This window comes from Tasmannia lanceolata, unplaced genomic scaffold (genome assembly GCF_043159265.1).
Source record: "Tasmannia lanceolata isolate RefF3 unplaced genomic scaffold, GAP_Taslan_0.1 ptg000016l, whole genome shotgun sequence".
NCBI lineage: Eukaryota > Viridiplantae > Streptophyta > Magnoliopsida > Canellales > Winteraceae > Tasmannia > Tasmannia lanceolata.
In genome coordinates, this window is record NW_027518693.1 from 2084376 (window position 1) to 2206289 (window position 121914).

At 37.7% G+C, this 121914-nt stretch overlaps 6 protein-coding genes and 1 long non-coding RNA gene across 8 annotated transcripts; 6 read left to right on the plus strand and 1 right to left on the minus strand.

The window, feature by feature from the left end:
• Window positions 1–276: 276 nt before the first annotated feature.
• On the plus strand, window positions 277–19695 carry LOC143848139 (uncharacterized). Its single transcript, XM_077356979.1, has 5 exons — window positions 277–734; window positions 2488–2585; window positions 2722–2787; window positions 2900–3756; window positions 19479–19695. Exons 1-5 carry the CDS (start codon window positions 358–360, stop codon window positions 19488–19490), a joined length of 1410 nt encoding a protein of 469 aa, XP_077213094.1. The 5' UTR covers window positions 277–357; the 3' UTR covers window positions 19491–19695.
• A 4803-nt stretch (window positions 19696–24498) lies between these two features.
• Window positions 24499–31973, plus strand: LOC143848482 (beta-cubebene synthase-like). Its single transcript, XM_077357438.1, has 7 exons — window positions 24499–24737; window positions 29415–29688; window positions 29810–30182; window positions 30280–30498; window positions 30643–30778; window positions 31015–31263; window positions 31369–31973. The coding sequence occupies exons 1-7, from the start codon at window positions 24597–24599 to the stop codon at window positions 31660–31662; spliced, it is 1686 nt and encodes a 561-aa protein (XP_077213553.1). The 5' UTR covers window positions 24499–24596; the 3' UTR covers window positions 31663–31973.
• Window positions 31974–48267: 16294 nt separating this feature from the next.
• LOC143848615 (beta-cubebene synthase-like) lies at window positions 48268–54248 on the plus strand. Of its 2 annotated transcripts, none has more exons than XM_077357591.1 (7): window positions 48268–48473; window positions 51693–51978; window positions 52098–52470; window positions 52568–52786; window positions 52890–53025; window positions 53260–53508; window positions 53609–54248. In XM_077357591.1, the coding sequence occupies exons 1-7, from the start codon at window positions 48333–48335 to the stop codon at window positions 53900–53902; spliced, it is 1698 nt and encodes a 565-aa protein (XP_077213706.1). In that variant the 5' UTR covers window positions 48268–48332; the 3' UTR covers window positions 53903–54248. The 2 variants fall into 2 exon arrangements, with proteins under 2 accessions (XP_077213706.1, XP_077213707.1); XM_077357592.1 differs by having other exon boundaries at window positions 48269–48473; window positions 51705–51978; window positions 53609–54247.
• Window positions 54249–57620: 3372 nt separating this feature from the next.
• On the minus strand, window positions 57621–60530 carry LOC143849128 (uncharacterized). The gene is made up of 3 exons (XR_013235566.1): window positions 60082–60530; window positions 59608–59883; window positions 57621–58974 (listed from the first exon to the last, which is right to left on the minus strand). It is a non-coding gene; the product is annotated as an uncharacterized LOC143849128 (long non-coding RNA).
• Window positions 60531–64598: 4068 nt separating this feature from the next.
• Window positions 64599–72575, plus strand: LOC143848511 (beta-cubebene synthase-like). The gene is made up of 7 exons (XM_077357465.1): window positions 64599–64789; window positions 70037–70313; window positions 70435–70807; window positions 70905–71123; window positions 71236–71371; window positions 71628–71876; window positions 71974–72575. Exons 1-7 carry the CDS (start codon window positions 64649–64651, stop codon window positions 72265–72267), a joined length of 1689 nt encoding a protein of 562 aa, XP_077213580.1. The 5' UTR covers window positions 64599–64648; the 3' UTR covers window positions 72268–72575.
• Window positions 72576–81229: 8654 nt separating this feature from the next.
• Window positions 81230–84443, plus strand: LOC143848862 (beta-cubebene synthase-like). The gene is made up of 6 exons (XM_077357918.1): window positions 81230–81413; window positions 81535–81907; window positions 82005–82067; window positions 82365–82500; window positions 82736–82984; window positions 84099–84443. The coding sequence occupies exons 1-6, from the start codon at window positions 81230–81232 to the stop codon at window positions 84441–84443; spliced, it is 1350 nt and encodes a 449-aa protein (XP_077214033.1).
• A 6486-nt stretch (window positions 84444–90929) lies between these two features.
• LOC143848874 (ENTH/VHS/GAT family protein) lies at window positions 90930–120744 on the plus strand. The gene is made up of 11 exons (XM_077357931.1): window positions 90930–91117; window positions 91215–91339; window positions 92106–92291; window positions 94107–94185; window positions 100665–100763; window positions 100897–101010; window positions 108696–108853; window positions 110483–110558; window positions 114307–114392; window positions 118824–118979; window positions 119977–120744. Exons 3-11 carry the CDS (start codon window positions 92191–92193, stop codon window positions 120281–120283), a joined length of 1176 nt encoding a protein of 391 aa, XP_077214046.1. The 5' UTR covers window positions 90930–91117; window positions 91215–91339; window positions 92106–92190; the 3' UTR covers window positions 120284–120744.
• The last annotated feature ends 1170 nt before the right edge of the window (window positions 120745–121914 follow it).

Sequence of the window (121914 nt, forward strand, 5' to 3'; positions counted from 1 at the left end):
CAGTCCAATAATGGGTTGGGAACTCCACAATCGGTTGTCATAATCTAAAACAAACATGGCCTAAAAGAAAAGAAAGGATGGGTTTGTGCAAATATTAAAATATGGTTGTGCTGATATCATTTCCTAAGATATATTCCCCACTTTTTTTACTTAAGAGTTAGAATAGGCTCCCCTCTACTCCCGTCTTGTGTAAACTATTAGCCATAAATACACTAGAGGGGCTGTCCCTATAAAAAAGAGGGGCAAATATTTCACTCCCCGTCTACTAGTTGAAGTATAGACACCTATGATGCAGCATTCATTCTTCGTAAAACCCTAATCACCCCCAAAACCCTAACTCTCTCCCGCTCTTCAACCATGGCGTTATCTTCCCTCCGTCTTCGCCGAGGCCTCGTTCTCTCGTCCTCTCTCCTTAAACATCGCCCTTTCTCTCCAATCTCATCCTCATCTTCTCCTATACACCACTTTCTTCCATCTTCTACGAATTCTAGAAACCCTAATCCCAATTTACCATCACATTTCATGATTCCCTCAGCCTCCTTTCGATCTTCTTCTCTGTCTTTTGCGATGTCTCGATCGAATGATGACGAGAAGATATCGCCCGACGCTATACTCTTCGAGGGCTGCGACTACAATCACTGGCTCATCACCATGGAATTCCCAAAAGATCCCAAGCCCACTCCTGAAGAGATGGTTGAGACCTACGTTCAAACCCTAGCCAAGGTCGTTGGGAGGTATTGATTGCTTCTTTAATTTTTTGTTTTTTTAATCTTTTTTTTTTCAATTTGGGTTTGGGAAATGCTATTAGCACAACCATATTTTGATATTTTCACTAACCCATCTTGTTTTTTAGCATTTAAAGAGATATCAAAGGTTATTGCAGTTCCCAAAAAATCTCTCACAGGCAAATTTATAAAGAAAAGACGAGATGGGTTTGTGCAGTTATTAAAAAATAGTTGTTCTGATTTCATTTCCCTTTGGCTTATCCTGGATAAGTTTTGTTTTTTGTTTTTTTATGATTCGGAGTAGATTTCTTTTTTCTTTTTCTTTTTTCCTGATGATTGCCAACTGTCCAAAAAATTGTGATTGCAGTTCAGCGTGGTGCATTTATGTTGATAGTATTTTGTCTGATTTCTAGTCAATTCATTGTGATTTTATTGTGCTACTTGTTGGATTGGGTAATGTCTTTCGATCTTTTGTATGTGGTTATGATGGTCTGATTGTTGGATCGGTCTATTACGATTCTGGCGTTGTGTGGGGAGTTTGATCCGAGAGTTCATTTTCTTTCTGTTGGTTGTGTGGCATATACGCGGAAAGTAGTTGAATAAGTTGCTATCAGGGAGGAGACAACCTCATAGAGTAGTGGTAGGAACTTACCCCGGATTTGCCTGGAACTTACCTCAAAGAAATAGTGGTAAGTAGTGTTTGGTTGTCAACCTCGTAGAGGGGTTCTCATTACCAATAGAGAGTGACGAGTGAGAGCGAGAGCGAGAGAGAGGTGAGAGAGAAGGAGAGAAAGAGAGAGACATCATTCCCTATAAATCCAAGCCAAATTTGACCCTTTTTTGTGGATTTTGGCTTGGATATCTTAGAGAGGGGACAAGGGTGAAACATCATCAGACATGCAATTATTAGCCAGGAGATATCCCTGGGAGTCTCCTAGGTTGTCAATTCTATATTGGCAACCAAACAAAAGGTTTTGCTGATGTGGCACCCAAATGCCCAGCAAAACCCCTAAGCCCTGCTTTTGTGCATCCAAACTTCTAATTTAGTTTTTATTTAAGACTTATGTCTCTGGATTTCATTAAACAGTTGTTCTTCGAGGTTCTTGTATATGCTTTAGTTTGAAGCTTTGCTGGTTAGTTGGGCATAACTTTTTGGCTCTCTGCTAATTGAGTTTTGGTTTCAGGATTATTCTTGTTGAATTCTGATAATTGATTTTTGATTTAGGCATTTTTTGTTGTTAATGGGTGTTTGCATTTGTCATGTATTCTTCCTAGATTCTGAAAATTCAGCCCTGATTTTAGGAAGATGCTAGTTGAGCTCCATTTTTCACAAGATTATTAGGTTTGGGTGATTGCATCTGTTCATGTTGGATGTTTGGCCAAAGTTCTCTTCATTTCTGTTTCTTTGCACATTTGCATCTTAAATTCTCCCCTATGGGGAGAAAAAGCACATTTAGCTCATGGTTTTGAACTTTTGATACTACCTACTTCATTTTGGGCACTACGTGTGTAGTTTGATACTTTGATTTTGGCTTCAGTAACTTGTCCAATTTTTTACTCTGGATGCCTATCATTTGTATGGCTATTAGATTCAGGTTGCTCTAATATTTTGGGTTCAAACACTAGCAATGATTAGGCTGTTTACGGACATTTCTCTGTTTAACTGTGTTGTGAATCTGTGCCCTGGCTGTAATTTTCTATCTAATTTATTTTGACATCTTAAAAATAAACAAGGGACTAATTTATGTAACATTGATGTCAGTGTTGAGGAGGCAAAGAATAGAATGTATGCTTGTAGTACAACGACTTACGTAGGATTTCAGGCTGTAATGACTGAGGAGATGTCTGAGAAGTTCCGAGGTTAGTTTTTGATGTTTGAGGTTTTCTGTTAATGACAAGGTTTCATGCAGAATTAATCTGCTCCACCCATGCAGGTATTGTATAAAATATGTTTTTCGATTTTGATGAGTATGTTTCCTACATTTTCTCTCAACAGGTTTGCCCGGGGTTGTGTTTATTTTACCTGATTCATATATTGACCCTGTTAACAAAGAGTATGGAGGTTTGTATCTTCTTATACATTCTTATTATTCTTGTAATTATTGAAGCCTTATACAACGATCAAGCTGAATTAGACTTTCCATATTTTTACACTTTCTTTGTTGTATGGTCAGGTGATAAATATATCAATGGGACTATCATTCCAAGGCCTCCTCCAGTCCAGTATGGGAGGGAACAACGGAGTCGGAATTATGATCGTCCGAGGTACGACAGGCAGAGAGAGCCGATGTCGATGCAACAGGGGAACCAGCCATATGATCGGCGAAGAGACCCTATGCCGATGCAGCAGGGGAACCCTCCATATGATCGGCAAAGAGACCCTATGCCAATGCAGCAGGGGAACCCTCCATATGATCGACAAAGGGACCCTATGCCGATGCAGCAGGGTAACCCACCTTATGATCGCCAGAGCCCTATGCAAGGAGATGGACGGAACTATTCACCACAACAAAACTATAGTCCGGGTGGGCAAGGTGATGGGAGGGGTTATGGTCCACCACCTGGTAGGGATTATTATGGCCAAGGAGAAAGAAGAGATTATGGGCAAATGGGTGGAAGGGACTATGCTCAAGGAGAACGAAAAGATCCGATGCCAATGGGTGGAAGGGACTATGCTCAAGGAGAACGAAAAGATCCGATGCCAATGGGTGGTAGCGACTATAATACCCCTGGAGGAAGAGATGGCTATCAGTTTGATAGGAGAGACCCGATGCCCTCATATCAGAGGGAATACAACCAAGGTGACAGGGGAAATTATGTTCCTCAAGAGCGCCGGGATTTCTCGCAAGTAGAGCGAAGGGATTATGGTCCTCCGGTCAGCGGAGATTATAGGCAAGGAGTGGGTTCTGGTTATGGCCAAAGCTATAATGGACCTGGAAATGGGCAAAGGTTCTCACCAGAAGAGCAGCGGGGTGGCATGCAAGGAGAAGAAAGAGGTTTTTCTCCTTCAGGACAAACAGGGGCTGGCCAGGTATGATTTTTGTCTTCCTATTTTGCGATGTTAGGTCGTCGATTGATATGTAACAGTGTTCCAAAGATATAATAAATTATAGAATACAGCAGTGTATGTCGTTAGATGCTTCTATCAGTGCTTTTCTTCTTTGGAAGGTGATATATTGTCTGAGAAGCTTTCATTAGTGATTGATGTCTTTCATTCTGAATAATCATTATGAGATATTTCGATGGATTCTAGTTTATAGAGATTTTATCAATATAATGTTACTTGATCGTAGGCACTCAGTTATGTTTTTGCTGTGATGAGATTACCCTTATGCAGGGGCCGTCGATTTCTTTCCATTCATTAGGAATGAATTCCCATCCTTAATGTGATTCCTTGTGTCCATTTATCCCTCTGACAAAACTTGGTCATTTGAGATGACGCCCCTTGCTTTATATTAAGAACAGGGATTGGCGCTTAAATTATTTCTTTTAAATATGTTGCTTTGTTACCCCTGCCTACCTGCCTTCCCCAAAAGATCTTTTCGATGTAATTATGCAAATACGCAGATTATTACATGAGCAGGCTCAAAAGGCTCCACATCACTTTGTTGAGTTGATGTGTTTTATGTAAAGCAGCCGAGAAACCCATTGATCATCTCCTTCTATGCTGTCCTTTATCTTTCAATTTATGGATGGAAATCATCATGAGCTTTGGATTTGCATGGGTTTTCCACCGATCCATAAAAAATACGATATTACATTGAGTCGAAGCCCCTTTGGAAAGTTACGCCATGCATTATGGAACCTTATTCCCGATGCTATTACATGGCATATATGGCAAGAGAGGAATCACAGAATATTCGACAGAAAAGTCAAAAGCTTCGACAGAATAACGACATAAATCAAGGTAGACTTGGTAGATTGGGCTAAATCAGTGCACGTGGCAACCCTATACTCGATGGCGGAGATATTGTATCATTGTGCGCAATCATTTGTGAAAGGGAAATTAAAAACTACGCTTCTTCCTATGAAAAACCCTACCTACCGATTGTTTGAAACATAATTTTGATGGTAGGGGCGTAGGGCAAGAGGAAAACCCGGTCCCGTAGGGATAGGTGGGCTAATCCGTGATTTAGACCGTAGGACGTTATTATGGTTCGATCAACATGTAAATCAAATGAGGAGGTGGGTAAATCCCTGCTATGGGGTTTAAATTGGTTCAAGGCGAATCTGTCCAATCCTTTTGAAGTGGAAGGTGACTCATCAAAAGTCATAACATGGACAAAGGAGCCCGGCTCTTGGCCCGTGGAAATTTGCGAACAAAATTCCGAAGGTATGAAATTGTTGTATGGATATTCGCCCTCAGTTCACTCACATACTCAGATCAGCTAACGAGAAAGCGGATAAGCTCGCTAAGGGGGTGGAAAAATGGGAGATAGAAATCATAATTATGAATTTGGGTAGCGCTTAGAATGCCTCATGGGGAACCAGGTTAGGCAGTACATTTTTTGTAACGAAGTCGGATGACAACTTGTTGCTCACTTCATCACTCACCTGTATTTACCTTAGTAATCTAATAAAAGTTACCTTTTCTCAATAAAACATGCGTGTACGATGATTGGAACTGATCATGATGTGTGCACAACTGTGGATGGGCCATGGATCCTAGTTTCCAAATGGTCAAATTGACCGTTCAGAAAAGTGGCTTTAATTGGGCAAAATCCATTAATCAAATGGTAAGATTATGCAATTGGCACAACTTTGAGCACATGATAGACCTGTAGTGGGTGGTTGGAGAGACCCTAAGCAGCATTTGTCATTAGAGAGTGGCCCCATACAAATTTTTTTCTAGTGGGATGTTCTATCCAACCTCCCATGCAATTTGTGAGAGATCCTAACTTTTGTGGCAACGTTGTGTAACAAGTTTGTTTGTAATCCTCACTGTAACGTTACAGATGGTTTGAAGTAGTGTCTGACCTAGGGTGTACCCGGTCATGAGTTTGGTGGTGGGGTGTGAACATGGAAAAAGGTAAATTATTTGATCTGGCCATCTTGGATTCAACGGTTGAACATTTGTTGATGTAATGACCTGGCCCTACCAATGGTGAGGAAAATTAATAGTTTTAATGTAAATCTTGGCCGCAGATCCCCGATTGAAGATCAACGGGTTAGATCTTTGATTGGAGCCTTTTGGACCGTTGGATCGATTATCAGTTCCCTCGGACCGTCGATCAAGTTTGAATGGAAGACATATCACGTCATTTGAGTATCTATCCTCCTTGAACTTCAACAGATCAAAAAATTTCAGGAAATAGACGGCTCATAATGTATTCCCGTCATTTTATTTATAGCTTGATTTTAGGGCATTAAATCTTGCCCATTTGACTTGATTTTAGACTTATTGGATGGGTTTTTCGATTATCTATCCAATGGGCCCAAGATTATTCAATTTGGACGCGATTTGGCTAAGTTATGGGCCTTTTTCTGTTAAGGTGGGGCCTTATGGCGGGATTTGTCCTATTCGGCCACCTAATGTTTTAAAAAAAAAATCACATATTAATTTTTTTTTGTAATTGATTTTTTTTTGTAATTGCTTTATTTAATAGGGATAGAATTAAAGAGACCTAAATAAAAAGGGACACCTACTATTTCTTTTAGGATTAAAATAGGAATCATACATTAAATCAAAGAAAAAAGGAAATCTGAACACAATCGCTTCTCCCCACTCACACACATACTGTGTGCACGCGAAACCGAGAGAGAGACCGAGAATGAGAAGAGAAAGAAAAGAAAAAGAGAAGAAATGAAGAAAAAGCAAAGAAGGGAAAGAGAGAAACTGGAGTTTGTACATCGATTCATTTACTCTTTCAAGTGCCCAAATTTGATTTTTCTTTGTATTTTTCATGAAAAGTTCAATATGTTCTCTCATTCTTGGTTAATTAATTAGAGTTTTATGAATTTCTTAAAGAAAGATTGTTTTCTTTCGATCAAGAAACGACTTTTGATTTTTTTTTTTACGGTTTTGATGTAAAAATCTTTAGTGTTAGAGAGTTGCTTTTGGGCAAACTATGCCATGCGTGTGGTTTGGATGGAGTTTTGTCAATGTTTTTGTTAAAAATGAGCATCTAAAAGTGGTAATTTTTTTGAAATATCAATAGCTCATTATATAAATATGTAACATGTTTTTTTTCGAAGAAATATGATGTATGTATGTTTATAGTTTTAGTCCGTTTTTTCAACAAAATCAGCACAAAACAGTGTGTTTTATGGGCTATTTTGTGAAGGACTTTAATTGCACATGTCGCACAGTGTGAGGAAGTCATTTTCCATAAGTTAGACTATGTAATTAATGTACCAGTAAATATTTAATATGCTGATTTCTCAATATTAAATGATATTGAGGGCTGTGTTGAGAGGATTCTCTCATGTACGTAGAATGTTATATATACATGTGATACTGTGTGGAAAATAGATTATGTATAGGCTATATGTACGTGTTTTGAAGACTGTTTTAATCAAAATCAGCATCGATAAAGGGTTGAAAATCATTTTAAATTTGTCTTTAAAAAGAAGGAGATTCGTGGTAATGAAACTATATGCTAAATAAATTATTTTGTGTAAAAATCGATTTTCATGAGTGAAGCTTTATTCTCATCTAGAGTCTTTGGAAAACTTATACGAAAGTGATTATATTTCTATGCTTTGATGGATTTATAATAAAAAAAAAAAAAAAAAATACGATATAACTACGAAAGGTGAATTCTAGGGGAAACAAATTTACTTTGAGTTTTACACTGAAGTAACTTATGATAACGTATAGCAAGAGAGAACGGATAGGTTGAAAAAGAACGAATTTAGTTAAAGAGGAATTTAAAGCACTTGGCTAAATTAATTGAAACCCTTGACATGTAATAAATTATAGGTTTAAATTCTGAGTGATACATAGAGCTTATTACTTCATCTCTCTACGCTAAAAAAATTGCAGGCAAGTGATAGTTGACTCATTTTATAAAGACATTTTAATGGCATGATATTATAATTTTGCAACATGCATGCCTTTTGTCGTTCATGTTTTAGAGTTGCAAAAAAATAAAGTTTGAAAAGAAAATTATTTGATTGTTTTTTGTTTTAGGCCGCATGTATATAGTATATACTGATGTCCTTCGGTATTACTTTGGTAATACTATGGCCTATATATAATACATAGTACATATATAGTAAAAATTCCGAATGCGACAGTGTGATGTAATAAAAATAATAATACGACACTGTATATACATATGAAGCTGTTGTATTTGAGACGGTACATACAAGATTTTTGTGGATTATGCTATCTATTTTACCTTTCATCCATGCATGTTGGTTGTTATTCGATACATTCTTGCCATAATTTTATGATATCTTTTCCTTTCATATATTTATGTCTTTTTGATTTCATTTATGATCTCTTAGCGTTTCTCATATTCTCCATCATCCTTGTTTACCTATCTGTTTTATTTATGAAACTTTATTATAATACAATCTTTATTGAAATAATATTTATTTTGTAAGTCTACTATGTAATCTTGCTCAATTTATACTGATTCAGTTATCACCCACAGGTTTTGTAGGTACATGTGATGACATGATGACATGAACATAAATAAGGGAGCTAAAGAGATCGATGAAAGCGTGTTTAGTCGTGTGGCCTTGTCAGGCGAAGTGCCTTTACTTCGTGAGTTGTATTGGGTTTCTGTTTGAGTCCGGTTGTTTCTCTTTTGGTGCAGGGATTCAGATTTTGAGATTTTGAAAAAAAAAGAAAAAAATTTGTCTAAAATTTTGCCCCAAATCAAGGTCGTTACATGATGTGTAAAAACCAGGCAATGAGCACAGAGGAAACAATACAATAAATTCGTGTGCCGGTCGGGCACATGATTTAGTTGTGTTATAAGAACCACGTAAATAACTTATGTGCACTGGGGATGCCTGGATCGACATGTGAGGTGGTTTATCTAGCAAAGTTATGAGAAGTGACGACCTGGATTTGGGGCCGATTTTTAGACATTTTTTTTTCCAAAATTCCAAAATCTGAATTGCTACTCCAAAAGGGAAACAAGCAAATTAAAAAATAAACCCAATACAACTCACAAATAAAGGTATTTTGCTCGACAAGGCCACATGGCCAATCAATCTTTCCTCGATCCCTTTAGCTCCCTTATTTGTGTTCTTGACATCATATCATCACTTGTACCTACAAAACTTGTGGGTAGTAACTGGATCCGTATATACTGAGCCAGATCACATAGTAAACTCACAAAATAAATAGCATTTCAATAAGATTGTATTCTAATAAAGTTCCATATACAAAACAGATAGGTAACTAAGGATGACGAAGAATATGCGAAACGCTAAGAGAACATATATGATATAAAAAAAACATAGGAATATGAAAATGATATCATAGGATCATGGCATGAATGTAACGAACAACAACCAATATGTATAGATGAAAAGTAAAAGAGACAAAACATGATTCACAAAAATCTAATCTTATGTACTATCTCAAAGACAAAGCTTCATATGTATATAGAATGTTGTATTATTATTTTTATTGCATCATACACCGTCGCATGCGGAAGTTTACTATATATATACTCTAAATATATATATATATATATATATATATATATATATATATATATATCAAATAATTTTCTTTTCAAATTTTATTTTTTGCAACTTTAAAACATGAACGACGAAAGGCATGCATGATTGCATGTTGCAAAATTATAATATCAAACTATTAAAATGCCTTTATAAAATGAGTCAACTATCACTGGCCTGGAATTTTTAAAGCTTAGAGGGATGGAGTATGAAGTTCTGTGTCACTCAGTATTTAAACATGTAATTTATTACATGTCAGGGGTATCAATTAATTTAGCCAAGTGCTTTAAATTCCTCTTTGACTAAATTTGTTCTTTTCAACCTATCTATTCTCTCGTGCTATACGTTATATTAAGCTACTACCGTGTAAAACTCTAATAAATCCTTTCCCCCCAGAATTCTCCTTTCATAGTTATATTGTATTTATTATATATACTTTTATTATAAACCCATCAAAGCATAGAAATATAATCACTTTCGTTTAAGTTTTTCAAAGACTCTAAATGAGAATAAAACTTCACTTATGAAGATTGATTTTTACACAAAACAATTTATGTAGCATATAATTCCATTATCGCGAATCTCCTTCCTTTTAAAGACAAATTTAAAACGATTTTTAGCCCTTTATCGATGCTGATTTTGATTAAAAATAGCTGTAAAAGCACGTCTATATAGCTTATACATTATCTATTTTCCACTTAGTATCGCATGCATATATTACATACTACGTACATGAGTTAATTCTCTCAAAACAGCGCTCAATATCATTTAATATTGTGGATTTCTCAAGAAATTAGCACGTTAAATATTCACTCACGCCTTAATTATATAGTATAACTTATGAAAAATGACTTGCTCACATTATATGACATGTGCAATTAAAGTCCTCAAAATAGCCCACAAAACACACTTTTTGTGCTGATTTTGTTTAAAAAACACATTAAAACTATAATTAATATACATAACACCATATTCCTTCATGAAAAACATGTTGCATAATTTATGTGATAATGAGCTATTGATATTTCGAAAAAATAAAAACCTTTAGGTGCTGATTTTTAATGAAAATATTGACAAAAGTACATCTAAACCAGACACATGACATAGTTTGCCTAAAAACAACTCTGTAACACTTATAATATGGTTTTTACATCAAAACCGTAGAAAAGAAATCTCAAAACCCTTTTCTTGATCAAAAGAAAACAATATTTCTTTAAGAAATTTATAAAACCCTAATTATTTAACCAAGAACATGGGAACATGTTGAAATTTTCATGAAAAATATTAAGAAAAATCAAATTTGGGCACTGACTTGATAGAGGAAATGAATTGATGCACAAACCCTAGCTTCTCTTTTTTTCTTCTTTTTTCTTCTTATTTTCTTCTATTTTTCTTTCTTCTCTCATTCTCTGATTCTCGCATTCTCGGCCTCTCTCAGTTTCGCGTGTGCACAGTGCGTGCGTGAATCGGAAGAAGTGATTGTGTTCAAATTTTATTTTTTCTTTTATTTAATGTATGATTCATATTTTAATCCTAAAAGGAATGGTAAGTGTCCATTTTTATTCAAGTCTCTTTAATTCTATCCCTATTAAATAAAGCAATTAAAAAAATGGAACTAATATGTGATTTTTTTAAAACTTACGTGGCTCAATATGACAAATTCCGTCATAAGGCCCCACTATAACAAAAAAGGCCCATAACTTCCTAAAATCGCATCCAAATTGAGTAATCTTGGGCCCATTTTATAGATAAACGAGCGCAAAACCTATCTAATGAGCTCAAAATCAAGTCAAATGAACAATATTTGATACCCTAAAATCAAGATATAAATAAAATCAAGCCCAAAATCAAGTCAAACGAATATACTATGAGCTGTCTATTTCCCGAAATTTCTTGATCCCTTGAAGTTCAAAGGGGATCGATATTCAAATAAATAAAGCAATTAAAAAAATGAAACTAATATGTGATTTTTTTTTTAAACATTATGTAGCTTAATATGACAAATTCCGTCATAAGGCCCCACTCTAACAAAAAAGGCTCATAACTTCCCCAAATCGCATCCAAATTGAGTAATCTTGGGCCTTTTTTATAGATAAGCGCAAAACCTATCCAATAAGCCCAAAATCAAGTCAAATGAACAATATTTGATACCCTAAAATCAAGCTATAAATAAAATCAATCCCAAAATAAAGTCAAACGAATATACTATGAGCTGTCTATTTCCCGAAATTTCTTGATCCCTTGAAGTTCAAGGGGGATTGATATTCAAATGACATGATACGTCATCAATTCAAGCTTGATGTACGATCTGAGGGATCTAGTAATCGATTCGACGGTCCGAGGGATCGGGTAATCGATTCAACGGTCCGGAAGGCTCAAATCGAAGATCTAAACCGGTTAATCTTCGATCAGGATCTGCGGCCCAGATTTACATTAAAATTTTTAATTTTCCTCACCATTGGTGGGGACGAGTCATTATAGCTGATCTTCTCTTATTCCATCTGTGGGGTTCGAGAATTGGATCAATGATCTTTGTGAGATAGCGCTGAATCTTGATGATCAAGCACGAGGATTTCCTCGCATGAGGTACTTAGCATCTCATGTTAGTACAACACTTTCTATAACTCCTTGCAAGTCCATTTCAAGAAATTAGATATTTTGTAAAAGAAAATCCTTCTAATTTGCTTTGAATGGGTATATTATTAAGGATCGTCGAAGGAATAGAAGGAAGTTGGTAAGCTCTTGTATAGCACTTTGGCAAGTTCGAAGAATTATTACTTTCTTCTTGGTTTTTTTCTTCGGGGGGATTGTGTATATTTGGGAAACTTGGGTATTCTACAAGGTTATTTAAAACCTTACATATTTAAACTTCCCTTTTGTTAGTAAATACTTTATAATGGAAGTTTTTTTATAGCAATTAAATATCATATAAACTATGTTTCATGGATGGCGGGTACCGGTGTCGGAATCCGACCCAAGAACTAAATGTTGGATTTGGTAAGCCTAAAAAAAGGATATGTGGATCCATCCTTATATTTTATTTAGTTCTCTTTTACATAATAATATGGCTTTAACAAGTAATAGATTGGGAGTTTTAATAGGTTAAATAGAGTGTTTATTTCCTTGTAAAAAGACTTTTTCTGGTAGGTAAGCTGGGATCGAACCTGTGACCTCGAGGTTGAGATAAAACTTACTATTATGATGGATAAAGTCATAAAACACAGGATATGCGCTTATAAATTTGTGGTTCTAGTATTTAGAAATAAAACATATAAAAACTATCTAGACGTGTCGTAGTGAATACTGAACTATTGGAATCCAGCACATGTTCTACATGGGCACTTCGCCCATTCAGAAGAATCCATGTACAAATCTTATAAATCATAAATGTAATTTCCCTTGTAGCTATTGAATGCCTTATAAATGTAAATTTCTTTATTAATATTAAATGCTCCGCCATTAAAAAAATAGATATTAAATGCTTGGTATAACAGTCTACTCTATTGAAGGAATGTATATATTATTATACCTTATATTATAATAAAAAGGGCGGCCCAGTGCACGAGGCTCCCGCCATTGCGTGGTCTGGGGAGGGCTAGATGTTACCCCTGCTTTGCAGAGAGGCTGTTTCAATGACTCGAAAGAGTGACCACCAGGTCACAATGGAGCAACCTTACCGTTGCGCCAAGGCTCGCCCTCTATACCTTTTGGAAAGGGAAGGACGAAGATAAGCAGATCCATCATTTCATCAATTGGAAAGAGGGTTGTAGATCAAAAGGAAGTGGAGCCTTGAGATTTGGATCTTGGACTTTGGAATTATTGATAAAGCACTCTAGCGTCCGTTCACTTGCTTCACTTAACTGGGAAAGGAAATGGAAATGACATGGAAAATGGAAAGGAAATGGGAAGGGAAACCTGTGAGATGGGTATTCAGTTGTCACAGAATAGAGAAAATAAACAGAAAATAGAAATGATGCATTTAATTGGATAGAAATAAACAAAAAATAGAAATGATGCGTTTAGATGGATAGAAAATAAACAGAAATGTTACCTACTTAACCTCAACCATCATGTGGAGCCCACATGTGGCTATCTAGGCGTCTAATATGGGGCACACATATAATAGAAACCTCAATGTTCGCAAAATAAGTAGGTCCACTATATATAGTACAACTAATATTTTTAAGTGCAAGAAGTACAACAACAAAAATGGAAAAAAAGAAGAAAAACCAATGCCAGCTAATCATGGTAGAAGCTTTGTTGCATGTTTAGATAGGTTACACACTTCTGCATGAAGTGAATCTACTATGTGCTGACCCATGTATGTCGCATGCGGGTTGCATGTTAATTGATTGTCCGCATTGGGCATTTAATCCTCGGACAAGTGACGAAGATAGAACCTGCCCCGAAAGGACATAGTCATGATGAAAGTGCTCCTCATGAGGAGACGAATCAACAATCTTGTGAGGATGAGCCCGATGAAACTGTTCTTGTCGGGGATCATGTGAGGACATTTTGTGTGACCCAGTGCTGGGTAACTCAGCTCATTAAAAGTCGAACTCCCAAAACCGTCATGTATTCCCCCAGTCAGGATCGCTAGGAGATTGAAGCCATCATTGTTTTTATTGGTAGCTTCTCGATGTGTCTTGTTTTATAGTGATGTATATAGATTGGTTCTCTTACGTGTCTCATTTCTAGAGAATTTTATGCAGCAAAATAGGGGTTATATTTTAATTTGACAGTACATATTATTTTCGAGGAGATGTACTGACAGAAATGATCTGTCAGAGCTAATGGCATTTGTTGAAATGCTTAGGTGGCGAGGAACACCATCAATGGAACCTAATTTTGCCCATAACAGAGTTTATGTACTATAGTTTCATTACCCATGAAACCATTCACGGCCACCCCTTTCCCCACCTCTTAGACCGTACTGTATGCTTTGTCCTAAAAAACCCGGTGTCGATGCTTTCATCCACTACATCGAGGTGGGTACATTAAGAGATGTTCGATAAATTGTGACTAGGTATTGAGAGGAACGAAATGGTCATTCATCAGCTTCGAGGAGATCACTTCTACAACATGGGGGTTCTAGTGACCACGTTCTTTTGATATGATTGTTCAGGATTGGAGCTGTTCACCATTAGCACGCGTGAGAGTTACCAGAGATTAATACCTTATGGAGCCTTAAGATATTGACATTTGGTCGACAGAGATACGTCATGGATTTCATTGGAGATACCTTGTTCCTAGGCGATGACATTTTCTGATTGAGTGTTCGTGGTGGGATGCGGTGCACCTACGACGGCTTCGCGAGGATATGTTTCAACCTAAGACAGATTTTTACTCGGCGGATACGAGTTCTTCCCACATCGGGGAATTGATCTGATACAAATATCATCTTAGTTATTGGTTTTTTTTTTCTATGGGACTGTTTGACATGTGTTATTTTCTTTGTAGATTTGTATGATTTATTAACATTTTTATTTGGCCTAAATGTGGACAATGTCCACACCAGCATATGACCCACCTTACCCCCTTTCCATGGCCCACTTATCCCTTCAAACCCATCTTTTATAACCTTTTGGACTTGTCCCACTTATAACTTATTTTATATTAGTTAGACGGACCCACTAAAGGTCTTTTTAATGCTTTTCTTTTAACCTATTGGTCAATATAGGGTCCCACCACTTAAATAGCTCGATCCCTTTATATAAATACACCTACGCCCTTCTCTTCTCCCCCTTTCATCTCTCCTCTATTGCTCATTCTCCATTTTTTCTCCTTACATCATACATTCATTTTCCTCCCCTTTCCAATTTACCCTTCGCAGTTGGTTTTATAAACCGTCCCTTTTTTCTTCCTACATGCATATCTCCCCCTTTCTCTTCACTCTATCCGGGTGGGTTTATAAACCGTTCCCTTTTTCTTTCTTATCTTCTCTCCCCATATCTTCTTTCCCCCTTTTCTCAATCTTGATATGTTCTGAATCTTTATCTTTTCTTGATTTTGATCTTTTTTGCATCTTGACCTTCCTTACTCTTCCCAATCTTGATCGTTTGTTTTTCTTGATCTCTCTGACCTTATCCTTCTTGATTTTGATTTTTGATTTTTTTATTTCCCATTGGCTTAGCTAAGATCAACGCTTCTTTCCCTCTTTCTAACTTTCTCTCTTTCTCCACTTGGCCATTACCTGCAGCAAACGATCAAGGCCCAAAGCCCAACATGTCACTTGCAGCTACATATCGTTTCCTATTTAATTTAGCAGCCTCACCCCATTTTCCCAACCCCCTAAGCCTTTCCTTCAGATTTACACCTTTCTTTTCCCAAGTCACACTTATACTTCACCCTTAATACCCTTTCCAAATCATATTATCACCCATTGTTTTCTTATTTCTATTCATTTGGGTCATAGTTATGTAGACTTTTATACATCTGATTGTTATTATGACAATTTTTTAGTTAAGATCTGATTTTATTTCCTATTAGTTGTTTTTCTTTTGGACTTATTGTACGAGACTTGCCTGGGTTATTTAATTTATGTTTGATGAATGAAATCCAATCTTTAAAATTTCTTCGAGAACCTTGGCTAATTTGATTATTAGGGATTTGCTAGCGTCCATCATGAAAGGCATTTCGCGGATGGTCTGTTGCATGTCAGAGCAGCCACCTCGTGAATGAGGACAAAATCTATTGAAAAGTGAGCCTGTGTGGCTGTTCTCACATGCAACAGACCATCCGCGAAATGCCTTCTGCGATGGACGCTAGCAAATCTCTGATTATTATGACCTGTTTATGATTTTGGAATGCACATTGCTGTTTTAAAACTTCTTCCTAAATTTCCCACGAAATAATATGTAACCCCGGGTTTGCACGAGTTTAGGAGTGACATAGGAGGGGTATTACAGAGTTTCTTGCCCGGGAATTGATGCACATGGACGGTAGGGTAAGCAATTAGCGTAGGGTATAATTTACAACCAATAATAATTAATTGTAAGCGCTTAGACAGTTATTGGAAAGGGTTTCTGAAAGTCTTAAGGGTTGGGGCTAAGTTATAAATTTTGTTTCATTTGCTGTTTCGTTTTGGCGACCGGGACGGAAGTTTTCGTTCTGCTACAACGAGGGCATTTTTTTTAATAGTTAAAAATATGAAAAAAAATCCAAAAACTAGAAATTGTTAGAAAAATATAAGAAACAATTAAATGAACAAAATATGTAAAAGATCCAACATTTACTTAAAGGAAAATCATTATCATTTGATATGTATGTGTTGACTAGTTCCTGACAAGATGAAAATTTTTAAGAGAGCAAATTATGAGATTTTTTTACCGGATTTTTGGGATTTAATAATGTTAGGACATGATAGAATTTATGAATTTTTAAAATTGGAAAAATATCCCATCGTTTGGAAGTTAAGATTTTGATCCGACCCATTTTTTTCGAATTTTGTACTAGAACTAGAAAGTTAACTTTTTATCCTTTAGATTTGGGTCTTGAAAGTTGAAACTATATTTAGTAGATCCAAATTAGGGGTATTCCCTTGTTTACATGTAAATCTTAAGTAGACATTTACTTAAATGACTTTAACTGTAAATACTAAGAAGAAAAAGGAAGGAAAAAAGAAAACCATGAAAAGGAAGCAAAAAGAGATGAAAAAGAAGAAGAAGAGGGATTGCTGGACAACACAGGGCACTCCACCTGTTTTGTCCAAAATTCCGGATTGCGACGAAATTCTGGCCGGAACGAAAAATATGGTCTTTCCGTTCGGGATTTCGAACCGGAACCGGAATCCTGCTCCATTCCGGCCGGAACGGAACGGATTTTATAACTAAGGCTGGGGTGATTGGCTACTGGTTTTAGGTGCTAGGACAGTTCACGGAATGAACTTTCAGAGGGGATTTTAATAACAGGCAGGGATAGGGTGTTTTGGTGAGATTTAGGGGTATAGTGGTCAAGGGTTTGATGATTAGGTACATTGCAAATGGGATTGTGATGACAGGAAGGTAACCTGAAACTGGGAGGGAGGGTTCAGAGACTGACAGCTGAATTTGTTTCGGAACTGTTGCAAGGTAACATGGGTGCTTGGGGTCTGTTGATAGTCAAGGGTTTGATGATTAGGTACATTGCAAATAGGATTGTGATGGCAGGAAGGTATCCTAAAACTGGGAGGGTTCAGAGTCTGACAGCTGAATTTGTTTCGGAACTGCTGCAAGGCGACATGGATGCTTGGGTTCTTGGTGTGACGAGGAGTTGGAATGGGATTTTTGGGCAATTACATGGTACAGGTTGTATGGGTGTGGTAGCAAGTTTACTAGGATAGGTGATTGGTGCTGAAGTATAACAGGTTGAAGGGGAAAAGATGGATGAAGGTCGTGGGTGACGTGGTAAAGCTTGGGCAGGCGCAACCCGAGGGAAGCAGGTGGTGGTGGTGGGATGGCAGTCGTAGATGCAGGGTTATGGAAATGAAATAAATAAATAAAAATAGGGAAGAGAAGAAAAATGAGAAGGTTGCCATTCAAAAAAAATGACCGGGAATAGAAAATGACCGGGAATCATACCAAAGATCTCCTAAGTATTACATCATAGGATCTAAGGCATCACACCTTGGGCACCAAAGGCATCGAACCAATGGCTACATCACGAGTATCACACCCATGTCTAAGAAGAATGGAAGTCACATTCCACTATAGAGCAAAAGCTTCGAAATCTTTATTCTCATTCCATGTTCCAATTATAACCAAAAGGCCTACAATATATAGAGTGAGATAATCCCAAGAAAATTAGGAATGAACTCTTCTTGTTAACCAACTTTTATTAGTAGTCTTTCTAATTAAACCAATTACTAACTCTCCCAATTTAAAAAAAAAAAAATGAAAGATCGTACTTAAAACTAGGACTACTACTATTATTTCAAAAAAGAAAAAGAAAAAAGGACTACTATCTCTTTCTAAAATAATATTGATTGAAATACAAAAGGCACTCTGCGTGCATCCATAGGGATTAGTCCCGCCCTAAAATGGCGTTGGGATACCCTATGTCATTAAAAAAAAAAAGTCACTTAAGACTCTTATCACTTACTGAAAAAGGCATAAACTACACAATTTAAAAACTTTGACCAAACTCTAAAATAAACTCCAACTTTAACGAAAACCCTATGAAAAATAGTCGATTACAAAGTGGACCCCGTTAGGCCTCGCAAAAATGCTGAAGGGATTTAAATTCCCACATGGACCTGTTTGACTATGTCATCTGTCCATAATACCCCTCAGTTGTTCAAAAGAATTAAATTGGGCTTTCTTCTTGATGGCCCCATATCCATCTAAATATTTCTAAAGCTTTCAAGGATGATTTACTTGATGGCCTTTGGTCATGTATAGCTTCCATCACTCCTTACTAGACTACTTTTAAGAGTGATCTTGGGGGGGTAATATTTGTGGATTTAGTGGATGGGAATTCTTTGAATGTAACTGCTTGGGTTAGACAAGTGATACAAGCAAGAGCAGATGAAGAATTTTAATGTGATGAAGTGAAAAATTCAATTTGTGGAACTATTTTTATTTTTGCCTCTGCTTTGGAATTTCATTCTGACTTTTATATTTTGTGATCTAATATGCTTAGGGCCGTAAATAGCTTATTCTATACTTTCTTATTACTCTCATCTTCCCCTGTAGTCTGAGCTATTTTAGCTTATCACATCTATCCACTTGCAAGATTGTTTTGTTTAACTACCTATTAGAGTCAATCTTTTATATAAAACCACATGATGAAGATTACCCCCCAACAACAACCATTTAGGGTCGTTTTGGTTGCACCGAAAATTGGATTTTTATGGGAAAATCAAAGAAAGGATATATTTTCCTTTTCCTGGTATTGTTTCACTGTTTGAATTTTCCTCTCAAATCAAGAGGAAACGAAAATTAATAGGAATGTATTTTCCTTCTGTTAAGTTACATCCAAAAGGACCCTTGGTCATTCTCCATTCTACCTGTGAATCTGTGTTTTTCTGGGTTTTCAGTGGATATGATTGTTCTAGTTTCTTGCATGCTGATTGTCCTATATATTCCCAATTCCTGTGCGTACATGAGCTCTTGTAACAATTTTATTATGCAGGGGCAAAATTGAGCTTCCATGCTGACTAGAGGAAGAATACACTCAGAAAAAAAGTGGAGCCTAGCAGTGCAGTGGGTCTGAAGCAATTCAGTCATACTTGTTTGATAAAATTTTTAGCGTTGGAGACGGGTGTAGCCTCTAATTAGTTGTCATGGGTGTGAAAACTATAGAACTGGACATGTTTTATTTTAATTTATTTTTACTGCTTCCAGGGACACTTTGGAGAAACTGATGCTTTCACTTCCTTTTTCTAGGGCTGCAACTCGGGTCGGGTTGAGGCCAACCCTAACCCAACCCGAGATAGCATTTCCTCAACCCTAACCCGACCCAACCCACCCCTCATGCTATATGTGCCTCCCGCCCCTGGGTTGAGGCCAACCCTAACCCAACCTGAGATAGCATTTCCTCAAATCGAATCGGGTTGGGTTCGGGTTCATGTAGGGCCAAACAGATTAATACAAAATAAAAAAACATAATCCTAAGAAAATCATGTTAAAAATAGAGGATGGAGGTCGGGTTTGAGTCAGGTTGGGTTGCTAAGGCCTCAACTCTAACCCAAACTGAAATTAAATCGGGTTGGCTTTTCCCAACCTGAGCCAAAATCAGATTGAACCCGTTGGGTTAGGTTTGAGCCCGACCCAAGTTGCACCCATACTTTTTTCTACACAGTCAATCAATGGGTTAAGAGGAGGGTGCATGGGCGGATGCAGGTGGCTCGCTGTTTTGATAATGACACTCCCTACTTTACTAATCACTCTTTGTTTCGATAAAACCACCTGCAACAAGCAAAACACCTGCTAAAAAAATAATTAAATAAATAGGGCTTTTAAGAAGACGGGAACCTATATTTCGGTAAAGAAATTTCGAATCTTTTTTGGTTGTAATTGATTTTGATCCTTTGAATTATTAAAATAGAAACAAACAAAATCCCCTCTCTATCAATGAAATCTTAGTTTATTTTTGAGAGGAATGATAGAATGAAGCGTGCCCTTGCAAAAATCAGCTTCAATAGCGCCCCTATTGGTTCATTTATGCAAAAGTCAACACAATTTCCACTTTTTTAGGCGCTGTACTTTGTGTAAATGAACCAGTAGCGGCGTCCTTGAAGCTGATTTTTGCAAGGGCGCCCTTCATTCTATCATTCCGCTATTATTGAATATAATATAATAAACCTCCCTCTTGCCACTTCAAGAGATCTTTGTTTATTATTGAATACAATATACTCCAAAAATGTAGGGATTGATGGAAGAAAAATAATCGTGGAACTGGGCTTCGCTCAGCTATTTAGGAGTATTTCCTCAGAGAGTCTCTTCCTGGGTTATACCTGTGTTTATATACAATATTGACCCAGATCATGCCAGAGGGAAGGACATTTTATATCTACATGTAGAGTATAGTAATTGATGGGGTATAAAAAGTCACCCCCAATTAGCTCTCTACACGTGGCCCACGAAAGGGCTCACCCAGAAGTTGACACCAGCCTCAGGGGTAGCCAGGTAATCCACCTAGTATGGATAACCTCCAAGGAGGTGGGTGGGTGGAATACACACCTACCAAAAAAATAAAATTCGAATCTTTTTTTGTTTTCAATTGATTTTGATCCTTTGAATTATTAAGATAAGAGAAAAAAAATCCCCTCTCTATTAGTGAAATCTTAGTTTATTAATTGAGATGAACGATATAATGAAGGGCGCTCTTGCGAAAATAAGCTTCAAGGGCGCCTCTATTTGTTCATTTATGCTAAGTCAACACAATTTCCACTTTTTTAATGTTGGGATTGATGGAAGAAAAATAATCGTGGAATTGGGCTTTGCTCAGCTATTTGGGAGTATTTCCTCAGAGAGTCTCTTCCTGGGTTATACCTGTGTTTATAAACAATATTGACCCAGATCATGCTAGAGGGAAGAACATTTTATATCTACAAGTAGAGTATAGTAATTGATGGGGTATAAAAAGTCACCCCCAATTAGCTGTCGACACGTGGCCCACGAAATGGTCCACCCAGAAGTTGACACTAGCCTCAGGGGTAGCCAGGTAATCCACCTAGTATGGATAACCTCCAAGGAGGTGGGTGGGGGGGGAATATACACCTACCAAAAAATTAAATTCGAATCTTTTTTGGTTTTTAATTGATTTTGATCCTTTGAATTATTAAGATAAGAAAAAACAAAATCCCCTCTTTATAAGTGAAATCTTAGTTTATTAATTGAGAGGAATGATAGAATGAAGGGTGCCCTTGCGAAAATAAGTTTCAAGGGCGCCTCTATTTTTTCATTTATGCAAAGTCAACACAGTTTCCACTTTTTTAATGTAGGGATTAATGGAAGAAAAATAATCGTGGAACTGGGCTTCGCTCAGCTATTTGGGAGTATTTCCTCAGAGAGTCTCTTCCTGGGTTATACCTGTGTTTATATACAATATTGACCCAGATCATGCCAGAGGGAAGAACATTATATGTCTACAAGTAGAGTATAGTGATTGATGGGGTATAAAAAGTCACCCCCAATTAGCTGTCGACATGTGGCCCACGAAAGGGCCCACCCAGAAGTTGACACCAGCCTCAGGAGTAGCCAGGTAATCAACCTAGTATGGATAACCTCCAAGGAGGTGGGTGGGGGGAATATACACCTACCAAAAAAATAAAATTCGATTTTTTTTTAATTGATTTTCGTCATTTGAATTATTAAGATAAGAAAAAACAAAATCCCCTCTCTATTAGTGAAATCTTAGTTTATTAATTGAGAGGAATGATAGAATGAAGGGTCCCCTTGCGAAAATATGCTTCAAGGGCGCCTCAATTTGTTTATTTATGCAAAGTCAACATAGTTTCCATTTTTTTAATGTAGGGATTGATGGAAGAAAAATAATTGTGGAACTGGGCTTCGCTCAACTATTTGGGAGTATTTCCTCATAGAGTCTCTTCCCTTGTTATACTTGTGTTTATATACAATATTGACCCAGATCATGCCAGAGGGAAGAACATTTTGTATCTACAAGTCGAGTATAGTAATTGATGGGGTATAAAAAGTCACCCCCAATTAGCTGTTGACACGTGGCCCACGAAAGGGCTCACCCAGAAGTTGACACCAGCCTCAGGGGTAGCCAGGTAATCCACCTAGGGCAGGTAAAATTTGGCCCACTCATGGGCTGCCAGATTGTATTGAGTGTAAAGGTGATTGGGATCATGGTTTTGCACTGATTACATATACATGTGGTAAATTACATTCATACCCATAAGGTATACATACTAAATTAATGGTGTAATCAATACACGTTTTGCATCTCCTAATACAAAATTAGTAAGAGGATCAATTATAAAGATTGTACCCATTAATTACTTTCAAACGCAAAATATTTTCGTATTTAACAATAGGATCTACGTGGACGTATTTCACCCACTCTCTAACTCAGTCCTTTAAATTCTCCGGCATCCTAGCCTTCAATTCAGATTGTTCTTGAAACAAAATTGAGTGCAGCCTTCCACTCACATTGCCATGTCTCATCAAGGCTGCCCCTCCGATGAATGTGACCCTAAACCCATAGCCACTATAAGGCATACCAATACCATGGTGCGGGCTCACAAACCAATATGACTCCTCAGGTCGAAGGACATATAAAGGGTCCAGTCTTGGACGAATAGACTTACCTTTAGTCCTACCCACATGTTATTCTGGTACGATCCCATTCAGCGCGTGAACAATTCACTGCACCCATTCATCTTGGTTAGGATCCACAAGTACAAAAGAATTAGATGTAGGTTGGTTTCCAGTGGGAATTAGATGTAGTTTGGCTTGAAGAGCTAGATTTTGCCATCAATTTTGCTAGGAGGGATAAGTAAAAAAAGAATTCTCTCATCGTGAAACTTGGTTGGATCTTGAAATAAACAAAAGGTTCGTGCCACCTTGCATTGTACTAAAATGAGATCCTCGTTATTTGTAGAGGATCCAATGAGATCCTCGTAGTGAATAGCCCTAGTAGAGGAAAATTAATACCACGTTATTTGTACTAACCATTGAATGATCCCAACCATTGGTCAATGGGCTCTTGCTGATAGAATGAGAATTGAGGCATACATTTCTTTTTAATTAAATATAGAGACCGGTTCACCACCCTTGCAAATCAGTCTTCAACATTTTTGTGAAGGGGTGAGGTTAAAAGACATGTTTCTTAGTAAGTTTAATCTCAGCTGTTCACAGAAAGGTGATACCCAAGTCAAAGCAGAGAATTAGGTGGTGGAACTAGTAAAATGAAATTAATTTGGCATGATAAGGACCACAGTATTATTAGTTAGGACGGTCCACAGTAGTCAAAACCTTTCTTGCTGCTCTCAGTCTTTCAACAAGAGAAAGAAACGATTTTCCCTCGTCGCACAACAAGAAGCCAAAAACATTGATATTTTCCTGTCATGAAATTTTGGTAAAGATCAATACGAGACTTTCGTGCTTGAGCATCGCGGTTTGTTAGTTCTAGGGAAAAAAACTTTAGGACTATCCAACGACTGTAGGTTAGCTCCTCACGTGATGAAGACGAACATGTGGGTGGGGAACTTCTTTTCTTTCTAAAGAAAGAGATGCTTTTGATGGTGATTTTCCACCCCTTATGGCCCAACCTCCTCGCTGGCACACCGTACTGTGGGAGGTACGGTTCTGATACCATTCTGTCATGCCCGACACGACTAGGTAAATATTGTCCGGTTCTGGGTCTTTTACCATCCCCGGTTTTGCTTTCCAACAGCACTAACCGTGCCTGACCCACTCTGCTGGGTCACGCCTTGGAGATGCTAATTGTATTGAGTGTAAAGGTGAATGGGATCATGGTTTTGCATTGATTGCATATACATGTGGTAAATTACATTCCTACCCTTATGGGTACTAAATTAATGGTGTAATCAATACACGTTTTGCATCTCCTAATACAAAATTAGTAAGAGGATCAATTATAAAGATTGTACCCATTAATTACTTACATACGCAAAATATTTTCCTATTTAACAATAGGATCTACGTGGACATATTTCACCAATTCTCTAACTCAGTCCTTTAAATTCTCCGGTATCCTAGCCTTCAATTCACATTGGTCTTGAAACAAAATCGAGTACAGCCTTCCACTCACATTGCCATGGCTCATCAAGGCTGCCCCTCCGATTCTTCCTCCACCCCCCATTTGTCTAGTAGTGAAAAGGAGGTCTTTCGTCAGTCAGCAAACTTTCATCCTGACATATGGGCTGATTTTCTTCTTACATTGTCTTCTCGTGATATGGTATGTACCATCCATACAGGTTGATTTTTTGGCAGATTTTGTCTTATTAATTTAATTTATCTGAGGTAGCTGTTCTCACATGCAAAAGCCAGAGGTGAAATAGCTTTCTCCGAATTTGCCTAGCAAATTCACACACACACACACACACATATGATGGGTGGCCGTGAAAACACGTGAAGACTAAAAAAGTAGGTACGGCCCATCTTTTTTGATGATCCAAACCGTTCATCTGTTTGGGCACAACGGAAATAGGTTGTGCCCTAAAAATCAGTTCCATAGGATGATCCTAACCCTCAGATCTGAACTGATCTGAATATGGAGATTTCCAAAAATCATTTATGGAATCTTCTACATATCGAAGGGTTAGGATCATCCTATGGAACTGATTTTTGGGGCAAAAACAGATGAACGGTTTGGATCATCAAAAAAATGGGTCGTACCTACTTATTTAGTCTTCACGTGTTTTCACGGCCACCCATCATATTATTGAGAATTTATATCATGGGTGGCCGTGAAAACACGTGAAGTCTAAAAAAAGTAGGTACGACCCACTTTTTTTTATGATCCAAACCATTCATCTGTTTGGGCACAACGTAAATAGGTTGTGCCCTGAAAATCAGTTCCATAGGATGATCCTAACCCTCAGATTTGAACTGATATGAATATGGAGATTTCCAAAAATCATTTATGGAATATTCTACAGATCGAAGGGTTAGGATCATCCTATGGAACTGATTTTTGGGGCACAAACATATGAACGGTTTGGATCATAAAAAAATATAGGCCGTACCTACTTTTTTAGTCTTCACGTGTTTTCACGGCCACTTTAAATATGATGAGTGGCCGTGAAAACACGTGAAGACTAAAAAAGTAGGTACGACCCACTTTTTTATAAATTCTCAATATGAGAATTTATATGATGAGTGGCCGTGAAAACACGTGAAGACTAAAAAAGTAGGTATGGCCCACTTTTTTTTATGATCCAAACCGTTCATCTGTTTGGGCACAACGTAAATAGGTTGTGCCCTAAAAATCAGTTCCATAGGATGATCCTAACCCCCAGATCTGAACTCTCTCATATATATATATATATGGGTCGTACCTATTTTTTTTTTAACTTCACGTTTTTACGCGGCCACCCATCATATAAATTCTCTCTCTCTCTCTCTATATATATATATATATATATATATATATATATATATATATATATATATATATATATTCTCTTCTGCTATATATATTTAATCTAATACTATATAGTAGAAGAGAAAATAAGAGAATTTTTTGCGGAATTACAGATCACTTTTTTTAACAAAGGCACCTATTCAACACACATATTTTCAATCCTACCCCCTCATTTATGCTTTTTAACAAAGGCACCCATTAAAGCCACATTATTTCAATCCTACCCCCTCCTTTATGCTTTTTTAATAAAAAAATCTATGAGTGATCTTAACCATCCGATTTAAGAGGAACAACATATTATGGAAACCTCTATAAGATTAGAAGGCTAGAATCAGCCGATGGAAATGATTTTTGGGGCACAACCTATTTATGTTGTGTTTCATCACATGGACGGTTTCGATCAACTTGTGATGTGGTCCGTACAGTTCTTTGTCGGCCGGGTTTTTTTACTAGCATATCTACTATACAGTATCTATCTACTATATAGCAGAAGAGAAAATGCTTGAATTGTTTCATTTATTTGTGAATTCTGTGAATTTAACACCTCACCCCAAATAGATAAATACCTCTTATGCCCTCAAATTCCAGCGAGTCTAAGTGAAAAATACCTCCTATGCCCTCAAATTTCCACGAGCTCACGTCTTCTTCTTCTTTCTGTTCTATGAAGATATTTTTGGTCTTTGTTTCCACTGTGAGAGATAGAAGACTACATCAACCTCCATTCCCATCTTATCAACGTCCCTCTCTCTTTCTCTTTCTCTCAACACATAGATTAGGGTTTTTCATCATCATTTTCAGTTTTTCTTCATCTTCTTCCTCTGTTGTTTGCCACCTAACAACAGATGTACTTTTTTATTTGAAAGTTATGATTTTTTGTCCCCTTTTCCAAAATGAGAGAGAAGGCTATGCTTCTGATCTCCCTTTTCCCCTTTCTCTTATTCAATTTTAGGGTTTTCCTGATCTTTTTTTCATCCTCTTTCTTCAATTTTGGGGTTTTTTAATCCGGGCATATGTGTTTTCTAAAGAATACATGAATACCTAGAGTGGTGTTTCCATCTTCTCTATGTGTTGCTTGATTGGGAAATTAGACATGGTATTTTTGGGATCTTTGCCAATTAGAAAACTCAAGCCTCAACCCACACAAAAAATCCCCTACTTTTATACATATTGATCGTTGTTGTAGCTCTCTATGATATTCGGGTTGGTTATTCCAAATAAGTTCGTACAATCTGGAGCATTAGAAGGATCTGAATGATATAGCTGCTCTAATTTAATTCAATCTTATTTACCCCATTTACTTTCAATTGCAATATCTGAGATATAGCTGCTCCGTTGAGTGGGAACTGTAACTTCTTGAAGGTAATTTTTGCACCTCAACCCTCATTCAACTTCTAATTTTCTCAGTTATTTTCACAGTTATTTTCAATAAGAAAAAAAAAACCCAATCTCTCATGTCATGAAGCCATCCTACTTCATATATTTTTAGCGGTAGACTGTTAATCTCGGGGCTCTGCTTTTATGAGAGAGAGAGAGAGAGAGAGAGAGAGAGAGAGAGAGAGAGAGAGAGAGAGAGAAAGATGGTTAAAGTATAAAAGATTAAATAACACCATCTCCAACAGCTTAAGTTTTGAAGTAACTGGTAGTTTCCCATGGTATCAGAGCAAAGGTCCTGAGTTCAAACCATCTTGTGAGTAAAAATCCACAAGAGATGGCCAACCCAAAAGTCGGGCCACATGTGCTACGTGTAGGCCAACCCAAAAAAAGAGGGGTCACACGTGAGAGGGAGTGTTAAAGTATAAAAGATTAAATAACGCCATCTACAACAGCTTAAGCTTTTGGAGTTACTGGTAGTTTCACAGAGATTCTAGGGTTGCAATTTTACAATATATAGTTGAACACCAGCTTTTTCATATTAAATGGAATCTTGCATGCACGTTGATACTTGAATGCAGAAGGATGGCTGCGAGGTTACCTTTTCCTTGAAGTGATTGCTATTGCTTATTAGTTGTTGCTTATGAATTATGATGGTGTATGTTGAACGGCATATTTTTTTAAGTAAATAGATGTTTGTGAGACTTCTATCGGCATATGAATATTTTTGAGTATTTGTTCGTCTTGTTCTATTACTAATTTTTAAATTTACTTTTACACAATACACATGTGAACTAATTTAATTCAGTGTCTTCCATACAGGTCTAAAAAGGGTTTGAGGCAGCAAGGATCCAAGTTATTGTATTTTGAAATTCACATAAATCCCGATTTTTAAAAGTTCTTGGTAAATTAGATCAAAACGAACAAGAAATGGTCTAAGTCAAAAGTAAATTCGACAATTTTAAAAGGAAATGATTGATCTAACTATATTTTATTTAGAGTTTTAAAAGAAATCAATCGCTAAAAGAACTAGAATGCAGAATAATGCTTTATTAGAGTGGAGTTCATTTGACTACCTTGCGGAGCATCAAAATCAAGTAACTCCAACATGTTTTCGATTTGAATTTCCTAGATCAAAAGATTGATCCCTATTCCTAGAGCCATAATTCATTGGTCAAATAAAAGAATGAAAAAGACAATAGAACTATCGAATAAAGAAACTGAAATGACATGAATTCTACTCTAATAAATGATACAATAATCGGCGCACTGCAACTTACTAAAGGAAAGGCTGATGTGGTTTCTACATATGTTCCTTTTTTTTGCAATATGTAGTAATTTTTTTTGCAAATGTGGCTGATGCGAAAGCGCAATATGTAGTAATTTTTTTTTTTTTTTGCATGACTGACAAAAGCCTAAGGAATTCTCGATCCTCGAATTTGGCCCTCACAAAAAATGGACCTGCATATCTCTCTGAAAATTTAAAACTTTGAAATTTTTAATGCCAAATGACAAGTTTGGTCCTCACTAAGAATTCTCGCTGGACCTATGGCGCTGGTTAGAAGAGAAATTAGATTTGGTGGGTCCTACTCTAATACAAATTTGTAAGGAAAAATCCTAGAGAGGTGAATAGGTAGCTGTCTTGTTCTATTTATAATGATCCTCTATGAATTGATCATTTTCCCTCCTATGTGATTATGGTCTCGATTTTGATGGTTTCAAGGTGATTAATGGTTAGTATGAAGATCCTAGATATAGGGCGAGCCTAGGCGCAACGGTAAGGTTGCTCCATTGTGACCTGGTGGTCACGGCTTCTAGTCCCAGAAACAGCCTCTCTGCAATTAAGGCTGGATACATCTAGCCCTTCCTAGACCCGCGCAATGGCAAGAGCCTCGTGCACTGGGCTTAAGAGTGAATTGACATTAAAAAGCGTTAAAAGTCTGCAACATACCCTCCTTTAAAGGGGTGTGAATTAATCATCGCCCAATATTTATTTTCATTTTGTTTCTCCTCCTCATCGTAATTTCCAATACGTGGAACCCCTTTCATTGTTTACCAAAAACTAATATGTCGGCGATGAATAGAAACCCTTTTAAGTGGTGTAAGGTGTTTGTCCAGGGGCATGATGCATTGGCTGAACAACGAGTTGAAGAACTGAAAGAAGAAGTTAAGTGCATACTAAGCAATGCCAGCGATCCCGTCCAAGAAATGAATTTGGTAGATGAGCTTCAACGCCTTGGAGTGGCCTATCACTTCGAAACTCAAATCGAGGAGGCATTAATACGCATGTACGATTCATATACAAATGGCGTATACAATGATGATGATGATCTTAATGTTGTTTCTATCCGATTTCGACTGCTTAGACAACAAGGATATAATGTCTCATCCGGTATGACTACCTATTTGTTTGATGTTCTATTAATTTAGTGTGCTTTTGCTAGTTTGTGAATATCATTATTCGTAGTTTCTATTTTTGATGATGCATGTAACAAATTTTAATTGTAAAACAGATGTATTTTTGAAATTTCTGGAGGACGAAGGAAACTTCAATGTCATCTTAGCAAGCAACACTCTAGGTATCTTGAATTTGTATGAAGCGGCACATCTTAGTACACAAGGAGAAGCTATACTAGATGATGCCTTGGCATTCACCAGAAAGCACCTGAAGTCAATGATACCCCTCCTAAGCCCTACTCTTGTGAGACATGTAGAGAAATCCCTAGATTTGCCGCTACACAAGTGCATCCCGAGGCTGAATGCAAGACTATACATCCCTGTCTACCAAGAACAGTCTACAAAGAGTGAAGTACTACTAGAGCTTGCAAAGTTAGATTTCAATCTCTTACAGTCAATTCACCAAAGAGAGTTAAGAGACTTCTCAAGGTAAATTGCATGAACAGAATAATGCCTATTTTTTCTCATCTTCAAATCCAACAATATGAATGCTTATTGCGCATGATATGTTGATACTTTTCCTTAGGTGGTGGAAGGATATTGGCCTCGCAACAAAGTTACCTTATGCTAGAGAAAGAACTGTGGAATTGTACTTTTGGATGTTCGGAATTTATTTCGAACCACAATATGGCCGAGGTAGAATGATTTTGACCAAAATACTTTTATTCCTATCTTTGATGGATGATACCTACGACGTTTATGGTACATGGGATGAACTCCAACTATTTACCAATGCAATCCAAAGGTCTGGGATTTGCTTTCTCATCTTTCTTCGGATTTCTAATCCATAAATGCGAGATTTATAACCAATATGTCTTTCTTTATAATATTCTTTGACCAAAAAATGTAAATTTTAAGATGAAAATGTGAATTTGTACTGAATTTTCAGGTGGGATATTGGGGCCATGGATCAACTACCAGACTACATGAAAGTGCTTTTTCAAGCATTCGTCAATACCATCTCTGAAATTGAGGAGGAATTAACGCCTGATGAAAAATACCGTATATCTTACTTAAAAGAATCAGTATGATATGCTTCTCTGCCTATGCTATTTTTGTTGGGATTTGCTAGGCAATTTTGCGGCTGACTTTTGCACATGAGGACAGTCACATAGGTTGACGTTTTGGCAGATTTTGTCTCATTCAATTAATTCATCTGAGGTGGCTGTTCTATTATGCAACAGCCAGCCATGAAATGGCTTTCTGTGAAATTATTACATTTACTTCCCTAGTTGTAATCTTCTACAGTTGGTTATTCCAGATGAAATGTTTGAATAGAGCTGAGTTGGACGAGGCCAAATGGTTTCACTCAGGGCATCATCCAACATTTGAGGAGTACATGAACATTGCGCTAATTACTGCTGGTTACGCATTTCTGACCGTAGCTTCTTACATTGGCATGGATGAAATTGTGAAAAAAGAGGCCCTTGACTTGATTAATACCTACCCCAATATCATTAGGTCAACTTGTATACTGGGACGAGTCCTTAATGATATCCAATCACGCAAGGTATGATGAATTCAAAAAAAGAAAAAGAAAAAAGAGAAAAGTTCTATTTTCACATGTTTTAATTATCACAAGATTGCATATAATTCAGGTGTTTCGAACATGTAGTTTGAAAAAGAAAGAGGACACATTCCTTCGGTTGTGGAGTGCTACATGAAGTCGCACAGATGCACAGAGCTAGAGGCGCATGAGAAGTTGCAAGAAATGGTTTCCGTTGCGTGGAAAGACATCAACCAAGAATTCATTAATCTGAATCATATTCCGATGCCTATCATTATTAGGGTACTCAATTTTGCACGTGCGAATGAAATGATATACCATTACCGAGATGGATACACTGATTCAACACATGAGATCAAAGACTATATCACCTTATTGCTTGTTGATCCAATTCCCCTTTGAAAATGGAGACTATGCTTTGATGGTTCCTTTTACTCCTCAACTCGTGGGTAAAAGGGAAATTTCCTAAGAGACCCTTTTAACAATAAATTGTCTCTATTATCAAGTTTGAAAGAGTCCATCTGTTTGTCTCTCTTAAGCTAAATAAGGGTGCATCTGTTTGTCTTTCTCATAAGCTAAATAAGATTGTTGTCATGTGGCTATTGATTAAGTAATTGGGTTGTTTAGATTTTGTTATTGTCTCTGTTGTGAAGTTCAAAGTGTATGCTTGTCTTTATCTTAAGCTTAATAAAAGTGTTATCCTTTTAGGAAAATATGAGAATTTAGCTTTTGATTTGAGTAATTGATATGTTTACATTTGTTATAAGTGTTTTAATTTTGTATGAAGTAAGAACGCGTGCTCATAAACATAGTGATTTTAACAAATGATTATCTCATTAAAATGAGATTTAATCCCTTTGGGATTTTTTTTTTTTGAAATAGAATCCCTTCGGGATTTTACGGTCTAAATGCCTTTGGGATTTTTATTATTCTTTTTTCGTAATTTAGTTTGTAGCAAAAATATAATAAGCAACATAAGCATATGGCAATAAACTAATCTAGCAACACAAGCAATAGAATTCTAACTAACATGCAAAATTTGGATTTATAACCATTTTACTCAACATTTAAATAAATAAAATTCTTGAAATTTAATAAAGCTAGGTGGGTACCCAACAGAGTCACCAAACTGTGAGACCTGTTCGGGAGGTTATCCCTTCTCACCCACGAGAGTGGTGTCGGGTTTTTGCTCTTTCTTTCTGGTGTGTTAGATGTTTCTTGGGTTTTGCTCTCTTTTCAGTGAATTTGGGACTAAGGAATTCGAACTTCACGAAAAAAAGAATTGACCATAGTATCCACCTAGGTTAGGACCTAAGACCCATAAGTGACTCTGTGAACTAAGTCCGTGATCCCCCATGATTAGGTCCGTTACCTGATTATGAGAATAGAAGGTGTTATGCACCATTCTTGTCCGGTAAAACCGGTCTTTAATTTCAAGGATTTTATTTTAACTACAAAAGTTATTATATCTTGTGTGAGTTATGAATTATGCAATGACACCTAGGATGTTCTAATATTTTAGCCATTCACATTTTATACTCATGCGGGCCAAGAGTAAGTCCTAAATGCCTAGCTACATGCCTATGTGCCTAGGATGGACTTAAGTACCTGTGTTGTGTTTGTGACTTGCGACTTTTGAATGTTTGAATTAATTTGATGACTCTGAGTGCTTGAGTGTCCGTGGTGATTCCTTTTGACGATCTAGCTAATGCAACTACATGCTAATGAACCTAGAACTAATGTAAGGGTATCCTAAAATTTGTGACTTGGGTTCAACTAATGACTTAGGTTCAACTAAGTAAACCTAAGGACTTGGGTTCAACTAAGTTCACCAAAGGGTTCTAAATTCTAATGTGTCTAAGATCTTAAGGAAAGGGCGCTGATATTCTCTCCTCCTCCCCCCCCCCCCCCCCTTTGACGACCCTGTAATTGTAAACGTTAAGTGTAACTTATATAATACGTTTCCCAACTTTTTACCCCTCTCTCTCTCTCTCTCCAACAGGAACCGTTGGTGAGCCCATCATTTGAACCCTACCCATACTTTTCAAAATGAACGCAACACCATAGGATGATCCAAATCGTCCATTTGATGGGCCACAAAAGTTGCATCCCAAAATATCATTTCCATAATCTGATCCTAGCCCTTCGATCTAAATAGAAACTACATATTATGCAACCTCTATAGAATGGAGGGTTGCTACAGGTTGCACCCCAAAATATCATTTCCATTGGTGGGGCCTACAATTGGGCATTAATGCTACTGTACGACGCTCACCATAGGATGATCCAAACCATCCATTTGATGGGCCACGATGTAAATAGGTTGCGCCCCAAAATATAATTTCCATAGGATGATCACAACCCTTCAATCTATAGAGGTTTCCATAATATGCAGTTTCTCTTTAGATCAGAGGGTTAGGATCATCCTACGTAAATGATATTTTGGGGCGCAACCTATTTACACTGGGTCCATCAAATGGACGGTTTGGATCAATCTACGTTGTGGCCCACCATACGACTCAGAATTTACAAAATAAATTGGTATCTATAAAAACTGGGGAGTAGATAACCGCTTATTCTCTCTCTCTCTCTCTCTCTCTCCATCCAGTTTTTTTCAAAATAAACTATGGCCCACACCATAGGATGATCCAAGCCGTCCATTGATAGGCCACATCGTAAATAGGTTGTGTCCCAAAGAACCATTTCCATATGATGATCCTAATTCCTAGCCCTCTGATATAAAGAGAAACTGCTTATTATGGAAACCTCTATAGATTGGAGTATTGCGATCATCCTATGCATATGATATTTTGGGGCGCAACCTATTTACAATTTGGCCCATCAAATGGATGGTTTGGATCATCCTATGGTCCGGACCATACACTTCATTTTCAAAAGTATGAGTGGGGCCTACAATTGGGCCTTAATGTTACTGTACGAACCACACTATAGGATGATCCAAACCATGGAGGGGTTGGGTCATCCTATGGTGTGGACCATACACTTCATTTTGAAAAATATGGGTGGGGCCTACGATTGGGCCTTAATGTTACTGTACGACCAACATCATAGGATGATCCAAACCATCCATTTGATGGGCCACAATGTAAATAGGTTGCGCCCCAAAAATTATTTCCATAGGATGATCGCAACCCTCCAATCTATTGAGGTTGCATAATATGTAGTGTCTATTTAGATCGGAGGGCTAGGATCAGCCAATGGAAACTATATCTCGGGATGCAACCTATTTACGTGGTAGCCCATCAAATGAACGGTTTTGATCATCCTATGGTGTGGCGTTCATTCGTTGTTCAAAAGGTGGGCCAACCAACGGTTCCCTGTTGGGCCCACCAACTGTTCCTGTTGGAGAGAGAGAGAGAGAGAGAGAGAGAGAGAGAGAGAGAGAGAGAGAGAGAGAGAGAGGTAAAAAGATTGCATATAGCCTCCAAGGAGGTGGGTGGGGGGAATATACACCTACCAAATTGATTTTGATCCTTTGAATTATTAAAATAAGAAAAAACAAAATCCCCCCTCTATGAGTGAAATCTTAGTTTATTAATTGAGAGGAATGATAGAATGAAGGGCGCCCTTGCAAAAACCAGCTTCAAGGACACCCCTATTTGTTCATATATGCAAAGTCAACACAGTTTTCACTTTTTTAGGCGCATTCCACTTTTTAGGCGTAAATGAACCAATAGGAGCGTCCTTGAAGCTGATATTAGCAAGGGTGCCCTTCATTCTATCATTCCTCTATTATTGAATATAGTATAATAACCCTCCCTCTTTCCACTTCAAGAGATCTTTGTTTATTATTGAATACAATATACTCCAAAAATGTAGGGATTGATGGAAGAAAAATAATCGTGGAACTGGGCTTCGCTCAGCTATTTGGGAGTATTTCCTCAGAGAGTCTCTTCCTGGGTTATACCTGTGTATATACAATATTGACCCAGATCATGCCAGCCTTGCTTCTCCCACCCCAAAATCATGCCAGCCTTGCTTCCCTCACCACAAAATCTTCAACCGAACTTTTTATATCTACAAGTAGAGTATATTAATAGAAGGAGAAATGAAGAATAGTAACTTGGTCGAGATACGTTAAAGAGAAATGCAAATAACAAAGGAAAAACAAGCCATGTACACCGAACTAGCAATGAACATTATTGGGATGATGGCCTCCGTGGGGATATGATACCATGAGATTGTATTGAGTTACTGTAAAGGTGAATGGGATCATGGTTTTGCATCGATTGCATATACAGGTGGTAAATTACATTCATACTAAATTAATGGTGTAATCATACACGTTTTGCATCTCTTGATACAAAATTTGTAAGAGGATCAATCATGAAGATTGTACCCATTAATTACTTACAACGCAAAATATTTTCCTATTAAACAATAGGATCTACGTGGACATATTTGACCTGCTCGCTAACTCAGTCCTTTAAATTCTCCGGCATCCTAGCCTTCAATTCACATTGTTCTTGAAACAAAATCGAGTACAGCCTTCCACTCACATTGCCATGGCTCATCAAGGCTGCCCCTCCTATTCTTCCTCCACGCCCCATTTGTCTAGTAATGAAAAGGAGGTCGTTCGTCAGTCAGCAAACTTTCATCCTGACATATGGGCTGATTTTCTTCTTACATTGTCTTCTCGTGAGATGGTATGTACCATCTCGTGAAATGGACGTGTATAAACATTCACAAACCTGTCCATTTTTTGCCTCCACAGTTCGAAGGATTAGGAGGATCCTATGAAGCTGATTTTTTGATAGGCCCTCGCATTGATAGGGTGAGCCCAAAAAATCAGCTCCATAGGACCATCCCAACCCTTCAAGCTGTGGAGGCAAAAAATGGACAGATTTGTGAATGTTTATACACGTCCATTTCATGAGATGGTACATACCATCTTATCAGAAGACAATGTAAGACGAAAATCAGCCCATATGTCAGGATGAAAGTCCGCGATGAAAGTCCGCTGACTGACGAACGACCTCCTTTTCACTACTAGACAAATGGGGCGTGGAGGAAGAATCGGAAGGGCAGCCTTGATGAGCCATGGCAATGTCAGTGGAAGGCTGTACTCGATTTTGTTTCAAGAACAATGTGAATTGAAGGATCAATTATGAAGATTGTACCCATTAATTACTTACAAACGCAAAATATTTTCCTATTTAACAATAGGATCTACGTGGACATATTTCACCCACTCTCTAACTCAGTCCTTTAAATTCTCCGGCATCCTAGCCTTCAATTCACATTGTTCTTGAAACAAAATCGAGTACAGCCTTCCACTCACATTGCCATGGCTCATCAAGGCTGCCCCTCCGATTCTTCCTCCACGCCCCATTTGTCTAGTAGTGAAAAGGAGGTCGTTCGTCAGTCAGCAAACTTTCATCCTAACATATGGGTTGATTTTCTTCTTACATTGTCTTCTCGTGGGATGGTATGTACCATCCATACAGGTTGACTTTTTGACAGATTTTGTCTTATTCATTTAATTTATCTGAGGTAGCTGTTCTCACACGCAAAAGCCAGATGTAAAATAGCTTTCTGCGAAATTGCCTAACAAATTCACACACACAAAAACATGTGGCCCCACATTTTCGGGGGATCCAAAGCATTCATTTGGAAGGCCCTTCCATGGATAGGGTGTGTACCAAAAATCAACACTATAGGATCATCCTAACCCTGCCATTTGTCGAGGGAAAAAAATGGGCAGAAACAGTGTCTCTCCTTTTCCCCTCCACCTTTGATTGGGTTAGGATGATCCTATAGGACTGATTTTTGGTACACACCTTATCCATAGAAGGGCCTTTCAAATAAATGCTTTAGATCACCCCAAAAATGTGGGTCACATGAGTTTTTGAAGCAGCTACTCAGATAAGCTATCTGAGCAGCTGCTCACAAACCATATTCTCATATATATATATATATATATATATATATATATATATATATATATATATATATGAGACGAGAGAGAGAGAGAGAGAGAGAGAGAGAGAGAGAGAGATTGTTAAAGTATAAAAGATTAAATAACACCATCTCCAACAGCTTAAGTTTTGGAGTAACTAGTAGTTTCCCATGGTATCAGAGCAAAGGTCCTGAGTTCAGACCTCCTTGTTAGTAAAAATTCACAAGAGATGGCCAACCCAAAAGTGGGGCCACATGTGCTACGTGTAGGCCAACCCAAAAAAAAATGGCCACACGTGAGAGGGAGTGTTAAAGTATAAAAGATTAAATAACGCCATCTACAACAGCTTAAGCTTTTGGAGTAACTGTAGTTTCACAGAGATTGTAGGGTTGCAATTTTACAATATATTGTTGAACACCAGTTTTTCATATTAAATGGAATCTTGCATGCACATTGATACTTGAATGCAGAAGGATGGCTGTGAGGTTACCTATTCCTTGAAGTGATTGCTATTGCTTATTAGTTGTTGCTTATGATGATGTATGTTGAACGGCATATTTTGTTAAGTAAATAGATGTTTCTGAGACTTCTATCGGCATATGAATATTTTTGAGTATTTGTTCACATTGTTCTATTACTAATTTTTAAATTTACCTAAATATATTTTATTTTTACACAATACGCTTGTGAACTAATTTATTTCAGTGTCTTCCATACAGGTCTAAAAAGGGTTTGATGCTGCAAGGATCCAAGTTATTGTATTTTGTAATTCACATAAATCCCGATTTTTAGAAGTTCTTGATAATTTAGATCAAAACGAACAAGAAATGGTCTAATTCAAAAGTAAATTCGACAATTTTAAAAGGAAATGATTGATCTAACTATATTTTATTTAGAGTTATAAAAGAAATCAATCGCTAAAAGAACTAAAATGCAGAATAATGCTTTTTAGAGTGGAGTTCATTTGACTACCTCGCGGAGCATCAAAATCAAGTAACTCCAACATGTTTTTGATCTGAATTTCCTAGATCAAAAGATTGATCCCTATTCCTAGAGCCGTAACTCATTGGCCAAATAAAAAAGTGAAAAAGACAATAGAACTATCGAATAAAGAAACTGAAATGACATGAATTCTACTTTAATAAATGTTAACTTACCACTTCCCCAAAAGCTTAAGCTGTTGGAGAAAGGCGTTATTATCTTTTATATTTTAACACTCCCCCGCACATGTGTCCCACTTGGCAAACATGTGGCAAGTGTGGTCCCACTTTAAGCCAACCATCGTATGTGGATTTTTGCTATCCGGGAGGTTTGAACTTGAGACCTTTGGCTCTGATACCATGTTAACTTACCAACTTCTCCAAAAGCTTAAGCGGTTGGAGAAAGGCGTTATTTATCTTTTGTACTTTAACAATAAATGATACAACAAGGGAAATTCTAAGCTAATATGGAAATCAAAATAAGAGATTTTAATTTGGATTTTAAATCCCCTCCCTTGATTTTAAATCCATCAAAAGCCCCCTTTTTTTACTTTTCTTTGGATCTAAAACCAAGGTGGCAGGTTTTCTCTCTCTCTCTGCCCTTGTGATTAGACGGTCGACCACCATATAATTTCTCTCAAAATAAAATTACATGAAAATTGAAATGAAATTTATTGTTGCAATGATGATCTCTTGATCTTCTTCTCCAGCACGTAATCCAAAGAGAAAATTATTTCTCCTGGATCTACCCTTATCTTCCTCCATTTAAGCCTAACTAAAATTCTATGTAGTTTGGAGAAAAGAATAAATTCAATTCTAAAGTCTAGAATTTGAATTTTCCTGTACGTCTTGAATTGTCTTGTGTGTCTAATTGCATTGGTTTTAGTTCTTTATATGGACTATAATTCTGAGGTCATGATATTTTAGTTGGTGTAAGATAAAAAATTCTACCTATATTTCAGAATTTGGATTCATCAATGAGAAAGCTACAAAATTAATCATCATCGGCGCACTGCAACTTACTAAAGGAAAGGCCGGTATGACAAAATGTGGTTTCTACATATGTTCCTTTTTTATAGAGAAAAACTCATTAGCTGATGCGAAAGCGCAGTATGTAGTAAATTTTTTATTTTGCATGGCTGACAAAAGCCTACGGAATTTTATTTTGGCCCTCACAAAAAAAGGACATGCATACATATATATATATATATATATATATATATATATATATATATATATATATATATATATATATATCTGAAAATTTAAAACTTCGAAAATTTTAATACCAAATGACAAGTTCGGTCCTCAATAAGAATTCTCGTTGGACCTATGGAGCTGGTTAGCAGAGATACTAGATTTGGTGGGTCCTACTCTAATAAAAATTTGTAAGGGAAAATCCTAGAGAGGTGAAAAGGTAGCTATCTTGTTCAATTTATAACGATCCTCTATGAATTGATCATTTCCCCTCCTATGTGATTATGGTCTCGATTTTGATGGTTTCAAGGTGATTAATGGTTAGTTTGAAGGTCCTAGATATAGGGCGAGCCTTGGTGCAACGGTAAGGTTGCTCCATTGTGACCTGGTAGTCACGGGTTCGAGTCACGGAAACAACCTCTCTGCAAAGCAGAGGTAAGGCTGTGTACATCTAGCCCTTCCTAGACCCGCGCAATGGCAAGAGCCTCGTGCACTAGGCCGCCCTTTTATGAAGATCCTATATATGATTCCTTACACTCTGGCTTTCTTCGTGTGTTTTTTCTATCTGTTAGTGACTGTATAAAATATTTAGGGCAGTGATAAATTTGCATCCCCTGTAGGATAATTCGCACCCTAGAGTGAATTGACATTAAAAAGCGTTAAAGTCTGCCACATACCCTCCTTTAAAGGGGTGCGAATTAATCATCGCCCAATATTTATTTTCATTTTGTTTCTCCTCCTCATCGTAATTTCCATTAAGTGGAACCCCTTGCATTGTTTACCAAAAACTAATATGTCGGCGATGAATGGAACCCCTTTTAAGTGGTGTAAGGTACTTGTCCAAGGGCATGATGCATTGGCTGAACAACGAGTTGAAGAACTGAAAGAAGAAGTTGAGTGCATACTAAGCAATGCCAGCGATCCCGTCCAAGAAATGAATTTGATAGATGAGCTTCTACGCCTTGGAGTGGCCTATCACTTCGAAACTCAAATCGAGGAGGCATTGACCAAAATAATTTTATTCGTAAATTTGATGGATGATACCTACGACGTTTATGGTACATGGGATGAACTCCAACTATTGACCAATGTAATGCAAAGGTCAGGGATTTGCTTTCTAATCTTCTCTTCAGATTTCTAATCCATAAATGCGAGATTTATAACCAACATGTCTTTCTTTTATATTTTCTTTGACCCAAAAATGTAAATTTTAGGCTGAATATGTGAATTTGCACTGAATTTTCTGGTGGGGTATTGGGGCCATGGATCAACTACCAGACTACATGAAAGCGTTTTTTCAAGCAATCGTCAATAATCTCTGAAATTGAAGAGGAATTAACGCCTGATGAAAAATACCGTATAGCTTACTTAAAAGAATCAGTATGATATGCTTCTCCACGTTTGCTATTTTTGTTGGGATTTGCTTGGCAATTTCGCGGAAAGCCATTTCGCAGCTGACTTTTGCACATGATGACAGCCACATAGGTTGACGTTTTGGCAATTTTGTCTTATTCAATTAATTCCTCTGAGGTGGCTGTTCTATTACTATTATGCAACAGCTAGCCGTGAAATGGCTTTCCGCGAAATTATTACATATACTTCCCTAGTTGTAATCTTCTACAGTTGGTTATTCCAGGCAAAATGTTTGAATAGGAGTTACTTCGAGGAGGCCAAATGGTTTCACTCAGGGCATCATCCAACATTTGAGGAGTACATGAACATTGCTCTAACAAGTACTTCTTACCCATTGCTCATCTTAACTTCTTTCGTTGGCACGGATGAAACTGTGAAAAAAGAGGACTTTGATAGGATTATTAGAATAGCCAATCTCGTTAGGTCGGCTTCTATACTGGGACGAATCATGAATGATATCGAATCACATAAGGTATGATGAATTCATAAAAAATAAAAAAAAGTTCTATTTTTCACATGTTTTAATTATCGCAAAGATTACCAATAATTCTTGTGTTTCGAACATGTAGTTTGTACAAGAACGAGGACACAGATGCACAGAGGAAGAGCGCCCCTATTGGTTCATTTATGCAAAAGTCAACACAATTTCCACTTTTTTAGGCGCTGTACTTTGCGTAAATGAACCAGTAGCGGCGTCCTTGAAGCTGATTTTTGCAAGGGCACCCTTCATTCTATCATTCCTCTATTATTGAATATAATATAATAAACCTCCCTCTTGCCACTTCAAGAGATCTTTGTTTATTATTGAATACAATATACTCCAAAAATGTAGGGATTGATGGAAGAAAAATAATCGTGGAACTTGGCTTCGCTCAGCCATTTGGGAGTATTTCCTCAGAGAGTCTCTTCCTGGGTTAAACCTGTGTATATATAAAATATTGACCCAGATGGCCAGATCATGCCAGCTTTGCTTCTCCCACCCCAAAATCTTCAACCGAACATTTTATATCTACAAGTAGAGTATAGTAATAGAAGGAAAAATGCGAGGAAAAACAAGCCATGTAAACCGAACTAGCAATGAACATTATTGGAATGATAGGCTCGGTGGGGATATGATACCATGAGATTGTGTTGAGTTACTATAAAGGTGAATGGGATCATGGTTTTGCATTGATTGCATATACATGTGGTAAATTACATTCATACTAAATTAATGGTGTAATCATACACGTTTTGCATCTCCTAATACAAAATTAGTAAGAGGATCAATTATGAAGATTCTGCCAATTAATTATTTACAAACGCAAAATATTTTCCTATTTAACAGTAGGATCTACCTGGACATATTTCACCCACTCTCTAACTCAGTCCTTTAAATTCTCCGGCATCCTAGCCTTCAATTCACATTGTTCTTGAAACAAAATCGAGTACAGCCTTCCACTCACATTGCCATGGCTCATCAAGGCTGCCCCTCCTATTCTTCCTCCACGCCCCATTTGTCTAGTAGTGAAAAGGAGGTCGTTCGTCAGTCAGCAAACTTTCATCCTGACATATGGCCGAGCTGATTTTCTTCTTACATTCTCTTCTCGTGGGATGGTATGTACCAACACCAACACACACACACGGTATGTACCAACACATTAGACTTAACGTATATAGCCACACCATAGGATGATCACAACCCTCCAATCTATAGAGGTTTCCATATTATGCAGTTTCTCTTTAGATCGAAGGCTTAGGATCATCCTATGGAAATGATATTTTGGGATGCAACCTATTTACATTAGGCCCATCAAATGGACGGTTTGGGTCATTCTACGTTGTGGCCCACCATACCCACCTTACGACTCAGAATTTACAAAATAAATTGGTATCTATAAAAACTGGGGATTAGATAAAGGTTTCTCTTTATATCAAAGGGCTTATTTTCTCTCTCTCTCCATCCAGTTTTTTTTCAAAATGAACTATGGCCCACACCATAGGATGATCTAAGCCGTCCATTTGATAGGCCACATCGTAAATAGGTTGTGTCCCAAAAAACCATTTCCATATGATTATCCTAGCCCTCTGATATAAAGAGAAACTGCTTATTATGGAAACCTCTATAGATTGGAGCGTTGCGATCATCCTATGCATATGATATTTTGGGGCGCAACCTATTTACATTGTGGCCCATCAAATAGATGGTTTGGATCATCTTATGGTCTGGACCATACACTTCATTTTCAAAAGTATGGGTGGGGCCTACAATTGGGCCTTAATGTTACTGTACGAACCACACTATAGGATGATCCAAACCATGGAGGGGTTGGATCATCCTATGGTGTGGACCATACACTTCATTTTGGAAAATATGGGTGGGGCCTGCGATTGGGCCTTAATGTTACAATATGACCAACTCCATGGGATGGTCCAAACCATCCATTTGATGGGCCCAAAAATCATTTCCATAGGTTGATCGCAACCCTCCAATCTATTGAGGTTGCATAATATGTAGTTTCTATTTAGATCGGAGGGCTAGCATCAGCCTATGGAAACTATATCTTGGGATGCAATCTATTTACGTTGTAGCCCATTAAATGGACGGTTCGGATCATCCTATGGTGTGGCGTTCATACGTTGTTCAAAAGATGGGCCAACCAACAGTTCCCTGTTGGAGAGAGAGAGGGAGAGAGAGAGGATTGGGAAACGTGCCATATATGTTGCCGGGTGGGGGGGATATAGCCTCCAAGGAGGTGGATGGGGGGAATATATACACCTACCAAAAAAATAAAATTCGAATCTTTTTTTGTTTTTAATTGATTTTGATCCTTTGAATTATTAAGATAAGAAAAAACAAAATGCCCTCTCTATCAGTGAAATCTTAGTTTATTAATTGAGAGGAATGATAGAATGAAGGGTGCCCTTGCGAAAATAAGCTTCAAGGGCGCCTCTATTTGTTCATTTATGCAAAGTCAACACAGTTTCCACTTTTTTAATGTAGGTATTGATGGAAGAAAAATAATCGTGGAACTGGGCTTCGCTCAACTATTTGGGAGTATTTCCTCAGAGAGTCTCTTCCTGGATTATACTCGTGTTTATATACAATATTGACCCAGATCAAGCCAGAGGGAAGAACAATTCGTATCTACAACTAGAGTATAGTAATTGATGGGGTATAAAAAGTCATCACCAAATAGTTGTCGACACGTGGCCCACGAAAGGGCCCACCCAGAAGTTGACACCAGCCACAGGGGAGTGGATAACCTCCAAGGAGGTGGGTCGGGGGAATATACATCTACCAAAAAAAAAAGGGGGCAGGGATGGGGGGGAAGGATATAGCCTCCAAGGAGGTGCGTGGGGGGAATATACACCTACCAAAAAAATAAAATTCGAATCTTCTTTTGTTTCTGATTGATTTTGATCCTTTGAATTATTAAGATAAGAAAAAACAAAATCCCCTCTCTATCAGTGAAATCTTAGTTATTAATTGAGAGGAATGATAGAATGAAGGGTGCCCTTGCGAAAATAAGCTTCAAGGGCGCCTCTATTTGTTCATTTATGCAAAGTCAACACAGTTTCCACTTTTTTAATGTTGGGATTGATGGAAAAAAATAATCGTGGAACTGGGCTTCGCTCAGCTATTTGGGAGTATTTCCTCAGAGAGTCTCTTCCTGGGTTATACTTGTGTTTATATACAATATTCACCCAGATCATGCCAGAGGGAAAAACATTTTATATCTACAAGTAGAGTATAGTAATTGATGGGGTATAAAAAGTCACCCCCAATTAGCTATCGACACGTGGCCCACGAAAGGGCCCACCCAGAAGTTGACACCAGCCTCAAGGGTAGCCAGGTAATCCACCTAGTATGGATAACCTCCAAGGACGTGGGGGGGGGGGGGGGGGGGGGGGGAATATACACCGACCAAAAAAATAAAATTCGATTTTTTTTTTGTTTTTAATTGATTTTCGTCCTTTGAATGATTAAGATAAGAAAAAACAAAATCCCCTCTCTATCAGTGAAATCTTTGTTTATTAATTGAGAGGAATGATAGAATGAAGGGTGCCCTTGCGAAAATAAGCTTCAAGGGCGCCTCTATTTGTTCATTTATGCAAAGTCAACACAGTTTCCACTTTTTTAATGTAGGTATTGATGGAAGAAAAATAATCGTGGAACTGGGCTTCGCTCAACTATTTGGGAGTATTTCCTCAGAGAGTCTCTTCCTGGATTATACTCGTGTTTATATACAATATTGACCCAGATCAAGCCAGAGGGAAGAACAATTCGTATCTACAACTAGAGTATAGTAATTGATGGGGTATAAAAAGTCACCCCCAATTAGCTATCGACACGTGGCCCACGAAAGGGCCCACCCAGAAGTTGACACCAGCCTCAAGGGTAGCCAGGTAATCCACCTAGTATGGATAACCTCCAAGGACGTGGGTGGGGGGAATATACACCGACCAAAAAAATAAAATTCGATTTTTTTTTGTTTTTAATTGATTTTCGTCCTTTGAATGATTAAGATAAGAAAAAACAAAATCCCCTCTCTATCTGTGAAATCTTTGTTTATTAATTGAGAGGAATGATAGAATGAAGGGTGCCCTCGCGAAAATAAGCTTCAAGGGCGCCTCTATTTGTTTATTTATGCAAAGTCAACACAATTTCCACTTTTTTAATGTAGGGATTGATGGAAGAAAATAATCGTGGAACTGGGCTTCGCTCAGCTATTTGGGAGTATTTCCTCAGAGAGTCTCTTCCTGGGTTATACCTGTGTTTATATACAATATTGACCCAGATCATGCCAGAGGGAAGAACATTTTCTATCTACAAGTAGAGTATAGTAATTGATTGGGTATAAAAAGTCACCCCCAATTAGCTATCGACACGTGGCCCACGAAAGGGCCCACCCAGAAGTTGACACCAGCCTCAAGGGTAGCCAGGTAATCCACCTAGTATGGATAACCTCCAAGGAGGTGGGTGGGGGGAATATACACCTACCAAAAAAATAAAATTCGAATCTTTTTTTGTTTTCAATTGATTTTGATCCTTTGAATTATTAAGATAAGAAAAAAAATCCCCCTCTCTATCAGTGAAATCTTAGTTTATTAATTGAGATGAATGATAGAATGAAGGGCGCCCTTGCGAAAATAATCTTCAAGGGCGCCTCTATTTGTTCATTTATGCTAAGTCAACACAGTTTCCACTTTTTTAATGTTGGGATTGATGGAAGAAAAATAATCGTGGAACTGGGCTTTGCTCAGCTATTTGGGAGTATTTCCTCAGAGAGTCTCTACCTGGGTTATACCTGTGTTTATATACAATATTGACCCAGATCATGCCAGAGGGAAGAACATTTTATATCTACAAGTAGAATATAGTAATTGATGGGGTATAAAAAGTCACCCCCAATTAGCTGTCGACACGAGGCCCACGAAAGGGCCCACCCAGAAGTTGACACCAGCCTCAGGGGTAGCCAGGTAATCCATCTAGTATGGATAACCTCCAAGGAGGTGGGTCGGGGAAATCTACTGCTACCAAAAAAATAAAATTCGAATCTTTTTTTATTTTTAATTGATTTTGATCCTTTCAATTATTAAGATAAGAAAAAACAAAATCCCCTCTCTATCAGTGAAATCTTAGTCTATTAATTGAGAGGAATGATAGAATGAAGGGCGCCTCTATTTTTTCATTTATGCAAAGTCAACACAGTTTCCACTTTTTAATGTAGGGATTGATGGAAGAAAAATAATCGTGGAACTGGGCTTCGCTCAGCTATTTGGGAGTATTTCCTCAGAGAGTCTCTTCCTGGGTTATACCTGTGTTTATATACAATATTGACCCAGATCATGCCAGAGGGAAGAACATTTTATATCTACAAGTAGAGTATAGTAATTGATGGGGTATAAAAAGTCACCCCCAATTAGCTATCGACACGTGGCCCACGAAAGGGCCCACCCAGAAGTTGACACCAGCCTCAGGGGTAGCCAGGTAATCCACCTAGTATGGATAACCTCCATGCAGGTGGGTGGGGGAAATATACACCTACCAAAAACAACAAGGGGGGGTGTGGGGGGGGGGGGGGGGGGGTGTGTGTGTGGATAACCTCCAAGGAGGTGGGTGGGGGGGAATATACACCTACCAAGGGGGGCAGGGGGGATATAGCCTCCAAGGAGGTGGGTGGGGGGAATATACACCTACCAAAAAAATAAAATTCGAATCTTTTTTGGTTTTTAATTGATTTTGATCCTTTGAATTATTAAGATAAGAAAAAACAAAATCCCCTCGCTATCAGTGAAATCTTAGTTTATTAATTGAGAGGAATGATAGAATGAAGGGCGCCTCTATTTTTTCATTTATGCAAAGTCAACACAGTTTCCACTTTTTAATGTAGGGATTAATGGAAGAAAAATAATCGTGGAACTGGGCTTCGCTCAGCTATTTGGGAGTATTTCCTCAAAGAATCTCTTCCTGGGTTATACCTGTGTTTATATACAATATTGACCCAGATCATGCCAGAGGAAAGAACATTTTATATCTACAAGTAGAGTATAGTGATTGATGGGGTATAAAAAGTCACCCCCAATTAGCTGTCGACATGTGGCCCACGAAAGGGCCCACCCAGAAGTTGACACCAGCCTCAGGGGTAGCCAGGTAATCCCCCTAGTATGGATAACCTCCAAGGAGGTTGGTGGGGGGAATATACACCTACCAAAAAAATAAAATTCGATTTTTTTTGTTTTTAATTGATTTTCATCCTTTGAATTATTAAGATAAGAAAAAACAAAATCCCCTCTCTATCAGTGAAATCTTTGTTTATTAATTGAGAGGAATGATAGAATGAAGGGTGTTCTCGCGAAAATAAGCTTCAAGGGCGCCTCTATTTGTTTATTTATGCAAAGTCAACACAGTTTCCACTTTTTTAATGTAGGGATTGATGGAAGAAAATAATCGTGGAACTGGGCTTTGCTCAGCTATTTGGGAGTATTTCCTCAGAGAGTCTCTTCCTGGGTTATACTTGTGTTTGTATACAATATTGACCCAGATCATGCCAGAGGGAAGAACATTTTGTATCTACAAGTCGAGTATAGTAATTGATGGGGTATAAAAAGTCACCCCCAATTAGCTGTCGACACGTGGCCCACGAAAGGGCTCACCCAGAAGTTGACACCAGCCTCAGGGGTAGCCAGGTAATCCACCTAGGGCAGGTAAAATTTGGCCCACTCATGGGCTGCCAGATTGTATTGAGTGTAAAGGTGATTGGGATCACGGTTTTGCATTGATTGCATATACATGTAGTAAATTACATTCATACCGTTATGGGTATACATACTAAATTAATGGTGTAATCAATACACGTTTTGCATCTCCTAATACAAAATTAGTAAGAGGATCAATTATAAAGATTGTACCCATTAATTAATTACAAATGCAAAATATTTTCCTATTTAACAATAGGATCTACGTGGACAGATTTCACCCACTCTCTAACTCAGTCCTTTAAATTTTCCGGCATCCTAGCCTTCAATTCAGATTGTTCTTGAAACAAAATCAAGTGCAGCCTTCCACTCACATTGCCATGGTTCATCAAGGCTGCCCCTCAGATTCTTCGTCGACGCCCCCTTTATTTAGTAGTGAAAAGGAGGTCGTTCGTCAGTCAGCAAAGTTTCATCCTGACATATGGGCTGATTTTCTTCTTACATTGTCTTCTCGTGAGATGGTATGTACCATACATACAGGTTGAATTTTTGGCAGATTTTGTCTTATTCATTTAATTTATCCGAGTTAGCTGTTCTCACATGCAAAAGCCAGAGGTGAAATAGCTATCCGTGAAATTGCCAAACAAATTCACACACACGAAAACACGTGGCCCCACATTTTCGGGGGATCCAAAGCATTCATTTGGAAGGCCCTTCCACGGATATGGTGTGTACCAAAATCAACACTATAGGATCATCCTAACCCTGCCATTTGTGGAGGGAAAAAATGGGCAGAAACAGTGTCTCTCCATTTTCCCCTCCACCTTTGATTGGGTTAGGATGATCCTATAGGGCTGATTTTTCGTACACACCCTATCCATGGAAGGGCCTTTCAAATGAATGCTTTGGATCAATAAAAAAAAGTGGGCCACATGAGTTTTTGAAGCAGCTGCTCACAAACCATATTCTCATATATATGAAACGAGAGAGAGAGAGAGAGAGAGAGAGAGAGAGAGAGAGAGAGAGAGAGAGAGAGAGAGAGAGAGAGTATAAGAGATTAAATAACACTATCTCCAACAGCTTAAGGTTTGGAGTAACTAGTAGTTTCCCATGGTATCAGAGCAAAGGTACTGAGTTCAAACCTCCTAGTTAGTAAAAATCCACAAGAGATGGCCAACCCAAAAGTGGGGCCACATGTGCTACGTGTTGGCCAACCCAAAAAAAGAGGGGACACACGTGAGAGGGAGTGTTAAAGTATAAAAGATTAAATAACGCCATCTACAACAGATTAAGCTTTTGGAGTAACGGGTAGTTTCACAGAGATTGTAGGGTTGCAATTTTACAATATATTGTTGAACACCAGCTTTTTCATATTAAATGGAATCTTACACGCACATTGATACTTGAATGCAGAAGGATGGCTGTGAGGCTACCTATTACTTGAAGTGATTGCTATTGCTTATTAGTTGTTGCTTATGATGATGTATGTTGAACGGCATATTTTGTTAAGTAAATAGATGTTTGTGAGACTTCTACCGGCATATCAATATTTTTGAGTATTTGTTCACATTGTTCTATTACTATTTTTAAATTTACCTAAATATATTTTATTTTTACACAATACTCTTGTGAACTAATTTAATTCAGTGTCTTCCATACAGGTCTAAAAAGGGTTTGATGCTGCAAGGATCCAAGTTATTGTATTTTGTAATTCACATAAATCCCAATTTTTAGAAGTTCTTGATAATTTAGATCAAAACGAACAAGAAATGGTCTAATTCAAAAGTAAATTCGACAATTTTAAAAGGAAATGATTGATCTAACTATATTTTATTTAGAGTTATAAAAGAAATCAATCGCTAAAAGAACTAAAATGCAGAATAATGCATTTTAGAGTGGAGCTCATTTGACTACCTCGCGGAGCATCAAAATCAAGTAACTCCAACATGTTTTCGATATGAATTTCCTAGATCAAAAGATTGATCCCTATTCCTAGAGCCATAACTCATTGGTCAAATAAAAAAGTGAAAAAGACAATAGAACTATCGAATAAAGAAACTGAAATGACATGAATTCCACTCTAATAAATGTTAACTTACCAACTTCCCCAAAAGCATAAGCCGTTGGAGAAAAGCGTTATTTATCTTTTATACTTTAACACTCCCCCGCACATGTGGCCTACTTGGCAAACATGTGGCACATGTGGTCCCACTTTAGGCCAACCATCGCATGTGGATTTTTGCTATCCGGGCGGTTTGAACTCGAGACCTTTGGCTCTGATACCATGTTAACTTACCAACTTCTCCAAAAGCTTAAGCGGTTGGAGAAAGGCGTTATTTATCTTTTATACTTTAACAATAAATGATACAACAAGAGAAATTCTAAGCTAATATGGAAATCAAAATAAGAGATTTTAATTTGGATTTTAAATCCCCTCCCTTGATTTTAAATCCACCAAAAGCCCCCTTTTTTTACTTTTCTTTGGATCTAAAATCAAGGTGGCAGGTTCTCTCTCTCTCTCTGCCGTTGTGATTAGACGGTCGGCCACCATATAATTTCTCTCAAAATAAAATTACATGAAAATTGAAATGAAATTTATTGTTGCAATGATGATCTCTTGATCTTCTTCTCCAGCACGTAATCCAAAGAGAAAATTATTTCTCCTGGATCTACCCTTATTTTCCTCCGTTTAAGCCTAACTAAAATTCTATGTAGTTTGGAGAGAAGAATAAATTCAATTCTAAAGTCTAGAATTTGAATTTTCCTGTACGTCTTGAATTGTCTTGTGTGTCTAATTGCATTGGTTTTAGTTCTTTATATGGACTATAATTCTGAGGTCATGATATTTTAGTTGGTGTAAGATAAAAAACTCTACCTATATTTCAGAATTTGGATTCATCAATGAGAAAGCTACAAAATTAATCATCATCGGCGCACTGCAACTTACTAAAGGAAAGGCCGGTAGGACAAAATGTGGTTTCTACATATGTTCCTTTTTTAAAGAGAAAAACTCATTAGCTGATACATATGTAGTAAATTTTTTATTTTGCATGACTGACAAAAGCCTACGGAATTTTTTTTGGCCCTCACAAAAAAAGGACATGCATATATATATATGAAAATTTAAAACTTTGAAAATTTTAATACCAAATGACAAGTTCGGTCCTCAATAAGAATTCTCGTTGGACCTATGGAGCTGGTTAGAAGAGATACTAGATTTGGTGCGTCCTACTCTAATAAAAATTTGTAAGGGAAAATCCTAGAGAGGTGAAAGGTAGCTGTCTTGTTCAATTTATAACGATCCTCTATGAATGGACCCCTCCTATGTGATTATGGTCGCGATTTTGATGGTTTCAAGGTGATTAATGGTTAGTATGAAGATCCTAGATATAGGGCAAGCCCTGGCGCAACGGTAAGGTTGATCCATTGTGACCTGGCGGACTTTGCCTTTCTTCGTGTGTTTTTTCTATCTATTAGTGAGTGTATAAAATATTTTGGGTAATGATAAATTCGCATCCCCTGTAGGATAATTCGCACCCCTTTAGAGTGAATCGACATTAGAAAGCGTTAAAGTCTGCCACATACCCTCCTTCAAAGGGGTGCGAATTAAACATCGCCCAATATTTATTTTCATTTTGTTTCTCCTCCTCATCGTAATTTCCATTAAGTGGAACCCCTTGCATTGTTTACCAAAAACTAATATGTCGGCGATAAATGGAACCCCTTTTAAGTTGTGTTAGGTGTTTGTCCAGGGGCATGATGCATTGGCTGAACAACGAGTTAAAGAACTGAAAGAAGAAGTTAAGTGCATACTAAGCAATGCCAGCGATCCCGTCCAAGAAATGAATTTGATAGATGGGCTTCAACGCCTTGGAGTGGCCTATCACTTCGAAACTCAAATCGAGGAGGCATTAAGCCGGACGTACGATTCATATACAAATGGCGTATACAATGATGATGATGATCTTAATGTTGTTTCTATCCGATTTCGACTACTTAGACAACAAGGATATAATATCTCATCCGGTATGACTAACTATTTGTTTGACGTTCTAGTAATTTAGTGTGCTTTTACACATTTGTACATATCAATTTTGTAGTTTCTATTTGATGATGAATGTAAGAAAATATTAATTGTAAAACAGATGTATTTCTCAAATTTATGGATGACGAGGGAAACTTCAATTTCATCTTAGCAAGCAACACACTAGGTATGTTGAATTTGTATGAAGCGGCACATCTTAGTACACATGGAGAAGTCATACTAGATGATGCCTTGGCATTTACCAAAAAGCACCTCAAGTCCATGGTACCCCACCTAAGCCCTACTCTTGCGAGACATGTAGAGAAATCCCTAGATTTGTCTCTACACAAGAGCATCCCGAGGCTGAATGCAAGACTATACATCCCTGTCTACCAAGAACAATCTACAAAGAATGAAGTACTACTAGAGCTTGCAAAGTTAGATTTCAATCTCTTACAGTCAATTCACCAAAGAGAGTTAAGAGACATCTCAAGGTAAATTTCATGAACTGAATAATGCCTATTTTTTCTCATCTTCAAATCCAACAATATGAATGCTTATTGATCATGATATGTTGATACTTTTCCTTAGGTGGTGGAAGGATATTGACCTCCAAACAAAGTTACCTTATGCTAGAGAAAGAATTGTGGAGTTGTACTTTTGGATGATGGGAGTGTATTTCGAACCACAATATGGCCGAGGTAGAATGATTTTGACCAAAATAGTTTTATTCGTAAATTTGATGGATGATACCTACGACGTTTATGGTACATGGGATGAACTCCAACTATTGACCAATGTAATGCAAAGGTCAGGGATTTGCTTTCTAATTAAAATCTCTTTCTTTTATATTTTCTTTGACCCAAAAATGTAAATTTTAGCATGAAAATGTGAGTTTGCACTGAATTTTCAGGTGGGATATTGGGGCCATGGATCAACTACCAGACTACATGAAAGTGCTTTTTCAAGCACTCGTCAATACCGTCTCTGAAATTGAGGAGGAATTAACGCCTGATGAAAAATACCGTATATCTTACTTAAAAGAATCAGTATGATATGCTTCTCTACCTTTGCTATTTTTGTTGGGATTTGTAGGCCATTTCGCGGCTGACTTTTGCTCATGAGGACAGCCACATAAGTTGACTTTTTGGCAATTTTGTCTTATTCAATTAATTCATCGGAGGTGGCTATTCTATTATGCAACAGCCAGCCGTGAAATGGCTTTCCGCGAAATTATTACATATACTTCCCTAGTTGTAATCTTCTACTGTTGGTTATTCCAGGTGAAATGTTTGAATAGATGTTACTTCGAGGAGGCCAAATGGTTTCACTCAGGGCATCATCCAACATTTGAGGAGTACATGAACATTGCTCTAACCAGTGTTTCTTACCCATTGCTCATTTTAACTTCTTTAGTTGGCATGGATGAAACTGTGAAAAAAGAGGACTTTGATTGGATTATTAGAATACCCAATCTCGTTAGGTCGGTTTCTATACTGGGACGAATCATGGATGATATCCAATCACATAAGGTATGATGAATTCATAAAAAACAAAGAAAGAAAAGTTCTATTTTTCGCATGTTTTAATTATCACAAGATTACCAATAATTCTTGTGTTTCGAACATGTAGTTTGAACAAGAAAGAGGACACATTCCTTCGTGTGTTGAGTGCTACATGAAGGAGCACAGATGCACAGAGCCAGAGGCGTATGAGAAGTTGCGAGAAATGAATTCTTTGGCGTGGAAAGACATCAACCAAGAACTCATTAATCCGAATCATATTCCGATGCCTATCATTATTAGGGTACTCAATTTTGCACGTGCGAATGAAATGATATACCATTACCGAGATGGATACACTGATTCAACGCATGAGACCAAAGACAGTATCGCCTTATTGCTTGTTGATCCAATTCCCCTTTGAAAATGGATACTATGCTTTGATGGTTCCTTTTACTCCTCAACTCGTGGGTGAAAGGGAAATTTCCTAAGAGACCCTTTTAACAATAAATTGTGGTCTGTTATCAAGTTTGAACGAGTCCAGCTGTTTGTCTTTCTCTTAAGCTAAATAAGGGTGCATCTGTTTGTCATTCTCTTAAGGTAAATAAGGGTGTTGTCGTTTTTGGCTATTGATTGAGTGATTGAGTTGTTTAGATTTTGTTATAGTCTCTGTTGTGAAGTTCGAAGTGTATGTTTGTCTTTATCTTAAGCTTAATAAGAGTGTTATCCTTTGAGGAAACTATGAGAATTTAGCTTTGGATTTGAGTAATTGATATGTTTACATTTGTTATAAGTGTTTTAATTTTGTATGAAACAAGTACTCGTGCTCATTAACAGTGTGATTTTAACCAATGATTATCTCATTAAAATCCACTAAGACCTCATTCCTAAACTCTCCATTCACTAAATTGAGGCACATATTATATAACAAATCAACATACCCCAATATCATTTTAAGGTAACTAGGTCCCCATAGATATTTTCAAGAAGTTCGAATCAGATATTCTGAGGGTGCTGATAAATTCACGCCTTGTAAGGATGAATTCAGCCCCCCTTCACCTGGCTTCACAACCGGTACAACACCAACACAAAACCGGTACAACTCTGAAATACCCTGAAATATCCCCATTTGAAATTCGTCCCTTCCCTTTAGAGGGAGGGTATTTTCATCCTCACCCTAATTACGTGATTAGGGCTTTTCTTAAATTAGTATAAATACTAATCTTTGGATAAAACCTACAGATTGTTTGCAAAACATAAGAGAGGAGGCTGTGGGTGAAGAGCAAAACCGGTACATCAAACAGGAAGAAAAAGAAAAATTAATACATTGCTGATTTAATTATTACAAGCCAGTAATTTTATAGTCCATACGAACCATGGGCTGAGGTCTAAGAGTCCTTCGATGCCCAATTCTCATCGTGCACATCTGTCCAACAAGAGCAATTTATACATCCATACAAAAACACTATGAACCGAGATCAACCATTGATCTTGGGTCCACCATGATCAAAAGATAAAAAACATGATGAATACTTCCACAAACCCTAGTTTTAGATTGATTGAAATCAATTAGTGGAACGAAAACCCAAGGCAAAACCCATATGAGAAAAAACATATCAGTACGAACATGGTGGACCGCGTGGGGCTGTCTGTCCTCTGATAAATTTTTTAAAAAACCAGAGAAGTCACTGCGGTCGACTGGTGACCCCCTAGCAGTCGACCGCCAAATTTCTAGTTTTCTCATGTTTCACTTCTCTTCGCCATATCTCTCAATTCAACCGTTGGATTTTTTACTTCTTGCGCTCATTGGTTTCTGTCATCACAATTAAGGAATCCACTGATCTCAACGAATCGTTCAAAATTCTATTGATCAAGAACCAAAATTATTCAAGCACAATTCCAATTCAAATTAGAAAATTCTGACAATCCACAGTCTCCGATAGATGTGAATGGGCTTCGGGTGCACCGGTAAAAACCATGCTCTATGATTTATTGAAAATTTTCCAATCTAAGTAACTATCGGCTGTAAGAGCAATGGAAGCCGGTGGTAGGATAAACACACGATGGAAGCTTGTGTGCACGAAAAACAATTTTTTTCTTTTCCATCTACAAAACCAAGATCCTAGTTACAAGCATGGACGGATTCAGGAGGGGGGCAAGGTGGCCCCCTAAAAAATCTGATTTTATTTTTCTCATATTAGTTTAAATTCCTAAAATACCCTATTGCCCCCTTTTATTTCTTGATTTTGCAATGAATGGGGAAGTTGCCCCTTTCAACTTTTTTGCTAAATCGTATCTTTGCTTTTTACAAAAACTGATTCATGCCTTTTTTGTTGGCGTGTGATACATCCACTCCTTTTTTACACGGGACAGCCCAATGCAGTGTAAAAGAGTCGTCATAAATTCACTAGAGAGAGCTGTTCTAAGTAAAAACAGGGGGCTAATTTATCACTTGCCTTTTTTTGTGCAAAACTGAAAACATGTTTTACTTAAAAACGAATTCTAATTTATCACTTGCCTTTTTTTTTTTACAAAACTGAAAACGTGTTTTACTTAAAAACGAATTCTCCCCTTTTTATTTGCGCAAAACCCTTAATTTTGAGAAAGGACTTCGATTAGGGTTTCATTCTCCCATCTTCTTCAATCTCGAGACGATTTTTAGGGTTATTGTTTCTTCCATGTTTGGATTGAGTCGGAGATTTCATTCAACTGCCGAGGTATGTTTATATCGTTCTCTTTCTCAATCTTTCTCTCTTTATCTCTCAACCTTTCCATCCTTCATTTCAATCTTTTTTTAATTGTCAGAGTGTGAATAACTTTAAAATTCTCTCTCCCTCTCTCTCTGATTTTTTAGTAATGAATTGTTTTACTGGATTTAAAGTTCTCAAAACATGAAAACTCGCCGAGAAGAGTTGAGCAAACTTTCCTTAGGCTTGAAAAAATCGTTGTAATTGATTTTTTTAATTGAAATTAGTTAAATTTATTGTTTGTGTTATCTTTTATTTTTTAATACTTTATAAAGATTTATTAATTATTATATAACAATCTTTGTTCGCCCCCTGGATGCAATTTCCTGGATCCGTCCCTGGTTACAAGATTCATATTGGTGGTAAATTGAAATTCAAAAGTAGAGAAAACTTTACCACATATTATTAGAAATGATTATCACTGCTTGATCTACTCCCCTCTAGGTGCTCAACGTTTCTTTCTCAAACCCGAGCTCTCTGAAAATTGAAGTAGCCCTTTCGTTGCACGGATGAAGGAGGAAGAGAAGATGAACATGGGATCCAATCCCAACACTTGGAGGTCCTTGTAGTTTCTTGTTGTTCCAAGGATTTGAACAAGAAGAGAGATGGAAGAGGAAGAAAATGAATTTGCAAAGGAATGGGAGGTATCTATATGAAGAAGAAATAGGAAACCTACTATGGATCCCCTTGAATTTTGGAAATCTCAATTAATCAAAACTCTTTTACTAATTTGTTTCCAAAATAAACACATCCAAAATGTTTTTTTGCATGTTTTTTGGAAATCTCGATTGTAATCTTAATACACCAGTAAGAATCCTACCTACTTAACCCCAGCTTACCTACGAAAAAATTGTTTTTAGGCAGAACATGCATTTACAAATTTTATCTTCTAAATGAATGCATATTTTTTTCATTAAAACAATTTCAAAGCATAATTTCTTCTGTCGCCCTGCGCATTGCACGAGCTGTCTTACGAGTGGTATATATAAGCACGAACATGATTCCTAATTTCTGTTGAAGATGACATTACATGGTTGTGGACAACAAAAAATTATGTATTGATATAGGCCAATTCTACGCAGTAACCAAAAGAAATTTTTTTTTTTTATGAGTAAAAAAATGATAGGGAAATGAAATTGAGAATTTGCTACTCACTGTTTTGATAATGACACTCATTACTTTACTAATCACTCTTTGTTTCGATAAACCATCTCCTAACAAGCAAAACACCTTCTTAAAAAAATAAATAAATAAATAGACGGGAACCTATATTTCAGTGAAGAAATGTGATCGGTGATTGCAACACATGTACGAAAAGACAAGAAAGAGGCCCATGTTTTGTGGGGGTTGATTTTAGCATTCAGAAAAATGACCAAAATAACCCTACAAGGGAAATAAATTTTTAAGTAATAACCCTACATGCCTTAGGCTAATCCACCGATCGGTCGTATGACCAGGGCCTTGGTGGTACTTACAAAATTCATGTATTTTGAAGGACCTAGAAAGGGGATTAGGAAGAGGTCTCGAATCTAAAAGGGTTATCATTCTTTCTTTGTTCAATTCCTTCAGAATATTGGCATGCGAGGTTGGCAGCTCGGTGAATTCTCTCCTTTGTTTTTGAGCTGGTTTCTCTCCATCGTGATCGAATTTTCAGACTAAAGGCTTGAGTGGCTTCTTGCAATTTTGGGCAACCCAGCTTTGGGCAGCGGCATCCTCAGCCATGATATCCATATTGATGAAGTGCTCGGAGCTTTAGCATTTGCAGCAGTGGGTAGACATATGTTGTATCTAACTCTTCACTTGATTGACGTCACCAGCTAATATGGCGAACTGCAGGGAGAAGTTCATTATCAAATTTTCCATCTTGGCTAATGTGGGTGTCTTAGGTGGTCCGGCCATTTGAATGGGATCAGACAGACAAAATTACCGTTGAGCCAAATGGGATTTAGAGACGTCAAGTGGACTGTGAAATTCCTGTCATGGAAGCAATAAGTACCAAGTTTGTAACCAGAGCTAGGATGCTTTTCATCTCTTAAGTAAACCAAGATTGAAAACTTCATGTAAGTAATGTGTGATAGATTCAGATCCTCATGGATTCAGATTCCTCTAACATAACGGCCATGACCACAGCATGTACTGCGAGACAATGAACATGAGAGCGCAATACCAGGATGGATTTCAGAATAAGATGACAATCACAAAGATTTCCAATGAAATAAATGCCCGTAGTAACATAGAACCGAAAAAGTTAAGAGGATGAAAGACCATTATGGACACGACCAGCAAGGGGGATGCCCTAGTCTAAACTAAGGACAATTGGAATGAAATCTTAGGGGCTAAAAGATGAACTTTTAAGGTGATGCCACTAGTTTAAAAGGAATATGACCTCAAATTAGGAATGAGAATGCCCCTAAAAACTTGGCCTTAACCTAGGGACATGAAATCCTAAGTTAGGATTTAAGATGACATGGAAAGGAATTCCTAATTAAGGGAATAGAACCCTAAGCTTAGGTTTGAAAAAAAAATGAGCTCTAAAAAGAAATCCTAAGCTATAAGAGATATATATGATCCACTAGTAATCCAGGGCCATGCTATGCATGGCTGCAAAAGGGTGGGCTCCACGCTAATCAAAACATGAGGTGCAAAATGGTAGGCCCCAAGCAAGAAGGATGGATAAAGAGGTCAAAAAAGCATAATCAAACATGGCACCGCCCATAAGATAACTTGATCGCACCGCCGATAAGGCAACCTGATGCACGGGGAAAGAAAAAAATGAATCGTATCAGATCATCAAATCAGAAATTTTAATCAAAAAATCTCTAAAGGGGAGATAGAAAAGTGTGTTTACTGGAAGTGTTAATTATACATCCATCTCTATTGGTGTTGACCTCTAGGATCTAATTAGAGGCTTCTCATATTAAAGAAAGAACGCATATATGGGTTGGTGGAGCATTAAGCTAGATAAGAACAACTGATTCTACTCATTTATTCTTCATTTTCTTTTGTTAATGAAGCTCCACTTTCTGTTCATCTTGTGTGTGAAGCTCTTATGATATCTCTCTTTTGTAGCTCTAGAGAAGCTATAAATGGTAGTCTACTATCTAAATAATGAATTATTGTGATCTCTATTGATATTTAGATTGTGTTTAAATATCCAATGAACCATAAAATTCATTGTCTGTCTTGGGGAAGCTCCAGGCTTTGTTTTCTACTAATTGGTCTGTTTCAACATTCTCCGGTTTTGATTTCCAGTCATTCCTTGTGTTATATGTTTAGATCTTTTTGAATTTTTTTCCTGGTTTATGCTCTTTCTGATGACACGGATCACAACCCGTAGAGAAAAGCAATATCAGTGCCCAGTGCTAAATGCTTAAAACCTTACCCTTATTCCCTTCCACACTGTGTTTCTTCTTTTTAGCACATTTCTGTCAACAACCGTATCCATCTTAGCATGTGACCCAAGTTCAAAGCTTTTGAACTCTCCAAGAGAATAAAGAAAAAAGGAAAGCTACCAAGATCGTTCACATATGTACTAATTTTATCATCCAAAAAGTCCAAGAAAAAGATGTATGCATTGCCATTACGCCGGTCCAATCGATTGCATTCAGGGTTGTAAGACCTCAGAATATCCAAATCCCAGGTACGATCAAATTCCTACCTGCAGTAGAAAATAGAGAAAAAGTAAAGAAAATAAAGGCGAAAATACATTCAAAGATCAAACCCCACAAAATAAATACCCAAATTCAGAAAGTGCGACCTGTGTCCAAATTCACCATGGGAAAAAAGTACCCAAAACCTGATAAAATAAAAAATCATCAACCCAATAAAAACACATAAGAAGAGAGAAATGGATTACCAGAGGTGTACCGGTGGGAGTGAGAGGTGGTTGAGAGAAGACCGACTAAAAGAATCCTTGAAATTAATCGCGGCTGATTGTTTAGTGGCCATCTGCGAGAGAGAGAGAGAGAGAGAGAGAGAGAGAGAGAGAGAGAGAGAGAGAGAGAGAGAGAGAGAGAGAGAGAGTACCTAAATAAATGGCACAAATGACGCAGGAAATTTGATTCTTCTGGAGAGAGACATGTTGCGTACTCCCACTGGATGAGGATGGCGAACTTTATGGTTAGGGCTTGGGTTGTGATCAGGGTGAGGGAGGGGTGGTGATGGTGGGGGGATTGAGGTAAAGGAGAACGATAGGTGTATGGGGTTTAAGTGCTGAGATCTGGTAACTTTTGCAGAGGAAAAATAAAACAGAGCAGAAACAGAAGAAGAGAAGAAGAAAAAGAAGGGAGGGAGAGAGAGAGAAGGAATTTTTTTTTGCCCTGTTCTCTGACGACAATCCCTTTCTAAGGATCATATCCTAACGAATTCTTACAGCTGTCCATTCTCAGTAACAAACTGGTATTACACTGCCCTTCTACATACGAAATACTGAAATACCTAAACAATCGGATTTAAAGGAAAACTACCTTATTACTGACTAATCCTGTATATAATCATCCATCCAATTTGGTTTACGCCTTAATCTTTTTCCCCTGTTACAATTCTCCAACTCTGGCTGAGCCTCATCTTCTGCCTTGTTTTCTATTTCTTCCATTCCAATGCTTGAATCAGGCTCCTTGGTCTCTTGCAATTCTGATGTTCTATCAATGCCGACCCCATCAAAATTAACCTTGTCCTCAAGGTTCAAATGGGGGTATTCCTGTTGTAAGTCCTGCAAACCTTCCCATGAAGTATCCTCTGGAAGGAGTCCATTCCATTGAATAAGCACTTGCTCTACTGGTATGTCCCCTTTGAGAATAGTTCTGACACCAAGAATTGCTAAAGGACTGATAAGTGGTTTATTATTGAAACTCTGAACAGGAAGAGTGCAAACGGATTGGGGAAGTGGACCATGAAAAGGTTTGAGCTAGGAAATATGAAAAACAAGGTGGATTTTGCTGCCCTCTGGAAGTTTCAATTTGTAGGCTACCTTCCCTATTTTTTCTTCAATTTCATAAGGTCCATTGAACCTTTTGCTGAGTTTTTGAGATACTCTGTTTTCCACTGATTGCTGACGATAGGGTTGCAATTTAAGCAGGACCCAACTACTCACCTCAAACTACTTGTCAGTTCGTTTCTGGTCAGCTAAACATTTCATTCTTGATTGAGATTGTTGCAAATGAAGCTTCAATCGGTTGAGTAGTTCATCCCGTTGTGTCAGTTCAGTGTCTACTGCCTCAATCATTGAAGATCCGGGAATATACGCTGGTATGGTTGGTGGTTGACATCCATAAACTGCTTCAAAATGCGTCATTTTTATAGCAGTGTGAAAGGACGTGTTGTATGAGAATTCCGCCCAAGGAAGATAAGAATGCCATAGTTTGGGATTGTCTAGTGAAAATGCTCTGAGGTATTGTTCCACACATCTATTCAGAACCTCTGATTGACCGTCCGTCTGCGGATGGTAGGCAGAGGAAAGCTTCAATGAAGTGCCACTCAATTTGAATAATGAGGACCAGAAGTTGCTAATAAAAATGGGGTCCATGTCGGACACAATAGATTTCGGACAGCCATGAAGTTTAATTACAATTTCTGTGAACAGCTTTGCTACCCGTACTGCATTGTAGGTCGTCGGTAATGCTCCTAAATGAGCATATTTTGAGAGACGATCAATGACGATGAAGATAACAGTGAACCCATTTGAGAGTGGTAACCCAGTGATAAAATCCATGGAAACATCCTCCCATATCAGTTGGGGTATAGGTAATGGCTGTAACAATCCAAGCGGAGGTGAAGTAGAATACTTTGTTTGCTAGCAAACTAAGCTATCTTTGCTGAATTTCTTGACATCAGTTCTGAGATCTTTCCAGAAAAAACTTGCCGAAATTCATAAGAAAGTGCGTAATGCCCTACCATGTCTGCTTGGGGGGGTATTATGGAATTCGCGCATGATTTGGTATCTTAGTGGTGAAGTAGAACTGATAAACAATATCTGATTATGGAAAATGAGTCCATTCCGCAGTGTGAATTCTGGTGTTGCCTCCCCTTGTGGACCCCGATCCGAGAGGACGAGTGCTGAGGGACACGAGATCCCCTTACAATCCTCAAAGATCTCCACATGTGAAGGAGAACTCTACCAAGGAACTCTCGAAATGAATGTCACCCTCATAGTATAGCACGAGTGGCGATAAAAATGAGATACCTCTTGATCCAAGGATAAATCTCAAACCAAGACTTACTTAAAACAAACTCAGAGTCGTCATCCATGGATAGGCCATGGAACCCCAAAAATAAATATGCTCTATATACCATGGATAACCAGAAATATATATGGGCTCATGCCTGATTACGATTGGAGAAGGTCCGAAGAGCACCCCCAATTCGTCCGAGTGCAAGCACTTGGTCTCTTATGCCATTTATTATTAACCTTGAAGAGTTTTTGGTGAAAATCATGTAAAGTATGAACAAATATCCCCAAGTGGACGTCTACCTAAACATGCATGACCCGGGGATAAAATAATAAGCATGCACAAAATAAATTGAAGAAGTGTCGCATAATCACAGCTAGGTTATGAGTGACATGCCTAACTGGTGTCTAAGTTCTGGTGGACAAACACATGCATACTACAGCTAAAGGTATAAGGTCTGCACAGGATGAGAAATCTAAAACTAGCAGTTAATCATGAAATGAATTAAGATACAGTAAACGAAAAAAAGAATAAACAGAAATACGGGCAGATAAAAGAATAAGCATGTGAGTAAGCCAAGAAATGAACACACACTATCATGATCCTATGAAAAAAATCATCATCAATATACAAACTCAAGCCCTAAAGTGCTAGCAACAGACCCTAAGACTCTAATGCTTAAGCCCGAGTTTTAGATGATCTGATGTTCATCCAAAGAAGCTTACGTATCCCCGTCTCCACAAGAATCAAGGCAACGTAATTCTTCGCACCTATTCTAAGCTATGATATCTAAGATATCTAGACATCTATCCTAGACTCGACCTAAAAGACCGGACTAGTTATTAAAGCTTCTTGTGCAATTATTTATATTTCAGTGAATTGTGAATTTTAGGACACCCTATATGCCCTAACTAAATGCAGGTTAGCCTTAGGCTAATGCTGGTGATTCCTACAATCTATGTGTAACTAGGCTGTGTGTCCTAAGAAATACAATGGGATCACTAACGCATCCTAGACCTAGTCATCAGTCGGCGATGTGAATCACCAACTGACCGGACGGATGCGTAACAAACTCCTAACTCTAACACAAATACAAACACAAACACAAAACAATCAAACAACACATCAAGGAGAAACTCCTAACTCGAAAACTCTCTATCTAGGACAAACTCCTAACTCTAGAGGAAGATCTTTTGAAACCCGGGTTTTAAAGTTGTTTGAATAATTTTTGAAAGATTTACAAAGTCTATTTACAAAGTTTGGCTGGACTTGGGATAAAGATCCCAAGCTGCACTACGTACCTCGTGGAAGAGGATCAAGCCAACGTAGTTCGAAATAAGAATTTCCTGAACTACTTCTAAATAAAAAAACTCAACACATTAGATGATTTAAGGTTTTTGATGTTTTCAAATATTTTTGATGTTTTAAATTTCTAATGTTTTTTGGATTTTAAAATTATTCAATACTTTAGGACCTTTAAATGTTTTAACTCTTAAAAGGAACACGCAAGTAACACCACAAACTAGGGCAAAGCCCTAAATCTAAAGGGAAAACCCTGAATAAGCAACTAGTGCCTCAAAGAGACGATCCATAACAAGTAAACAAGTGTTCCAAGAACAATGAAAATGATCTAAGGTCCCAAGCCAGCAAAGCTCTAATAATAAAGAAGAAGACAAGGACTCTAAAGGACTAACTCCTAAGCCATATGACAAACTAACAGTCTATGAAATAGACTCCTAAACAATCAATACAAAAAAGGGATGCAAGTAAGTCAAAGCACATCAAAGCAAGCAACAATCAATACCAATTAGCTGTCGACATGTGGCCCACGAAAGGGCTCACCCAGAAGTTAACACCAGCCTCAGGGGTAGCCAGGTAATCCACCTAGGGCAGGTAAAATTTGGCCCACTCATGGGCTACCAGATTGTATTGAGTGTAAAGCTGAATGGGATCATGGTTTTGCATTGATTGCATATACATGTGGTAAATTACATTCCTACCCTTATGGGTACTAAATTAATGGTGTAATCAATACACGTTTTGCATCTCCTAATACAAAATTAGTAAGAGGATCAATTATAAAGATTGTACCCATTAATTACTTACATACGCAAAATATTTTCCTATTTAACAATAGGATCTACGTGGACATATTTCACCAACTCTCTAACTCAGTCCTTTAAATTCTCCGGTATCCTAGCCTTCAATTCACATTGTTCTTGAAACAAAATCGAATAGCCTTCCACTCACATTGCCATGGCTCATCAAGGCTGCCCCTCCAATTCTTCCTCCACGCCCCATTTGTCTAGTAGTGAAAAGGAGGTCTTTCGCCAATCAACAAACTTTCATCCTGACATATGGGCTGATTTTCTTCTTACATTGTCTTCTCGTGATATGGTATGTACCATCCATACAGGTTGATTTTTTGGCAGATTTTGTCTTATTAATTTAATTTATCTGAGGTAGCTGTTCTCACATGCAAAAGCCAGAGGTGAAATAGCTGTCTCCGAAATTGCCTAGCAAATTCACACACACACACACACACATATATGATGGGTGGCCGTGAAGACTAAAAAAGTAGGTACGACCCACCTTTTTTGATGATCCAAACCGTTCATCTGTTTGGGCACAACGGAAATAGGTTGTGCCCTAAAAATCAGTTCCATAGGATGATCCTAACCCTCAAATCTGAACTGATCTGAATATGGAGATTTCCAAAAATCATTTATGGAATCTTCTACATATCGAAGGGTTAGGATCATCCTATGGAACTGATTTTTGGGGCACAAACAGATGAACGGTTTGGATCCTCAAAAAATATGGGTCGTACCTACTTTTTTAGTCTTCACGTGTTTTCACGGCCACCCATCATATTATTGAGAATTTATATGATGGGTGGCCGTGAAAACACGTGAAGTCTAAAAAAGTAGGTATGACCCACTTTTTTTGATGATCCAAACCGTTCATCTGTTTGGGCAGAACGTAAATAGGTTGTGCCCTGAAAATCAGTTCCATAGGATGATCCTAACCCTCAGATCTGAACTGCTATGAATATGGAGATTTCCAAAAATCATTTATGGAATCTTCTACAGATCGAAGGGTTAGGATCATCCTATGGAATTGATTTTTGGGGCACAAACATATGAATGGTTTGGATCATCAAAAAATATGGGCCGTACCGACTTTTTTTGTCTTCACGTGTTTTCACGGCTACTTTTTATATGATGAGTGGCCGTGAAAACACGTGAAGACTAAAAAAGTAGGTACGACCCACTTTTTTATAAATATGATGAGTGGCCGTGAAAACACGTGAAGACTAAAAAAGTAGGTACGGCCCACTTTTTTTTTATGATCCAAACCGTTCATCTGTTTGGGCACAACGTAAATAGGTTTTGCCCTAAAAATCAGTTCCATAGGATGATCCTAACCCCCCGATCTGAACTGATCTGAATATGGAGATTTTCAAAAATCATTTATGGAATCTTCTACAGATCGAAGGGTTAGGATCATCCTATGGAACTGATTTTTGGGGCACAAACACATGAACGGTTTGGATCATCAAAAAATATGGGTCATACCTACTTTTTTTTGGACTTCACGTGTTTTCACAGCCACCCATCATATAAATTCTCTCTCTCTCTCTCTCTCTCTCTCTCTCTCTCTCTCACACACACACACACACACATATATATATGGGTCGTACCTACTTGTTTTTAGACTTCACGTGTTTTCACGGCCACCCATCATATAAATTAATTCTCTCTCTCTCTCTCTCTCTCTCTCTCTCTCTCTCTCTCTCTCTCTCTCTCTCTCTCTCTATATATATATATATATATATATATATATATATATATATATATATATATATATATATATATTCTCTTCTGCTATATATATCTAATCTAATACTATATAGTAGAAGAGAAAATAAGAGAATTTTTTGTGGAATTACACATCACTTTTTTTTATTTTTTTTTAACAAAGGCACCCATTCAACACACATATTTTCAATCCTACTCCCTCTATGCTTTTTAACAAAGGCACCCATTAAAGCCACATAATTTCAATCCTACCCCCTCCTTTATGCTTTTTTAATAAAAAAATCTATAGGGTGATCTTAACCATCCGATTTAAGAGGAACAACATATTATGGAAACCTCTATAAGATTAGAAGGCTAGGATCAGTCTATGGAAATAATTTTTGGGGCACAACCTATTTATGTTGTGTTCCATCACATGGACGGTTTGGATCAACTTGTGATGTGGTCCGTACAGTTCTTTGTCGGCCAGGGTTTTTTACTAGTATATCTACTATTCAGTATCTGCTATATAGCAAAAGAGAAAATGCTTGAATTGTTTCATTTATTTGTGAATTCTGTGAATTTAACACTTCACCCCCAAATAGATAAATACCTCTTATGCCCTCAAATTCCAGCGAGTCTAAGTGAAAAATACCTCCTATCCCCTCAAATTCCCACGAGCTCACGTCTTCTTCTTCTTTCTGTTCTATGAAGATTTTTTGGTCTTTGTTTCCACTGTGAGAGATAGAATACTACATCAACCTCCATTCCCATCTTATCAACGTCCCTCTCTCTTTCTCATTCTCTCAACACATAGATTAGGGTTTTTCAACATCATTTTCAGTTTTCCTTCATCTTCTTCCTCTGTTGTTTGCCACCTAACAACAGATGTACTTTTTTATTTGAAAGTTATGATTTTTTGTCCCCTTTTCCAAAATGAGAGAGAAGGCTATGCTTCTGATCTCCCTTTTTCCCCTTCTCTTATTCAATTTTTGGGTTTTCCTGATCTTTTTTTCATCCTCTTTCTTCAATTTTGGGGTTTTTTAACCCGGGCATATGTGTTTTCTAAATAATACATGAATACCTAGAGTGGTGTTTCCATCTTCTCTATGTGTTGCTTGATTGAGAAATTAGACATGGTATTTTTGGGATCTTTGCCAATTAGAAAACTCAATCCTCAACCCACACAAAAAATCCCCTACTTTTATACATATTGATCGTTGTTGTAGCTCTCTATGATATTCGGGTTGGTTATTCCAAATAAGTCAGTACAATCTGGAGCATTAAAAGGATCTGAATGATATAGCTGCTCTAATTTAATTCAAGCTTATTTACCCCATTTACTTTCAATTGCAATATATGAGATATAGCTGCTCCGTTGAGTGGGAACTGTAACTTCTTGAAGGTAATTTTTGCACCTCAACCCTCATTCAACTTCTAATTTTCTCAGTTATTTTCATTAAGAAAAAAAAACCCAATCTCTCCTGTCAAGAAGCCATCCTACTTCATATATGTTTAGCGGTAGACTGTTAATCTCGAGGCTCTGCTTTTATGAGAGAGAGAGAGAGAGAGAGAGAGAGAGAGAGAGATGGTTAAAGTATAAAAGATTAAAAAACACCATCTCCAACAGCTTAAGTTTTGAAGTAACTGGTAGTTTCCCATGGTATCAGAGCAAAGGTCCTGAGTTCAAACCATCTTGTGAGTAAAAATCCACAAGAGATGGCCAACCCAAAAGTGGGGCCACATGTGCTACGTGTAGGCCAACCCAAAAAAAGAGGGGTCATACGTGAGAGGGAGTGTTAAAGTATAAAAGATTAAATGACGCCATCTACAACAGCTTAAGCTTTTGGAGTTAATGGTAGTTTCACAGAGATTCTAGGGTTGCAATTTTACAATATATAGTTGAACACCAGATTTTTCATATTAAATGGAATCTTGCATGCACGTTGATACCTGAATGCAGAAGAATGGCTGCGAGGTTACCTTTTCCTTGAAGTGATTGCTATTGCTAATTAGTTGTTGCTTATAAATTATGACGGTGTATGTTGAACGGCATATTTTGTTAAGTAAATAGATGTTTGTGAGACTTCTATCGGTATATGAATATTTTTGAGTATTTGTTCGTCTTGTTCTATTACTAATTTTTAAATTTACTTTTATACAATACACATGTGAACTAATTTAATTCAGTGTCTTCCATACAAGTCTAAAAAGGGTTTGATGCAGCAAGGATCCAAGTTATTGTATTTTGAAATTCACATAAATCCCGATTTTTAAAAGTTCTTGATAAATTAGATCAAAACGAACAAGAAATGGTCTAATTCAAAAGTAAATTCGACAATTTTAAAAGAAAATTATTGATCTAACTATATTTTATTTAGAGTTTTAAAAGAAATCAATCGCTAAAAGAGCTAGAATGAAGAATAATGCTTTATTAGAGTGGAGTTCATTTGACTACCTCGTGGAGCATCAAAATCAAGTAACTCCAACATGTTTTCGATTTGAATTTCCTAGATCAAAAGATTGATCCCTATTCCTAGAGCCATAATTAATTGGTCAAATAAAAGAATGAAAAAGACAATAGAACTATCGAATAAAGAAACTGAAATGACATGAATTCTACTCTAATAAATGATACGATAAGAGAAATTCTAAGCTAATATGGAAATCAAAATAAAATTACATAAAAATTGAAATGAAATTTATTGTTGCAATGATGATCTCTTGATCTTCTTCTCCAGCACGTAATCCAAAGAGAAAAGTATTTCTCCTGGATCTACCCTTATTTTCCTCTGTTAAATCAAAACTAAAATTCTATGTAGTTTGGAGAGAAGAATAAATTCAATTCTGAAGTCTAGAATTTGAATTTTCCTGTACGTCTTGAATTGTCTTGTGTGTCTAATTGCATTGGTTTTAGTTCTTTATATGGACTACAATTCTGAGGTCATGATATTTTAGTCGGTGTAAGATAAAAAAACTCTACCTATATTTCAGAATTTGGATTCATCAATAAGAAAGCTACAAAATTAATCATCATCGGCGCACTTCAACTTACTAAAGGAAAGGCCGGTAGGACAAATGTGGTAATTTCTTTTGCAAATGTGGCTGATGCGAAAGCACAATATGTAGTAAATTTATTTATTTTTTGCACGACTGACAAAAGCCTAAGGAATTCTCGATCCTCGAATTGGCATATCTCTCTGAAAATTTAAAACTTTGAAAATTTTAATGCCAAATGACAAGTTTGGTCCTCACTAAGAATTCTCGCTGGACCTATGGCGCTGGTTAGAAGAGAAATTAGATTTGGTGGGTCCTACTCTAATACAAATTTGTAAGGAAAAATCCTAGAGAGGTGAATAGGTAGCTGTCTTGTTCTATTTATAATGATCCTCTATGAATTGATCATTTTCCCTCCTATGTGATTATGGTCTCGATTTTGATGGTTTCAAGGTGATTAATGGTTAGTATGAAGATCCTAGATATAGGGCGAGCCTAGGCGCAACGGTAAGGTTGCTCCATTGTGACCTAATGGTCACGGCTTCTAGTCCCGGAAACAGCCTCTCTGCAATTAAGGCTGCATCCATCTAGCCCTTCCTAGACCCGCGCAATGGCAAGAGCCTCGTGCACTGGGCTTAAGAGTGAATTGACATTAAAAAGCGTTACAAGTCTGCCCCATACCCTCATTTAAAGGGGTGTGAATAATCATTTCCCAATATTTATTTTCATTTTGTTTCTCCTCCTCATCGTAATTTCCAATACGTGGAACCCCTTTCATTGTTTACCAAAAACTAATATTTCGGCGATGAATAGAAACCCTTTTACGTGGTGTAAGGTGTTTGTCCAGGGGCATGATGCATTGGCTGAACAACGAGTTAAAGAACTGAAAGAAGAAGTTAAGTGCATACTAAGCAATGCCAGCGATCCCGTCCAAGAAATGAATTTGGTAGATGAGGTTCAACGCCTTGGAGTGGCCTATCACTTCGAAACTCAAATCGAGGAGGCATTAAGACGCATGTACGATTCATATACAAATGGCGTATACAATGATGATGATGATGATCTTAATGTTGTTTCTATCCGATTTCGACTACTTAGACAACAAGGATATAATGTCTCATCCGGTATGACTACCTATTTGTTTGATGTTCTATTAATTTAGTGTGCTTTTGCTAGTTTGTGCATATCATTATTCGTAGTTTCTATTTTTGATGATGCATGTAACAAATTATAATTGTAAAACAGATGTATTTTTGAAATTTATGGACGACGAAGGAAACTTCAATGTCATCTTAGCAAGCAACACTCTAGGTATGTTGAATTTGTATGAAGCGACACATCTTAGTACACAAGGAGAAGTTATACTAGATGATGCCTTGGCATTCACCAGAAAGCACCTCAAGTCAATGATACCCCTCCTAAGCCCTACTCTTGCGAGACATGTAGAGAAATCCCTAGATTTGCCTCTACACAAGAGCATCCCGAGGCTGAATGCAAGACTATACATCCCTGTCTACCAAGAACAATCTACAAAGAATGAAGTACTACTAGAGCTTGCAAAGTTAGATTTCAATCTCTTACAGTCAATTCACCAAAGAGAGTTAAGAGACATCTCAAGGTAAATTTCATGAACTGAATAATGCCTATTTTTTCTCATCTTCAAATCCAACAATATGAATGCTTATTGCGCATGATATGTTGATACTTTTCCTTAGGTGGTGGAAGGATATTGACCTCCAAACAAAGTTACCTTATGCTAGAGAAAGAACTGTGGAATTGTACTTTTGGATCTTGGGAACTTATTTCGAACCACAATATGGCCGAGGTAGAATGATTTTGACCAAAATAATTTTATTCGTATCTTTGATGGATGATACCTACGACCTTTATGGCACATGGGATGAACTCCAACTATTGACCAATATAATCCAAAGGTCAGGGATTTGCTTTCTAATCTTCTCCTCAGATTTCTAATCCATAAATGCGAGATTTGACCCAAAAATGTAAATTTTAGGCTGAAAATGTGAATTTGCACTGAATTTTCAGGTGGGGTATTGGGGCTATGGATCAACTACCAGACTACATCAAAGCGTTTTTTCAAGCAATCGTCAATACCATCTCTGAAATTGAAGAGGAATTAACGCCTGATGAAAAATACCGTATATCTTACTTAAAAGAATCAGTATGATATGCTTCTCTACGTTTGCTATTTTTATTGGGATTTGCTAGGCAATTTCGAGGAAAGCCATTTCGCGGCTGACTTTTGCACATGAGGACAGCCACATAGGTTGACGTTTTGGCAATTTTGTCTTATTCAATTAATTCGTCTGAGGTGGCTGTTCTATTACTATTATGCAACAGCTAGCCGTGAAATGGCTTTCCGCGAAATTATTACATATACTTCCCTAGTTGTAATGTTCTACAGTTGGTTATTCCAGGTGAAATGTTTGAATAGAAGTTACTTCGAGGAGGCCAAATGGTTTCACTCAGAGCATCATCCAACATTTGAGGAGTACATGAACATTGCTCTAACCAGTACTTCTTACCCATTGCTCATCTTAACTTCTTTCGTTGGCATGGATGAAACTGTGAAAAAAGAGGACTTTGATTGGATTATTAGAATACCCAATCTCGTGAGGTCGGCTTCTATACTGGGACGAATCATGAATGATATCGCATCACATAAGGTATGATGAATTCATAAAAAATAAAAAAAAGTTCTATTTTTCACATGTTTTACTTATCGCAAAGATTACCAATAATTCATGTGTTTCGAACACGTAGTTTGAACAAGAAAGAGGACACATTCCTTCGTGTATGGAGTGCTACATGAAGGACCACAGATGCACAGAGGAAGAGGCGTATGAGAAGTTGCGAGAAATGAATTCTTTGGAATGGAAAGACATCAACCAAGAACTCATTAATTCGATTCATATTCCGATGCCTCTCATTATTAGGGTACTCAATTTTGCACGTACGAATGAAGTTATGTACTATTACCGCGATGGATACACTGATTCAACACATGAGACCAAAGACAATATAGCCTTATTGCTTGTTGATCCAATTCCCTTTTGAAAATGGAGACTATGCTTTGATGGTTCCTTTTACTCCTGAACTCGTGGGCAGAAGGGAAATTTCCTAAGAGACCCTTTCAACAATAAATCGTCTCTGTTATGAAGTTTGAACGCGTCCAGCTGTTTGTCTTAAGCTAAATAAGGGTGCATCTGTTTGTCATTCTCTTAATTAACATAAGGGTGTTGTCGTTTTGGCTATTCATTGAGTAATTGAGTTGTTTAGATTCTGTTATTGTCTCTGTTGTGAAGTTCAAAGTGTATGTTTGTCTTTATCTTGAGCTTAATAAGAGTGTTATCCTTTTAGGTAACTATGAGAATTTAGCTTTTGATTGACTAATTGATATGTTTACATTTGTTGTAAGTGTTTTAATTTCCTCACCGAAACCGAAATTTTTGCCGAAATTTCAAAATTTGACGAAATAAAAAAAGCAATATTTTATCCATGCTGAAATTTCGGGCGAAATCACCGCGAAATTTTCCTGTAATTTCGCCCAAAATCAGGGAAATATTAAGTAGTGAATAAAATATACATTTTAACTGTATCTTCCTATAATTTCGGACCGAGAAATTTCAGAAAAATGAAATTTCGACTGAAAGTTTCGAAAGTTCTGTCGAAATAGAGTAACGTTTCGAAGTTACCCAGTTTCGATTTCGCTGTCGACCAAAACCTGAAATTTTGGTCAGAAATTTCGGATTTCATCGAAATTTAAAACCTTGCCCCCTATATATTAGTTCTATTTTTAGGGATAGTTAGAAGACTTTGTATTATCTAAGACATTTGTATTTCCCCTTTCTTTTAAATACTGTATCTAGAAATAGGGTTGTTGATTTGCACTTTTGATTGTAATATCTTTTAATCTTAATACACTGGTAAGGGAGCCTAACCTATGCTCATGGTTTTAAATTTCGGGTTTCGGTGGAGACCGAAACCGAAATGGCACTTACCCGAAACGTGTCATTATTTCGGTCGAAATTTCGTTATTTCCTCGTGCGAAATTTTCGGGATTTCCACCTTTATTTTTTTCGAATTTTTAATTACTTTATAATTATCCCGAAATTTCTTTTCTTTTTATCTGGGATTTACACGTCAGCATTACTCTTTTAACATTAACCCCTTTGCTGATATCTAACATTTATCTGTATGAGAAATAATTTCAGGGTAAAATCGTAATCTACATACGAAAAGTACCGACACAGGATACGGGCCATACCATACATTTTAATAGAGTGAGGAGTGCGATCATCAAAATACGGTGAGTAGTGCCATTATAAAATATGGTAGTGAGGACATTAGCACTATATATAATTTCAAACCGTCGTTGTTACTTGGATGTTCCCACGCAGGTCGGGTTCAACCTGAATTTGGGTTGGGTTGGGTCGGGTTAAGCTTTTTCGCAAATCGGGTTGGGTTGGGTTTGGAAAAATCAACCCCAATTGGAAATCGGGTTGGGTCGGGCTGGACTGTCGGGCAACCCGACCCGACCCAAAACCCGAATTTGGGTTTCATCTAAAGAAGCTCTGTATATTTGTGTTTTTCTTTTTCAACATTGAAATACTCTCCACAGTCCACAATGGACGGTTTGGATAATCCTATGGTGCGGGCCATACCGTACTTGAATAAAGTGAGGAATGTGATCATCAAAATATAGTAGTGCGGATAATATTTTCCTTTGTTAATTGTTAGTCCCTGTTTGGTTTGGATTTTGAGAACCGATTGTGAGTTAAAAACTGATTATTGGTGACTCACTATTCGTTCTCAAAATCCAAAACAACCCGGCTTGAGTTGAGGTGGGCAACAATTGGTACAATATCAAATCGGGTCAGCCCGACCCAACCCAACCCGAATTGGGTTGGGTTGACACCCAAGTTGCACCCCTAACGATGACGAAAAAACTATTTTTCCTTATTCACTATGTGCGAGTCAAGTTACAGAAATGTTGATATTACGAATGCAGGACACCTGTAAAAATATTGACGAACATAGGCTAAGATCAGCCTATATCGATTGGAGGGCTAGGATCAGCCTATGGAAATGATTTTAGGGGCACAACCTATTGATGTTGTGTTCCATCACATCGACGGTTTAGATCAACCTATGATGTGGTCTGTACAATTTTAAATGGATAGCACGTGCATTTTTACTAGTTACTTACAAACGCAAAATATTTTCCTATTTAACAATAGGATCTACATGGACATATTTCACCCACTCTCTAACTCAGTCCTATAAATTATCCGGCATCCTAGCCTTCAATTCACATTGTTCTTGAAACAAAATCGAGTACACCCTTCCACTCACATTGCCATGGCTCATCAAGGCTGCCCCTCCGATTCTTCCTCCACGCCCCATTTGTCTAGTAGTGAAAAGGAGGTCTTTCGTCAGTCAGCAAACTTTCATCCTGACATATGGGCTGATTTTCTTCCTACATTGTCTTCTCGTGATATGGTATGTACCATCCATACAGGTTGATTTTTGGCAGATTTTGTCTTATTAATTTAATTTATCTGAGGTAGCTGTTCTCACATGCAAAAGCCAGAGGTGAAATAGCTTTCTCCGAAATTGCCTAGCAAATTCACACACACACATATATATATATATATGATGGGTGGCCGTGAAAACACGTGAATACTAAAAAAGTAGGTACGGCCCACTTTTTTTTATGATCCAAACCGTTCATATGCTTGGGCACAACGTAAATAGGTTGTGCCCTAAAAATCATTTCCATAGGATGATGCTAACCCTCAGATCTGAGCTGATATGAATATGGAGATTTCCAAAAATCATTATTGGAATCTTCTACAGATCGAAGGGTTAGGATCATCCTATGGAACTGATTTTTGGGGCACAAACAGATGAACGGTTTGGATCATCAAAAAATATGGGTCGTACCTACTTTTTTAGTCTTCACGTGTTTTCACGGCCACCCATCATATTCTTGAGAATTTATATGATGGGTGGCCGTGAAAACACGTGAAGTCTAAAAAAAGTAGGTACGACCCACTTTTTTTTATGATCCAAACCGTTCATCTGTTTGTGCCCCAAAAATCAGTTCCATAGGATGATCCTAACCCTCAGATCTGAACTGATATGAATATGGAGATTTCTAAAAATCATTTATGGAATCTTCTACAGATCGAAGGGTTAGGATCATCCTATGGAACTGATTTTTGGGGCACAAACAAATGAACGGTTTGGATCATAAAAAAATATGGGCCGTACCTACTTTTTTAGTCTTCACGTGTTTTCACGGCCACTTTTTATATGATGAGTGGCCGTGAAAACACCTGAAGACTAAAAAAGTAGGTACGACCCACTTTTTTATAAATTCTCATATGAGTGGTCGTGAAAACACGTGAAGACTAAAAAAGTAGGTACGGCCCACTTTTTTTATGATCCAAACCATTCATCTATTTGGGCACAACGTAAATAGGTTGTGCCCTAAATATCAGCTCCATAGGATGATCCTAACCCTCAGATCTGAACTGATCTGAATATGGAGATTTCCAAAAATCATTTATGGAATCTTCTGCAGATCGAAGGGTTAGGATCATCCTATGGAACTGATTTTTGGGGCACAAACACATGAACGGTTTGGATCATCAAAAAATATGGGTCGTACCTAATTTTTTTTAGACTTCACGTGTTTTCACGGCCACCCATCATATAAACTCTCTCTCTCTCTCTCTCTCTCTCTCTCTCTCTCTCTCTCTATATATATATATATATATATATATATATATAGAGAGAGAGAGAGAGAAAACGGTTCCTACACATATGTGTAGAGAGTTCTCTACACGCTAGCTTAAAATACAGTGAGGGCCCACATTGTTTGGGTGGTCCAAGCCATCCATTTTAAAAGCCCTCACATAGATAGGGTGTCTACAAAAAATCAGATCCATAGGATCATCCCAACCCTACGATTTGTGGAGGTAAAATGGATGTCTTTAAACCTTCACAAATTAGTCCATTTTTTGCCTCCACAGTTCGAATGGTTAGGATGATCCTATGGATCTGATTTTTTGTGGACACCCTATCTATGTGAGGGCCTTAAAAATGAATGGTTTGGATCACCCAAATAATGTGGCCCCAACGAAGGCACCCATTCAACACACATATTTTCAATCATACCCCCTCCTTTATGCTTTTTAACAAAGGCACCCATTAAAGCCAAATAATTTCGATCCTACCCCCTTCCTTTATGCTTTTTTAATAAAAAATCTATAGGGTGAGCTTAACCATCCGATTTAAGAAGAACAACATATTATGGAAACCTCTATAGATTGGAGGGCTAGGATCAGCCTATGGAAATGAGTTTTAGGGCACAACCTATTTATGTTGTGTTCCATCACATGGACGGTTTGGATCAACCTATGATGTGGTCCGTACAGTTCTTTGACGTTTTTTACTAGTATATATATATATATATATATATATATATATGGGTCGTACCTACTTTTTTTTAGACTTCAGGTGTTTTCACAGCCACCCATCATATAAATGATTTTACAGGCACAACCTATTGATGTTGTGTTCTATCACATCGACGGTTTAGATCAACCTATGATGTGGTCTGTACAATTTTAAATGGACAGCACGTGCATTTTAACTAGTTACTTACAAACGCAAAATATTTTACTATTTAACAATAGGATCTACGTGAACATATTTCACCCACTCTCTAACTCAGTCCTATAAATTCTCCGGCATCCTAGCCTTCAATTCACATTGTTCTTGAAACAAAATCGAGTACAGCCTTCCACTCACATTGCCATGGCTCATCAAGGCTGCCCCTCCTATTCTTCCTCCACGCCCCATTTGTCTAGTAGTGAAAAGGAGGTCTTTCTTCAGTCAGCAAACTTTCATCCAAACTTTCATCCTCACATATATATGGGTTGATTTTCTTCATACATTGTCTTTTCGTGATATGGTATGTACCATCCATACAGGTTGATTTTTTGGCAGATTTTGTCTTATTAATTTAATTTATCTGAGGTAGCTGTTCTCACATCGAAAAGCCAGAGGTGAAATAGCTTTCTCCGAAATTGCCTAGTAAATTCACACACACACACACACACACACACACACACACACACACATATACATATGAGAAAACGGTTTCTACACACATGTGTAGACAAGATATCTACACATTAGCTTAAAATACAGTGGAGGTAGCATACTGTTTGGGTGATCCAAACCATTCATTTGATTGGCCCTCACATAGATAGGGTGTCCATAAAAAATCAGCTCCATAGGATCTTCCCAACCCTACGATTTGTGGAGGTAAAATGGACGTGTATAAACCTTCACAAATTTGTCCATTTTTTGCCTCCACGGTTCGAAGGGTTAGGATGATCTGAAGCTGATTTTTTGTGGACAGCCTATCTATGTGAGGGCCAATCAAATGAATGGTTTGGATTACCCAAACAATGTGGGCCTCCACTGTATTTTAACCTAGTGTGTAGATAACTTATCTACACGTGTGTAGAGAAAATGCTTGAAGTTTTTCATTTATTTGTCAATTCTGTGAATTTAACTCCTCACCCCAAATAGATAAATACCTCTTATGCCCTCAAATTCCAACAAGTCTAAGTGAAAAATACCTCCTATGCCCTCAAATTCCCACGAGCTCACGTCTTCTTCTTCTTTCTGTTCTATGAAGATTTTTTTGGTCTTTGTTTCCACTGTGAGAGATAGAAGACTACATCAACCTCCATTCCCATCTTATCAACGTCCCTCTCTCTCTCTCTCTCTCTCTCTCTCTCTCTCTCTCTCAACACATAGATTAGGGTTTTTCATCATTATTTTCAGTTTTTCTTCATCTTCTTCCTCTGTTGTTTGCCACCTAACAACAGATGTACTTTTTATTTTAAAGTTATGATTTTTTGTCCCGTTTTCCAAAATGAGAGAAAGGGCTATGCTTCTGATCTCCCTTTTTTCCCCTTCTCTTATTCAATTTTAGGGTTTTCCTGATCTTTTTTTCATCCTCTTTCTTCAATTTTGGGGTTTTTTAATCCGGGCATATGTGTTTTCTAAAGAATACATGAATACCTAGAGTGGTGTTTCCATCTTCTCTATGTGTTGCTTTATTGAGAAATTAGACATGGTATTTTTGGGATCTTTGCCAATTAGAAAACTCAAGCCTCAACCCACACAAAAAATCCCCTACTTTTATACATATTGATCGTTGTTGTAGCTCTCTATGATATTCGAGTTGGTTATTCCAAATAAGTCCGTACAATCTGGAGCATAAGAAGGATCTGAATGATATAGCTGCTCTAATTTAATTCAAGCTTATTTACCCCATTTACTTTCAATTGCAATATCTGAGATATAGCTGCTCCGTTGAGTGGGAACTGTAACTTCTTGAAGGTAATTTTTGCACCTCAACCCTCATTCAACTTCTAATTTTCTCAGTTATTTTCATTAAGAAAAAAAAAAACCCAATCTCTCCTGTCATGAAGCCATCCTACTTCATATATTTTTAGCGGTAGACTGTTAATCTCGGGGCTCTGCTTTTATGAGAGGGAGGGAGAGAGAGAGAGAGAGATGATTAAAGTATAAAAGATTAAATAACACCATCTCCAACAGCTTAAGTTTTGAAGTAACTGGTAGTTTCCCATGGTATCAGAGCAAAGGTCCTGAGTTCAAACCATCTTGTGAGTAAAAATCCACAAGAGATGGCCAACCCAAAAGTGGGGCCACATGTGCTACGTGTAGGCCAACCCAAAAAAAGAGGGGTCACACGTGAGAGGAGTGTTAAAGTATAAAAGATTAAATAACGCCATCTACAGCACCTTAAGCTTTTGGAGTTACTGGTAGTTTCACAGAGATTCTAGGGTTGCAATTTTACAATATATAGTTGAACACCAGCTTTTTCATATTAAATGGAATCTTGCATGCACATTGATACTTGAATGCAGAAGGATGGCTGCGAGGTTACCTTTTCCTTGAAGTGATTGCTATTGCTTATTAGTTGTTGCTTATGAATTATGATGGTGTATGTTGAACTGCATATTTTGTTAAGTATATAGATGTTTGTGAGACTTTTATCGGCATATGAATATTTTGAGTATTTGTTCGCATTGTTCTATTACTAATTTTTAAATTTACGTAAATATATTTTACTTTTACACAATACACATGTGAACTAATTTAATTCAGTGTCTTCCATACAGGTCTAAAAAGGGTTTGATGCAGCAAGGATCCAAGTTATTGTATTTTGAAATTCACATAAATCCCGATTTTTTAAAGTTCTTGATAAATTAGATCAAAACGAACAAGAAATGGTCTAATTCAAAATAAATTCGACAATTTTAAAAGGAAATGATTGATCTAACTATATTTTATTTAGAGTTTTAAAAGAAATCAATCGCTAAAAGAACTAAAATGCAGAATAATGCTTTATTAGAGTGGAGTTCATTTGACTACCTCGCGGAGCATCAAAATCAAGTAACTCCAACATGTTTTCGATTTGAATTTCCTAGATCAAAAGATTGATCCCTATTCCTAGAGCCATAACTCATTGGTCAAATAAAAGAATGAAAAAGACAATAGAACTATCGAATAAAGAAACTGAAATGACATGAATTCTACTCTAATAAATGATACAATAAGAGAAATTCTAAGCTAATATGGAAATCAAAATAAAATTACATAAAAATTGAAATGAAATTTATTGTTGCAATGATGATCTCTTGATCTTCTTCTCCAGCACGTAATCCGAAGAGAAAAGTATTTCTCCTGGATCTACCCTTATTTTCCTCTGTTAAAGCAAAACTAAAATTCTATGTAGTTTGGAGAGAAGAATAAATTCAATTATGAAGTCTAGAATTTGAATTTTCCCGTACGTCTTGAATTGTCTTGTGTGTCTAATTGCATTGGTTTTAGTTCTTTATATGGACTACAATTCTGAGGTCATGATATTTTAGTCGGTGTAAGAAAAAAAACTCTACCTATATTTCAGAATTTGGATTCATCAATAAGAAAGCTACAAAATTAATCATCATCGGCGCACTGCAACTTACTAAAGGAAAGGCCGGTAGGACAAAATGTGGTTTCTACATATGTTCCTTTTTTTGCAATATGTTGTAAATTTTTTTGCAAATGTGGCTGATGCGAAAGCGCAATATGTAGTAAATTTTTTTTTTTTGCATGACTGACAAAAGCCTAAGGAATTCTCGATCCTCGAATTTGGCCCTCACAAAAAAAGGACCTGCATATCTCTCTGAAAATTTAAAACTTTGAACATTTTAATGCCAAATGACAAGTTCGGTCTTCACTAAGAATTCTCGCTGGACCTATGGCACTGGTTAGAAGAGAAATTAGAGTTGGTGGGTCCTACTCTAATACAAATTTGTGAGAGAAAATCCTAGAGAGCTGAATAGGTAGCTGTCGTGTTCTATATATAATGATCCTCTATGAATTGATCATTTTCCCTCCTACGTGATTATGGTCTCGATTTTGATGGTTTCAAGGTGATTAATGGTTAGTATGAAGATCCTAGATATAGGGCGAGCCTTGGCGCAAGGGTAAGGTTGCTCCATTGTGACCTGGTGGTCACGGCTTCTAGTCCCGGAAACAGCCTCTCTGCAGTTAAGGCTGCATACATCTAGCCCTTCCTAGACCCGCGCAATGGCAAGAGCCTCGTGCACTGGGCTTAAGAGTGAATTGACATTAAAAAGCGTTAAAAGTCTGCCACATACCCTCATTTCAAGGGGTGTGAATTAATCATCGCCCAATATTTATTTTCATTTTGTTTCTCCTCCTCATCGTAATTTCCAATACGTTGAACCCCTTTCATTGTTTACCAAAAACTAATATGTCGGCGATGAATGGAATCCGTTTTAAGTGGTGTAAGGTGTTTGTCCAGGGGCATGATGCATTGGCTGAACAACGAGTTGAAGAACAGAAAGAAGAAGTTAAGTGCATACTAAGCAATGCCAGCGATCCCGTCCAAGAAATGAATTTGATAGATGAGCTTCAACGCTTTGGAATGGCCTATCACTTCGAAACTCAAATCGAGGAGGCATTAAGACGCATGTACAATTCATATACAAATGGCGTATACAATGATGATGATGATCTTAATGTTGTTTCTATCCGATTTCGACTACTTAGACAACAAGGATATAATGTCTCATCCGGTATGACTACCTATTTGTTTGATGTTCTATTAATTTAGTGTGCTTTTGCTAGTTTGTGCATATCATTATTCGTAGTTTCTATTTTTGATGATGCATGTAACAAATTTTAATTGTAAGACAGTTGTATTTTTGAAATTTATGGACGATGAAGGAAACTTCAATGTCATCTTAGCAAGCAACACTCTAGGTATGTTGAATTTGTATGAAGCGGCACATCTTAGTACACAAGGAGAAGTTATACTAGATGATGCCTTGGCATTCACCAGAAAGCACCTCAAGTCAATGATACCCCTCCTAAGCCCTACTCTTGCGAGACATGTAGAGAAATCCCTAGATTTGCCGCTACACAAGTGCATCCCGAGGCTGAATGCAAGACTATACATCCCTGTCTACCAAGAACAATCTACCAAGAGTGAAGTACTACTAGAGCTTGCAAAGTTAGATTTCAATCTCTTACAGTCAATTCACCAAAGAGAGTTAAGAGACTTCTCAAGGTAAATTTCATGAACAGAATAATGCCTATTTTTTCTCATCTTCAAATCCAACAATATGAATGCTTATTGCGCATGATATGTTGATACTTTTCCTTAGGTGGTGGAAGGATATTGACGTCCAAACAAAGTTACCTTATGCTAGAGAAAGAATTTTGGAATTGTACATTTGGATGTTAGGAGTGTATTTCGAACCACAATATGGCTGAGGTAGAATGATTTTGACCAAAATAATTTTATTCGTAAATTTGATGGATGATACCTACGACGTTTATGGTAGGATGAACTCCAACTATTGACCAATGTAATGCAAAGGTCAGGGATTTGCTTTCTAATCTTCTCTTCAGATTTCTAATCCATAATTGCGAGATTTATAACCAATATGTCTTTCTTTTATATTTTCTCTGACGTAAAAATGTAAATTTAAAGCTGAAAATGTGAATTTGCACTGAATTTTCAGGTGGGGTGTCGGGGCTATGGATCAACTACCTGACTACATCAAAGCGTTTTTTCAAGCAATCGTCAATACCATCTCTGAAATTGAAGAGGAATTAACGCCTGATGAAAAATACCGTATATCTTACTTAAAAGAATCAGTATGATATGCTTCTCTACCTTTGCTATTTTTGTTGGGATTTGCTAGGCAATTTCGCAGCTGACTTTGCACATGAGTACTGCCACATAGGTTTACGTTTTGGTAGATTTTGTCTCATTCAATTAATTCATCTGAGGTGGCTGTTCTATTATGCAACAGCCAGCCGTGAAATGGCTTTCTGTGAAATTATTACATTTACTTCCCTAGTCGTAATCTTCTACAGTTGGTTATTCCAGGTGAAATGTTTGAATAGAGCTTACTTCGACGAGGCCAAATGGCTTCACTCAGGGCATCGTCCAACATTTGAGGAGTACATAAACATTGCGCTAATCACTACTGGTTACCCATTTCTGATCTTAGTTTCTTACATTGGCATGGATGAAATTGTGAAAAAAGAGGCCTTTGATTTGATTAATAGCTACCCCAATATCATTAAGTCGACTTGTATACTTGGACGAGTCCTTAATGATATCCAATCACTCAAGGTATGATGAATTCAAAAAAAAAAAGAGAAAAGTTCTATTTTTCATTGTTAAAGATTTTTCAAAATCAAGTGTTTTTTGTCAAAACAATTTTTGGAAAATATTTTCTTTAAGTGTGTTTTGGAAAAAGAAAAACTTTTCTTTGGAAATAGTTGTTTTTTGCAAGAGAAAGAGAATAGTGTAATGTAGTTGAAAAGATAGTCCCAAATCGGATGAGAGAAAAGAAAGAGAAGGGCTTATAAAGCACTACACTTTTCTATTACTTGTTTGATTGCACATTGGGTTGAACCCATGGTTGGACCCGCGGGACGGTGCAACGCACCGTTCGCGCACGCGCACGCACGCGCGGCGTGGGCAATGGGCTATAGGGCGCATAGTGGCGCTTTATTGGCGTTTTTTTAGGCGCACTTTGCACTTCACACGGTCAAGGATCTAAGGGGTGCGATCTGTACCATAGATGGATCATCTAACGGTTAGATGGGAGGACGGGAATTTAAATATCCCAACAGACTCTCTAGGATTGATCTGGTTCGTTGAATCGCGTATGGGCGCGATCTAACGGCCAGAATTCAAACCGATCTGGAAAGACTCTATACAGGGGTGCTTTTCACACTGAAAAGACACCAAAGGCTCTATAAAAGTTGCAGAACCCAACCATTTCAAAGTACAATCGAATTTACCCATTTCTGGATAAATTCTTAAGACTTCTAGTGCATTATACTCTCTTTCTTGCTCCCACCAAAATTCGTTTTACTAAACTATTTTCTTATTGTTTATCTAATTACTGTTATACTGCAGTAACAGAAATTAGACTGATTCTCTCAGGCTTGTAAGATTCTAAGGGCATTTCGGATTTGACTCCGCTTGTGCATAGCGTCGTCAAATTAGTAGGACATTCCTACTGGCTTCATTGTATCTTGGAGGCAGTTCGCGGATCCCCTTTGCACACTTCTAGTGGGGGCGAAATCTGTCTTAAGGAAAGCGATTTCGCGCCTTGAAGCAAACTGGTTACTGCTTTTTCTTTCCAACAGATACAGAATTATTTCTCTAACATTTTTCAGATGTTTTAATTATCACAAGATTACATATATATAATCCATGTGTTTCGAACATGTAGTTTGAAAAGGAAAGGGTACACATTCCTTCGATTGTGGAGTGCTACGTGAAGTCGCATAGATGCACAGAGCTAGAGGCGCATGAGAAGTTGCAAGAAATGGTTTCCATTGCGTGGAAAGACGTCAACCAAGAATTCATTAATCTGAATCATATTCCGATGCCTCTCATTATTAGGGTACTCAATTTTGCACGTGCGAATGAAGTTATGTACCGTTACCGAGATGGATACACTGATTCACTACATGAGACCAAAGACAATATAACCTTATTGCTTGTTGACCCAATTCCCCTTGGAAAATGGAGACTTTGCTTTGATGGTTCCTTTTACTCCTCAACTCGTGGGTAAAAGGAAAATTTCCTAAGAAACCCTTTTAACAATAAATTGTCTCTGTTATGAAGTTTGAAAGAGTCCATCTGTTTGTCTCTCTTAAGCTAAATAAGGGTGCATCTGTTTGTCTTTCTCATAAGCTAAATAAGATTGTTGTCATGTGGCTATTGATTGAGTAATTGGGTTGTTTAGATTTTGTTATTGTCTCTGTTGTGAAGTTCAAAGTGTATGCTTGTCTTTATCTTAAGCTTAACAAAAGTGTTATCCTTTTAGGAAACTATGAGAATTTAGCTTTTGATTGAGTAATTGATATGTTTACATTTGTCATAAGTGTTTTAATTTTGTATGAAGTAAGAACTCGAGCTTATAAACATAGTGATTTTAACCAATGATTATCTCATTAAAATGAGATTTAATCCCTAAGCCGCTAAGACCTCGTTCCTAAACTCTCCATTCACTAGATTGAGGCACATATTATATGACAAATCAATATACCCCAATATCATTTTAAGGTAGATATTTTCAAGAAGTTCGAATCAGATATTCCGAGGGCGCTGATAAATTCACCCCTTCTAAGGATGAATTCCCCCCCGTCACCTGGCTTCACAACCCGTACAACACCAACACAAAACCGGTACAACTTTGAAATATCCCCATTTGAAATTCGTCCCTTCCCTTTGGGGGAAGGATATATTCGTCCTCACCCTAATTAGGTGATTTGGGCTTTTCTTAAGTTAGTATACTAATCTCTGGATAAAACCTGCAGATTGTTTGCAAAACATAAGAGAGGAAGCTGTGGGTGAAGAGCAAAATTGGTACATCGAATCGGAAAAAAAAGAAAAATTAACCTTGTGTGGTCGCACATCCATCTAAGCATTCGCATCTCCGCTACACTCATCATATACAAGGAAAATTTCTTCTATAGGAAGAATTGAAGAATTTGGATAAATTTGAATCCATTGTTCCTCTATCTATTAGTTCTATTTTTAGGGATAGTTAGAAGACTTTGTATTATCTAAGACCTTTGTATTTCCCCTTTCTTTTAAATACTGCATCTAGGAGGTAGCGTTGTTGCTTTGCACTTTTGATTGTAATATCTTTTTATCTTAACACACTGTTAAGGTCCTGCCTAACCTATGCTTTCCTACCAAAAAAAATGTTTTTCAGTAGAACATGCATTTTCAAATTGTATCCTCTTAATGAATGCATATTTTTTCATTAAAACAATTTTAAATCATATTTTCTTTTGTCGCGTCGTGCATTGCATGGGGTGTCTTACTAGTGATATATAATCGTGATCTTGATTTCCTAATTGAGGATCTTGAGGGTCTCTGTGTTGTAGATGACAATACATGGTTGGAGAGAGCAAAACATTACGTATTCATATAGGCTAATTCTACCCCATAGGGAAATGAAATTGAGACTCACTGTTTTGATAATGTCACTCCTTACTTTACTAAACTTTGTTATGATAAAACATCTCCTAAAAAGCAAAATACTTGCTTAAAAAATGAGAGAAATTATAGAATGAAGGGCGTCTTGCAAAAATCAGCTTCAAGGGCACCCTTACTGGTTGATTTATGCAAAGTCAACACGGTTTCCCCATCCACTTTTTTTGGTGCCAGACTTTGCAGAAATTAACCAATAGGGGCGCCCTTCATTCTATCATTTCTCAAAAAATAAATCTATATTATATTACTTACTAGTAAAAATGCATGTGCATCATCCATTTAAAATTGTACATACCACATCATAAGTTGATCTAAACCGTCCATGTGATGGAGCACAACATCAATAGGTTGTGCCCGTAAAATCATTTCCATAGGCTGCTCCTAGCCCTCCAATCTATAAAGGTTTCCATGATTGTTGTTCCTCTTAAGGTGCCCAGAATTCGTCAATATTTTTACAGGTGTTCTACATTCGTAATATCAACATTGCTGTAATTTGACCCGCACATAGTGAATAAGGAAAAGTAGTTTTTTCGTCATCGTTAGGGGTGCAACTTGGGTGTCAACCAGACCCAATTCGGGTTGGGTTTAGTCGGGCTGACCCGATTTGATATGGTACAAATTGTTGACCACCTCAACTCAAGCCGGGTTGTTTTGGATTTTGAGAACCAATAGTGAGTCACCAATAATTAGTTTTTAGCTCGCAATCGGTTCTCAAAATCCAAACCAAACATGGACTAACAATTAACAAAGGGAAATATTATCCGCACTACTATATTTTGATGATCACACTCCTCACTTTATTGAAGTACGGTATGGCCCGCACCATAGGATTATCCAAACCGTCCATTGTGGACTGTGGAGACTATTTCAATGTTGAAAAAGAAAAACACACATATATAGAACTTCTTCAGATGGAACCCAAATTCGGGTTTCGGGTCGGGTCGGGTTGCCCGACCGCCCAACCCGATTTCCAATTGGGGTTGATTTTTTCCAACCCAACCCAACCCGATTTGCAAAAAAGCTTAACCCGACCCAACCCAAATTCGGGTTGAACCCGACCTATGTGGGAACATCTAAGTAACAATGACGGTTTAAAATTATATATAGTGCTAATGTTCTCACTACCATATTTTATAATGGCACTACTCACCGTATTTTGATGATTGCACTCCTCACTCTATGAAAATGTACGGTATGGCCCGTACCCTGTGTCGGTACTTTTCGTATGTAGATTACGATTTTACCCTGAAATAATTTCTCATAGAGATAAATGTTAGATATCAGCAAAGGGGTTAATGGTGAAAGAGTAATGCTGACGTGTACATCCTAGACAAAAAGAAAAGAAATTTCTTTTGGATGGGCCACTTCCTACATAGGTTGTGCCCAAAAAAAAATTTTCATAGGTTGATCCGAACCCTCCGATCTATAGAGGGTTATAGGTTGATCTAAACCGTCCATGTGATGGAACACAACATAAATCGGTTGTGCCCGTAAAACCATTTACATAGGTTGATCCTAGCGCTCTAATTGATTAGGCTGATCCTAGCCCTCCAATCGATAAGGTTTTTATAATTGTTGTTCCTCTTCAGGTGCCTGGAATCCATCAATATTTTTCAGGTGTCCTGCATGAGTAATATAAAGTAGTTCTTTCGTCATTGTCATATGTCTTCACCTCTTCTTAGTAGTTTTTTGCCATAATTGTCATAGACAGGTACCCTGTATCCGTACTTTTTGTATGTAGATTACGATTTTACCCTCAAATAATTTCTCACAGAGACAGATGTTAGCTATCAGCAAAGGGATTAATGGTAAAAGAGTAATGCTGACGTGTGGATCAAAAGGTGGGACACAAGCGGAAATAACTGCAAATGACACAAATGCCCTTACATGTGGGATACAATTGGAATTATGGCAGTGGGACACAAGCGGAAATAACGGCAGAGGGTGGAAGAACTTAATCCATCATTTTGCCTTTATATATATATATATATATATATATATATATATATATATATATATATATATATATATATATACATACAGTAGTTAGATTATATTAGAACTAGAATTAGAATTACTGTGTATAAAGGGAGAATCTTAACAATTCGTGCCCTTCTTTTGTTAAATTTCCTTCTTTGTCCCACTTGCGTTTTAGAAAAAAAAATCCCATTACGACCACTTGTGCAAGGGTGTTTTTGCCATTTCCGTCGTCAAATGCCCTGCGAATGCTTCCAAAACAAAAACTGATGAGCTGTCCTTCTTCCCTGTCCTGTAATTTCTTTTGCTCAAATTCCTTCTATGTCTTATCAGTGTTTTAGATAAAGTTGATATTACAAACCCTTTTGAAAGGGTATTTTTGTTATTCCGATCGTCAGGGTCTCCTCCAGATGCTTCCAAAACAAAATAGATGAGCTGTCCATTCTTCCCTGTGCTAAAATCACTAAATTCGTCTCTGCAATTCAGTCCATTACTAATTTATAGCTTGAAATTTTAACAAAGACAGAAGGTAATGTCCATTGAGTAGTTTCTTGTAGAACTTCTGCCTACATGGTCTCACATAGTTTAATTACAATGGTTGGGATTGATATTGTTGAGGATTAACATTGCCTTTCAAATATCTTCACGAGAGGCTTAAGCTTTGTAAACTTTAATTAACAAAATCAGTAGTCACAACAACTGCAGAGACTTCCATTTAATTAGTTTAAACATTCTCTCCTATTCACTGCTTTATTAGGAAAATTTGTCCACTGATTCGCACCATTTTCTTAGTTCAAAAGTCAAACAATACATTATTTCAATACCTAATTTCGGTTCTGTTATCAATTTCTTTGACAGTTGCTACTTGAGTATTGGTTGTGGAGCCTATCAAATCTTTCCCACCTCAATCAAAGTTGATATTAAAGCTCAGCTTGCCAACCTTCATAATAGCTACATGCAGGTTAGACTCCAAATTCTTCTCGACAGAGAATGCCCTACTCGGCAGTGACTTAAATCAGTACTGCAAAGAGGCTGATGTACTTCATATTTAAAGAATGAAGTGACCCGATTGCCACGTACAATGCACCTGGGTGCAAGAGAGAGGCCCATGTTTGTGGGGTTGATTTTAGTATTCAGAAAAATGACCAAAATAACCCTACAAGAGAAATAAATTTTGAGTAATAGCAATCCAATTTTAAGTAATAGAAACCATTGCTCACTGAAATCTCTTCTCAAGCCAATATGGCATCGTACGAGAGTCCCACAGGCCAAGTGTGATCTGGCAACGGTAAATCGATCCAAAATCTAATATGTACCATGCATGGTGCTGTTTTCTAAGTGACAGAGGGACCATCTTTTTCTGGCTAGAGTTTTCTTCTTCTGGGTGGAGACACTCCATTTCCTGTTGGTTGCATTAGGTCATTAGTGAGGGCCTATGACAGTGCCATTTGTTTGAAAATTTAATCGTTAAACAAGGGTATTTTTGTTTTCTTATTAGAATCATTGTTTTACTGAAAAAAAAACTTCTCTGGCTCTGTTCACTTGTTTTCCCAGGAAAGGAAAAGAAAAGGTTTCCCGGGAATCTGACGTGGCATTAGGAAAGAAATTCAGGGAAACTGTGTAGGAAAAGGTTTCCCGTGCCTGTTCACGTGCGCAGGAACTGTGCAGGAAAAGGTTTCCCGAGAAACTGTTTGCTCACCTTTTTTTACTAATTTTCCCGAGAAAGCAAATCCGACCAAAATAGTGGGATTTGGTTTCCCACACTTGTGAGAAAAGAGACATTTCCACATCATTTTTGGCAATTTACATGTCATTATTTGACATTTTCCACCTAGGCTTGTTACTTTCTCGGGAAAGCAAGTGAACACCAGAATTCTGTTTTGTCAAGGTCTTGTCAAGGAAAAAAGATGCTGTTTTCCAGGGATTTGCTTTCCCGGGAACGCAAGTGAACAGAACCTAATAGGAACCCACCTAGAAAATAAAGAGGATGATCGTGATTTGGTCAATCTCAAATAGATTTTGGCTTTGTGGGGATTCGTACCCCACCTTCCTTGTCTGTTGCGCACGTGCCATGATAGACGCTCTAGTCCTTTTTTTCTACATCTATACAGGATTCCTGTTTTGCCAGCAACCCTCTTGTTTTATTTACCTAAACAGAGTTCTGTTTAGCGGTTTAGGTAGTGTTTTCCATATATTAATACAATACAATTGAGAAAAAGTAACATTAGGACCACCCCTTCAAAAGACCCAAATAACTAATTAGCGTACGGTGTTGTCGTTATGATAAGTACTGTACGGTGTGGATGATCCAAACTGTCCATGTGATGGGCCATAAATCCTCCGATCTATGGAGGAACTGCATATTATGGAAACCTCTATAGATCAGTTCCTCCATAGATTGGAGGGTTGTGTCAAAAATGACCCGCATCCCTACGGGTCAGCACTTAGGTGACCCGCACCCACTGTGGGTGCGTTGGGTCAACCCGTAGGTAACCCGCAATTTTTTGCCAAAGAGTTTTTTTTTTTTTTTTTTTTTGGTGAATAAGGAAATTATAACAACGAAAATAGAAGAAGAGACTTAGAAAAAAATGCGAGGAGTACCCCACATGCAAATGAACCCTTGTCCCTTTTATACCAGGTTGCATCTCCTCTTAATCAAGGCTGTTGATTTCTCTTTTTCTTTGATCTCACGGTTCGTATGGATTGCTTCTCAATGAAGTAACACAAAATGTCTGGAGTAACCTCCAAAGAGAGAAATCCTCCATTTTATCTTAAAGCTGTCCTTTGTTGCGAGTTAGGAAGTGCGGCCAGTATCTACTTGGATCAAAAAAAAATAAAAATGTGGGCATCCGCGGATACCCACAGGTTCACCCGACCCAACCCATGTTTTGACAGGTTGGGTGACCTGCGGTCAATTTTGACGGGTCACTCAAATGCCAACCCATACCTGCAAATTTTGAAGGTGGGTTGGGTTGGGTTGACCCGGGGGCAAGGGTCGTTTTTGCCACGTCTGGTCCGTACTGTAGTTTTTGAGAAAAAAGGTTTACACAATATAAAATCTGGAGAAACCAGGAAAACAATGACCCCTTCAAAAGACCCAAAGAACTAATTAGCGTACCGTGTTGTCGTTATGATACAAAATATAAGACCGGTCCGCGAATTTGGTTAGACTCTTTGCTCATGTCATTTCCACTAAGAAACCTTCCAAATGCAAAAGGGGATCTCATCTGAAAAAACAGACAGGAGTCTCGTGTAAAGGCATTGGTAAACACCCTGTCCCCTTCTCTTCTCCTTTTCAAGTCTCTCTCTCTCTCTCTCTCACACACACCCTGTCGCATTTTATTCTTTTGCTCTTTTGCAGTAGCCGAAAGTTCAAGTTCCGAGGACCCCTCTTAAATCTCCACACATTTATTAGGGTTTTCTTCAAAATCCTGATCCGACGCCAGACCATCTCTTGTTCGAAATCTTTGCTCGATTTCGGTTTCTGTAAGCTCGATTCCCTCTTATTTTTTCTGAATTTATTTTCTACCTTGATCTTCTCAGGATTTCAATAGTATGCATTTTCTCAAGAGCTCCTTTACTCATTCATTTGCATCCTCCTGGTTTTTATGTATCAAAATTTTCATCTTTTTTTTATGGATCTAGGTTCTAGGAACTTGATTTTTGTGATTTTTTTCTTGGCTTTTGATCATTATGTTTTTCTTCATTTTAGGGCGGATTTTGGTGATGAAAGCCCTATTTTTGCCTCTAATGTTTTCTTTCTGTTCGATTTTTTTTTTTTTTTTAATTTTGGTTTATTAAGCGATGATAATCATTGCTTTAGAGTGCTAAATAATTTTCTTCTTTATATTTCTTCCTGACAGACAAAAATTTCTGCTTGTTTTTGGGCTAATTTTCATCTTTATATTTGTTCCTGATGAACAAAAATTTATGGTTCTTTATATTTATTTTCTCTGTTTATGTTAAATTTCTAGTACATATTCTGACTCCGAGATTTTGTTGCTTTCACGTAGTATATGTTGCTCGAGAAGATTAAATTTTGGACCCCATACTGCTGATATACCATGCTGTTTTTGTAATCTTCTTTTCAGGATTATTGGAATATGTTACGGTATCTTGGTGTAATGTTTTTAGTGAAACTTGATTAGAATGTGTTTCATTTTATTTTATTTCTAGATTAAAAAGTGATAGGATGAACTTGCACCTGTAATTAATTTTATATTCTTTCGTCCCCATCTTGTAATTAATGCAGGAAAGATCAAATCTTCCCATTAAGAGCTGTTTTTCGTATCTTGTGATTCTGCTCGAGGTGTGAGTGTTGTTAAGATTGAGGACAAATGGCTTCCGAACTTGTCAATTCTGCAACCAGTGAGAAACTGAAGGAAATGGACTGGACTAAAAATATTGAAATCTGTGAACTAGTTGCACGTGATCAAGGGTAGGCTTCTCAATGAATGCAACTCTATAATTGTGTTACGAACACCAGCCTCTGTTATCTTATGTAGTTATTACTGTATTGGATGTATTATTTTGGATACTTCAACTTGCATTGCACGAAATTATATTTAAGAAAAATAAATGGTAGAGGATGGATAGAGTGAAATGATTATTGCGTTTCCTGGGAAATGTGGAGGGAAGGTTTTTATGAGAAATGGGGACCGATGAAAATTATCATTTCCCCATAATTTGATGAGCAATCCACTTGTTTTCAGAGCCCCTATAATTTTGCACAGGAGCATAGTCATAATAGCATCCAACGTTGGATGGACTGTCTAACCAATTTAGTGGATCAGATACTACACTTAGATCCGTTTGCATACAATGCTGGATGGGCTGTCTAACCAATTTAGTGGATCAGATACTACACTTAGATCCTTTTTCCTGCAAACATGTTTCTTTTTGTGGGAAAATATGTTCTCAAATAATGAAGATCATTAACCAAATTAAGTTCCCCACATTATTTACTAGTTTCTTGTTGTTTTCTCTTCTGGAAAAGGAACTTTTCTTTATTCGTTTACTCCGCTTCTTCCATTTTCCGTTTCCTAGACATGCAACTATGTGCTGGAGTTTTTTTTTTCTTTCGTTTTTTACCTACTAAAAAAGCTATGCGCTGGAGTTTTATGTACTCAATTTTTTTGTTGACATAGGGTATCCCTACCCCATTTTAGGGCGGGACTAATCCCTATGGATGCACGCAATCATCCATAAACCACGCGCATCGGGCTTACTACAGGGGGATTCGAACTCTCATCACTGGGGAGCATACCCATGACTTTTAGCCAAAGAGCCACACCCGTCCGGGTTTTTTATGTACTCATTTTTTCGCCTGCCAATCTCGTCTGCTGGATCTGCGTCACTGGGACACCTCGAACTTGATATGCAACACATTAATTATCCTTAGCCTTTTAGAAGCAATTGGCAATAAAAAATTCCATTGTTGTTATGAACTGTGTTTGCTTATTCTTTTCCCCAGATTGCATATTAATAGGGCCACAATCGCCCATTTCAGTGTTCAGATACTTCTTGCTTGTCTTCAAACTTACCTGAGTCGGCTACTTTTATCAGGCCTCTAGTGACTGGTTTGAACTCACACATTTTCAATAAAGCCTACAAGTTTTTACTGGATTGGGGGTGTTGAACTTGAAAGTTAAGGGACTGATGTTTGAATTGCTTTCAAGATTTTGAATGGTGTTGCTTCCACTATTATTATTCCTTGAAATTTTTCTGGCCTTCTTTTTTATAAATCCAAAGTGTATATGGGAATCCTGAAAGGCATATACAGGGTTGTTATATCCACACTACACTGTTATTATCAGTAATGTTAGCCTCTGTTTCTTCGATGGTGAGTGCTATATGGCTATGAAGCCAGTTGGTAGACCAGCTTGATGGAGTTCCATATGGCTGGTTGGCTTGATACATTTTGGGTGTCAGTTTTATGGAAATAATAACATTATGTTTACAAAAAAATAAAAGAAATTTGTTGCCATTTTTTTTTTATCTAGTAACTATATCATTGTGCGATGTATTTTCATTAATCTGGGAAGGCTTTTTTGTCGATGAATTCCTAACATTGTGGGGCAAGCAATTTCTGGATGTGAGACAATACTCTAGTGGTCATCCCTTAGTTTCATGACAAACTGACTGCCTTCGTCTAAGTTTATGGGAATTTGTCCAACATTTCGAGTCTGAATTTTTTTTTAAATTTCTGTCGATCACTTCCTGACTATGGACTTATTTGCTCTTTGATGAGTAGGAAGGCTAAAGATGTCATCAAAGCTATAAAAAAGCGACTGGGGAATAAAAATGCTGATACTCAGCTATATGCTGTTATGGTAAGCGCCATCGTTATCTGTATCTGTGATGCCAGACTTGTAGTTCCTCGTCCCATTATGTTTTGTATTTCAGATGGAAAATGTAAAATCCTAACAAAGTTGAGAATGGATGCCAGAGCTTTTCTGGAATTAACTTCAAAAGATTTACCTGAATTTGAATTTATTGCTGACACACGTGTTGTTCCATGTCCGACATGACACACATGTTGACACTCCTTTCCAAACTTTTAAATTTATTGCTAAGTGTTAGACTTAATGTGAGTGCGTCAACACGTTTTTGTACCATGTCAGATGTGACATTCTGTTTTATTATTGAATATTGTGTTTACCTCTTTGTTTATTAATTCTTCTTTTAGCTCTTTTTTTAACTAATATTTGTTGTTATCTCCCCTCTCATAAACCTAAAACCCTAAACAAACTCTTATTCTAATACTATATTCATTGTATCCTATTGGTCTTCCTTCCTCACTGCATATTGGAGACTTAGGAGAATAAATTAAATTGATGAATGCCTTGTTATTTGTTTACCTCATGTCTCTTTTAGATTATAGTTGATAAATCCTAAAATTTATTAGTTTGTTAAATGAATACCATATTTATATTGTTGCAAATTATGATAGTAATCAGTAATTTTATATGTATGTGTACCGGTGTTTTGCCATTTCTAGATTTTTAGGTGTTGCCATGTCAGAATCCATGTATCCATGTTTCGATACTTGACACATGAATCCATGTTTACAAATCATGATCAGATATTCTTTCTGATTTAACCGTCTCCCTATTTCTAAATTTTGGGGATTTGCCGTGCCCAACACTTCGTGTCCGTGTAGACTAGCGACACTTGTGTCCGTGCCCCCAAATCATAGAAAATGAGAGATAATAAGGCATTTATATTGTCCTTATGATAATAAAATAAAGTGAAACTTGTGTAATTTTTATGATAGATCACATAATCTAAAAAATAAACACATAAGAGTCATTGTCTGCATAACTTGGTGATCATAATCAATTCTAGCACTTACACTCTAGCTGGAGATTTGGATACCTACTATTCCTGCCTACATTATTTTGAATTAATTGATGCTATTAATTTGATAAACACATCTGCATTTTGGTCTTCAGTATTGGCAAGGCCCAAGGGGAGTGATAGCTTGGTAAACACAACCTTTCAGCATTTTGTTAACTTAATTTCCGGTTTCTGATTTTGGAAAGTGTTATTGGGGTGGGGAAGTAGGTTAAAGTTAGAAGTTAGTTGGGATTATGAGTCATTTTTCATAGATTATCATTGGTAATTGGCAGAATTGACCTTGGATAACAATTGTCTCTTCGGTCTGTCGCTTAGAATTGAAACCTTACTAGTTGTCATCCCATGGACAAAGGACTGAAGCAACCAACCTCTTGTATGCTTTCTTGGCAATGTACATTCGCAAAGCTTTTGTATCCACAAACAGGCTACTTCTCTCCTCAGGCTTTTCAAAAGTTAAATAACGCTGGCTTTTTTGTGGTTGAGATCTTTGTTAGATTTCTCAAGCTTCAATCTGTTCTGTCTTAGATTTTGTTTGACAATGGCAACCTTAGGATTGATATTAGGTGGTTGGTTTCCTTGCCACCTTCTTCTGCCGTCATTGCTAACTGTTCTTTGGCTTCTACTTTTTCTTTCTTGGATCTCATTTCAAAATATCTAGAAAGTTACTCTTCTGTCTGAAAAGCTCTCAACGAGTATTTTTCCTTTACTGGTTCATCTCTTCCCAAAGGGTTATTGGTGGCTGCCCCCTGTGCGTTGTTAATTCTCCGGATTCATCCACCACTTCTTGGCATGCCTGACCAATGTCATCATGGCGATGGTTATTTTGTAGCCATTGGACACTATTCCTCTATTGCATCTTTCCAGTTAGTACATTCTTGTTCACTATTACTTCCATAAAAATATGGTAATCCAATACTTGTTGTGGCGTATCACATATGATCCATTGGCTCTGATCGCCCCTTAAAAATCCAGCTACTCAGAGTGGCCATTTGAACCTAGGCTCTGATACCATATTGATGTAGGACCAAATGGGAAGACACTCGATATTGGTCTGCTACCACTTGATCTAGGGCAGTCAAGGAAAGGGGTTCTTGTCACAACTAGGTTAAAGATTGGCCTTAGGTTTTAGTTGACTAGGTGATGAATGAGGTATGGGCTAAGAGACATGTTATTAGTCTGTATTAGGTTAATTAAAACGACTGTTCTGTTGGGTTTTGTAACTGCAGGCTGCTACAAGGTAGGGATAATATGAGTTAAGGTTAGCTTGAATATGTAACCAGTTCAGTTATTAGGGTTTAGGGGTAAACCTTTAATTAATGCCTGGGTGTAACATGTCTGAAAGTAACGGATTTGACAGGGATTGAGGCTTTCAGACTGGATTCTTGGTGAACTTTTGGCAGTGTGTCTAAGGGATACCTCAGATAAGCTTATCTAAGCAAGCCACTAGAACTTGCACATCACCCATGCTGTTTGACTCATCCGAACCATTCATTTCCTAAAACCTAACATAGATAAGGTGTTCCTAAAAAATCATCTCCATAGGATCATCCTAACCATTCAATCTATACAGGCACAAAATGCACCCATTTTATAGCCTTCCAATGTAAACCTCCACAAATCAAGGGTTAGCATGATCCTACGGAGATGATTTCCTACACACACCCTATCTATTTGAACTCCTATAGAATCAATATCTAACATAACCCAAACAACATAGCTACCTACCCTATTTTTACTCGATTGCTCAGATAAGCTATCTGAGGCATCGGTCAGATACATTTATCTAATATATATATATATATATAGAGAGAGAGAGAGAGAGAGAGAGAGAGAGAGAGAGAGAGAGAGAGAGAGAGGTTCCTGCAAAAGTTTGCAAAAACAGGGTGGAGGCCCACATTTTTTGGGGCTCCAAAGCATTCATTTGGAAGGCCCTTCCATGGATAGGGTGTGGCCCAAAAATCAGCCCCATTGGATCATCCTAACCCTGCCATTTGTGGAGGGGGAAAATGGGCAGAAACATGGACACACAGTGTCTGTCCATTTTCCCCGCCACCTTTGATTGGGTTAGGACAATCCAATGGGGCTGATTTTTGAGCCACACCGTATCCATGGAAGGGCCTTCCAAATGAATGGTTTTGATCCCCCAAAAAAAGTGGCCCCCACACTGTTTTTGTAAACGTGTGCAGGTAACTTACCTGCACACGTTTGCAGGAACCATTTCCTCATATATATATATATATATATATATATATATATATATATATATATATAGAAACTGTTGGTGCGCTTAAGCTCACCAAGCTTATGGTGTGCTTAAGCGCCCAATCACATGGGTCCCACATTTTCTGTGGTGATCCAAACCATTCATTTGCAAGGTCCTATCGTAGATAGGGGGTGTACAAAAAATCAGCTCCGTAGGATCATCCTCACCCCTCCATTTGTGGAGGACAAAACTGGGCAGATTTGTGGATGGGTTAGGATGATTCTCCAAAAATGGATGGGTTAGGATGATTCTATGGAGCTGATTTTTGGTACACCCCCCATCTATGTAAGGACCTTGCAAATGAATGGTTTGGATCACCACGGAAAATGTGGGACCCATGTGATTGGGCGCTTAAGCGCACCAACAGTTTCCTCTCTCTCTCTCTCTCTCTCTCTCTCTCTCTATATATATATATATATATATATATATGAGGAAATGGTTTCTGCGCTCGAGCACAGAAACAGGGTGGGGCCACATTTTTTATGGGATCCAAAGCATTCATTTGATGGGCCCTTTCATAGATAGGGTGTCCACCAAAAATCAGCTCCATTGGATCACCTTAGGGTGTCCATTTGTGGGGCAAAAAATGGACAGATTTGTGGACAAACAGTATCTGTCCAATTTTGGCCCCACAAGTGGACACCCTATGGTGATCCAATGGAGCTGATTTTTGGTAGACCCCCATCCATGATGGGGCCTTCCAAATGAATGGTTTGGATCACCCCCCTCCCCCTTGAGCGCAGAAACTCTTCTCTCTCTCTCTCTCTCTCTCTCTCTCTCTATATATATATATATATATATATATATATATATATATATATACATACTAGTAAAAAAACCCCGTGCGATGCACGGGCCGACAAAGCACTGTACGGACCACATCATAGGTTGATCCAAACCGTCCATGTGATGGAACACACAACATAAATAGGTTGTGCCCGTAAAATCATTTCCATAGGCTGATCCTAGCCCTCCAATCTATAGCGGTTGCCATAATTGTTGTTCCTCTTAAGGTGCCCTGAATTCATTAATATTTTTCAAGGTGTCCGGAATTCGTAATATCATGTAATCTGTTCACAAAAATCCGTAGTATTATGTAACATATGTACCCAATCCGTAATTTTGCAAAGACAAAATGTCACTATGTTGACTTTGTCCCCTTTTTTTTATTACAAAAGCATAAAGGAGGGGGGTAGGATTGAAATTATGTGGATTTAATGGGTGCCTTTGTTAAAAAGCATAAAGGAGGAGGTAGGATTGAAAACATATGGGTTGAATGGGTGCCTTTGTTAAAAAAAGTCAAAAAAAGTGATGTGTAATTCTATTAGAATTTTGGGAGAAATTCAAATAATTCTGTCATTTTCTCTTCTGCTATATATATATATATATATATATATATATATATATATATATATATGAGTTAAGTGAAGCTACACATACATGTAGCTAACTTAGCTACACCGACGGCTTAAAATACAGTGGGCCCACATTATTTGGGTGATCCAAACCATTCATTTGATAGGACCTCACATTGATAGGGTGTGCCCAAAAAATCAGCTCCATTGGATGATCTCAACCCTTCAAACTGTGGAGGCAAAAATGGACAGATTTGTGAAGGCTTTTACACGTCCATTTTTGCCTCCACAAATCGTAGGGTTGGGATGATCCTATGGAGCTGATTTTTTGGGCACACCCTATCTATGTGAGGGCCCATCAAATGAATGGTTTGCATCACCCAAACAATGTGGGGCCCACTGTATTTTAAGCCGTCGGTGTAGCTAAGTTAGCTACACGTATGTGTAGCTACACTTTTCTCTATGTATATATAGAAACTATTTCTATTTCACTTTAACTCCATGTTGTTGTTTTAATTGAATTAATAACTTTCAATTAATCCCTTTTTACTTAACAAAAGTATGAAACCAATCCCTTTTCACTTTAACTCCTAGTTTCCTTTATTGCCACCACATGCATTTCCAAATATAGACTATCCATATCATTTCCACAAAATTTTGAAGGTTTAAAGTGCTTTACAAGATATGAAATTAATGTCCATCAACACAATTCTATGTACCCCTCACGTTGGAAAAAATTACAAGTAAAAACCTTTACTACAAAATGAGTAGTTTACTCTTCATCTAATAATCTTATGTGAGTCCCTTAAATGAACTTTCACTGGGCCCATTTATTAGTATTGTATTGGTATTTCAAAATCAATGTATTGTATTGGGATTTCATGGGTCATTTATTAGTATTGTATTGGTATTTCAAAATCAATGTAAAAATAGCCATCGTGATTGTTCTCTCATTTCGGAGTTGAGGATCCCTTGTAGGGTACCCCATGGCCTAGATTTCTCATATATGACCCAATGTTCCTTAGTATGGACCTCCATTGACCCCGCCGGTTACATTATCAAAGTCATACATTTAACACAAGACAAGTGATTTTATCCACACAAAGTCAAACTGCACATACAGACTAAACAAAGTTGTTTTATCCACTACATATTTAATATCAATGATCCCGTTCAGTGCGTGACCCTATTTCACAGACTCACATCTCTGCATAGGGTCCAACATAGAGAGAGATATCACTCTATATTTAGCAACTTAACATGCAACAACTGATTCAAAAAAGGATTTTAAATCTCCATTCCCAGATGTGAACAATTGTATGTTTGCAAGGAAAAAGAACTCCTTATCTCATGCCAAGAACTCTCCTTTCTCAGGCACGATGCTCCTACAATGTTATCTATGGAATTTAATTATAGTAAATATACCTTAATTTATGATTGTGATGCTAAAATTAGAAAGTTCTATTCATAAAAAAAAAGGAAATGACATCAGCACAACCATATTTTGATATTTGCACTAACCCATCTTGTCTTTTATTATTTATAGAGCTGTCAAAGGTCATTACAGTTCCCAAAAAAGCATTCACGAGTCAATTTAAAAAGAAAGACAAGCTAGGTTTGTGCCACTATTAAAACAGGGTTGTGCTGATATCATTTCCCTTATGAAAATTATGTTACATAAAGGATGAAACCAAGAATTGGCTTCTGAGAGCATATAATGCTATCATGTTTTTCTTTTCATGTTCATAAAGTACCCACATACTTCTTGGACGCTTCTGTTCTTAGGTGCATCCATGTGTTAATTAACTATGCCATCTGTTATTTGCTATTGCAGCTATTAGAGATGCTGATGAATAATTGTGGGGATTACATTCACAAGCTGGTTATTGATACAGGGATTCTCCCTATACTGGTGAAGATGGTCAAGAAAAAGGTCAGATCCCTTTGTCATAGATGCAACTGCTAACTCTCCTTGGGTTGCTTTTATTATTATTATTATTATTATTATTTTGTGTTTCTCTTTGTGAATTGCTTGCCAGTTTAACTACCTAAATTCTTTGTTACAGTCAGATCTTCCTGTTCGAGAGAAGATATTTCTTCTTCTAGATGCCACACAGACATCCCTTGGTGGAGCTTCTGGGAAATTTCCTCAATATTATGCTGCATATTATGACTTGGTGGTAGGTACTGATGATCAACTTATAAAGCCAATGAGGCTTCTCTTATTGAGATGAGATTGATTCTAAGATATAACCTTTCATTTTGGTATGGCAAAAGTGCACGAAATATCTTTTCTAAGACTACATTTTCCAATTAGACTGTGTTTGCTTTAGAAATAGTACTGACTGATTTTGTCTTAAAAGAGTCATGTACTTCATGACTCTCTTAGTGCATACTAAGAGAGTCAAGTACTTCATTCGCGACTCTCTGTGTTTGCTTTAGAAATAGCACTGACTGATCATGTACTTCATTCGTGACTCTCTTAGTGCCATTCTTAAATATTTGATTTATGACATTGGGGTTTATGCATACTTAAAGATGGAGTTTCTGCGCTGATTTAAGCGTAAAAACAGGATTCTGTGGCACACTTTTTGGTAGACAATGTGATTTGAGTGTGCATCTGATGAACCATGATTCTTGATCTGGCATTGTATGCATGTTCTTGTTACTTGTCAATATCATGGACTATCCTCAGTATTTGTCTTAATTTTTCGAATGAGATGTTGATTTTCTGATGTAGTTTTATGCATTTCTGTTTTTTGAGCTTATACTGTCCGAATTTTGGAGCCAATCGCAAACCGGTTTTTTTTTTTGAATGGTAATAGCAAACCAGTTTTATGATGTTGGGAAGATTTGTGTGCTTTACCCAGATTATATGGCAGACTGAGAGTTGAAGATTATAACTTGGTGATTCTTACATGTCTGTGCTATATGACCATCTGTGTTTATGTTTGTCTTCTGCTATGCTTCAATTGTCACTCATGATTTACATCCTTTTATATAAAGAAAAACAATCCCTAACTAATGAAACTTCTCTTAAAAGAAAGACCTAGGATCTACCACATAAAGAAAGCAACTACAATTAGCACACTAATCGTGCCACATAAAGAAAATCTCTACCAAAGAAGGAAGAAAGAAGAAAATTGCTAATCCAAGTGTCCTACATCATCTACCCTATTCCATGCTCTAACCCACCTTATTATATTTGAATTTTTCACTGTAACCTTATCATCTCCATAGGAAATCCTGCTTCTACCATTCAATCTTTTTTTGTTCTTGAAACCCTAGGCTTCTTTTATTTTTGTGCACATACAACTCATGCGGTTCTCTGTGTTTGTTGTGCCTTAGAGTATTCCTATCAATCTATTCCTCTTTCAGTGTTAAATCAAGAGGGAAATAGTGCAATGAAGTTGTTTTCATGAAGACTGAATTGTGGTGTTGCTTTGCCTATGATGTTTAGAGTTTAGACCAAAATTTTGGGTTAAGTAATTGCTCAATCAATGTCTGGTCTCAGTCTATTGCAGAGGAAATATGTTATCGTTCTTTTGTCAGAGATGGGTATTTCAGGGGCAAAATCAATCGATACTCCTATGCATCCTAATGTTAAATTATTAACTGTGCATTGACCCTATACTCTATTTATGCAGTAGTAAAAGCACTGGTTCTATGCTCTACTTCTACTCTAAATCTTGCAACCGTGCACTGCTTCTTATTGCTCCGTGAAACCAAACAATCACTCAATTCCACACAGTATCTTCTATCGCGCTGTCAAGACTCAAGACCTCCTACATAGTCAGCATTTGGGAATTCAATTCTTCCTAATTTACTTCTTACTTTTGACTCTATCCATACAACAAACAATAAGTGAAGGTTCCTTTAAGATGCCTAATTCTTTTTTAGCACCTTGTAAGTGTTCTTTTCTAGGATCTTGCCCAAGCTAACACACTTGATTCACCGTGTAGGGGATGTCAGAGCGTTATAAAAGTCAGGTATTGAAGCGTGCCAATCATATTTCTATACATCTAGGGACCTATGACCTTTTCTCTGCTGTGTTTGTGAGCCTCCTTATTATAGACTACAGCCGTTGCAATATGCTTGTAGTTCAACATATGAAACCAACTAAGACCATCCTTAACATACTTTTCTATTTCAAAGTCCCCTCTTTTGTTGTTCTCCACATCAATACTAGGAAGGTTGTGAACTTCCAAATCCTTCATGTTGAAATTCTCGTAAGTCCATTTTTTAGCATATCATTTTCAGCATTGTCTGCTGTAGTTATAATGATATTATAAACATAAATGATTTTGAGAACTAGACCTAACTAGGTGTTTTTATAAAACAGTGAATTGTCACTTACACTTCTCTTGTCACCTACACTCCTCTTGTATCCTCTGACTTGAAAAGCTTTATTTAGCCTCAAACCAAGCTATGGGAGCAATGCTTCAACCCATAAATAGCTTTCTTGAATGTAGTATCTGCACACATATATATATGCTCGTGTCTGCTTCCTCGAAGCCTTCTGGTTGTTCCATGTAGACTTCCCCCTTGAGATTTCCATGTAAAAATACAATTTTTTACATCCGTCTGATTGCGTTTCTACCCTAAAAATGTTAGCTAAGGGCATAACTTATCGCACTTTGGTTGCGGTGTCTACAAGGCTGTAAGTTTCCTCATGATCAAGGCCAAGTTGTTTCCTGGCTTTTTTCCTGTCTACTATTCCATCAACTTTTTGCTTTATCTTATACACTCATTTGCATTACAACATTCTTATCTTTGGTACAAACCACTACTTCTCAGATGTAATTTTTATGTAAAGTGGTTACCTCTTCTTGCATAGCATCAATCCACTTCTGATATGTCGCAACCTTCACCAATGAAGAAGGTTCGGTTGGTGATGAATGACCAGGATGCACATTCAAGACTTGCTTGTGTTTATGCTGACAACTACAGTGCTTCATAAGGTTCCTTGAGTCCTGTGTTTGTAGATAATGTAGGTGACACTAATAGAGGCATTGTAGTGATAGCATTTTACTCCTTAATCTCACAACCAATGGAGGGAGGATCATAAAGATGAAGCTCATCAAGATAACATGGCGTGAGATTAGAACCATATGGGAAGACAACGAGGCACACCGATATCCCATGTGTTCATCACTTTAAGTAACAAAGATTCATGTGATGGCTTTCGGAGAAATTTTCTTAGAGCTTGTGCCCGAAGCACGTACATCGCACAAAAAACCCAATGACGTAAGGGAGAGTAATCTGTATTTTTCTTGGCATCTTCTTTAACAGTGGCATCTGCTGCAGGATGGGTGAGAGCAGCATGTCAATCACAATTCCTGGCTTTTCACATCGAAATTCATTTTCTCATTATGGATGCAAATGTATTTGTGTAGACACCCCATTTTGACCGGCCCCTTTTCCGCGAAATCGAATAAATTTTTGAAATTGAACATAGTCCCAAAGTTGAGCCGAAGTCCCGAAATCAATTCTTGAACCCTGAAACTGTGCCCTGACTGTGAAAATCCAAGAATCGAAGCCCAAATTTCTGAAGGATCCGAACCCCATAAATTGACTCAGGTCGCACCCCAACCCATGTATTGGGTTCAAGTTGTCCATAATACAAAGAAATGCGAAAGGGGAGTGAATTATTCAGCCATCGTGTGCCCATATCAATCTAAAAAATATATATATAAAAAAAAAAATCCAAATGCCACCCCTCCTTCCTACCTGAGCCCCCCTTTTGCGAAAAAAAAAGAAAAGAAAAGAAAGAAAGAAGTTTTAAATACACTAGAGTGGGCTGTCTGGGGAATAAAAGGGGCGCAAATATCATTTTTTTTCTCTCTTAAGTAGCCCACGAACTAGGGTTTCAGGGGGGAGGAGGCTCTTCATTTTCTTCTCCCAGCAGGGAACCTCATTTTCCAGCCGCAAGTGAGAAGGAGAGGAAGGAGGAGAAGGAGCTCGCCCCATCATCTTCCCCAACCGTTCGGCCATCCCACACCACTCTCACCTCCATTACTCCCAACTCTCCATTTTTTTTTCTTCTTTTCTCTTCTCAAAGACCATTCCACCCAAACCCTTTTACCCCCATTAAACCCTTCTCCGGTCGGATTCTCACCGGAATCCGACCACCCTAGCCTATCCTTCCATCTCCACCACCACCACAAACTCAACCTCCATCTCCTCGCAGCCACCACCCAAACCCATTTCATTTTACCTCATCTTCCATCCCCAATCCGACCACCTTGAGCCACCATCGAACCCACAATCCGGCGAATCCCATTCCACCACCACCATCAACCTCCACTCAAACCCACTCCGAACCAGAAACCCATATCCATTGTCCCCCATCTCTCCTTCATTAAACCCTCTTTGAAATCCATACCAACGGATTTTCGTTTCTCATACGCAACCACCCAAAACCCACTTCGATTTCTCTATTGCCCAAACCCATAAATCCAATCTGACCACCATCTTCAACCTTTAAACACCACCCCCATCATTTTCATCATTTTCCCCTTTTCCAAACCCATCAATTCCGGTCATATTTCACCGGAATCCGGCGAAGCCATCGCAACCTCCCCATATATCTACAATCCAGCAGATTCAAACCCCCATCCAGCAAATCCATTCACTCCACCATTATCACCTACCTGTAAACCCATTTTCTCCTTCATTTTCCATCATTCCACGTGGTTCGGATGTGAAAGGAAAGATATAAAAAAAAGAGGGTTTGTCTATAAGGTTTCAAGGTTTAGAGAAGAAGAGGAAGAATAGGGGGCGATTTTTCTTCCTAATTTTGGTCGGATCTTCAGCATGCCAGCGAGTTTTCATTTTCTTTTAGCCAGCATCTTGAATCTAACTCTTAACTGGCCTTCATCTTTCTGTCACCATCGCGAATCTCAATCATAGATTCGACCCCACATTCCACTCTATCCATTTCCACCATCAATCTAAGATCCAAACCACAAACTTTAGATCGGAATCATTTGAACTTAAATTAGTTTATCCTGAGTTCTGATCTAGCTCATATTCACCATTTTTTTTAGTTCCAAGATTTTAGATCAATGATGAGCAGAAGAAGTGCTTAGATCTGTTGGTTAGAAAATGAGAGGAGAAGAACTGGAGGATTTGTAGAATTATAAAGAGGTTGAGATGGAAAGCAGCGGCTCTGATCTTCGTCAATTGAAAGTTGCCGAAATTACAAATTCCATTTCCGTCACAGAAGAGAATCAAGCAGATACATGTGATAATTTTAACTTATCACTTTATTTGTGGTAGTGATCGCATTTCTTTGGGTTAATTTTTCCTATCTGATAGCAGCAAGATTAATTTGTGAACTCGGTTGTGGTTTAATTTGGATCTTGATCGTAGAGTAAATTTATCCGGCTATGATCCATTTTTGTAAGCTAATCCTTTATAGAGATCGTCAATTCCTCATTATTTTGCTTGTATCAAGGATTCTCTCAATGGCCGCATGATTTCAGCCTATTTCTTCTCCTCCATTGTTTCTTTTCAGAAATTCTTCCTATAGTAGTTTGTTTGGTCTTTTAAGCATCTTCTCAGAATGAACTGACCTTCCTGTCTTAGAGTCATCTAGAGCCCTCACTAGGAGACACGCTATGTCTCATTAAGAAGATCCTTCCTTGGGGACAAGCCTTATCGTTTAGAGCCTACCTCTTAGGGAGACTATTTTGAGCCCTCCTTTGTATATAGGAGACTTGCCTAGCCTCATCAGATGTTTACGTCATTTGTGTCTCAGAGACAAGCCTTGTCTCATATAGAGAGTTTCCCCTTTAGAAGGCTTACCTAGCCTAGCCTCATGTTAGAGTGGCCTCATCTTTTAGAGCGAGTCTTTGACTTGGTAGTGTTATTAGAGAGTCTCTGACTCATTTGTACTCCCTTCCTAGTGTTATTAGTTAGGAGTTTTTTCCATTAGAGACTAACTCAGTCATATAGAGTCTTCCCTGCTTGGGATCTTAGATTGTTTTCTCTGTTCTTGGGGCACTAACTTTCTTGTTGTGGATTGTCTCTTTGAGACGCTAGTTGCTTGTTCGGGGTTTCCCCTTTAGCTTTAGGGCTTTGCCCTAGTTTGTGGTTGCACTTGTGTGTTCTCTTTACGAGTGAAAGCATTTGAAGGTCCGAAACATTGGAAAAGCTTTAAAACTCAAAAACATTGAAAACTTTAAAAATATAAAAAACATTTGAAAACTTTAAAAAATATCAAAAACATTTGAAAAACATTAAAACCATTAAATCATTTGAAGTGTTAGGTTTTAGTTAAGAGAGTTCGTTTCGAACTACGTTGGCTTGATCCTCTTCCAAGAGGTACGTAGTGCAGCTTGGGATTCTTATCCCAGGTCCAGCCAAACCTTTGTAAATAAATGCTTTAACCCTTTTTCTTCAAAACCTTGTTTTCAACAAGATCTTCCTCTAGAGTTAGGAGTTTGTCCTAGATAGAGAGTTTTAGAGTTAGGAGTTTGTCTTTTATTTGTTGTGTGCTTGTTTGTGTTGTTTTAGAGTTAGGAGTTTCTCTTTTGTTGTGTGCTTGTTGTGTGTTTGTGTTAGAGTTAGGAGTTTGTCCTAGCTAGGAGCGCCTCCGTCCGGTTAGTTGGCGATTTACATCGCCGACCGATGACTAGGTCTAAGATGCGTTAGTCAACCCTTTATTTTACTTAGAAAATACAGCATAGTTACACATAGGTTGTAGGAACCACCTGCATTAGCTTAGGGCTAACCTGCATTTAGTTAGGGCATATAGGGTGTCCTAAAATCTACAATTCACTGGAATCTAAATTATCGTTCAAGAAGCTTTAATAATTAGTCCAGTCTTTTAGATCGAGTCTAAGATAGAGGTCTAGGTGTCTTAGGCATCCTAGCTTAGAATAGGTGCGAAGAACTACGTTGCCTTGATTCTCGTGGATGCGGGGATACGTAGGGATGAACATCAGACCATCCGAGGACTCAGGCTAAATCGTTTAGAGTCTTAGGATTTGTTGTGTTGTTATATTGTATATTTTGTTGTGTTTTCTTACTTTCTTGTGCAGACCCTATACCTGTAGCTGTAGCATGCATGTATTTGTCCACCAGAACTTAGACACCAGTTAGGTATGTCACTCATAACCTAGTTGTCATTAGGTGACACATCTTTTATCTTACTTTATGTGTGTTTATTATTTCCTCCCCGAGTCATGCATGATTAGGTAGACGTTCACTCGGGGATATTTTGTTCCCATTTTACATGATTTTTACCCAAAATTCTTCGAAGTTAATAAATAAATGGCATAAGAGACCAAGTGTTCGCACTCGGGTGAATTGGGGGCGCTCTTCGGACCTTCTCCATTCGTCATCAGGCACGGACCTTTTGTATCTCTGGTTATCCATTGCAAACAGAGCATTTGTTTTGGTTCCATGGCGCATCCATGGATGGCGACTCTGAGTTATTTTCAGATATATCTTGGTTTCGAGCCCTGGCTCCGGATCAGGATGTATCTCTTTCTTTTTTATATCGCCACTCATGCTATGCTATGAGGGTGGCAACAGTTTCGAGAGTTCCTTGGCAGAGCTCTCCTTCACGTTGTGGAGATCCAGAGGGTGTTAGGGACTAGTTCCCTCACCGTCCTCTTAGGATCGGGGTCCACAATTTGATTTTCATTATTATGCTACAAAATTTCATGTGGAACACATTTGATATGTACTTTATATTTATGCATGCATTGTTTTAGGTCATGTAAATAATTTCTCTGATGTCCTCTATTATGGTAAAAAGCTAAAAAGATTTAGTATAACCTCTCTTGTGGTTTCATTTTTACTTCAAAGTATGTCCCTATTACAAACGTTGTTCACCTAATGGTAATTATTCCAGAGTGCACGGGTACAGTTTTCACAACGCTCTTCTGTTCAACCTCCAAACCATCCCAGTCCAAATGCCCAAGCAAATGATTTGCCTATTGAGAAATCTATCCCTCCAAACTGTGACGGGGTTGCTAGGCAATCGACTACTCAGATTGTGCCTGACTTGAGGTATTAAATGCTTGCTGTTACTTTTGTGGTACCGATGCTTTAATCTTCTTTAGTAGACCTTTTTTCAAATGCTTTAGCCTCCACATGTTTTTGTTTTTAAAATTTTTCACGTGGGATATCAATAGGTGAGCAACATTTCCTATGAATATTTATTCTCTCAAATATTGTTTATATTATGTGTTGCATGGGGTTAAAACAAGTAGAGATTTCCAACTGTTGTTTGCATGATGTTATCCATTCAATACAGAATTCGAATATGGCAGACCCAAACTGCTGATTCCAGAAGCAATTTTTACAATCTTACACTATTTTAAATCCCCGACAAATGTTATATTTACTGTTTTTCAAAGTTCTCTTCAAGTGCACTGTTATTCTGCAGAAACAGTCACTTGGGTCTCACATATTTGACAAATCCAAAGGGTGATTCAGGTTTGGTGCCGTTTAGTGCAGAACGTCATCAAGCATTCGGTTTGGAACCGGGCATAATTATATCTTGGAGGCGAGTTCGTGGTCCCCTTTGCACACTACTGGTGGGGGAGAATATCGTCTTACGGAAAGCGTTTACGCGCCTTGAAGCATCTTCATTCATTTCTGTTTTTCATCCACTATTCATATTTTTCCAACACTCTGTTCTGTAGTTAATTTCACCTGAGTTCGTGTCCTAACAATGTGGATTTGCGGCTTAATAATTTAGCATCTGCTCACTTTTATTTTTCATAACAGACACGTCTGAACATAATTTGCTCAGCTGCAGGTTGTACACTCATCCCTTTCTTTCTTCAACATTCTGCTCATGAGATCTTGTAGACCTAAAGCTACTTTTAGATGTTGATCTTAATCTCAAATTGACTCCTTTCAATACCTGTGTATTCTTCACTTTATGGCTTACAGGCATCTAAAAGGTCTCACCTGGCCCAGATGTGAATCTCACAGAACCTGACCTTCATTCTCAGATCCATCCAATCTAAGAATTCTTATTAATATCTGTTGATCATATCATTTGGAGATTAGGATCATTTCAGCAAGGTTTGCAAAGCCTGAAAGTAGGAATTGCTTTTTGTTTTCCTCAAGAATTCCACCAGTGCTCAGTTCTTTCCTTCTACTTTGTATAGTTTTCTTCTAATACTTCAGCTATCAAGATTCTACCTATTATAGTAATCCAGTTTACATCACAATCCTGATGTGAGTATGGAGTTCGTACTCATCCACTTCGTAGAGAGGTGCCTTCTTGCATAGTGTTGGGGAATTGGTCCCCCCTAGTGTTATGGTTGTCTTCATGATGTTCAGTAAGTCTTGTTTTATTCATCTGCTACCTTTAGTTACTAACAAAAAAAAGGACAGATGGAACAACCTCGCAAAATATTCTATTCTCATTGAATGGTGACATCTCTTACCATCGCTTTAGAGATGTAGGTGTTTTATTTTTCATTTCTATATGAACCTTGCTTTCTGGCAACCTTTAGTGTCATTCAGTAAATTGTATTTCTCAAGGGATTTCTTTGTTGTATTCGTTTCTAGCACTAAGCATGTAATGGTCAGGAAATGCTTGACAAACATCATAAAATGCAAAAGACGTATTTTATTATGCATCTTAGGGCCATTTGTTGAACTGCGTTTCTTATGTTGCAGTATCATTGATAAGGCCAGTAGTGCCATGGAAGTTTTAAGAGAAGTGCTGGATGCATTGGATCCCCAACACCCTGAGGTATGGTGTTAGCCAACTTTGCCATTTTCTTATTCAGACCTTGCAAATGAATTGAGTATCACACGTTTCTTATGGTATATTTGTGGAAAGATGAGAAAGGTGCTTTCGTTCTCTCTCCTAATCCCTATGTGTAAAATGTATTTCTAGAGAAATGATGTGGTGGTGGACACAAATAATAACAGACTAGACTGAAGAAAGTAATGTGAATTCTTTGTGTAGTCATCATTCTTTTCAATGAAATTAAATTATGAGAAGCCTTCTTTATAAGACTAGGGTGGAAAGGACTTGCAGTTCTCTGTATAAGTCTTTATGTTGTCATTTTTTATATTAAAATATCGGGAAGCCTTTTCTGTAAGACTAGGATGGAAAGGACTTGGGAGTTTCCTATATTGCATGCGACTAGGGAGTGGAGCATTGATTAATAAGAAGGTCTTTATACCCAATCAAAGTCAAAGAATTTTAATTTTCATTAAACTTTGTTAAAGTATTTGAACATTCAACCCTTGAATTGAAACTTAACTTGCAAGGATAACCATAATTTTAAATTTCTACCGAAATCGACATGAAACAGCCGAAATGTTTTTGTTGCCATCCCCACCAAAACACGTACCGAAACTGAAACTCATATCTAAACCAAATCTGCAAGTGTATCATTGGTATACTATACTAGTCTGTGTTACCTAATTATATTTATATGAATTGCTTGTGAATGTGGGTGTATGTATTATGTATAAATATATTTGAATTATACATGAAATGTGATATGTACTTAATTATTAGACAAGCACAATAGTGCATGTGACTAGGTTTTTTATTCTATTAAACTTTTTTTTTTTTGCGAATGTGATAATTTGATAGTATGTATTTGTGCTTATTCTAGCACTTCATGAAGTTTCATCTTAAATATCAATCATTTGCGTGTGTCTATATGTTTCCATAATTTTACAAGATTGTTACCAAAATTTGCAACCAAAAACGAAACATTTTCATTTTCGTGCGGACTGAAATTGAAACTGAAACCAAAATTTAAAACCTCGAGGAAAACTCCTTTTGACTTATAGTGATTTCTCAATATAACCATTTATAACTGCAGGACATATTGATTATAGGTTTCTATTTGCTATTTGCGGTTAAGAGTTGGTTACATAATCTGCTCTCTTTATGTAGAAGTAAGTAATCAATGATCAATCAATTGTTAACCTTGTTCTTGGTCTCCTGAGTCCTGACTTCATGGCTTTTCTTTCTTTTATTTATATAATTGTTTGAAATCTAAGGCTCTGTTTGGTTGCATTACCTCTGTGGAAAGGAAGTTGAAAAAAGGCCAAATCTAAGGCTTCGTTTGGTCACGAGACTCACAACACACGATGAAGGCAGCCAAATAAAGCTTAAAAGATTTTTATGAGGCAATTCTATGTTTTTGGATTAGCATTTTGTTTTAATTGTGAATAATTTTATAGACAGGATTTGCCATGTAGGCAATTGTTTGAACATTTGAAGGAATGTTTCTAATGACATGTTGACAATCCACGATTGATGTTAGTGGATTGCCAGATAAACAATGAATGATCCACATGGGTTTGTCAAAATTTATATGTTGTATCATTTGTGTCAAGCTTGTCAAACCAATCAAAAGAGACTGTTTAAAACATAAATGCCCCTCCTCAATCTGCAAACCTTATCCCATAGTTTTAAAACTCCCCCGTGTCCGCGTCGACTTCCCCTAGTCGACTCCCATTTTATCTTGGCCGTGTTCTGCATTGCGCCACATCCACGTTCCACGTTTTGCCCTACCAAGTCTATAAAAACTCCTTTGACTCTCCCGAATTATGACCGCGTCAACCGAGTACTCAGCCGCATCAACTGAGTACCCGACCGCATTGTGCCGAGTCGACTAGGATTTTTTGCGGCTGCATTCCGTGCTGCATCTGCGTTTTTAAACACTGCCTTATCCGGCTCCCCCCGAGAAGCAAACCTTGGTGGCTGAGCCATGCACACCTTTTCTTGTAAATCACCATGAAGGCATTTTTAACATCATGTTATCACAAAGGTCAACCCTTGTTTGTTGTTGTTGAAATGACCACTCAAACAAAGTTTGGAAACTGGAGCAAATGTCTCAAAATAGTCGATACCAAAGGTCTGTATGTAGCCTTTAGCAACTTATCTAGCACCTTTAACTACCAAATTGGCATTTAACCAGACAGTCATTCCATCTAGCAGATATTTGACCTTAGGCAAACAACAAATTTTCCAGCTACAAATCAGCAAGATCTCACATGCTATCTTGTTTAGGGGCCAGCCATTTCGTCATGCATTCAGCATGAGAAGTTCTTTTTGGCATTGCTTAGGTAAAGAGGCAGAATTGAGTGACACAGATTTTATAGGAAGGAGAAATTTTTCAAAGGTAACAAGATGAGCAATTAGATGTTGAGTAAGAACCTTTTACGTTTTACGAAAAACCATTCGAGGATCAGAATGATTGTGAATGGGGGCAGAATTTGGATATGTAGACATATATGGAGTCTAATTGAACTGCTAATTCCTGATAGGTTGGGCATCCTTCACTTTGCTCCTCGTATAAATTTGTAGGGAGCTGCTCATGAGACATTAGTTGGAGAAGAGACAGTTTCGACAAGATCAAAGAAGTTGAAGATAAAGAAATTTTAGTTGGAAGAGGGGAAAGAACGAAGGAAGGACATGTTGCTTCATGATGGAAACAATCAATTAGGAATGCTGATCCTTCGTCGGGGAAATGTGCTGTACTCTTGAAAAAGTAACATCCCTCAAACTAGGACGATAGCAATGCTAACCTTTCTGGGTGTGAGAATATCCAAGAAAAGCACATTTTATTGTTGTTTAATCTAATTTTTCACTGCTTGGACAAAAAAGTGAAGAAAGAAACCACAACCATTATGAGGTGGAACGACAAATAAAGTCCCAAGAAAAAGGGAAAAATGAGGAGATTTGCTTTCCACAATATAAAATGGCACACAGATAATTAGATAACATGCAATGAACACAATATCTTCCTAATAAAATTTTGGAACACATATTAAATAAGGTACAATTAACTTCAATGAGGTGGCAATTTTTAAGGCCCACACATATTAAATAACAAGGTACAAGTAATTTCAATGCGGTGACAATGTCTACATTCTGCAATGCCATTGTGTTGGGGGTTATGACTTGTGAGCACACAACATTTGAATGATTCCATAATGAATGTGGTAATTTTTAAACTCATGGCAACTATTCCTAACATTATAAAAATTCAAATCGCGCTTAAAGTTTTCTTGTCAAACAAATTGCTACCATTCAAATAAATAAGTAAATAAATAATGCCCTAGTTTGTTAAGTGGAAAGAAAAAGACAACTCTACCTGGACACCTATGAAAGAAGCAATAGTCGTTTATGAACTTTAAAAATCTTAATTACTCATGAATTTGTAGACTTAAAAATGATATATATGCATATTTCAAAACAATTGCAACAGAACCAATTGTTTTGCAATTATTTTAGCATCCGAGGGAATATTTCCAAAATACGACTTCTAGATCTGGTAGTGTTTTATTTTAATTATCTGAAAATTTTGAACTAGAAGTTTGCATTAAATGGCGGGAGCCTCGTACATCTAGCCTTCCCCAGACCCCGCAATGGCAAGAGCCTCATGCACTGGGCCCCCCTTTTTTTAAGTGTGCATTAAATGCATTATTTCCTTTTTCTTTTTTTAAGTTCAAAGTAAATTTTGCAGGGAGCAAGTGATGAATTCACCCTAGATCTGGTGGAACAATGTTCATTTCAAAAGCAACGAGTAATGCATCTTGTGATGACCTCTCGGTAAGTTCTTAGTATCTCCTTCATATTTTAGTGATATAGAATTTCCACCAATTTGCATTGCATTTTTCCTTTTTGGATTGGAACAAAAGATTAGTTAATTGTGAAGGGAATGTACATGCTCTGACATATTCACTGAAAAGAAAAGGATATAATAAGAAATTCAAGTATTTACTCTCTCAATAATCAATGTCAACTACAGTTTGACAAGATGATTCTTAGGGTTTGTTATTTTTATAGATATTGAAGTCTTGATGACTTCTCTTGGCTGTATCTTACTTGACACAATGTGCTTATCAATTGGTTTCATAGAAATGTTTGACTGATGATAGGGGATTTGATACTCCCTTAGAGCAGAATGTCAAATTCTTACCTCATGGAAGACCTACTACTTCCCATCAGAGGCTTGTTGGAGGGTTGGGTATTTTATAGTGACTAAGCCTAATATCACTATGACTGCTTATTTACGGTTGTATTTTACTAAATCAACATGATCATTTGCTACAATTGAGGCTCAATCGGTCAAGGTTTGTTCTAATTTCCTAAACTTGAGTTTTTGTATGGTGCAAACATATTGCATCTTACCTGATACAGTACTAATATTCATACCGATTGCAGCATTGTAATCATGTTTTATGTTTGTCAAATTATTTGTCCCATTTCAAATATCTTGCGCTTTTATTGAATTAATTATCGTGCTTCCTATTTGTTTCTATTGTTATTGTACTAGAGGCCATTGCATTTCCTTTTATTTGATCCTTGGAAGGGTAATAAACATAAACTGCCACAAAGTCAATTGTTGAAGTTGATTGTAATGCATTTCAACTGCATGTATTGAGATTGTTCAGTTGCGAGAACGTTGGTTTCATTCCTTTGCATGTCTGCTGGTGGTAATGTAAAATATGTAGATTCAATGTGATGAAGTGAGAGATGAAGAGAGTGGAAGGGACAAAAGTTGAGGGAGGGTGAGTTCTTTCATTAATTTCAAAATCTATGAATATAATGGCTTATGTACTCTAAATTTTTTAAAAAAAAAAGGCTTATATACTGGAATTCACAAATGACCAAATTGCCCTCATTTATGCTCGTACCTCTAACACTCAAGTTGAAGTTTCCTTAGAAACGTTTTGAACTTGTTAATCAAGTGTGTCCCCCTCTCCAATCAAGCCCTTAATGAATGTATATATATGCTATCTAAAAGAATAATCTCCCTCCTTCTTTACTTTCTAATGAATAAAATGAAAATTTATTTCCAAATGGTTCATCCTCACATGTAAAACTGATTCCATGACATCTTAATGGCTATATGATCATGATAGAAAAGAGTAGTAGAACCTGGGAGATATGGTGGCAGAGATGCAATATGCACATGGAGGGTTCCTATAAGCAATCGGTTTGTTAATTAAAGTTGTGACTTCTCGAGGAAAAATTCTTGCCAATTCATTATCTCCATCTTCGGATTGCTCTTCTTGGGAAGAGATGACTCTTTGTGACATTGAGATATTTCATAAACCATCGAAATGCCTTAGAGTTACTTGTGTACACTGTAAAAGGCCCAAGCTGGTTGTGCTAAAATTGAATACTGATGCGGCATCAAAGGACAATCCTGGCTTATCTGTGGCGTGGTGGGATTATTAGAAATCATGCTAGGATTATCTTTGCGTTCTCTCATTATTATGGTGAGAGAAGCAACATCTAGGCGGAAGCTAGAAGTATTCTTTTATGGACATAGATATTGTAGAACATTTGCATTCTTGAATGTTTGGGTGAAATCAGATAGCGAGGTCTTAATTGACATGATCATTTCTACAATGATCCTCCTCGGTCGATTAAATACTATTGGCAGGAGCTTCACTCTCCTATGCATGATTTGAAGCCTAAAATGACACATCAGTTCAGAGACAGTAACCAGGTTGTGGATCCCCTTGCTAACTATGCTTGTAAGTGTACGAAAAATAATGTTTTTTGGCATTGGAGAGATCTTCCTATATTGGCTAAAGGCGCAGTGAGATGTGATTTCTCATGAATCCCTAGCATTTGCAACAGGTAAGATATTTGTATATTTATTAGTTTTTGCTTCCCAAGGCCCCCTCATGTTCTTTTGAGACTTCTTAGTCATTCTAAGAAATTGTGCGCGTAGGTTTTTGGTACTAGTTTTGTGGATATGGAGTTAAGGTAGTATGCCCCCCTCTTTGTACACTTTTATCAAATCAATAAAATTTAAGGTGCTAGCTCGGGTTCCTAGATAAATTCCGGGTTAAAAACTATGATTTGTGGGCCCAAACATGAGTATTGTATCAAATCAATAAAATTTAAGGTGCTAGCTCGGGTTCCTAGATAAATTCCGGGTTAAAAAACTATGATTTGTGGGCCCAAACATGAGTATTGTAACAGACACAGAGTGTCGGACAACAAACCCTCAAAAATTTGAAAGGAGAGAAGTGTGGCAGATTATATCGCCCGGTCGGGGACATGGTGACTAGTGTTTCTAAGATCTCAATGGCTGGTAGGAAATTGAGTAGTAGTACGTGCATCCGTAGTGTCTCTTTTGCAGTTGGTACAGAGACAGGTTTCCAGATCGTAGACGATGGTGAGAAGGTGATAGTATCTGCATTGGGGAGGATGGATTAAGATTCCTCTCCAGGCTTGACTAGGTGAGTCAACAGGTTGGCAGCTATACATGTGCATTAGTCGTGTTGATCTAGTCTGAAGGAGTCATGTTGGCAACTACACGTGCGCATTGGTCTTGTTGATCGAGTCGGGAGGAGTCAGAACCAAGGTAATTCGATGGTGTATAGCTAGTACTTCGGAAGGCCAATGGTGGTTTGCGGCGATAACAAACCAATGACAACATCAATGGAAAAATCTTCATGTGGCTGGGAAATAAATCAAGATTGAGATTGTTGGGAAAGTTGCCCTATTTCCACGGTTTTGTGGGAAGTAAATTTTGAAAGACTATTTTTTAGGTTTTGGTTTTGGAAAACCTAGGTATATAATTCACCTTCAACGACATTATCGTGTGAGACAGTGTGAGGTGGCTACAAAGCTTGGGAGGAGAGAGAGAGAGAGAGAGAGGGATTTGTTTTTCTCATAGTGTAAGATTGTGTTCTCGCCCGCAGATGTAGGCATCTTGGCTGAAGCACGTAAAATCTTGGTGTACATCTTGTGGCTTTTGTTTACTTTTATCTTTTCCGTTTACGTGGAGAATGACCGAGTCGAGCCACTCCACATCACACGCATTCCTATCCGACCCTGGGATTAGTGGAAGCGAAGCTCAACCTCTTACCCATTCTCAAGCAAAAGGAAAGCTAATTTATTCAGCCAATAAGATTTTCATTACCCAAATGTCTCAGACCCACCTGATCTCATCCATTGGGATGAGTGTTGCGTCTGTCTTATCTTCCCGTAAGGTTATTGTATTGAAAGGCACGGGAGAGATCTGATGACCAAACTGCAAAACGCTGGTACGTTCACAGTGGGTCAAAACCCTAGGGTTAGTGAGGGTATGCTCTTGCGAGCCACTCTCACCGCCCTACGGACATACATGAAAGCATGGCACACGATCGGGTCGGATTCGCCCAACGGATTTTCTCTACAATATGATCAAATCTTCATAAACTCAGGCAATGGCGAAGAGCTCATGCATTTGCATTGGGAGAGATCAGTCAAATCACACAGCTAGCCCTGTAAATCCCAAAATAAGATGCAAAGGCCACAACGAAGAGTGCATGATTGTCTTCAGATGAATCATTGATACCCAAATTACGGAAAGACTTTACATTCCCAAGTACATTCCCAAGTACAACCCGAGTGGAACCCACAATTTTTTCCAAGGAGCTATGGTCCAAACTGAGCCTGATTACATTCAAATTTCTATATTGCGTCCATCCAAACTGAGCTTCTTCACACTCAATCTCCCAAAGCGCTACCTTTGAATTTATGTGAGAGATTATAATGTAAAAGAATTACCAAATTTCACAATATCATTCTTCACAATTTACCAAGAATCTCAACAGTTATTATGACCCCCCTCGTATCCCGTATTTATGTATGCAGTAATGAAGGGTTGCCCATCATCAGTTCTTGTGACACTTAAAATGTTCGATAACATTAGCTGATCAAAAAGTAAATAAAGATGTATATTTTTTTTGGCTTAGTAAGGATAGATAGAGGGCGCACCTTGGCACAACGGTAAGGTTGCTCCACTGCGACCTGGTGGTCATGTGTTCGAGTCATGGAAACAGCCTCTCTGCAAAAGCAGGGGTAAGGCTTGCATACATCTAGCCCTCCCCAGACCCCGCAATGGCGGGAGCCTCATGCACTGCACCGCCCTTAGTAAGGATAGATTTGTCACTGCTAGAAAATAAAAATAAAGGACAGATTTGTCAGTGCAAGAAGCTTCAACCACATATTCTGAATTTTCTATTTTTGCAGGGATGAGAAGGTTGTTTCTCAAGCAATCGAACTGAACGAGCAGCTAGATAACGTACTTGCCAAACACGATGCCCTTCTTTCTGTACGTGCTACCTCATCTGCCTCTTCTTTTGACCAAGAGGAAGCTGAAGAGGAAGAAGACCAGCTTTTCCGGAGGTGCGCTTATTCTGTCATGGTCCCTGTGATCCAATACGAATTGCTTGCATTATTTGGCCACACAATATGCTTTCAATATTCAACCCATGCTGCTCAAGAAGATCCACGATTAATTGATATTAATCTTTTTTACATTTAGGCACAGTGTATATGGCTATATGCCTCCTTACTTTTTAACATTTTGTGAGCTTCATGTTGTTCTGATGTAGTGGCTTTGTGCACTGTTGGAAAAAAACTGATTTTAGCCATATCCAGTAAGGGTACCATAATTGTTGCTGAGGCAAAATATTATTATTTGTGGCATATTTGATTAGATTGACTAATAAATAATAACATATTATTATTTTCTCGCAGATGGTTTACAGAAAAATGATAAAAATTGTAAACATGCGACATGCACAGAAGTACATCTATTAACTTTAATACATTAGAAATAGGAAAACACTTTGAAAACGGATTCCGTGTGGGAAATAAAAGCGGGACTGGCATGACCGTTGATTTGATTATTTTTCAAGATGTATTTATTGCTTTATGGGGATCTGTGATCCCTTCCTTTGTCTTTTAGTGGACGTGGCTCCAATGCTTGATGCCCGTTGTTTTTCACAAAACGGGATCCTGTTTTCCTAGCAGTGCTCATAGAAATAAAAGTAGTTCTAGTTTAACATTTGCAAGCGAAATTGTCTTCATATTTTACAAAAGATGGACACTATTTTTATTCTCATTGTTATTGAGAAGATTATATTATTCATAATATGACTATTTCCTGTTATTTCATCAAGATACGCACAGCTTTACCCATTTGGGTGGTTTATAGCTGATTACCCATTTTCACATTTGGATAGGTTCTGAAACTGATTGTCCCACTTTTCCATGTTAGAAATCAGAATTTAGGAAACCCCACTGACAGTTTTCTTTTTTCTTTTTTTTGAATGATCCACTTACAGTTTTCTTACAGATGCATTACTGATTCTAATTTTTCTTCCGGTGAATCTTCCAGACTCCGAAAGGGTAAAGCTTGCGCTGAAGACCAACCAAAGAGCCTTCCAAATTCGCTCAAACCCTTCCCGGGAGAGAAACTGCACCGGCCACTTATACGGCCTCTCTCGTTAGAGACAAATGAATCCAATGCACCTTCTCCGGCAGTTGTGATTCCTCCTCCGCCAGCCAAACACATTGAGAGGGAAAAATTCTTCAAAGAAAAACAGGTGGATGGTACGACTTTGGCCGGACATATTAGGGGTTTGTCCCTTCACAGTCGTAATGGTAGCAGCTCACGAAGTGAAAGCATTGATTTTAGTGATTGAGTCAACTGTCACAAGGCCTTTTCTATAGCTCTTGTGGCTTGTTCCATTCAGTGTTGGGGTGATCATGGCTCTTGTTCAGGAAGGCTTGCTTGCTTTTTATTTGTTTGCAGATGGTTTGGTTTAAGACCATGAGGTTAGTGTTCTTTCCATTTGTAACTGATGCTCTTGGCTGATTTGAAGGTCCTATATGGTGTGTTGCTTAGAGTTTCCTACCCAACGAAGTATTATGAGTGTTCCCTTTGCATTTTGTTCTCAACTGTATCTGTATGCGGCGCGGAATTTGGAATCATCATAGATGTAGGAAATTTGCAATGGTATAAATGGACGGGAGTTTATGTTAAATCATGTAATTTAGTAATGGGATGTGGGAAGTGAAAGGCATAGATCTGTGATTAAGCTTTTTAAATTTGACGTTTTGATCGCCTTTGTGGCTTGGAATTTAAGGATATTTTTATAGTTCAGTTTTTGGCTAGTGCAATTTCATTTGCCACAAAATATCTACAGCCAACCAAGGAAAGTTTAAAGATATGTATGGCTGCCAATTTTCAAAACAAGGGTGTTGATATCATCTCCTTATGTTATATTCTAAAAAAATAGGGAAAATTACCCAGAAGTCCCGTCTAACGTTTATCAACATGATCACCACAGTGGATTCCACATAGAATTTATTATCAGATAGGTGGGGCTGTCCGTCACCATTATCCCAAGCCACTGGCAAAAGTATTTCATTCCTTTCTCTAACTCCATTATCCCAAGCCACTGGCAAAAGTATTTCATTCCTTTCTCTAACTCTTACCCCGTCCTACCTACTTTCAGTGCACTAGATTTTATACCTGTCAGTCTGGCAAGAAAAAAACCTAGTGACCTCCTGGGAGTACCAAAGGGAGTTGCTGCCCTGTTTGCATCAACCATTGTCTGTGTCAACCATTGATGTTACCAGTGTCAAGACTGTTATGATCACCACAGTGGATTCCACTAAAGAAATTGAAGAATGATTCTTCAGTATTAAAATACAATATGTACTTTAAGGAGCATTATTGTTTACTTTTATGTACTTTGAACAATGTTTTCTAAAAGGGGAATGATAAATCTGCTCTCTTTGGTCCCTTTTCGCTGCCCTTACCAGATGTTTCACAACCTGTAAAATCTCTCTCTCTCTCTCTCTCTCTCATGCCGGAGCTTGGAGGGTGAATGATTTTAAGAACCTAGAGATCTCAATGTCGCCGAAGAGAGTGATCATAGAGTCAAATCCAGAGTTTTTCTTGAACCTTGTAAAGGAGGGGAAATAGATTTTGCGGCGAGGTTGATGATGAAGTGGAAAGCAACAAAGAGGAAGAAACTAGTATGCCTTGAGATGAAAATAGCCATTTTCAAATGGAGAGCTCAATCTCAATCTTCCATACTCTGGTTTGGAGGTCAGTGTCTAGCTCCAGCCAGAGTCTGTATAGAAAGATCCGGAAAGGAATGAGAAAGACGAAAAGCACCTCGATGTACTGAATTGCTAGAAAATACCTGCACCACATGGTTAGCCCTGCCTTGGTCCTTCCCAATAGGTGCAATCTAGATGGAATTTGTACGAGATTAAATATCAGTTTATCAGATTCATTGGATTTGGATTTTGGCTGAAATTT

Coding starts and splice junctions, on each gene's coding strand:
- LOC143848139 (XM_077356979.1), top strand. CDS start 358: ATGGCGTTATCTTCCCTCCGTCTTCGCCGAGGCCTCGTTCTCTCGTCC. Junction 735..2,487: donor CTAGCCAAGGTCGTTGGGAG/GTATTGATTGCT, acceptor CATTGATGTCAG/TGTTGAGGAGGCAAAGAATA. Junction 2,788..2,899: donor TGTTAACAAAGAGTATGGAG/GTTTGTATCTTC, acceptor TTGTATGGTCAG/GTGATAAATATATCAATGGG.
- LOC143848482 (XM_077357438.1), top strand. CDS start 24,597: ATGGCTCATCAAGGCTGCCCCTCCGATTCTTCCTCCACCCCCCATTTG. Junction 30,779..31,014: donor TATCTTACTTAAAAGAATCA/GTATGATATGCT, acceptor TGGTTATTCCAG/ATGAAATGTTTGAATAGAGC. Junction 31,264..31,368: donor ATGATATCCAATCACGCAAG/GTATGATGAATT, acceptor TCGAACATGTAG/TTTGAAAAAGAAAGAGGACA.
- LOC143848615 (XM_077357591.1), top strand. CDS start 48,333: ATGGTTCATCAAGGCTGCCCCTCAGATTCTTCGTCGACGCCCCCTTTA. Junction 52,471..52,567: donor GAGTTAAGAGACATCTCAAG/GTAAATTTCATG, acceptor ACTTTTCCTTAG/GTGGTGGAAGGATATTGACC. Junction 53,509..53,608: donor ATGATATCCAATCACATAAG/GTATGATGAATT, acceptor TCGAACATGTAG/TTTGAACAAGAAAGAGGACA.
- LOC143848511 (XM_077357465.1), top strand. CDS start 64,649: ATGGCTCATCAAGGCTGCCCCTCCAATTCTTCCTCCACGCCCCATTTG. Junction 71,372..71,627: donor TATCTTACTTAAAAGAATCA/GTATGATATGCT, acceptor TGGTTATTCCAG/GTGAAATGTTTGAATAGAAG. Junction 71,877..71,973: donor ATGATATCGCATCACATAAG/GTATGATGAATT, acceptor TCGAACACGTAG/TTTGAACAAGAAAGAGGACA.
- LOC143848862 (XM_077357918.1), top strand. CDS start 81,230: ATGAATTTGATAGATGAGCTTCAACGCTTTGGAATGGCCTATCACTTC. Junction 81,908..82,004: donor GAGTTAAGAGACTTCTCAAG/GTAAATTTCATG, acceptor ACTTTTCCTTAG/GTGGTGGAAGGATATTGACG. Junction 82,501..82,735: donor TATCTTACTTAAAAGAATCA/GTATGATATGCT, acceptor TGGTTATTCCAG/GTGAAATGTTTGAATAGAGC.
- LOC143848874 (XM_077357931.1), top strand. CDS start 92,191: ATGGCTTCCGAACTTGTCAATTCTGCAACCAGTGAGAAACTGAAGGAA. Junction 108,854..110,482: donor CAGATTGTGCCTGACTTGAG/GTATTAAATGCT, acceptor CTTATGTTGCAG/TATCATTGATAAGGCCAGTA. Junction 118,980..119,976: donor GAAGACCAGCTTTTCCGGAG/GTGCGCTTATTC, acceptor TGAATCTTCCAG/ACTCCGAAAGGGTAAAGCTT.